The sequence below is a fragment of the Oryzias latipes genome, chromosome 4 (genome assembly GCF_002234675.1).
Source record: "Oryzias latipes chromosome 4, ASM223467v1".
Taxonomy (NCBI): Eukaryota; Metazoa; Chordata; class Actinopteri; order Beloniformes; family Adrianichthyidae; genus Oryzias; species Oryzias latipes.
The window spans coordinates 32,678,553-32,822,731 of NC_019862.2; the positions used below are offsets into that span (position 1 = coordinate 32,678,553).

The 144,179-nt window shown below is 43.3% G+C and overlaps 1 protein-coding gene and 1 long non-coding RNA gene across 3 annotated transcripts; one reads left to right on the forward strand and one right to left on the reverse strand.

Annotated features, from left to right (window-relative positions):
* Positions 1-25,987: 25,987 nt before the first annotated feature.
* On the reverse strand, positions 25,988-26,473 carry LOC110013545. The gene is made up of 2 exons (XR_002288688.2): positions 26,365-26,473; positions 25,988-26,257 (listed from the first exon to the last, which is right to left on the reverse strand). It is a non-coding gene; the product is annotated as an uncharacterized LOC110013545 (long non-coding RNA).
* Positions 26,474-26,679: 206 nt separating this feature from the next.
* On the forward strand, positions 26,680-116,179 carry LOC101168764 (insulin receptor). Of its 2 annotated transcripts, none has more exons than XM_023954639.1 (23): positions 26,680-27,282; positions 52,377-52,925; positions 85,442-85,650; positions 85,719-85,852; positions 90,006-90,145; positions 90,218-90,362; positions 90,438-90,652; positions 91,284-91,410; positions 95,839-96,089; positions 96,796-96,963; positions 97,049-97,247; positions 97,679-97,805; positions 98,252-98,405; positions 101,236-101,384; positions 102,741-102,897; positions 103,005-103,101; positions 103,184-103,251; positions 103,575-103,804; positions 106,149-106,259; positions 106,391-106,553; positions 106,635-106,764; positions 109,708-109,842; positions 110,813-116,179. In XM_023954639.1, exons 1-23 carry the CDS (start codon positions 27,168-27,170, stop codon positions 111,165-111,167), a joined length of 4,128 nt encoding a protein of 1,375 aa, XP_023810407.1. In that variant the 5' UTR covers positions 26,680-27,167; the 3' UTR covers positions 111,168-116,179. The 2 variants fall into 2 exon arrangements, with proteins under 2 accessions (XP_023810407.1, XP_023810409.1); XM_023954641.1 differs by having other exon boundaries at positions 97,052-97,247; positions 110,813-111,167.
* Positions 116,180-144,179: the final 28,000 nt, after the last annotated feature.

Genomic DNA, 144,179 nt, shown 5'->3' on the forward strand with positions numbered 1-144,179 from the left:
CCACACCAGACAAGGCCCAAGGTGTAGATCTACCACACCAGACAAGGCCCAAGGTGTAGATCTACCACACCAGACAAGACCCAAGGTGTAGATCTACCACACCTGACAAGGCCCAAGGTGTAGATCTACCACACCAGACAAGACCCAAGGTGTAGATCTACAACACCAGAAAAAAGACCCAAGGTGTGGGCTGTGCAAAGAGGCGCCTGAAATAATCCAGCACATAACTGCAGGGTGTAAGATGCTGGCAGGGAAAGCATACAAGGAGCGCCACAATCAAGTGGCTGGAATAATATACAGGAACATGTGTGCAGAATATGAACTGGAAATCCCAAGATCAAAATGGGAAACACCTCTGAAGAGGGTAGAGAATGAGAGGGCAAAGATCCTGTGGGACTTTGTGACGGTGTGGCACCGTCAGATGACGAGGGGGGGCCACACCGTGTTTTATTGTTTGTGCATTTCATGTATTTTATGTTTTGAAGTTACTACCTGTGGTGCCACCTGGATGATGATTAGAGAGCAACACCCAATAGGCTTGGCTTAGCGCTTAAAAGGGAGCACCACAGGTAGCGAAACGAGGAGGATGACAGAGGTGCCATGCGCTGGTGCGGCCCTGCGTGTAGCAACTGTGGTGCTAACTGTTCTAAATAAACAAAGAACCCCCTCACCTTGGCTCCTCTGCATTATTTCCTGACGGGACCCTGTCACAGACCTCCAGATCCAGACTGATAGGATGGTGATGGAGAACCAACCAGACATTGTAGTGGTGGATAAAGAACAGAGGAAAGCCGTTGTGGTGGATGTGGCAGTGCCAAGCGTTGGGAACATCAGGAAGAAGGAACATGAGAAACTGGAGAAATACCAGGGACTCAGAGAAGAACTGGAGAAAGCCTGGAAAGTGAAGGTGAGAGTGGTGCCTGTGGTAATTGGAGCACTCTGGGAAGTAACCCCCAAGCTGGAGGAGTGGCTACAACAGATACCTGGAAAGACCTCAGACCTCTCAGTCCAGAAAAGCGCAGTGCTAGGAGGCTGGATTACTGTAACTCCTTGTTAGCAGCGTGTCCTAAGAGTTCCTTAAGAAGTCTCCAGCTTGTTCAGAACGCAGCAGCTAGATTGTTAGCTGGAACCAGCAGAAGAGATCACATCACTCCTGTGTTAGTTTCACTTCACTGGATCCCAGTTGATTCTAGAATCAAGTTCAAGATCCTCCTGTTAACCTATAAGGCCTTACATGGAATGGCCCCGTCCTATATTAAGGACCTCATAGTCCCTTACCAACCAATCAGAACACTTCACTCACTAAATGCAGGACTGCTTGTGGTTCCTAGAATCAGTAAAAGTACGGTTGGAGGTAGAGCGTTTAGCCACCAAGCCCCTGTCTTATGGAATAAACTCCCAGCTCATGGAAGAGAGGCCGACTCAGTTTCTACATTCAAAGCTAGACTGAAAACATTCCTCTGTGGACAGGCTTATTGTCAGACTAGTTAGTATTCAGAGATTATTTAACTTAATGTTAATTTGTTTAAATTAAACTTAATAATAACTATTTCTTTTAAAAGGCTGCTAGAAGTTGAAGCTGGGGTAACTATGGTGCTCTGGGGTTCTGTCCTCTTTTCTCTTCTACTTCTACCCTTCCTCTCCTCTATTCTTGATCATAATTCATCATTTAGTTCTCCATGCCTCTGTTTGGTGCAGTGCGATTCATGTATTGTCCCTCCTACCCTCTTTCCCCTCCTGGGGAGTGGGAGTGCTTCCAGACTCCAGTTGGTTCATCCGTGCTCCAGTTCCTGACCGAGTACCTCGTCTCTGCTCCTGCTCCTACACCTGGCTGTGGATCCTGTCTCCGGCTCGACTCGCGCCTTTGACTGTCCCCCCAACCACGGCTGGATGAAGCTCGTCGGCTGGACTTTATATATGTAGTTGTAGATTTAGATAAGTTAATTCTCTCTAAGATTTCTGGTAAATCGCCTGTCCGTCCTGGGGGAGGATCCCTCCTTCATGTGGGCACCCCTGAGGTTTCTTCGTTTTTTCCGGAATCCGGTTTCTTTTGGGAGTTTCTCCTTATAGAGAAGGGGGGTCTAAGGGCAGGGATGCCAGTATAGCTTAGTCAGTTTGTTAGTTCATTTTAGTATTTTTCTATTGAACTCTTTGTATTCGTGATCCTTTTGATTTCATGTTTTACTTCGAAGCCCATCGAGACGACTGTTGTTGTAATTTTGGGCTATACAAATAAAATTGAATTGAATTGAATAGGAACAGCTAAGATACTGCAGGACCCTCAAGCTCCCAGGACTCTGGTAGAGGACCCCAGCTTGGAGGACAAACCACCAGCGGAGGGTGAGAGGGGTGTGTTTTTTTATATGTGTGTGTACACATTAATTCTTTTATTGTAGATTAACAGTGTAATGGCTGAAAAAAGCATTACATTTTTCTAAAGGATGAAATTAAACTTTTGCGATTCTTGCTCGTTTTTTATTTATTTATTTTTTTTAACTTGTCCTGTCCAACAGCTGGGCAGACAGATGAGAGCTGAGGGCCTCTTGTGTTGGACATATTTTACTTTAACAAGAGGGGTTATTAATCTTCATACAAACCAAAGGTATGTCTGAATAAACCCCTTTTGGAATTGAGGCCAAACTTTATTAATTTCAACCATGTTTGAAAATCTTTGGTGTTGGACTGGACGGAAAAGGAAAGAAGGGAAGAAGAGCGAGGGATGTCAGCTCGGTTTTGATTTGGCTCTTTTACTGTTAAAGCTCCACTCTAATATCTTTTGATCTTCTTTCAAAGCATTCCCAGTGCTGTTTTCGTTAGGATGATGCTGTGTTTAGGCAAACTGTAAAAAAAAATCTGTGTCGTTTTCTATTACATAGTTTCTACAGAGTTACAGCAGTTTATTATAAATTCACCTCTAAGTTTTGGGTAGGACTGTTGGCGCAGAGCAACCCCGACCCCCCTTCCCCTCCCTATTGCTGAGTTCTCCCACTAGCTTACAGCCCCTCACACCCCCAACCTAACATTATTGGGGCAACAAAAATGGCAGCAACATCAGATCTGTCCATCCGTCCAGTTCTGATCCAGATTCCAGCTCAGACCAGGAAAACAAACACCTTCATGGATCTGTTGGTCTGACAGTGGATGATCACAAAGGGGCGGAGCTGGTGACCCGCCCGGCATATTTTCTACGTCACACACAAACAAAAATTTCAAACTGCATTTTTTTTCGTCTGTTCCTGATTCCCTATGATTTGAATAAAGAAATCCTCAAAAATGCAATATTAAGCTTAATTTTCCTAATATGTATATGTCTTACATCATCAGAAAAATGCCCCCTGAACGTGTTAAAAACACCGTCTTTATTAGAATGGGTCTTTAAAAGGTGCAGACTCCTGATCCAAAGAATAAAACTGAAAAGAAAAGCTCCAATCTTTGTTCTTCATTTGTGATGGAGCTGGTCCATGTCAGACTCTTCTCCTAGTTCAGCTCTGATGTGACTGCTCAGCCCTTTCATGTGCCGAGCACAGGTAGTGCTGTTCCCGCTTGGAAGCTTAGCTTAATTTTCCCACTACACCTTTCTTTCCAGAGGTCTGGATCTCCCAGCAGGCGAGAATGGCGGCCGTCGCTGGGATGCTGGACGGATCAACATGCTGCTGGTTTCAGCAAGACTTCTGGTAAATCATTTAAATCCATCAGAACCACATTCCAAATACCTTTTTAATTTAAAAAAAAAAAAAAAAACACTTTATCTGCCATTTCTCTTATTGGATTTAAGCTGTAATTTGAGTTAAATTTAAAATATAAATACATTTGCATTTTGGCAAATGTATTTATATTTTCCTGTCCACACCTCGACTTTTTCTGATCCCTGCACTTTAAAATCTTTGTAAAAATTTGAAATAATGAACTTCTGTTTTATTTTATTATAGTTATTATTTGAATACATTCATTTTGAAATGAAAATGTTGTGTGAATTCGCATATTAATGAGCTTTGGCCAGAAAATGCATGAATACATTTTTTTATTATTATTCTACTAAATTAAAAAGTAGAGTAAGACTGTTAAGATTGACAATGTGAAGATTTTTAAGGACCAAATACTGCTGGACCCCCCCCAATCAAACAGAGGAGGTTCAGAAGGAGAAAAAAAGTATCTCAGGCTTTGAGGGACATTTGAAAATCCAAGTTGATGAAACATTTCGGTGTTGAGGGTGAGACTCAGCCTGTTTTTTTTGTGAGAATGTTTGAGATCAAGGCTCCCTTCAAGGGCGGCTGCACCGTCATCCGTCGGCTGGAGTGCCGTGTCACGGCCAAACAGACGCTCCATTATTGAAATGCAAAAATGTGGCTGTTTTTCTTCAGTTTTTTGGGAAAAAAGTCTCAGGGATGTCTCTGGGAAAAAGTCGTCCAAAACTGAAAGTGCTAAGGCTTTAGCTGGAAAACAATGAACTCCCTGTTTTTGCTCATTTTCTCAGCTTTCATCTCCACTTAGGGGTAGAAGTGGAGCATTCTTCACCTGTGCATTACTCCAACCGATCCAGATCCACACTGATACTACTGTGAAACCAAAACCGACTCTCTGTAGTAAACTACTGATTCATGTCTTACTGCGTTTCCTCTGCCTCATTAAATGACTGAGCGCTGGAAGCAAATATGTTACAGGCTGGAATGAGGAACCAGACACCGGCGGCAGAAAAGCTTCTGCTTCCAGGAAACACGAGGTCATGGTTTAAATCAGAACTTAACGGACTCTCATCCAGTTTGAGGTTGAGCCACAGGTTTAGGCGAGGGCATGTACGATCTGTGCTGTTGCTAGCTCCTGAGCAAATTTGCAGCTTATCTTTCATTTGCCCCCACTGTTGAAAAGTTTGACGTTATTTTCTCCAAGCCTTAGTCACATGCACCCCTACCGGTTGTTTGGGAACAACAGCAACTCAGCCACCGATTGGTAGACCACGTAAACTGATAGAGAGGGGTCAGAGGATGCTGAAGTATTTAAACACTGGGACTGTCAAGTTAAATTAATATAATTAGAGAGTTTATAGAGAGTTTATCTTGGCAGTGTGGTGAACCAATGAGGAGGAACGGATGTAAGAACCCACATTGGATCCCACCTCATCACAACGCGCACCAAGATTCACCCGTTCAACTCAAACACCAAGTAAATCCTTCTGAACGGAGCGGAAACATGGAGAACGACAAAAACCACCATCAAGAGATTAAAATCTGTTCCTGTCTACGAAGAAACCTCAAAATCCACTGAGCAGGAACCATCATCAACAGAGTTTTGTTGAAGAACAACCCAGGCAGCAGTGAAAGAGAAGATCTGAAGGAGGAGAGGGGGTTGGATCGGCCTCATGAGGAAACCAGCATCAAGCATCACCTGTCTGGCTCTGGAATCCCCAGAGGAAGAGAAAACGAGGAAGACCATGGAAGACAAGGAGATGGGACCTGGAAGCTGCCGTCAAGCAGATCGATCATTTCAAACCTGGATGGAGCTAGAAAGGATCGATCGGGACAAAAGACTGCAAAAAAGGAATCATTAGAAATTAAGAAGAACCTTGTTTCAAGAGAAACAAAATGTCTTGCAAGAAAAAGAATCTTATCAAGAAAGTTTTTCACCTGAAGTGAAGTTGAAGTAGTTTGATAATAGTTGTCTTTGGGGTAATAATCTCTGAAAGCCACAAATTTGCATAGGCATCTGGCAAAAATCTTGCACAATTGGGTGAGATTTATATAAACTATGTCAAATACACGTAAACTGCGTCATTTGCGTTGACTAACCATAAATTTCAAACAGCTCAAAACCAAATTCAGGTAAAGATCCATCGGCCGAAACCCTCAATGGACATCTGCGTACATCAATGAATGACGAACAAGAAACACTTACGTATATCACGCAGGGATCATAAAAGACTTCATTCATGAAAAATGTGAAAATGGAGATAGTGGCTGTGTGACACGGCCTAAATGTAGGTCATTTGACACTCGACAAACCAAATCTGCATATATATGGAACCAAGTGCATTTTACAAACAACTTCCCTTTTGTTCTTTAAAAGAAAAATGTCGTTTGAACTCCAACATGAATGGATATACACATTAAGCCATCTAAATTCAAAAATAAAAGCCAGGGAGCTTTTATTAAACACACTGACATGTTCCACTGATGCTTCAGTCCTCATGTCTACCCAACACTGTGAATATTTATCTCCCAGATTGTTGATTGATTGTTGAGTCCCAGACCTCTAGCTGAACTCTTCCCACTTCCCCGATCCCCAACTTCCTCGTCCTTCTCCGTGTGAGAACATAAACAAACACTATTTTTATTATTGTTATTCTGGGAAGTCTCAGGACCCGACACGGTCCCCGGTTCCTCCCATTCTCGGAGTGCAGCGAGCGGACTCCGGGTCACGGAGCAATAGTGGTTGCAGTCAGTCAAGCTTGAGTTGCAGGATGTGGAAGTGCAATGCCTCGGGGCCGAGTCTGAAAATAGATCTTGAGAAGACCAAACGGTTAAGGCCTCGAAGCCCGGCTTCCTCCTTTCTGCTGTTCCAGGATGGAAAGAACAAACCATGCACGCAAAAAAACACACACCCAGCCTCTCTGTCAAACAAATGACAAGGCCTTGGGGCCAGTATGTAGGCTTCAGTCCACAAGGTCAATCACAACAGTGAAGGCAGGCGCTGGAGGAAACTAATCACTGACTTTAACCGTTTGTTGGGCCAGCTGCTGATTTTACTTAAAGGGAAGTCTTCAGAGAGGGAAATGGTTCTGCAAGCTACCATCGAGAGTGCTCCCCTGTAATTGATGCAGCCAAGAACACTGCAATCTGACTTTGATCCTGGAAGAAGAAGTAGTTCTCACCTTGGATGTGGCGTTTGCACATCCAGCCTGGGCGGCGTGCTGCTCGCTCTGTTTCCTCTGTAAACACCAACACAATGCTGCTGCATTTATCCCACAAACCTTCCTCACTCTCAGGAAGTAATTCAATGTTTTCCCCCTATTTCTTCTGTTTCTTTTTGTGGGTTCTGTGGCTTTAGGTTTAACCACCTGCCATCTTTTCCTTTTAAACGCATACTTCCTGCTAAATCAACTTTTTGATCTTTTAAGAGTTTTATAATGGTCATTCCTCACAAAAAACAACCCCAAGACGGTATTTTGCTCCTTTCACACATTTCTGAGTATAGTAAACGCCCACTTTCTCAGTGGAGCTAGCGGTGATCAGCTTAAATACTTTCATTTGAAATGCCCAATATGTAAATTCATCTCTGCAATAGTTTGAATATGTGTTTTTGTGGACGAAATGCAAACACGCTGCCGAGGCCGACTCTAGGATGATGTCATGAAATGGGCGGCACCCACACTTAGCCTCAGAGATCAAGTCGTCTTATTTCCGGGTAAGAAAATGAGCTGTGAAAATAACTCATATTTTATTAAAAAGTGTTCTTTAGTGTGCCAATGGTGATGTATTATCATATATGGATATAGTTTCCTCTCAAGGTTTTATGAAAAGCATGATACAGTCCATTTAAACATGGGGTTCAAACATGTAGTTGTAGAGTTACATAAGCTCATTCTCTCTACGAGTTCTGGTTCATTACCTGTCCGTTCTGGGGGAGGATCCCTCCTTCATGTGGACACCCCTGAGGTTTCTTTTTTCCCCCCCAGAATCCTTTTTTTTTTTAAAGGATTTTTTCATTACCGAGAAGAAGGGTCTAAAGGCAGGGATGACCAGTTTAGTTTAGTCTGTTTAGTTAATTTTCATTTTCATTTATTTATTTGTTCCTTTCATGAAAATTGATATCCAAATGTTTACATGTTTGGTCACATATTGAACATTTTCATGATTCGAAGGGAGCAGAATTGAAGAATACAATTCTTATAATTATCTGCTCCCTTTGAAACATTGCATCCTATTTACATTTCTCACACCATCACCTGTGCTCAGATTTCACAATATACAGTTTAAATACACAGTAAATACATTCCATTCATTAAATACCAACATTACCACTTTTCTTGTGGCCAATCTAAGGCACACCTGTGCAATAATCATGCTGTCTAATCAGCATCTTGATATGGCACACCTGCGAGGTGGGATGGATTGTCTTGGCAAAGGAGAAGTGCTCACTATCACAGATTTAGACAGATTTGTGAACAATATTTCAGAGAACTGGTTATTTTGTGAATGTGGAAAATGTTTCACATCTTTGAGTTCATACCATAAAAAATGGGAGCAATAACAAAAGTGTTGCGTTCATATTTTTGGTCAGTGTATTTTTGTCTTAAAAGAACAGGACATCACTGCTTATTTTGAGAAATCTTACCAAGATAAATTCTGCAAGTTCTATTGGCCGATTCTTTCTCTTATAAAATGTAAAATGTAAAACACAAGAACATCTTGCTTTGAAGATGTTTTTGCTGATGAAATCCACTGACTAATATGTGATGCTTGTATTCATGTGTGAACCACCATAAAGCATGTTTAAAGTAAAATCTAAAAAAACGTTATTTTATCAATGATTGGTTAAATTAATTAAATAAAGAGACATTTATGTACTTAGAGAGTTGAATGCATAGAGAAAGAACAAGGCGGGGGGTTGTGAGGTCCTTATGCAAATGGAATTCTGGGAATTTGTATCCTCATGCTGATCTGGACTCATGAGTTTCCTCATGGGTAATTTCACATGGACCTGAGGAAAGAGGTTAAAAACAAAAGTGCAAACTGCATGACTGCTAGAAATGTTAATGAAGATGAAACATTTGATCAATAAGGAACAGGAAAATCTGCAAAAATTAATTTTCAAGGATAGGAACTTTTGCTAGATTCCTGGGGATTTTTTTGTTATTGTTTTTAAAATCATAGTAAAATTTAAAAATTATTAAGTCATCTTTAATCAAATGTTTTTTAGTCAGGGGTCAGAACTGTTTGGGCCAGTTTTTTAGCACCCAAAACCCAGCGGGAGCTGCAAAGTCCCACCTTGATATTTTAAAAAATGTAATTTTTTTTATGTTTTTGTGGCCTCTTAACAATTCAATTTTATAAATGTAGATTTTAAATATTTGACAAAAATTGAATTACAACAATGTTCTATTTTTCATCTATGTACAACATGGAAGAAGATATATCATAATAGTGGATTATTTTTATATTATATTTATACATTATTTTACTTTTGACAGAAGCACATATTTGTTCCTTTCAAAATAAAATGCATTTTGTATCAAATAAGATTTCATTGTACGTGTAACTATGACAAAGACCTTAGATCCTCCTGTTGCAGCAGATTTACTTTCAACTAAACCCCTTTTTTACTGCCCTTTCTTTTGTGTCTTCATCCCCCATCTCACATCACACTCTCACCTTCTCTCTTCTTTTTTTTCATCTGGTCCAACAAAAAAAGTAGACAAACATAATTATCATAAATAAAGTTTCGCCTGTAATACAAAAGGGGTTTTTACTAATATACTCTGTCAGAAGATTCACAACCCCTTATTGTAACCGGAAAATCAAACTCGAACCTAAAATATCTATACATATAAATGCAGTTTTGTACTGTAAGAACGTCATCTGTGAACAGCAACTAGATACTGGTGTGCAGCAGAAGAAAAGTTCATTAAAATAATTAATTATATTTAATTATTATAATTAATAAAAAACATTCTGACAAAGATTAAACATTTTACTATCATTTGTCTCAGTTTTCTGACATAGTAAAAATCTAAACAGAAATAACCAGACTTAACTAACTAAAACAAGTGAACCATAACAACGAATCTATTTAATTGAAGTGTCAAAATTTTAAGCCAAAGAGCTACAATGGCCCCAGAGCGTGAGGGTGCTGACCCCTAGTTTAGGCAAAAAGACAATCTGGTTGAACAGAAACTGCCTACTCATGCCACATTATAACAAAACCAAAATTATGATTAGCAGGTGAACTTCTCGTTGTAATTTCTTATATCCAGTTGATCGTTTGGTATTAAATGACATTTTATTCGTCGGGCATAAGTCTTTGATCCCTTTCATTGCATAGCAGGCATGAGAAGAAAGGAACAGACTTCACCTCAACTTAACCAGTAATCCTCACTCTTCCCAACAGTCGTGTTTCTTGGAATTTGGCCTCCGTCACGTAAGCACAGACGCGTACATTTCTACTCGCAAAAGGAAACAACAAAATAAAGACATACATTTAATGCAGGGGGGGACGCTCAAGAACTGGGCTTTGATGTTGTGCAGCACACACCATCTTCCTGAAGCCGACACACATTTTCCCCCGCAGATTGTGCTTCTCGCAGACCTGTGACCCTGACCCACTCTGACCATCCAATGCTTTAACCCTGCTTCTCCTGCTGGATGTATTTCTCTCATCATTAGTCTTACAGTCTGTGGATAACGCTGACACATCTTTCCAGGAAGCGCACGCAGGTTCAAGTTCCTCCCCGGCTCCATATCAACGATAAAACCTTTGACCCTGCACATTGCTCGGACAACCCATGGGGGCTCATCAGTGTGAGAAAAGGGAGTCTTCTATTTCACATGTGAAGAAGAGGAAGGAGCAAAAAAAAGGGGGGGGGGGCAGATAAAGGTAAAAAAAGGCCAAGCAGGAGACAAACGTGCAGATGGATGGCTTGGGTTTTCAGGGTTGTGACAGGGCAGTCCAGGTGATGAGAGTCAACACAGGTAACCTTGAAAGTCTAATCTGTTTCGTGGTTTTGAACCATATGTGGGAAAAAAGGACTCTGTGGAGAATCTGGGTGAAACATCCTACCGTCCAATCATGAAACTTGCAGAGGGATGCACAGCACATGTACGACGTATAGGCAGAGCAACGCAGGGCTCCACAGCTCAGGGTTTTGTTTAGTGACAGAGCTGCTTCAAAAAGGGGACAACATTTTTAAAAAATGTATCTACCAATATGAAATGTGTGTTTTTGTATTTGCGGTGCTTGGAGACTCCACTTCATCAGTTTCACATATAAAACTAGAGTCAAATCCTGAGAAACACCTTCCTGTTTGCCCAAAAAACAAGAAATGTGATAAGTACTAATAGCAAAAGAAGGTAAATTACCTTTGAAAGAAATGTCATGCAAAATCCTTTCTATTAAAAGGATTAGAAAATCTGTGGGAACCGCATAATTAATTCATTCCATCTGTCATGCACGGACATTTTTTGTGGCTTTTTGAAATGAAGAAACCTGCTAAAAAAAAAAAGTAATAATAATGTGCATTTCCAGACGATCAAAGTTCTTCCACTGTGTTCATTATTCATTTATACTTGGTGGTGGTAACTACTGATGTAGCCACAGCTGCCCTGGGGCAGAACGATAGAGGCATGACTGCCGGTTCGCGCCATCACCGGGACATTTAAGTCAGGCTTTAAACATTCCTCTTTGGACTGGCTTATTGCCAGAGTAGCTAGTAATCAAATAATATTTAAATGACGTATACTTATATAGCGCTTTTCTACCTACAAGGCCCAAAGTGCTTCACAGTCGCACACACATTCACCCAGTCACACACGTTCACACACTTATGGCGGCTCCGCTGCCAAACACTGGCGCCAACCTCCCACCAGAGGCAAGGTGGGGTTCAGTGTCTTGCCCAAGGACACATGGGCGTGCAAGGCGGGAATCCAACCTGCAATCTTACGATCATGGGTCGACCGCCCTACCGCTGCACCACGGCCGCCCTCACTTACTGTGAACATGTTTGAATTTACCTTACCGGTAATAACAATAACAACTAGAGGCTGTTAAGCTGCTAGAAGCTGGGGTAACTATGGTGCACTGGGGTTCTGTCCTTTATTCTTGTCTACTTCTACCCTCCTTCTCCTCTCTATTCTTGCCTCTGTTTGGTGGAGTGCGATTCATGTACTGCCCCCCCCCCCCCCCCCCCCCCTCCTGGGGGAGTGCTTCCAGATTCCAATCGGCTCATCTGTGCTCCTGTACCTGATGGTGGGCCTCCTCTCTGCTCCTTCACTTGATTGTGGACCCCCCCCCTTTGGTTTGTCTCGCCTCCCAAGCCGTCCCCCCACTCATCTGGATGAAGCTCATCTGCTGGACTATTGTGCTATCTTAGATGACCCCCCCCCCCTTCCATTGAGGTGTTCTCCCTACCATGACAAAGGTGGATAAAGGTGGAAAGATTTCATGTAATCCATGGACACCAGTGAAGATCACAAATCATTGAAGAAAAAAGGTTCAGAGCACTGTCTAGTGGGTCTAGATGACCCAGCTCCCAACGTTAGAGTGGCTAGGATAGAACAAGGGTTACCAGAGTCGTGCAAAACCTTGATGTGAGGGTTTTTTTGAAGAGTGTTTTTTTTTTCTTATTTACAAGGGGGAAAATGAACTACTAAAAGGTTTATCGTGATAAATTACACATTCTATTTCAAACTGTACTTAAGAATTTGAGGAAATAATTTCTGTAGCTGTCTCCTGCTCCTTTGCCTGGCAGATGACAGGAAGATCTTGTTGTTTTCATAACCATCCCAGAACTGCAGCGACAAAGACCAGAAAGCGAATGAACAAATTCCTCTTGAAGCCCATGAGCAGATCTTTGGTGGATCCTGGCTCATCACACACTCATAGAAAAACACCTTAATGAACATAGTGGTGGTCTGTTCCTCATAACTCCCAATGCAGCTGATTACTGAGTTTTCTACACTGTGAGGAGAAGTCGGTTCATTCAAAAGTGTCAATTGATCCGTTTAGCAGGTGCAGCAGGGCCGAGTGCACACAGGCAGCAGAGGTTTGCCTTCTGCGTCTGTGTCAGTGCAGAGGATGACGCAATGCTGCTTTATGATGTGAGAAAAAGGAAAAGCAAACCAATATTTGACCTGTTTTTACTTCCAGGTGTGTTGGTGCAGCCAGTCTGGCGTCCATCAAAACTCCACGTTTGAGACAGATGTGTGCAGGAGAGCCATAAATAAAAACTGTACAGTTTAATCTCTGAAAACTGGAAAAGGATGAATGCTCCTTAAAGTTTGCCATAAACCACATGTGTTAGGTATTGACGTCGATAGCAGACTTATAAGTCAAACAATGAGTCTCTTTACCAAAAAAAAAAGACAGGCTCCACCTTTGAGGACACTCAGCCTTCTAAATGGGAACAACAGTGATACCCGTGTGTACTGCATGTTTTCATCAAGCTTTTATCAAGAAATGATCATCTTTTTCAATAAACAAATGAGATAAAAGATTTTTTGTTTGACAAATACAATCAGTTACTTTAAAAGAAAATTATTTAATAGATTTGATCAATGTTACGTTGATCCAATGGCTTTTTATAAACCTAGTGGTATCAATAATCCCATTCACAGAAATCTTCTTTCCCTTTGAGAATTCATATTCTGATTAATCCAACTGATATAAATTCAGTTCAATTTAATTCAATTATGAACTGAACTAGTCTAAACTAGTTTAACTGGACTGACTTGAATTAAAGTTCCTAAAATTGTTAAACATCTGTTGGCAAATACAGGTTTCTAGCATTGGTGAAGAGCATCGTTCCCATTGTTCGCTAATTCATAGACGCGTGTAAACACTGAAGGCTTCCACGGTAAACAACTCTTACAATAGTTTTTGAGGAAGACATAAACTATAACAAATATTTACATATTGGACATTGCTTCCTCTTTAAAAGAATTACGACTGACTAGACTGAGAAACTTGTTTACATTTCATTGGCATGAATAAACGTCCAACTTTAAAGTAGGAACGTCGTGAAAAAAGGAGGACGCATCAAAAAATCACTTTGGACAAAACTTCAGTGAAAGCCAACAGGTTTGTAAAATGTATATCTGTAAGATTAGAACACATTAGTTTTCCTGCACCAGCCTAGCAGATTCCAAAGTGCTCTTGTCTTGCCTTTTTTGTCAACATTTAGTCCTTCTTATCCTCAAAATGTGACTTTCTTTGTCTCTGTTTGGTGAGAAATGAATTGGTTGCTATTTTTGGTGCCACCTACTGAAATGCAGTTGTAGTACCACAGAACAAAAGCAGGGCTGCAGTGTCGCTCCTGTGACAGCCTTCTAAGAAGGCTAGTGGGATAAACGCCATTCGCTTAACCTCCTCTACACCCGCAGAAAGAAACAAACAACTTGTGCTCAGCACCTGAGAGGAAGTGGAACGAGTGTGAGAACGTGTGGGCCTCCTCTTGGCATCAGGCGGCATGAATGGCACAAAGAGATCCGTTTTTGACGAGATTCCACAACCCTTAGTCCTTCAGACCTGTGACATTTAATCTCACTAAGACCTCATTTACCCTGCTCACCGGGTAAAACACATTCCTCAGATTAACAACAATCCTGCTCCACCAGCTCTCAGGCAGGCGAAGCAGCGTTCATCCATCCAAGCATATCAACTGTGCTCTTAAATTATAAATAATCTATTTGTTCTTCAGACCTAAAGCTTCTTTCGGGGAGATTGCAGCCCACTCCCGGCTGTTGGAAACACTTGCAGTTTTATCAACATGACTGGTTACATTACGAGGTTATTTGCCATGCAAATCTGCAGGAACTGCATGTACCTTCCTTGCTGGAGGCAGGTATTTACTCTCTGGTAGCAGGATTGAGGAAGTGTGTAATGTTTACACTTCTCCATGACACAGGGCAGCTTTGTTTGGCCTGTAATCTCACTGGTCTACAACAATGTGACACTGTGAGAGAAAAAAGCACAATGGTTAAAAAACAAGCTTGGTTTCATGTTGTCCTAATGTAATGACTTTTAAATTCTGGTGTTTTTCACAAAACTGTGAAATGTGTCATTTTAGCTTCTGCGCCAGAAGCTTAAATCAATGGAATACTTTTACTTTTTTAAAATCATGAAAGTTTTCAATTGTCTATTCCATAAAAAATGTTCTGATGAGCAAATCACTTAATCATTACAATAGTGCTTTAAAATGAGTTAAAACAGAACATAACGGGGTGTAGAGATTCATTTGACCAACAATTTAATTCATATCATAATTTGTGGTTCATGATACAATACATAGTCAATATTGATTCATTTTAAATGATCCGATCCTCTGCCCTAAAGTGGATCCAGATCCTCTGACTTAAAGTGGATCCAGATCCTCTGACCTAAAGTGGATCCAGATCCTCTGACCTAAAGTGGATCCAGATCCTTTGTCCTAAAGTGGATCCAGATCCTCTTCATCCAAACTTCCAGACAGAAATTCCTGCTACTGAACAGTTTTCCAGATTCTTGGATTTCTTCCAGATCATCAAGTTAATGAAATCTGTGTCCAAACCAACAAGTAATCTAGAATGAATGTCAAATCCATTCACATGTTAGTTTCCTAAAGTTCACCACTGTTGTTTTTCCACATCCAAAGAATCCAAAGGGAACATTCTTAGAACATTCTAGACACTGGATGGTCACATGACTTTAGTCAAAGTCTGTCCACACATTGGACTGGAATGATGGACTGATCCGTGTTGATGACATCACACGTATGTTGTCTGTTGTGATTGGTCGGTTTTACCCTATAGTCACATAAACGTATTGTACCTCAATTCAAATGGTATTTTCTCATATCGATTACAATCAATCAATTTCATTTTAAAACAATTTTATAATGCATAAGTCGATTCAATTAACAACTTGCCTTAGCGTAGTAATAGAAATCAATTCATCGATCAAATGGATGGACCCTTACAGCCCTGTACTGTAACCATTTTTAAAAAGGCCTTTTAACCATTTGTTAAAGAGAAACTTGCCTCTGATATTTCCTATATGGAGGTGAAATAAAAACCTTTTTCTTGTGAAAACACTTGTGAACATAAACCACACTGAATGATCTTAATCTAAAGGAAAAGAACTTCCAGTTTGTTTTCAATGAGGCTACATCATGAAAACCTACAATGTGCCTTAGCATGTTTTTTATTTATTTGGAGTCTATATTTTTCGTGAAAGGGACAAATAATAAATGTTTAGTGCAATGCTTTGAGTAATTTGGAAAATATAAATTAAAATTTTAGACTTGGGTATATTAATAAAATTGGTCTAAAAACAGTGTTTTAACCCTCACCAATGTTTTTAACATGTTCGTGTGGGTTTCTTCTCATGATGGAGGACATATATTAACCCTTGTTCTATCCTAGGCACTTTACCATTGGGAGTTGGGTCATCTAGACCCACTAGACAGTGCTCTGAACCTTTTTTCTTCAATGATTTGTGATCTTCACTGGTGTCCATGGATTACATGAAATCTTTCCACCTTTATCCACCTTTATCATGGTAGGGAGAACACCTCAATGGAAGGGGGGTTTCTTTATTTAAATCCTTGGGATTTAGGAGCAGGTGTAATAATGTTTTTGGAAAGGGCTTGTAGCTGTAATGTATAAGGTACCACAGCGAGCCACAAGCTGTTGGAAAAAGAGCTTATTTGTGGCGTACAAAATACAACGGGCCGGGCAAAATCTCCCTGCTTTGCTCCATTCATTTTTTTTGTGTTCTTCTCTAACTTGTCCTGTCAAACAGATGAGAGCCTTTTGTGTTGGACATATTTTACTTTTACAACAGGGGTTATGAATATTATGATACACCAGAGATATATTTAAATAAACCCCTTTTGTAATTTCAGCTAAACTTTATTCATGTTAATTATATTTGTAAATACTTTTTGTTGGACCGGACGGAAAAGAAAAGGAAGGACGAAGAGAGAGGGATAACAGACGGGGGGGGGGGGGTGTAGAGGGGTGATTATAGTAGTGAGGCTAAGATCATGAAGCGTCAGAAAGCAACAAGTTGCTGGAGCTTCATAATCACACCTGACACGTTAAGATGCATGAAAAATCTAAAATGGGCGGGGCCTGTCCACACACTCAAACGTAACAAACACACCTGTTGGCTCCAAAAGTGTTCACACACAAACATGTCTACATGGACATACTGCCACTAACATTCACACACGCGTACTTTCAGACTAACACATGTGAAACATTTCATTCAGTCACACAAACTGTGTGTTCGAGTGCTCGAGTGAGTGTTTATGTTCTTCTGGGGAGGATGATGGAATGTAAAAAGAGGGAGAGAACCCCCCCACCCACCCAGTCCCCACCGCAGCAGCAGCGGCAGCCGGGACCCCCCAGTAAAGTAGATAGAGAAAGACCGCCTGCCGGGCTCTGCTCCATTCTGATGCAACCACCTTTGTCTTTGTCCGAGCCGGCATCTGCCTTAAAACTGTACAGCTGGATAACCAAAATATTGTTTGCCATTTTTGTTGCACCAGTAATGTTAGGTTAGGGTTGTAAGCTACTGGGAGACAGTAGTAAACAGACGGATGATGGGAAAGGGAAGGAGGTTTACTCTGTGCCAATGGCCCCGCCCATAATTCAGAGATTAATTTCTAATGAACTCCTGCTGCTCTGCAGAAACTATGTCCTAGAACATGACACACGTTTTTTTATTTTTCCTAAAAACGGCATCATCATAATTAAAAGACCACTGGGATTGCTTCAAAAATAGATAAGAGTAAGGCGAGGATGCTGTAGTATCGCGAGACCCAGCGAGACGAGTGTGGTGAGTAGACTTGGCGGCGCGTAAGCATTTGAACAAACATTTTCGATCTTGTTTCATTTTTCCGCCATATTAGAATATTTCCTGCTAACTAACATAACCTGTTAAGAGTATTAAGCTTCTGTCAGCCTGGAGGACCTGGAGAATTTCATTGACGAGTGTTTTAATACCTGCAACATGGTGAAGCCCAGAACCGCCACCACCACCCCCTCCTCCAAGCGTGAACGGCCTGAGGACTCTCCCGGGGCTGTGTCCTCTCCAGGCAGCGGAATGAGCGATATCCTGGATTCGATTGATAAAAAGCTCTCCAGCTTTGATGGCCGCCTCAATTTGCTGGAGATCCTCCATAGAGAATTTCAAGGTCTGCGGGAGTCTCTGGAATTCAGCCAGCAGCAGGTGCAGGAGCTCGCAGCGGAGAACCAGGCCCTCAGAGAGACCGTCAAGATCTTAAACAGTGACACCGCTCGTCTCTCCGAGGAGAACCGATCCATCAAGGAAAACCTCCTGGATCTTCAGTCGAGGAGCATGAGGGACAATTTAGTGGTCGCAGGGGTTCCAGAGGAGGCAGGAGAAGACCCCGAGGCCACCGTGAGATCCTTTTTAGAGGTCCACCTGAAGCTCCCCAAGGAGGAGGTGCAGAAGATCTCTTTCCACAGGGTTCACCGCCTCGGAGGAAGAAGGTCCGACCACCAGCGCCCGCGTCCTATTGTGGCTAAATTCGAACATTTCAAACAGAAGGAGTTGGTGAAGGGCCGCGGACGGGAACTGAGAGGCACGCATTACAGCGTTAATGACCAGTTCCCGGCAGAAATCCTCCGTAGAAGAAAGATCCTGTTCCCGCTGAGGAGGAAGCATCTTGCTGCTGGTTCGAGAGCGATTGTGGCCGTTGACAAACTTTACGTGGACGGCCGGCTGTTCCGGGACCCGGAGATCACCCCCTGGCTGTGCTGAAGGCTTTCAGATCCGCGCTGAGAACATCTGCGCTGCCCAGAAGAAACCCGCTAAACTTACTTCAATGAATGGAAAACCGGATCATCAATAATCCACACCTCGATCTCAGGAAAAGTCTTTTTTTTTCTTCGTCACCTCAGTCCCACTGATGTTTCTATTGTTGTTTTGTTGTTGTTTTCGTTTTCCCTTCTATCTCTTTTCTTCTTTCCTTTACTCTCCCCCCCCCTCTCCCCCCTCATTGGCGGCTGGGTAGCTCGGTTGGTAAGGTGGGAAGCTACCATGCAGGAAACCAGGGTTCAATTCCTGGAGGGGAATGAGCAATGGTACTGGGGGCAATTACCATATCAATGGCGAGCAGTTAACATCACCCAGTGAGGATCCTTAGGCAAGACCCTTAACACTACTGCCTCCCGAGCGCGGTTTCGGCTGCAGCTCACCGCTCCCCAAGGGGATGGGTCAAATGCGGAGAAAGAATTTCCCTTCGTGGGATAAAATACAGTGTATAAAAAAAAAAAAAAAAATCATATGTAAATCACCTGGAAGCAACTCATCCTCGGTAAGTATTTATTTATGCACGGAACGGGCGCGCGCACACAAGCACACACAGGGGCGTGCACATGCGATCCCGCACACACACGCCGACATACTGCAATCACCTCACACAGGCTCTCATAGGACGCACGCGACACGCAGCTCACATAGCCAGAAAACGTTCACGCGCACAGCGCTTCTCAATGCGGGCACGCGCACACGGACTGGTACACAAGCACTACTTAGCTTTACACCTTTTCAGTCAGAGCAGTTATGAACAGTCTTGACATCGTTAGCTGGAATGTGCGTGGACTTGGCTCTGAGCCAAAGAGATTGAAAGTGTTAAATCACCTGGATGGTCTAAAAGCAGATATAGCTCTACTGCAGGAGACCCATTTATCAAATTATTTGAACCACCTTATGTGCTGCTTACAATTTCCAGTTATATACTCTGCCAGTTACAACTCCAAACAACGAGGAGTTGCTGTTTTAATTAATAAAAATCTTAATTTTACTCATAAGGATACAGTTACTGACCCAGAAGGCAGATTTGTAATCATTAATATATCCATTCAGAATAAGGACTTTTGTATAGCGAGTGTATACGGGCCTAATGTTGACGACTCTTCCTTCTTTCACAGATTCTTCACCTCACTCTCAGTTCACTCTGACTCCACAATCATTATAGGAGGAGACTTCAACCTTGTTTTGGACCCTGAACTTGACAGACTCAGCACAGCAGCAAATCAGCGTACATGGCAGTCTGCAAGTATTCTAAAGCAGTACATGAATGATCTGGGTCTCTGCGACGCGTGGCGCTCATGTCACCCAAACACTAAGGGGTTCACCTTTTTTTCTCCAGTCCACCATTCACACTCCCGTTTGGACTATTTATTAATCAGTAACTCTCTTTTAAAAAATATTCAAAGCTCCAATATCCATCCAATTATTATCAGTGACCATGCACCAGTCTCTGTAAACATTTCTAGGGAAAAATCCACACCCTCCGGTACAACCTGGAGGTTTAATACGTCTCTGTAAAAGGACCAGGAATTTCTTGAATTCATTAAAAAAGAGTGGGCAACCTTCTTAGACTTCAACAATACTCCAGACATCCCACCGTGCGTTCTTTGGGAAACAGCAAAGGCAGTCATGAGAGGGAAAATCATTTCTTATTCAACGCACAAAAAACGCAAAGAGGAAGCAGATTTATTAGAATTAGAAAATAAAATCAAAACCCTGGAGACTGCTTATGCTGCTTCTGCACAGGAACACATTCTGAGAGATCTGAAAAATTTAAAGCTGCAGTTAAATGACATCATTAATAAACGAACACAATTTCAAATACAAAGGCTACGACTTGAAAGATTTGAAAACTCTAATAAATCTGGCAAATTTCTGGCTAATCAGCTTAAAATTAATAGAGAAAAATCATCAATCACCTCTATTATGGACCAAACAGGAAATGTCACTCATGACCCGGTCAAAATTAATAACGCATTTGAAAAATTTTATAAAAACCTGTACACACCGCAGATCAATCCGTCAGAGCAAAGTATTGACTCATTTCTTAATAATGTAAACCTACCCAGGCTAAATGAGGATCAAATCACAAACTTAGATTCTCCGCTCTCGCTGTCTGAACTTCATGAAGCTCTGTTACTTATGCCCAATGGTAAAGCACCAGGGCCTGACGGCTTTCCTGCTGAGTTTTATAAAGAATTCTGGGAACAACTGGCACCAACATTTTATAAAACGGTCACATCTATTAATGAGAGCCAATCAATGCCACCTAACATGAACTCAGCCAACATAATTCTTCTTCTAAAACCAGACAAAGATCCCACTAGTCCTTCAAGCTATCGCCCTATTTCTTTAATCAATGCAGATGTAAAAATTATCTGCAAAGCACTAGCACAGAGAATAGAAAAAATCACTCCTCACATAATTCACTTCGACCAGACTGGATTCATCAAAGGCAGACACTCGGATGATAATGTCCGTAGACTAGTTAATATAATAGACTTTGCCACCATTGAAAACCAGGAAATGACTATACTATCGCTGGATGCTGAAAAAGCCTTTGACAGAGTAAATTGGAAGTTCCTTATTGCTGCCCTCCATAAGTTTGGTTTTGGAGAAGCATTCATCAATTGGATCAAAATATTATATCACAACCCCAATGCATCAGTTAGAACTAATAAACAGACTTCAACCAGGTTTTTTCTTGGAAGAGGAACTAGACAGGGCTGCCCACTCTCTCCTTCTCTTTTTGCTATATTCATTGAGCCTTTAGCTGCAGCAATAAGACAGAATGAGAGCATTATAGGAATAAAAACCAAACACAGCCATCATAAAATTAGTCTTTATGCAGATGACATATTACTGTTTTTAAGGAATTTACATTCTGTAAATGAAACAGCAACGATCATAAATGAATTCTCCTCCATATCAGACTATTCCATTAATTGGAATAAGTCTGTTTTATTACCACTCAACAGGAATATGGAACAAAGACTCACAATTCCAGTTAAAACAGGAAATATCAAATATCTGGGTATCTACTTTTCCCCCAAACTATCAGAACTGGTGCAGCTAAACCACACCCCATTACTGAAAAGCATACAGGACGATCTAACACGCTGGACCAACCTGCCTCTGTCCCTTATGGGCAAGGTAGCCACGGTTAAAATGAAAATCTTACCCAAGGTTAATTATCTCTTCTCAATGATTCCCACACAACCGCCATTAAAATGGTTCAAAACATTAGACTCATCCATATCAAGCTTTCTATGGAACAACAAACCTGCAAGAATTAGTCTAAAAACTTTAAAATCTGCAAAAAGCTGTGGAGGATTAGAATTTCCTAACTTCCACAAATACTTTCTTGCAAATAGATTACAATATATCTTAAAATGGTTAAAAAATAATCCAGAAACCAACTCATGGTTAGACTTGGAACAGGCGTTATGTGGAAAGATCAACCTGTCACAGCTACCATTTATTAGCCAAACAGTTAAAAAACAGGATTGTTTCAAAACTATTAATATAAATGCCACTTTAACAGCCTGGTGGGAATTTCTCAAAATATCAAAATCATCAATTCAACCGTGCAAAATGACACCCATCTGGAAAGACCCGGACATCCTTATTAACAAAAAAATGATTCACTTCCCAGCTTGGCAAGCAGGGGGCATAAAACAACTAGAGCACGTAATTATTGATAGAAGATTCATAACTCCCCAGGAACTTCAAGACAAACATGGAATAAATAACTTCTTGGAATATCAGCAACTCAAATCAAGTATTACTAAAAAGAATAAAATTAAAGACGACGATTTAAAGCTACCAGATGTAGTTACCACTCTGATTAATTTTTCAATGAATAGAACTCTCTCCAAAATATACAAACTTTTATGTAATTTAGATAACAATATTGCCCTTCCAACAAAAAAATGGGATGTAGATTTGAGCATCAGCACAGATGAAAGCTTCTGGTCAGAACTCTGTCTAAATACCTTTAAACTGACAAAAAGTCCAAATCTGCAGCTAATCCATCTCAAAACTCTTCACAGAATTTACTACACTGGACAGAGGATGTCCAAGATGGGTCTCAGTAACTCAGACATTTGCGAGCACTGTGACAGTAATCTACCCGACAGCTACATGCACGCACTGTGGTTCTGCACTCCTGCCCAGGCTCTCTGGCAGCAGGATGGGCTGCCCATCTGCACCTGGGGCTGGGATCGGCCCTTCCCTGGCTCTGGGACGGGACGGGACAACCCTCTCGGGGCCCCCGGTCGCTCTGGGTGTCACCCGCTTCGGCTGCGGGGTCAGGGGTGGGGTGGGGTGGGGGGCTTGTCGGCCCTGTCCTGTCGGGGGGCGTTCTGGGGGGGAGGGGGGGCCATTATTGGTACGGGTCGGGGGGGCTAGCGGGTCGGGGTCTCCGCTGAGGCAATCAGTGGTTGCCTCGGCCGGTTGGCCTCCTCGGTCCCGTCGAGGCCTGACCAGAGCTCCTCTAGGGCCGACGTCTGGGGGTGGGGGCCTGGGCTTGCTCCGGGGGGGGCAGCGCTTTCTGGCTCCTCTCTCTCTGTGTGGGGTGGGTGGTGCCGGGCCTGGGGTGTCGGCGCCTCCGGGGGTGGGGCCCCTGGGCTGGGTGGCCCTGGCCCCTTTGCTGGGGGTGGGCTGGGGGACGGCTGTTTGACCACCGGGGGACAGTCTACCAGCTGTCCCCAACTTACCCCCTTCCTCATATAACCTCATATTAGGGTGAGGGGGTGGGGGGTCTAGCCTGCGATGCGCCTTGGGGGGGGGCTACTTGGGAGTGGCCCCCCTCCTATGGTTGCCGTATGGAGTGGGCCCCCCATCTTTCGGTTTTATTTGCACCTTAGACATGTAGGGTCCTTGGTAGGGGGGGTGCTTGGACATCACTGCAAGCAAGCAGCAGATGTCCTCCTGGCACCCTACCCGCCAATTTTAACCGCACCTTAGACATTTAGGGCCCCTTGGTGTGGAGGGTGAGGGGACATCACTGTGAGTAATCAGGAGATGTCCCCTTAGTGCCCTACTCGTCAATTTTAACTGCACCCCCCTTAGTACACACACCCCTCCCCCTTCAATATATACATTCAAACATAAACACACACACATGCACACAAACACCCTCTCAAACACCCATACACGCACACACATTTTACAAGGAAGGTGGGACCTGGGTCCATCTGTCCCCTACCCCTTCCCTGGTGGGGGGTGCGGGCCCCTTGGCGATGGCGGCCGTGTCCCTTGGGTGCCGGCTCCCTGGGCCCGGCGGTGCTCTCTCCGCACGGTGGGGGGGTTCATATTACACCTGAGCCGGGGGTGTTCGTGTCCCTGGGGGGTGGGTCCTGGTCCTTGCCCCTGGGCGCTGGGCCCCGCCAAACTTCCAACATGGCCGAGCCTGGTCGGGCCATATTTATAACACCCCTTGTGGGCCGCCCTTTTTTCCCCGGGGTTCCCCCCTCCTGGGCGGGGGCGGCGGGCCCCTGCCTTGCTCCTACCTGGACCAACCGTGGGCCGGGTGGGTGGCTGCCTGGAGTGCGGAGCGGGTCTCCCTTGGGGGGTCCTGGCTCGTACCTGGGGTCGGGGCGGGGGGATGCCCGGTACTCCTGGGTGGTGGCGGGGTGCTCGTCTGGGGCTGTGGGCGTCCCTCTCCGGTGGGGCCCTGCGTTGGGCTCTTCCGGCGCGGCGGGGGGGCTGCTTTCCTGGCTGGGCTGGGGCGGCGCTCTCTTTCCCTCCGCGCCTCCCTGCTCTCTGGCTCTGGGGGCCTCGCGGCGGTCCTGCTGGCCCTGGCCTGGGTGGCGGTCTTGGTCGCCCAGGGGGCGGTTGTTCCCTGCCTGTTCCCGTATGGCGTTGGGGGAATTCCGGCTGCCGCTGCTGCTGCGGCGGGGGTCTGGGTGTGGGGGTGGCTGGGCGCTCTTCCTCCTTCTTTTCACATTCCACCATCCATTTTAGAAGAACATAAACACTCACTTGAGCACTGGTGTTAGCTCACCTTTGCACTAATAGTTTGCATGATTGAATGAATGAAAGATTTCACACTAGTTGGTTTAAAGCAGTGTTTTTCAACCAGTGTGCCGTGGCACACTAGTGTGCCGTGGTAGATGGTCAAGTGTGCCGTGGGAAATTGCCCTCATTAATCATTAACTAATCTAAAAACATTTTCCATCTCCAGGATATCAGCTCTTTGTTCATCCAAACAGGCCCTGATAAAACACTGAGTTGTTAGGAATATAAAAGATCTTAAAATTACTTTTTCTTTGTGTTTATTTAATTCTATTAAAGAAATTTTGATAAGAATGACGCTACCGCGATTTCCCTGCAGCTATGACAGTTTGCGGAAAAGTCCCGTCCCTTTAACTGTCTCCACCAATCATTCTTGAAGGCTTAATCACATGTCATCAGTCTGACCAATCAGAAGTGCTTAAAGTCTTCACTTCCTTGTTCTTAATTCTGCTGATAAAGTCGCTCAGTTCTAACAAAAATGCCAGCTAAAGCTTTTCTTTAGCGGTGTAGCTTTCCACAGAGTCCGGTGTCAGACCGTGAAACAAGTGGACAATACAATGAAGCTCAGAGACGCGAGTCTTTCTGCAAGTTTTCGGCAGTTTTCACACTACATCTCCCATGATGCATTGGCTTAAAGGTGTCACAGCGCAGTGTCCCAGCGCACAATGAGTTGTCCTTGCGAAACGCCTTGAAACCACAACAAACAAACAGTTTCTAAATTTTCTAATTTAACTTTCATTTCATCTCTTAGAAAAAACAGCCGCAACTTCCTGCTTTTCCGGCCACAATTATCACAAAAATGCACTGAGATTGCGGGGGGGCTGTCGATCAATACAGACCATGAATCTCTGTTTTTTTTTTTTTGGATGCTGATGTGCCGCGGGATTTTTGTCAAGGTTAAAGTGTGCCGTGGCTCAAAAAAGGTTGAAAAACACTGGTTTAAAGGCATAGGTATGCGTTCGTGAACACTATCTGTTTTGTGTACATGTTGACATGTGGACATTTTTGCAGCTAGCAGGTGTGTTGATAATGTTTGAGTGTGTGTGAACAGGCCCCGCCCTTTTTGTACTACATTTGAACCGTACCGTAATGATAAACAACCAGTAAACTTGTCTGCTCTATGCTGCTTCATGGTCTTACCCCCCTTCCCCTCCTATTATCACCCTCCTACCCCCCCCCCCCCTCTCTTCTTCCCCTCTTTCCTTTTCCGTCCGGTCCAACACCAAAGATTTTCAAACATGATTGAAATTAATAAAGTTTGGCCTCAATTACAAAAGGGGTTTATTCAGACATACCTTTGGTTTGTCTGAAGGTGAATAACCCCTTTTGTTAAAATAAAATATGTCCAACACAAGAGGCCCTCAGCTCTCATCTGTTTGCCTAGCTGTTGGACAGGACAAGTTAAAAAAAAAAAAATAGATAAGAATGATTGAAGTGGGCCTTTAAAATGATAACGTATAGTTTATTTGTATTAACTGGCAAACACAAATACATTTAGTGTATATTTTCTTTGTACTTGCTGATCTTTTGGCTCCAGCTTGTGGCGGGGGGCTCGGCGTCCTCCCTGACAAAGAACGCCGCTGTTCCGCGCTCACTCCGGATCCTGACTCCGGGAAAGCAGCGCCGCCGCGGCGGTCCGGGCCGGGTTTTCCCGCCGACCACGTGCGGCCCAGCTGAGGTGACTGGCAGGACTTGTTTACTGGTGGAGAGACTGAGAAAGGAGACGGAGAAGCTGCGGGAGAGCGATAGCAAAGCGGGACGGGAATCCAAGTTTCCACTCTTCACCCGTCTTTCTGCGCCTTTCTTCGGTTGATTTACCTCATTTTCTCCAGATTGTAGCAGACAGGACGCTCACTTTGCGCGTATTTTTGTATTTTATTATTATTCGCCAGCTGTGTCTCTAGCGCCGACGCCTCGTTTGTTTTGGATTAGCCCGCTAACGCTAGCTTCCATCGGCTAATCTGAGAGAAGCAGCGTGGTGGAGTTTACTCACTTCCCGGAGCCGCGCGGGCGAACAGCGGACACTATTTTGCGGTTTTCTTCGTCGTGATTTGCGGGCAGAAGTGTCGGTTTCCCCCGGATTTCACCTCCTTTCCGCCGCTTCATGGATGTTGGGTCGTCAGCGGGGGTGACGGAGTTCAGAGGAAGGTCGTAGTTGGAAAGCTGCTCGGTCGGTGTCCGTGCTGCGAGTTTCCCGGGATCCCAAAAAGGTGACTTTAGTAGCAGAACAGCAGAGGACACCAGGCAGAAGCCCAAACCTCCAACTTCAGCTGTCTGCGGGAAAAACAAACATCCCAGGAGCTGAGCGTTAGAATCCCGGAGGACGCTCCCACTTTGGAATATTGTTTTCTTCGACCTCCGAACCCATCAGATGGACGCGGATTGCCGCCTAAGTTCCTGTGAAAAATGAGCGTTTTTACACCTAAACCTGCTACCAGAACCCGAATTCACGTTATTTAGGGGCCTGCAGTGGTTTCCACCGAGAAACTTCACCTTCATCACAAACTTCCTCCCGCTAAATTAGGGAGGGTGACTTCAGAGGAACTTTTACATTTTCCCTGTTTCTTTGGCTTTTTTAAATATTGACTCCGAATGAAGATTTTCAGACTAGAATTTCTTCAATGCTTAACGAGGGAAGCACAAATCCAGTCAAAATGAAGAGGCTGCCCGCACAAACGGTGTTTTTGATCTTCTGCACCTGCATCGTTTGCCATTGTGGACTAATAAACGGGGAAAGTAAGTCTTTTTATTCTACTATTTTACACGCTAACACTTCTGTTTGAATAACTGTTAAAATTCTAAATGAGGTGTATATATATATATATATATATATATATATATATATATATATATATATATATATATATATATATATATATGGACACTGTTTTATTGGTTGCTCATTAAAACACATGATTCTTGCTTTCTTTTGCCACAAGACTTGTGTACATATTCGCGCATGCTCAGACGCTTGCACAGACAATCTTGATGCTCGTAATTTCAACTGTTGCGGCTGCGCGTTAATGATTGATATTCCAATCATGTGTCGTCACATCCCCGCCCTTTTCTTTTCTGTTTTTTTTTTTTGCCGTCTTGCGCATTTTTTAGCGGCTTGTGATGGTTGCGCGCGCGCCTTCGGGGGCAGATAAGTAACTGACCGGGGGTGGTGAGCTGAAACTGGGAGCAGCAGATCTGTCCCAGCTTACCTTTGGAGCCGCGCGGCGGGGACGCGCGCGCGCAGCCTGGATGTAAACAAAACAACCGCCGAGCTCATTGTTTGATTAGAGCATGTGAACCAAAATACTTTGCAGGATTGACAGCAGGAAGTTTCGCGTCTAGATAGAAATTTTTTGTTGTTGCTCGCAAGTGTTTACAAATCTGGAATTCTTATTTTTTCATATTTTATTATAATAAAATAAAAAAATGTTTTTTTCTATAAACAGATATTTTAAAAAGAGATGCAAGAAACATTTTTGAACGTTTGAAACAATATCTCAGTATGGAATTAAAATGAGAAATGTTTTGATTTCTTTAAGTAATTATTGCGTTATCTGCATTTCAGTCCAAATTTTCATTGTAAATAAATAAATTCATGATGTAAAACTAAAAAGTTTCTTTGGTAGAACAAGTACAACTGTTTTCCAAATCAGTTCATTAGCTTTAAACTTGTTTTTCAGTGGTTTAACCTTTGGCCTACATGCGCCTTTGTTGGATTTTGTCTTCAGAGTTGTAGATGAGGTGTTGCACAAGTCTGCAGAATGTTCCTGCACATGAGCTCATTACAAGCTAGCAGGTACCGTGAAACCATCCAAAGTGGGAAACCACCTCACAGGCCGTTTTTCCCAATCCACCGTGTTGTTTTTCTCCCCGGATTGTCATACGTGTTCTTCGGAAGGGGGTGGTGGTGGGATTCACATTCTGCTGCTTTCTGTATGTCAGGTATGCAGACACAACAGGGGCCCCAAAAGGGGGTCTTTTCAGACTGCTAGCACCCCCCACTTCTTTATATTTGTCTCCCTGCTTGTATGAAGGAGCACGGCGCGTTTCATTGGCTGCTAACGATTACTCTGGAAGTAACCATATTTGGAGTTTATGGGATGTTTGCAAAAGTGTGGGTAGTGACAAACGTGCGCAAGATATTTCATTCAAGGCGAGGCAGCGAGCTGGCATTCCAGGAAATTGAATACAATGATATGTTCTAGTGGTTTTTCCCTCCTCAGTTGAAGTTTTTGTTCCTCCTGGTGTGTCGCTGCGATATTCCTGGGAATGATATCTGTAGGAATAGTTTTCCTTTCACTTCCAGGCGCTGATAAAGCCCCACAGAGCTGTCCTCCATTTGCTGTTTCACTGCAGCACATTTCTCTGGCACCCTTTACTGAAGTGCACGTTGGTATTTTCAGACAATGCTGTGCATGTTGGGGAATGCCTTTGATGTGGCCCATCATGTAGGTGTCGCTGTGTGTGTTTGTGTGTGAAAGTGTGTATCGCTGAAGCTCGGCCCCTGCAGGCTGTTTGCGGGATCTTCTCTCAGCTCCTTACTGCCCTGCTTGTGGGCAAAGCCAGTTTTGTTTGTTTGTGTGCAGATGAGTGTGTGTGTGTGTGTGTGTGTGTGTGTGTGTGTGCGTGCGCATACTGCTGCTTAAAGCTTAAGTGTGGGCTCTCTCAAAGCTAGTAGCTGTTCCCCCGAGTGGCCCCTTGACCCGCCACACCTCCACATCCCTGTATAGGTGTCTTGATGTACAGTTAATCAGAGAAAAACGTTCTGGTTTAAGGCTTTACATTCAAGTTTATCCGCTGTTTGTGGAGATTAAGTTCATCTAACCAACCTATTAACAAGTTTCTGATTCAATGTATTTCCAATATATATTTGTCAAAATTTCGTTCCAAGACCAAACAAAAACAGGCTAGTGGGAGTTTTGTAAGTAACAGGAGGTTCAAAAGTGAAATTATTGCCATATACATTTTTTTAATGAAACAGATAAAGGATCATCATCTAGACTAGTATATTCATTCGTTATGGTTAAAAAACATCACGTTTACTTTAAGTTATTCTATTTTTCATAAAAAGGAGGTATGTGCACAAGTGGGAAGTGAAAGGATGTGGTTTGAAGATCACATACTGATGAGACGCCATTCTGATTCAAAAGACTGTTACTGTATTCCAGCTGCTGCTGACCTCATGCTGTGAAGTTGGGGCGACTTTGAGATGGAGGAAAGACGTCTTTGGAGAGTATTGAGCTGAAAGGACAGAAAGTGTCCACAGATGTCACCTCTTCTTAGTTTTGTCGTGTCTTTCTGTGTAATTTTTATTGAGTTTGATCTTCATGTAAGTAGATGGAATAGTGGATGTTATAGCGGAACATAGACTAACACACAATAATTGAGTAGAAATGCAATGTGCAGCTTTTAGGCTGTTTGAACTCCAGGAAGTGTGGAAAGGTTTAAAATAGTCGACTTTTGCTGTTTTACCAGGGCCAAACTTTAAAAACCCGCTCCAATCATCTTTGGATGTGTTGTCAAAGCCTTCCCAGTGGTCTTTTAATTATGATTATGCTGTAGGGTTGGGCGATGTCCCTTAAATTGGCCGTTGACGATGTTTGCTGTCAACCATCGGGATGGACGATGACATCGTCGGGGGGGTGGGGGGGGGGTGTTGGTGGGTATTTTTACATTTTTCGTTCTTATATAACTGCTATTCGTTTTTTTGCTTTTTTTCATTTTATTTTCCAACTAATGACTCATCCGCGATGATCCAGTATAAACTGAGGGAAGTGACTTTAACAAAAAAAGTAACAAACAAAATAGAAAAGAAGTAGTCCGCTCGCGCACTTAACTAGTGAAGTGGACCGGTGGAGCGCGGACTTACAGCTTTGTGTTTGAGGGGAGGGGGGGGGGGTGCTTTGTTACATGAGCGCTATGTGTGGGAGATTTAAGACTGCGATCCATCCCGCAGCTCTAGGGGTACAAGCAACCGAACTCAGAACCGGGTCTAAAAGTGTGTGTCTGAGCACAGCTCGGATCGTCAGCACACACAGCGGTTTGAGCTTCAAAGGAGAAATGTCGCTCAGTCCTTAGAAAACATTCAAACAATCACGCGGATTTGTGTTTCCAGTCGTGTCCCGACTAAATAAAGGCTGATGTTATTCACACCATGCAGCACCACCCAAAGCTAATGTTGTTAGCCCGTGTTAGCATACTGCTAATCCTGGCTTCGTCCAGAAAAAGCCCTGACCACACGGATTAAAATTCAAATGATGAGCGAACAGGTGTTTCATAATAACCGTAACATTATTAAAAGCACGTTTAGAAGATCATCTCGTATTTTACCGAGCTGACATGTCAATGTATATAGCTGCTCGGCGCTGTTTAACATTGTTTTGTATTGAATTGTTACATTCAATAAAGTTTGAAAAAAAAAGCCGCTCGGCGGAATTTATATCCTTCCGGTTTTCAAACCCTACTGCGCATGTGCGAATGATTTATTCCGACCGAAATTGTGACCTTAGTGAACGTTTTTATATTCTGAAAACATTTTTCTGGGCCCATGTACACGGTTGGATTCTAATCCGACCATTGATCCCATCAAGATATTTTGTACATGTAACCGCGGCTTATGGTGTCGACGCGCAACGTGGCGGGGGCGTGGCATCACGATGGTGTTCTCTCCATCGGGATGTCAGTCACCCATCACGATGGACGATAATATCGTCCATCGGCACAACCCTATTATGCTGTTTTACCCCTAATCCCTAAACCTGTTGTTTTCTCTGACACAGTTTCTGCAGAAAGGTGGTAGATCATTAGAAATGTCCCTCTGAGTTGTGGGTGGGAGCAACATCGGTACGAAGCAACCCCGACCCCTCTTCCCTTCCCAAGCAGAGTGCTCTTGGCCCGCCCAGCATATTTTCCTGTCATAAATACAATTTTTATGATGGCATTTTTTTGTCTCTCCTCCTGGTTCACAATTTGAGTAAAGAAATACTCAGAAATGCAATATTGGGTGTAATTTTCTTCATATATGTCCTTCTTCATCAGAAAAATGCCACAAAACCATGTTAAAAATACAAAAAACACAATTTTTATCTGGATGGGTCTTTAAAAAATGTGACAAAGGAAATGGGATTTTTTTATTTTGTTCTTGTTGCAAAAACAAAAAAAAAGCTTTTTATCTAAAATCTGTCTCAAGGCAACACAAGTCCTTCCAAAGCTGTGCTTTATAGTGGTGAAAAACATTACACTAAAACTGGCAATGATTCACTTATCATATTTTTAACTTCAGTGCACAGGATAGAATCTCAACATGAAGCCTCATGTAAAAGTATCTTTGTCCTACAATGATACTTCAAGAGCCACTCCAATGAAAATGCTGTTTAACATGTCTCATGATGGAGGAAATGTGTAAAAGAAAATTCATTTCTGTGCATTTCTTATGAATCAGAAAATGAGAGAAGGTCACTGTAAAAGCTCTTTGGTGACGGTCGAAGTCATCTGGCTCTGCTCCATTCTGATGCATACCTGATGCACTGATGCAGCACAAAGAAGAAGAACAAGAAAACAACACTGTTTTTGTCTGACAGCATAATCATCATGAAAAGGCCACTGGAGTGCTCTGAAAATAGATCAACACAGATGAAGACATTTGTATATTTGAAGCTGAAAATACGTTTTTTCCTTTTTAAAGATATCTCTTTTTATTCTGAAATCTCTCTGGTTTACCCCACACAGGCAGTCATTTTCCAGCTCTTCACATTTGTCAAGGCGCTCGGCTTGTTCTCTGTTTGAGCAAAGCTGAGGCCGCACTTTGCAGGAAGTGTCCGAGTGTGCGAGGGCACTGAGTGCACGTATATTTGCATGCTGAGGGCGTCGCGCTGAAGCTGGCTTAGATTTATTTTGAGTGCTGTCATATGACAGGAGCAGTTTCACTCACAGCCAGCGGGTCTCCTGGCAGTCAATTAGAGCGCACACGTCTGCACGCGCACACGTCTGCACGCGCACACGTCTGCACGCGAACACGTCTGCACGCGCACACGCCTGTAAGTGAACACGTCTGCACGCGCACACGTCTGCACGCGCACACGTCTGCACGCGCACACGTCTGCAAGCGAACACGTCTGCAAGCGAACACGTCTGCGCGAGCACACGTCTGCGCGAGCACACGTCTGCAAGCGAACACGTCTGCACGCGCACACGTCTGCACGCGAACACGTCTGCACGCGCACACGTCTGCACGCGCACACGTCTGCACGCGCACACGTCTGCACGCGAACACACGTCTGCGCGAGCACACGTCTGCGCGAGCACACGTCTGCGCGCGAACACGTCTGCACGCGAACACGTCTGCACGCGAACACGTCTGCACGCGCACACGTCTGCACGCGAACACGTCTGCACGCGAACACGTCTGCAAGCGCACACGTCTGCAAGCGCACACTTCTGCACGCGCAAACGTCTGCACGCGCAAACGTCTGCACGAGCACACGACTGCACGTGCACACGTCTGCACGCGCACACGTCTGCACGCGCACACGTCTGCACGCGCACACGACTGCACGCGCACACGTCTGCACACGCACACGTGGGAACCAGGCGTGTAGAGTCCATCCGTTCACCTTTTCTGCGTCACAGAAAGATACGGTGATTGGAACCAAAAATCTCCAATTTGGACTCATCAGACCAAAGCCCAGTTTTCCATGGTCTGATGTCTATTCCTTGTGTTCTTTAGCACAAACAAGTCTCTTCTGCTTGTTGCCTTTCTTCAGCAGTGGTTTACTAGCAGATATTCTAGCTTGAAGGCCTGATTCACACAGTCACCTTTGAACAGTTGTTGTAGAGATGTGTCTGCTGCTAGAACTCTGTGTGCCATTGACCTGCTCTCTAATCTCACAGTTTTGATGTCTTCAGTGTGAATCTACAATTTTCATAGTCATGTAAATTAGGCCTGCACAATATACCGCAAATTTATTGTTATCGCAAAATCCAGCTCTGCAAAATGGATATCGCAAAAGACGGCAAATATCGCCATAAATTGTAAACCTTAAATGTGCTAAAAGAATCTTATGTCAGCTTGAACCATTTAACGAATCAAATAAATCCCTTTATGCATTTGACCAATCGGATGGAGGCCTATTATGTTAGATGTTTGTCACCTATGTCGACGAGCGACATTTGGAGTATAATTTTTAAACTGTTGCAATGTAATGGGAATGGTTATTTGGTTATTTTGCTATTTGTTTATATACCACAAATTATATTGTTATCGCAATTTTAATATCGCATATCGCGAGTTTTCCTCATATCGTGCAGCCCTAATGTAAATAAAGAAAACTCTTTGAACGAGGTGTATCCAAACCTTTGGTCTGTACTGTATGTCTATATTTACTTAAATCCAAAACAGTTCATTCATGTACAGTAAAAATTGGTATAACCATAGTCTTGGAATCATCTTTGTGGAAGTGAGTTATCAATGACCATTTTCAAAGTGAAAGCAGACATAATAAAAACAGAAGTAGTTAATGAAAGTCATTAACTCTTACAGTGAAAAAATCGACTTGCTAAAATATCATCTACAACCAGTTTATGTGGACTTTAGGCAGAAAAAGTTTCATAAATCCTCAGCATTTCTGCTAAAAGAAAATGCAGCTTAAATGCTACAGATGAGTTTTTTTCTCATGTCTGCGAGCTTCTCGTTCCTTCTCTTTTCTGAAGAAGCGATCCTCCTCGTCGCGCTTCCTCTTCCTCTTCCTCGCCTCCGTTCCTCCCTCCCTCCAGGTGTTTTTATGTTCAGGGGTGAGAGGGTTCGCTGTCGTCCCCTGATTTGCTGTTCGTCTCAGGCTGCAGATGCGCACAGCCTGCGGTCGTATACAGACCCACCGCACATCCACACCTGCTTGTCTGGTGTTCTGCTGTGGGAAAGCCTCTTGTTTTAAAAGCGTGTTGACCCCCCCACTTTGGCCTGTTCACATCCCTCCCCTCCCTTCAGGACAGTCAGGATTTTATGGGAGTAGCTGTTGAAGAGCAACCAGCTTTTTTTTAAAATGCAGACTAGATTAAGCTTTTCAAAGTCCTGAAGGTTTGCACTGCAAATACCTGCAAGTTATTTATTTCTTTATTTTGATGTTTTTGTTTCATTTCCTCTACCTTATCTGGGGCATTTAGGTTTTTAATTCATGAACTTGAAGCGTGGTAGATGCATCCTGATCTGCAATTGACTTCTCTGTTTATATTTATCACGTCCTGTAAATCAACTCAGCCTCCTTATATTTAGTCTGAACCCAAACACCGTAAATGTCCTGTGCAAACTGTCCACCTGCTCTGAGCTCCAGTTTAGAGACCAGAGACTCATGAAGGTTGTGTGAAACGTTGTTTTCTTTCTGTGAGTTTGTTGTGGACGTGGACGGTGGGGGCAGCAGCTCTGGTGTCGGTCAGACTCCCAGCAGTGGCTGGACGTGCCGCTGCTTCCAATGACTTCCTTTGGGTTCTGAAAAACCACTAGATTAAGCAACATTGACCCAGTTTGGGGGGGGGGGGGGGTCAGCTTTGCATACATGTACACAGCAGGGAAGATGCTAAGATTGTGAGATGATAAAAATTAGTTCTATTATTTTAAGCGATCATTAACTGCCTTTAAAGGGGAGTAGGAAGATGCAACTTCACATAAATTCACCCCTGTTGTGGTATCATGGTTGCTATGATCTGGTTTGTAGCTTTTATTTAGAGGTATTTATACTTTTACCATTCTAAATGCAGATTATTTAGTAATTATAGAAGTTTTAAAAAAATCAAATGGCAAAAATGAAGTTAATATTGATTACTAAATGAAGACATTTCATTATTCCAGGAATACTTATCACATATCGTATGGCAAGTAACAAAAATGGAGTGCTTATTGATTATGATCAGAAAAGATTATTACATTAATCCAGAACTGATGATTGTCATTATTTATTATTATATATATCAGGGCTGGGTGATATGTCCTAAAAATAAAATCTCAGATTTATACATATACATATATATATGTATATATATATATATATATATATATATATATATATATATATATATATATATATATATATATATATATATATATATATATATATATGTATATATATATATATATATATATATATATATATATATATATATATATATATATATGTATACATACATATATATATATATATATATATATATATATATGTATATATATATATATATGTATATATATATATATATATATATATATATATATATATATATATATATATATATATATGTATATATATATATATGTATATATATATATATGTATATATATGTATATATATGTGTATATACATATATATATATATATATATGTATATATATGTGTATATACATATATATATATATATATATGTATATATATATATATATATGTATATATATATATATATATGTATATATATATATATATATATATATATATATATATATATATATATATATATATATATATATATATATATATATATATATATATATTTTTTTTTTTTTTTGACACGGTAACTGCGGTATATTGTGCAGGCCTAAACTGGAAGTTCTTTTGGTGATGTTGTACTCACGTGGTCCAGTTATTATATTTAGTCAGTAGTTCCATATGCTATAGATCAGTGGTCCCCAACCTTTTTAACACCGCCGACTGGTATGACGTCATACAAAGTTTCCACGGACTGGTCTTTAAGATGTGGCGGACGATTATTGTAGCAATGCTATGATGAAGGAGGAACAGAGACATGACAAGATGAACTCTGAGCTTTTACTTTGACAGGCATGTCATAGTACATGGCACAGGTGTCATCATCCTCTCCCCTTCCCACACTCATGGTGCTAAAAAGAAGTACTGTCTGGTAACCCTTGTACTATCCTAGGCACTTTACCATTGGGAGTGGGGTCATCTAGACCCACTAGACAGTGCTCTGAACCTTTTTTCTTCAATGATTTGTGATCTTCACTGGTGTCCATGGATTACATGAAATCTTTCCACCTTTATCCACCTTTATCATGGTAGGGAGAACACGTCAATGTAAGGGGGGGGGGGGTCATCTAAGATAGCACCAGGGTTAAACGAATCATGTGTTGATATTTTGTCCATGCATACTCATTAGATCATTCTAAATGGTCTGTCCATTCGCTTTCATTGTGTTTATGATGGTTATGCTGCTTCCAGTCAGATGTATTTTTACATTGGAGCTTTTAACAAATCACATTTAAGCTGTCCTTTGTTGCTAGGCAGGATAAGGGTATTCACCATGAGCTGTGAAGGCCTCCTAATGCAAAATCAATGTCAGTCGTTCATTTCCTACAACCAATCAGATTTTGAGTTGGTGTCAGCAGGGTCTTCTAGCAGGTTTACGTAACAGTATTCAGACTTCCTGATTGGACAGAAGTTTCAGGAAGTCACATGCAGCCTTGTCCAGTTTGACACAGATCCACAGAGCACTTTTAGATCCGTCTCAGTTAAAAACAGACTGACTGTAATGGATCCATGGAGGATCTCTCCCACTGATCTCCTCGACTACCTTCATCAGAAAAATCTGTGAATCATGAAGCAGCCGTACAGATTTGTGTGTTTGGACTGACCGTCCCCGTGTCCACTGCATCTGTCCAATGGGCTCCAAAGCGAATTCAAACCTACACAGAAACACAACTGGGCTCTCAGCACTGGCCTTGATGGAATAGAAAAGGACTTCTTGATGGAACTGAAGACCATAATCTACATAATCTTCATTATACAATGGATAATGACAATAAAAGCTAATCTAATCTGATGGATTGTTTTTGAGGACAAAGAAGATGATGGATTTTTTTCTTTAAATCATTCTATTTTTTTTGATGAGTGAAGTGATAAATATAATAAATAATGTTTCCAATTTAGGTGGTTGTTTTCAATGTTTTGTGCTGGCTGTAGTTGCATAACGGGATTTGTTTACTGTTTACTGTTTTGTTTATTCAGGTTATTTAGAGGCAGAAAAACGGTTATTAAAGGGTTGAGTGATTTAGACGTAGTACTACTGAAGGCCCAGGTGTGTAATACACTGTCTGCCACTGGTACCTGGTAAAGGAGTTTTTCATGTAAAGCTGAATTGTTTGGTCGATATAAATCAGTCTGTTTTTCCCATTATGTCCTATCCAGACGATCTGAAAGAATTCTGCTTTGACATGCACTTTCCACTTATTTCCTCACATTGTGACCAGTCTATTTTCAAAAAACGGTTTTAATGACCATTCACCTGCCTTAATGGTAAAATAATCACATTTTTTTTATCAATGACATGTAAGGAAACATGGAAGATGTGGCACATCAAGAGCTAGCTAGCTTTTGCTTGCATAGCTAATGGTGACAAACATCAACAAGAAAAGAGGCCATGAAATGGTGCTGGTAAAGACAAAAAACGTTTTTTTAAAACAGAAACAAACCGTCAAAGATGAAATTAATTTTTTGTCTTAGCAAGTGTTTGCTTCTTTAAATAATAAGAATATGTTTAGTTTTAGATTATTTTTTATCCTATTATTTTATTAGAATTACATTAAAAAATATAGAAATTAAGATTGGTTTACGTTCAAATCTAAATCAGGGCTCCAGACTAACTTTTTTCACTAGGAGCACAGTGGCCCCCAACTGAAAATTTTAGGGGCACAACCAGAAAATTTAGGGGCGCATACCGTAAATCAACATGCTAACCAAATCTACTAATTTCCACTGTATTACTAATAAATACTTTAATAATAGATGCAGAGATTACAATGTGCTGTTTCTAATTCAGTGTCACATTTTAATCTGCACTTTTGAAGATGCAACGAGGTAAACTGACAAAAGCATCGCTGTCATGACAGTACAAATAAGTAAAGAAAACGGATGGAAATTTATGTTGGTGACACCAAATAAGTGCAGCCAAGATGCGCAATAAGCGTGTTTGAGATCACCCAGGTGGACTCAACGCTGCACAGATCACCTGGTGTGTGACATATATTTTTGCTTTTGCTCCAACATCTCCTGTCAATCAAAACAAAAATATCAGGAGAAAGGGGTGGGAGCAAGGCCCCAACCTGAGCGAACGCAGCTGGAAATTTAGTACTGAACTGACTGAAAGCTGCCCTGGCGACTACAAAACAATGCATTATGGGACATGTGTCCTGATGGTTTTTGTAGTTCAGTGATCAATCAAAATAATTTAAAATACCAATTGATTAAAAAAAGGCTACATACATTACAAGACATTAAAATAATCATAAAATATATAATAACACAGATCATACTGAGGGAGAGAGGAATATTAAAACTAAATTGAGTGGTAAGGACAACTCCAACTTCCTGTTGTCCTTCATTCGCCTTCACTCCCCCCCCTTGCCTGGTCTCCCCAACGATCCAGGCGCTGCGTTGGATCATCTTAAACACGTCTATCGTTGCATTTTCCCCAACGTGTTTTCAGTGTGTCTAAGACTAAATCTTGTCACTCGCACATATTTAAAGTTCAAGCCCCGTTAGCTGTCACGCATGTAGGTGTGGGACATTTATTCTCCTCAGCTGACCCGACTCCCGCGGGAGCGGTGAGCTGCCGTAACAGCCGTGCATAAACCGTTTGTGGTCGGGGGTGACACGCCGCCGTGCGCTTGACCAAAACCCTAAACCTTCCTCCGGGTCTATGCGACCCAGAGAAAAGTTCGGCACGGACTGCATGTATTTAGAAAATTACGAGCGAATAAATACGTTCTAAAGGAAAGTAAGGAACTCCTTAATGTGGTCCGGGGAGGGGGCTGATAGGTTTCCTGCTTTCAAACCCTGTCATTGTCACGCCCCCCAAGAGTCATATACCCCACTGTGATTGGTTGGTCAGCTCCGTGCACGACAATGAAAATTTGACGCATTAAAATTGAACTTTTTCATATTAAGGCGGGGGCCGCAAAATATCATCTTGGGGGCCGCGAGTTTGAGACCCCTGCTGTACACTCTGGCACTGGTACACTAGCTGCAGGTCGGAAGAACGAATCAATAGTTTGCTTACCCATAGTTCAGACGCACATATCAGGTTGTGATATTTTTCTCTGTTTCCTTCCCACAGATGTTTACGCGCACTCGATTATCTCTAGGCCCCTCCCCCTCCACGCATTTTAGCCACTCACAGTGACTTTCCCTATTCTTCTCACACGCAGTGGCCGCCTCACACACAGGCATCACGCGAGAGTGTGCTCCGTTTCATGAATATGTGCACGAGTGTGTGTGTCTGCCTGCGTGCGTGTGGGCTCGCGTCTCATTGATTATTTCATTGATCATTGACGTGCCCCTTCTACGTTTGATGTATTAAAAATACGGAGGATGGGGGAGGCAAATTTACTGGTCGCACATGTGCGACTGGATGTAAAATTTAGTCGCACACTCTCAAATTTTGGTCGCAAAATGCGACCAATTGGTCGCAGTCTGGAGCCCTGTAAATACCTTTGCTGACGATCTGTATGTCGACTAAAGCGAGGCCTCCCCCAGCTGTTCTCTGCTCCGTCTGGTCAAAACGTCGCTCATCGTGATCTCAAGACCACAGAGGATTTGGCCGTGACTCGAGAAAGGAGGGGCTCATCAGTAAACAGTCTTTTCATTTTCTCCCGGAAAAGATTCTTAACATTTTCCTAAAATAAAGCATAAATTAAACCAAACTGCTTTTAAGAGGAAACCTTTGTGTTTTTGTAAAACTTGATTCTAAAAACTCTTTTTTTTAACGGACAAGTTTGTTTCAAAAAAGGTGCCATTTAATCCTGAGAAGATAAGTGCTAAACTTAATTTAAACACTATTGCGGAACGTTTTATTGGTAAAACCGGATTTTTCCTTCGCCTGTGGTTACTGAAAACCTGATGATGCTTATATGATTTTTAACCAGCAATTAGGTTTCACGCCTCTTTGAGAAAAGCAGGAAAATGGCGGCATAGAGAATAAAAACAAAAGAATCGTTTCAAGGGTTGTGACAAGGGACATGGTGCTGAGGCGCTTGTGTGCAGTTTATGAGCCCACATGAAGCAATCCTAATTCCATTAGAGTTAAAAGAGTTCTAGATTAAATTATTCCGTCTTGTTAAATGACAACAAAATAAATTGAAGTAATTTTACAATACCACTGTGGCCGCAGACCTCCCGCTCTAGGGACTTTCTGTCAGACATAAGTGAATGATTTGTTAGCCCGGGGTGTTTTGGACGTTAACGTGACGTCAGGAGGCCTTCTAAGTAATACCTTGCAGACGTACAAAGTAGAAAAATAGAGGAGCAGAGCAGGAATGGAACATCAGGGAATGTCTGAGGAGGTTTTCTGTAAAAATGGTGCATGAGATGGGCTTTATGTTCATGAAGAAATCACAAGTCTTCATTGGTCACGTACACGGAACACTTTGGAATCTTGTCAAAGAAGGAACTTTTGATTTTGTTACAGGTTTTGGAGCTTGTTCTGCTTTGTTTCAGGATAGTGTAAAAGGTAAAGGAAAGGAGGAATTTAGGAAGGGAGAAAGTTTTTTTTTTTGCATTTTTACAGCAGTTAACAAGAGATGTTGGCCTAATACAGGGGTGTCCGGCCCGCCAGGTGGTTAAGTCCGGCCCACACATGAAGAGTAAAAATCATAAGGATGTTTTAAAAAGAAAGCAAGTTTCTAGTCCATTCCTGTGGTGAGTTACGATTTTTTAAAGAAATAACCGAAATGCGCAATTCCACCACTAGGGGGAGCAAAGGAAAAGCTTAACAGGTGAAACAACATTACTCTGCATGTGCCAAAAACGAAACCTAACAGCTTTGTGTCTGGGTAGGCAGTAGTTTGGTTCCCTGTGAGCCTCGCCACTGAAGGATGATCAGTAGTGACTCCCTAATGACCAAAATGTTGTCAAAAAGAAAAAAGTAAAGTCCTGAGCTTTCCAGGAATATGGAAAGCGTTTTTTTTTTGTTCACGGAGCTGAATGCAAACCTGCATGCTTGGTATGTCATCAACAGGTTATCCAAGAATATAACATTCAGCACCACTATGAGACTCTCCACAAAGAAAAGTTTCACCATTTGCAGTTAAGAAAAAAAAGATTTAGCAACTATTAGCTGGACCGATAAATAACATCTGGATTTATTGCAGCCGTGACGTCAGTGATGGAGCAGTGACAGCAAGCTACCTTATTGCAAACAAGTTGGAGCAAACATCCAAACCATTTTCTGATGGTGAACTTATTGAAAAATGCTGAAGGCTGCAGAAGTCTTGTTCCCAAAAAGCAGTCGACCTTAAACACGAGTCTGTCAAGAATTACGATCAGATCCAACATCTCTGAGGAAACATGGGCAGCCATATGAAGGAATCCAGTCATTTATTGTATTTTCAGTCACTATTGATGAAAACACCAACATCACAGATATGTACAGCTGTGCATATTTATTAGAGGTGATGAATAGACCGTCACAGTGGAGTTTCTTGAGCTGATGGACACAACAACAGCTGATGACATAGTCAGCTCTGTAGTTACTGTGCTGGACGATGTTGAAGTGAACTGGTCACATGAAGTAATTTTGGTCACTGATGGCGCTCCATCAAAGGTCAGGAAGAAGGCAGGTGTTGCCACAAAATTCAGGCAGAAACCAGGAAAAGATTCTTATAATAATGAATGATAATAATAATGGACATTTCTTGTGTTTTGCACACTTGAATGACAGTAAATGTGTTTCTGCACAGGATCTGAATCCTGATATCAATGGACGGGTGAATTTTCAGGAGAGAAAGGAGGTTAACTCCAAACTCTTATGTTCACAAATGTTTGCAAGTTTAATTTAGTGTAATTTTGTCATCGTTTGGACGTTTACATTTTAGGAAGATGTTTCATTTTTATCTGTAGCCCCTCTTGAATTTATTATCAGGATTGCTTCAGTGTCAGATTTAATATATTCAGTCTGTATAAAGTTGAATAAAAAACATTTTTTATAGTGAAATTAATTTTATTTAAGATCCATTGGCCTCTGTGAATGAATGTGTAATAAGAAATGATTAGGCTACCATGTTGGTTGAGGCATGTTTTCCAATTGGGTAAAAAAACAAGAATAAAGCTGTTTGCCTTTACGCTACTGGTCCGGCCCACTTGAGATCAGACGCGTTGAATGTGGCCCCTGAACCAACATGAGTTTGACACCCCTGGTCTAATATGTCCAGCATCTCTGGGCCCTTCTGTGGATGGAGAAACAAAAAATTCCGTTTTATTTCATGACCTACAAAATTAAATCCTGTTTTGTTCATATTTCTCTCTTCTGCATCAAATATTGAGTTTTTCAGCTAATCGCGTCAAAATGCTGAGTGACTACGGCCTAAACTAAAGCGCTTCTTACCAGAGTTTGGAGCTGGGAATCGTAGCAACTTTGATCTCAAAAGCCGACGGGCTACTTGTGAGAAAGGAGGAATAAAAAAGCTATTTGGGGGGCTCCTCCAGCCTCTTGCAGCGCTCTGGTTTGTGGGTCGGTGTTGGCTCGGCCTTGGCTCTGCAGCTGGAGCTGTGTGGTGTGAAGTCGAGTAGAGCAAGAGAGTTTTAGCCGTTTCATTTTAAGGCCTGAAGTTCTTTATCGCTGTGATGATGTGCTGATCTCCAGCCGCAGATGTATTGAGGTTGCTTTCATTCTGCCTTGTATTTCACTTCCCCTCTGGTTCAGTGTCACACATTTCAGAAGCTGACCAATGACGGAAGCGGATCAGTCCGCCTGGAGCAACCATGCTGTTCCATGCTGCTCACTTGAGGCAATTGCTGCGTTTCCATCACACGTACGCGCAAAAGGTTATCAGAATGCTAGAAATGTTGAAAAAACACAATTATGCATAACATTGTTTCCATTATACTATGGCTGCACGATATGAGGAAAACTCGTGATATTAGTAATCAATATTGCGATGACGATAACTTGTGGTATATGAACAAATAGCAACCAAAAACACAATTTCCATTTCATTGCAACAGTTTAGAAATTATACTCCAAATGAGAGGCGAACATCTAACACAAAAGTGCTCCATCCAATTAGTCAACAACTTCAAAGGGATCCATCCAATTAGTCAACAACTTCAAAGGGATCCATCCAATTGGTCAAATGCATAAATGGATTGATTTGATTGGTTAAATACTTCAAACTGCCATATGATTGTTTCAGCACATTTATTGTAACCATTTATTGCAATTTTCGCAGTCTTTTGCGAAATGGGTATTGCACAGCTTGATGTTGCGATAACGATAAATTTGTGATATATTGTGCGGGCCTACATTAAATCCTTAATTATGCGAATAAACAACACAACTCAGGTGATAAATCAGTCACAAACATGGTGACGGATGTGACCAATACTTTGATTTACAGCAGATAGATTCAAATTTCTGCCACGGCACTAGTCTCTTCATCTATCAAAGGAGACATCAGCGTCTTCTTCAGGCCGTGGAGCAGCAAGCTCCTTACACGTAAGAGCGGCTGTGGATGAAGCCATTTTGGGAAATGGTGGTTGGTGATTTACCAGAAGAGCTGTGGATCCAACAATTCCACAAGACACGCTCAACTTCAAATGAGCTGTGTGACGCTGTGGGACCTTCTGTGGCGCCCGCTGTGCAGTCTCCAAGGCCGCCACTTCCTACCAAGAAGCGCATTGTTATCGCTATCTGACTCATTTAATTTGAAAAAGGTTTCCATTTTGTGAAATATGTCAGTCTTTTTTTAACTTGTCCTGTCCAATAGCTGAGCAAACAGATCAGAGCTGAAAGATTTTACTGTTACAACATGAGTTATGACTCTTCTGACACACCAGAGGTATGTTTGAATAAACTCCTTTTGTAATCAAGGCCAAACTTTATTCATCCTAATTACAATTAACATTTTTGTGTTGGACCGGACGGGGAAAAAAAAGGAGGAAATAAAGAGAGGGGGGGGGGTAGGAGGGTGATTATTGAGGGGGGGGGGGGGACCATGATGCAGCATAGAGCAACAAGTTGATGGATATTTATAATAATTACTGTCAGGTTCAGATGTAATACACACACACAAATGTTATAAACATACCTGTTGGTTAAAAATGTTCACATACAGACAAGTCAACATGAACACAATTCAACTAATGTTCACACACGCATACTTACGCCTTCAGACCAACCCCTGTGAAATATTTCATTCAAAGTATTTGTATAAAGGTGACATAGCAGCTATGCTGAAGTGAGTGTTTATGTTCTTCTAAGGTGGATGATAGAGAAATATGTCAATATCGATACGCCTCAAGAACAGCTTCTTCCAAGAGCGAAAACCTTTTTTCCATAAAAGCGAGTTTTTTCATAATGTTGTTTCCATTAAGCTAATTTATCATCAGAAATCTAATTTCCCAATTTCATTGTCAATTGTTCATTGCCAAGACCTCGGAGCAGGAAGCTTGTGGCCCGCCCAGTGTGTTCTCTTTTCATATCGGTAGTGCCCAATAATAACCCCTCAGTCTGTTGTTTGTTTTAACCTTAGGGTGTATTCAGACTGGAGTATTAGGTTTGCTTAAAGTGAATCAGAGTACGTTTCCCCCTATAATGCAGAATACATTTTCATTCTGAATACTAGGGCTGAAACGATTCCTCGAGTTACTCGAGTTACTCGATTACAAAAATTCCTCGAGGCAAAAACTCTGGCTCGAAGCCTCGTTAAATTCCTATGACGCGCACTATACGCGCGGCGCAGGGATTTGATTGTGTCACACGGACCGTTTATTCACACGGACCTTTTGAATTTAGTTGGCGCGATGGCGGAGAATAGATCTATAAATAAACGGCAGAAATTGCCTAAAGTGTGGGATCATTACACACTTAAGAAGAGAACAAGGTGCAGTGTCTCTACTGCAAAATAGAGCTGGCATACCCGCGCGTGCCGCCGGCAGCAAGCGAGGGGCGGTGTCAGCCGCTCCGCGCCCCCTCCGCGGCCCGCGCTGGTCGCCGCGGAGGGGGCGCCGAAAGGCAGGGGCTGGGACAGGCGGTAGCTCGCCTTTCGGCGGACCGCGAGGCTTCTTTAAGCATTGCAAAAATAACAAAAGCATTATTTTTACACGAAATATAAACAATGATAATGATCAAATATGTTTTTCTGATTCTTTTATTTTTAATGGCCTTCCACTTTGGTGTTGTGCCACCCGTTCAAAGTCTTCTGCCCCCCCCCATACAAAATGTTCTAGCTCCGCCACTTCTCAAGACCAACTTAAAAACACCAAAAGTAACATTTGCACCAGAGCGGATCTTTAAAATCAAATGCTTGTTCATTTTACAACCACATCATTTTTGTTATGCATTATTTGTTTTGGTTGTTCAAAAACACACACAAATCGTTTTATCCGATTACTCGATTAATCGATCGATTAAGTGCTAGATTAATCGATTACAAAAAGAATCGATAGCTGCAGCCCTACTGAATACACCCAAAGGGACTCTGGCCCAAAACCAGGAACCGTCTTTCCATTGGTCTCTGTTTGTTTCCAATCAGTCTGAGCTTTAGTTCGCTCCAAGTTTCCTCAGTCTGAATAGGCTCCGTGTTCGGAGCGGAACAACTGGACTTAACGCCCACCATAGCTGTGTATTATGGGATGTAAATAGAGTTGGAAGGTATCAACCATGACAATGAAACACAGCAACTGATTGAAATGAGATCACATTCATGCAGGCTCATTAAAACAACTTTTATCGTGACACACATTGCTTCTCACACAGTTTCCCAACAATCTATACATCATAAACACTCATCAGCGTATATTCTTAGCCGTCGTTTCCTCCGTAACCGCCTTGCAGCATGCCTCTGTCGTACCAAGGTATGAAGTGTTGTACCGGATGTTGATACAGACGTTCAAAACTGCTCAGTGAAATATAAAGTTTGAATCAGTGGACTATCAAGGATTACAAAGCTGAGGACTTCCATTATTCTTTCTCCTATTGCTTTGCCTCGCCGTTGTGATTCCTGGCCAATGACTGTAAGATCATAGTCATGTGGATTTGTTTACAGTCTTTGGTTTTAAACAAAATAGTCTGCATGATGGCAGACTGAATACAGACCAAATGCTAGGTTCAGGACTGCACCCAGACCAATTTAAGCGGAATCGTTCAGGCCAACGGACTTTTCCGAATACGCCCTTAGTGTTCAGCACATCCTTGCATAGTTTTCCCCCTTATATATCCATTTTCACTGAGATTTCACATTATGCTCAAGTGTTTTCTATCCTCCAGCTTTACTTGTGTTTTTTGTCCATCTTTGTTCATTTGCAATGCATCTTGGGAAGAGTGGTGTCACGTCTATCCGTTATCACATCCTTTAAGTTGGGTCATATTCCACAAATTTGTGGATTTCTTTTTGCCTCTCATCTATCTCCAGGCTTTTCACCCATAATGTTTGCCAATGGGGTTAAGGGGGAAAAAGTAGCGGGTCTTTTGAGAGTTTTGACATGCTGTTTTTAGTTTGTTTCTCAGAGTTGCTAAATTCAAGTTGCATTTGCAATTTTTTTTCTTTTTCTCTCCTTAGTGCTTTGGTTTTAAGGTCAAACCAGTTGTCTGAACTAAAATTACATTTTTATAAATTAAACAAATGACAATAAGACAAAACTTTCACACACAAACGCTGTCTCTTCTATACCCATTTCCTGCTCGTCACGCCGTCCTTCCCCTTTGACTTAGTCTCGCCAGCGTCAGCAACATGTTGTGTTTTCGGCATGCTTTCTCTCTTGGAGTGTTGTCTGGCAGCAAACTGCCTGCATGTTGCTCTTTTCTATCTTTTGCAATCTGCCACAAACTGGCTCTTTGCCACAGCTGTAACAGGAGCCACTGTTGTATATAAATAGGCCGGGCCGTCTCCGTTTGCCCCACTCCTCAATGGGAAGCCGAGGCAATGGAGAAACAGGTGCTCCAACCCGCTGGCTATCTCACATTGTCCCTCCTTTCCCCACTGACAGCTTTCCCTTCATCTGGAATCAATTCAAAAAAGAAGAAAATCCTATTTTTATGACTTACTCTTGTTTTTTTTTAAAAGCAAGAACAAATGTTAAAAAGTATTTAACATATTTGTAAAGTATTTAACATATTTGGGCTACACTGGTTGATCTATCGATTGCTTTTGTTTTAGACCTGCGAATTGGTATATGTTAATCCACATTCTTCTCATGCAAATCCAAAGCATCATTTTGTTCCACAGAAGCCACAGATTTGCAGTTGGTACACGAGGAAGCTGTCTTCCCTTCTCAGGAGTTTCCAGTCAAAGCAACAAACAAATACTCTTTTTTCACTGGCAGTCCACTCTGCTCCGTGGCCGCTCTCCCAGGGTTTGTTCAGCATCTGAACTGTTGACAAATCTATAATCAGGGATGACATGCACCTAAGCTTACCAAAGAGAGGAAATTTCTCAGCCATAGTTAGCTGCCACCTGGTTTCATGCTGGTCAGGTCTGGTTTCACGCTTAGCTAATATGCGGCTGCCCCCGGCAACGGCAAAAGGCGGAGGCACGCTGCTCTGTGGCCGTTGAGGGCTCCACTCTCACCATCCAAAACTTCTGCCTTGATTTCACTTTCCTGCTGCCAGCTACCATTAGTTGATGCAGATTAAATTCACTGCAGGAAGCACAACTCTAAAAATAAGAAAGAATCTGTCTGAAATTGTAGCTTCACGTTCACAGAGCTTGCAGCTGTGGCTACGTGCTGTTGCGTCATAGTGGCATTTTTATGCTCAGGTCATTTTTAAAGGGAGGTTATTAATTTTTTCTTATGTTTTAAATAGCCTTTTAATTATTGAGGGTTGTAGCTAAATATTATTACTGTTATCGAGAGGAATGTTAAATTTACACCATTTTCCTTCAACCTCCCAAGTTTATTTTCCTTACAAATGAGTGATGCCATTGTCTACTTATGTACATATTTTGCGATTGGTACATTAGAACTGTCACTTTTGAGTTTTGCCTACCCTTTGCACTCTGTCGATGTTGTAGAAAACACTTTTTCCATTTGTCTGTCCCGCCCCCCCCTGCATAAATGCCCCCCCCCCCCCCCCTCTTGTCATTCCTGCTGACAAATTAAGTGTCAAGCAGGCAGGGAGGGCGGGTGGGTAGCCCACATTTCACATATGCAGGTCTACAGTATGACAGAGGGGTACAGTGCGTTCCGGGCGCCGCTCCCCCCCCCCCGGCTCATTAGTGGCTGATTTGATTGGGTTGTTTTTGTAATTTAGAGATCCCATGAGAACACAAGGCTGTCTGCGTTTGGGTGGTCCTTGGTGACAAAGGGGCCAAAGGAGGCGTCATGGTCATTGTTCCTGGACCCCCCACCTACTGTAATGGATGTCCACCATCACATACAGTTTGGTGGGGGTCAAAAAGACAAAAATATGGATTTAAAATGAGTCACTTACATTTTAGAGTTAACACTTTTGGACAATAGATGCAGATGCAATTACCCCTTGCGTCTTTTTTGTGTAACTTTTTCTGTAATGTTGTCTTTATATTGCCAGACTTTGCATGTAACTGTAGTCAATAGCAGTCCTCCAATCATGCATGTGGTCGCCAACCGTTCTGTAGGTTCCCATTTGGACTCAGACCCCCCCCCCCCCCCCCCTCCCTCTACTCCCTTCTTCTTGTCTTTGTTCGCAATCAACCCCTTCAGCTCTGACTCTGTCCGCCTTGGTTCCTCTTCAGCTATGACCGAAGCAGACAGGAGAGCTATCAAAATGCAATCCCCCACCCCCATCGTCGCTTCCTCATATATCCCAAGAGACCCCCCCCCCCCCCCCCCCCCCCAAACTCCAAGATGTTTGCAGGACCGGCTCTTGGCAGCGCCCTCCATCGGTTTCCCTGATGGCCCAGTAACACGCAAACTTTGTTCCTACGGGTTCTCAACAGGAAGTGGGACTTTAGCACAGGACTTGTTAACTTATCACCAAAAGTCTCTGGCTGTGTCCCATTTCCCACCCTACTCCCTAAGTACTAAAAAAGTGTTGGACTATGTGGTGCCCTGGATTTTAAAAGCAATTCAGACACCATGCTCACCCCTTTTTTTAATGCCGAATATGACGTCAGCAATTTCATGAAATCTATTCGATATGAGCGTTTTGCGACGATCATTTATGAATCGGCCGTCTTCTGAAGATAAAGACATTGATGGTTTATTAAAACATACAATTAAATACATTCTTTTGGCAAAACTTGTTCAGACGTAATACATTGTGGTCTATATTTGCCAATCTAGTGAGCATCAATGCACTTCTGGGAAATTTCTACAGCATTCCATTTTGGAGTTGTAGATTTGGACAGCACTACAAAATGGCGAACGCCCTATATAGTGCACTATGTAGAGAGTTTATGGTCACAGAGGTAAGTTAACCCAGTAAATGTCAACACTGGAGCTAAAGCTTAGGTGTTAAAGGGTTAATTTGCTCTCCCAACTGCTGTGTGTGAAATGGGGATACTAATAAGATGTGTATAATATATAATAAAAGTATGGAATACCTGTGACGTCTGTGAACAAACCAGTACTTCAACAAACTCATATGTCAGTTTACCTTCCTGTTTGCACCTTGTACCTATAGATGCACAATGATAAACCCTCCAAATCACCAACTCTTGGGTTTCTTTTGGACTCTACTGAAAGCTTTCTTGCTGCATAGATTTTCTCTTGCAGTCAAAAATGCTATAACAATTTCTTCTTGTCTGCAGAGAGATGAAGGGCTTCAGTGGGAGTGTGCAAAGCTAAAAGAAACGTCAAATTGTAGAGTTTGTACTGGAAATGATGGTTAAAAGCTGATTGACTTGGCCAACTCAACACTGGCCTTTCATTACAAAAATCAGAGTGGATTCAAGTGTTTGATCTGGATTGTTGGACGGTAAAAGACTGATCTACGGGAAAAACCAAGTTGATTCCTTTTAATACTTTTTTTATGAAAAAGGATGAACTGAAGTGAACTTTGAGGATTTTTAACCCAGTTTGACAGTTTTCTCAGCCTCAGGTCTAGGTTTTTTTTCAAGGTTGCACTACCGCTTGTACATCTAACTCTGTAGGCCTGGTTATGTTTATTGCACTTAAAATATTTTTGTCCAGTGATTAAAAGTTTTGATGGTAAAGAAAACTTCATATTTTTTGCATATAGTCAAATTAAAGGTAGCATATTCACGATGTAATATTTTAAAGCTATTTGTACAAGTTCGTTTGTTTTATTAACATTAGAAAAACTTTGTGAATTCTACTGAAAGACTCATTCCGATGTGGTGGTGCTGTTTTTAACACGTTCTTGTGGCATTTTTCTGATGGATATTTAGTTTAAAAAAGGTTTGAAAGAAAAGGCTACCTTCTTTTTATGCTCGTTTTAAAAGAAGTTTTCTTTGTATCGTCATTTTTGAAGTCATTTTGACTTTGAGCTATAGGGGTGTAACGATTCATTTCATATGATTGACGATACAATTCATAGTCCATATTTGTTCATTCAGAACCATTGGATTCGATCGGATTCACTGATTTCTGCTGTTGTTGCGTAAGTCCGTGTTTTCTTTGATCGTGTTTCACAATAGCGACCCGCTTAGTGCTGCAGGCTGACGGTGACTGAGCAGCCTGCAGGTCTGCTTGATGTTCCCAGCAGATAAGGCTGGATCAACCAGAGGTGTAGGGTTGCCGGTATCTCTTGTAATCACACCTGTTTTTGTACATCAGAAGTTTTGTTTTGATGTTTGCGGCTGTTTGTATCCAACAAAAAGAGGGCATGACCACGGCACAAGGTGTGGAATGTTGTTGTTTGCAGATAGTTGAGTCAACCGTAGCATTGGTTTTATTTTTCGTGTAAATGTACACTTTCCAGTGATTTAATAGGCATGGCTGCTAAATGTGGTTCATCTTTTAATATTTAAAGAAAATTAGAATGTATTTTATATAATCTATGAAAAGAAAAGTACTGGTTACATTTGTATTTGGTCCATAGTAGATGGTTTTATCAGAAGGAAAAAAAAGTTTCTGTATTTTGCTGCTGAAATGATTCATGTACATGCTCACTTAAGGAAGTACTCACTGATGAATCCTCTAGTGTGTGTTCATGCAGTGGTGATTTCAAGTGTGTGCTTGTGTGTGTCACTGATGCAGCTAAAGAGTATGAATGAGCCTGGAGAAGCGTTTTGCCTGGAGGCGTCGTTTCTTTTAACCCTCTCATGCCTGCTGCAGTAACATCAGTCAATAGTAGCTTTAAAAATTTTCAGATAACAAATATTCAGAGTGCAGTGGTCCTTCATGGATTATGGAAGTTGTGTTCTAAAAATAACTGGCAATAGACAAAATCCACAGTTGTAATCTTTATTTTTAACAATTATTCTAAATATTTTAAGGCTATAAAATCCCTCACTGCACACTTCATACACTTTTCTCAGACAGACGTTAACATTTTTACACTTTTCTCTTAAGTTCAAAACTTCATTGAAAAATGGCAAATGGCGTGTACTTGTATTGCTCTTAACTACCTTCCTTGAAGGTCCAAAGTGTTTTACAGTCACAGTCCCATTCATCCATGCAAACATTTACACACTGATGGCTGCTGAACACTGGAGCCAACCTATAACCACCAGGAGCAACGTAGGGTTCAGTTTCTTGCCCAAGGACACTTTGACAATTGGTGTACAGGACAAAAACTGAACCTGCTAACTTCTGTTCAGAGGATTATATAGTGTCATAAAAGGAAGACAATGATCTGATTGCAATTGAAGATTTAGGTGAATTTGCCGCTCTGGATAGATGACACTTGTTGTTTATGGACTCTCACAGTGGGTAACAACTCATTCTTCTGTCTATTTTGCAGTCTGCTCAAGTATACACATCCGGAACGACGTGACCAACTTCCAGTTGTTGGAGAACTGCACAGTCATTGAGGGCCACCTCAAGATTCTGCTCATGTTTCAGACCAGGAGTGAGGACTTCAGGGGCCTCAGCTTCCCAAAGCTGCAGGTGGTGACGGACTATGTCCTGCTGTTTAGAGTCTACGGCCTTGAGACCCTCAGCGATCTCTTCCCCAACCTGACTGTGATCCGTGGCAACAATCTGTTCTTCAACTACGGTCTTGTGATTTTCGAGATGCGGGACCTAAAGGAAATGGGCCTTTACAGCCTCATGAACATAACCCGCGGTTCTGTGAGAATCGAGGAGAACTCCGACCTGTGTTACCTGTCCACTTTAGACTGGTCTAAGATCTTGGATTCAGTAGAGGACAACTTCATCGTGGGCAACAAAGACGAGCGAGAGTGTGGGGACCTGTGTCCTGGCACCGCCGAGGGTCGAACCATCTGTCCCCAGACCACCATCAACGGACAGTACAAAGCAAGATGCTGGTCACAGAAACACTGTCAGAGAAGTAAGTGCTTGTTTTTTCACTTCCTTTTCAGCAACAGAGATGGTCTTAACTATTGGTTTTTGCCAGGTAAAAGAATACAGGAGTGTGAACAATGACAAAATGAAAATGAGATGCTTAAACAAGAATCCAAAGTTTCAGTTTTGTGGCCTGGAGTCATTTGAGAGGATTGTAATAATGACGAGAATGGCAAATGGCGTATACTTATATAGCGCTTTTCTACCTACAAGGCCCAAGGTGCCTTACATTCACACACAGGTGGCGGCTCCGCTGCAGAACACAGGCGCCAACCTCCCACCAGAGGCAAAGTGGGGTTCAGTGTCTTGCCCATGGAGACATTTCGACACATGGACGTGCAAGGCGGGAATCGAACCTGCAATATTCCGATCATGGGTCGACCGCCCAAGCAGTATTTGATCACCCTGTGATTTAGCAAGTTCTCCCACTTAGAAAACAATTTTCATCATAGGTGCATTTCCACAGTGAGAGACAGAATCTGAAGAAACATTCTGAAATCATGTTGTACGATTTTTTTAAAAACAATTTATTTGTATATTACTGTGACAAATAATTATTTGATCACTTGATGATCAGATAGATTTCTGAGCAGCAAAGATCTGCTGTTCTGCTTTGAAATAGTCCAACTCCACTCTGCTCTGATTCTAAATGAGTGGCACCTGTTTGAGGTGGTTAGCTTGCATAAAGGCACCTGTGCCCCCCCACAATCAGTCAGAAGTCTAACTACCAACATGGACAAAACCAAAGAGCTGTCAAAAGACACAAGAGACAAAATTGTAGACCTTCACAAAGCTGGAAGTGGCTACGGGGCAATTGCCAAGCAGCTTGGTGAGAAAAGAACAACTGTTGGAGCAATTGTCAGAAAATGGTAGAGGCTAATGATGGCTGTCAATGTCCCTCGGACTGGGGCCCCTCGCAAGATCTCACCTGGTGGGGTATCCATGATGCTAAGGAAGGTGAAGAATCAGCCCAGGACGACACGGGAGGAGCTGGTAAATGACCTGAAGAGAGCTGGGACCCCCGTTTCCACGGCTACTATACCTAATACATGAAAACGTCCCGGTTTAAAATCATGTATCGTACAGAAGGTTCCCCTGCTGTAGTCAGCCCATGTCAAGGCCCGTCTGAACTCCAATGACCATCTTGATGATGGTCATTGGAGAAACGATGGAGAAACTCTTGTGGTCAGATGAGACCAAAATAGAACTTTTTGGTCTTAACTCCATTCGGCGTGTTTGGAGGAGGAAGAAGGGGGAGCATCATCCCAAGAACACCATACCTACAGTGAAGCACGGGGGTGGAAGCATCATGCTCTGGGGCTGTTTTTCTGACGACTGCACTGTATTAAGGAGAGGATGAAGGGGCTCTGGATTGTGAGATATTGGGCAAAAACCTCCTGACCTCAGTCAGAGCGTTGTAGACAGGTCGTGGTGGGTCTGTCAGCATGAAAATGACCCGAAGCACACAGCCAAGAAAACCAAGGAGGGGCTCCGTAAGAAGCAGATCAAGGTTCTGGAGCGGCCTAGCCAGTATCCAGAACTAAATCCAATAGAGAATCTTTGGAGGGAGCTGAAACTGTTGCTCAGCGACAACCCAAACCCTGACAGATCTAGAGAAGATCTGTATGGAGGAGTGGGCCAAAATCCCTGCTGCAGTGTGTAGAAACCTAGTGAAGAACTACAGGAACCCTTTGACCTCTGGAACTGTTAACAAAGGCTTCTGCACCAAATATTAAAGTTGTTTAACCCAAGTTATCAAATACTTGTTTGTCACAGTAATATTCAAATAAATTGTTTAAAAAAATCGTACAACGTGATTTCTGGATGTGTCTTCAGATTCTGTCTCTCTCTGTGGAAATGCAGCTATGATGAAACATTTAGACCCCCCCATGTTTTCTAAGGGGAGAACTTGCTAAATAATAGGCTGATCAAATACTTATTGACCTCACTGTTTGTGTGAATGCTCCCAAGTATTCTGATTATAATAAAAAAACAAGCGTTCCATGTAACATTAACGCTATTTTCTGTTAACCCTTCCATTTATGACTTCATTTGATATTATAGAAATTTAGTTTTTTCTTAAAAATCATCTTAATATAAATGTATTTTATTCTTTCATAATCTTTTGAAATGGAATTAAATCCAATGATGAATTCTGTTACACTCAGCCTTAGCAGCAAACCCGGTTTAACACAATCTGATGTGTGTTGTGATTTTTGTGATGTGGACGACTGCATCTGTCAGAAGCTGCCAATGGACCGACTGTTCCCCTTATTATTGACCGACTAGAGCTGGGGAGTCAAAGGAACTTTAATTATAGGAATCTTAAGTCTTGGAGGGACTCACACTTAAGGTTATGGGAAAAATGGAAGGGAAAAAAACTGTCCATGAGAATTCGGGTAACAAAAGCAGCCACAAAACAGATAGTTTAGATCATATTAACATCTGCATGATGCACAGAAACACAAACCCTGTTTTACAGACGTTGGTAAGAAAATATGACATTTAAGGCCCGTACACACCGGGACGAATATTCGCCAGGCGTTATTCGCCAGCGTTTTTCGCCACGTTTTTTGTGTTCACACCCAGGCGATTTTCACTGACGATGAGCCGAGCGAACATGCAATTTCCTTCCCTGACATTAGATGGCGCTTAATGTAAACAGAAATACTCCTGTACACAAGGTGGCGCTGCGCAACTTTACGCTTCTTAAAGTCGCTTTTCACTCAAAAGAAGAGAGCAAGTATTTACGCGCTTGTCAGAATAATAAAAAGAAAACATGAATATTTCAAACACCAGTAGCTCCAACTGGTGCTTGGTTCGGGGATATTTTAGAATGTCCGTTATTATTTCTTCGCGGCAGTGTAGACGCTACTCGGCGTCTATCTTCTTCGCTGGTATGTGTGCTCAGCAAGGCAGTTTTGTGTTTGAGCGGCCCCAAGTTGTGTTTTACTGTAACTTCAGAAGCTCCAGACACGTGTGCAAAAGCGCCATTCTCATTGGTCGAATAGATTTAGACGCAGCACGTCGAACCAAAAAAACGAACCCGAGGCGTTTTTTAAAAAGTGACGCTTTGACGCGTGGCGTTTTTTCGCGTCGGTGTGCACACTCTCATTGGTGCCCTTTGTTTAGTCACGAGGCGTTTAACGTCGGCGAAAATCGCGGGGCGAAATTCGTCCCGGTGTGAACGGGCCTTTAGATTTAAGGGCGACGTCTTGTGTACAAATGGCATGACTGTACTACATGGCTGTATGTGAGTGAAAACCTAAATTTCCCAAACTTGGACGAATGCACACAGAAGTGAGTAGTAGCAACATTAGACGCAGCATTACAATTTATGTGGGAGTGGAAACTGCGGCCTTGTTTTTGTAAGTTTTTATAAGGTTCCACTTGCCTTAGGTTAAAGCCAAGGGAGAGCCTGCATTCCTCTGATCTTACAGCCGCCCCTTTAAGCAGGAAAACCACTGAGCACTTGAGTGTGAACATGCAAGTGTGAGTAAAGAAGTCACTTGTTCTGCGTGTCAAAATAAAAGCTCAGGACTCGTCTTGTCACGCCTCCTTCATCATAGTGCAGTATAGTTACAATAGTTACAATAGTCATCCGCCGGGCCGTGAAAGTTTTGTGTGACATCATACCGGTCTGTGGCGTTAAAAGGTTTGGGGAGCACTGATATAGATGGTTATAGTTCACTCTGAAAGGCTTGAGAAAAGCAGGATATAGGACCTTTAAAAGTTGTTGGAGTTTTTTTGGGAAGGAATGTTACCGGTCCTGGAATTTCAAGTCATATCCTTTTCTCCATATCCATTAAGCGAGACAAAAAAAAGTTAGAGATAAGTCTTATGAGCCAGTCAGAATGTATTTATTGCGGCCACAGTCATTCTAGACCATGTTTGTAACACGCCACACATTAGCCACGTTAGCGTTTTTACATTACCTGTAACTCCTAACCTTGTTTGCAACATATAAAAAAGGAACTGCGCTGACTCCCAACCCTGTTAGCAAAAGGGCCGGACATCGCTACACGTTAGAATAGTCACCAAAACACCCAACCAGACATTTTGACAGTGCAGCGTGTACCTCTCAAAAACTATGTGGCCTCAGTGAGTACCACCAGTATTATTATATTTATCATTTATAAGAAACTCCAGATTATAAAGCACAACATGTTTTTGAAAAACAGTAAGGCTTTGAAGTGTGCATTATGAAGCGGAAACTAATCTGTTTAAACAAAAGCTTCACTTTTGCTGTGCAGACAAATGGGAATGTCAGTAACTGTCATAGCAGCACTTTTTACTAAAATATGTTTGGATTGAACTGTAGGAGAACACTACAGCAGTTTCTGCCACTGTTTGTGGCTGAAAACGTGAAAAACGTTTTTAGGGGCACTAATAATAATTTAAACAATAGACAGTAATTTAAACAAGGCTGAAACACGTATGAGTGGCTGAAACTGATGAGACCTAGATCAGTCAGATTAGAGCAGTTGCTTTCATCACTGTCTGTGTGTTTTTGTGCAAGTATGATCTGGTTTGGTTGTGATTTATTGTGTTCAATCAACATTTGAATAAGCGATTCTTAAAAACACGACTGATAACTATAAATGGGATTAAACCAAAGAAGAGTACTGGAAATTAAGGAGATGGAGAATGCGATAGTTCCAGTCTTGTCTTTAGATAGACCTATCTGCTCTTGCGGCTTGGCACATTGTGTTCAATCTCGCACACCAGTCAGCTCTTTCCTTGCACAACTCATGAAAATACAAAAACAGCCACACACAACCAGGGGGAGAGAGAGAAAGCTTTCAGATTAAAGTTCACCTCGCCTTTGCCAATGTCTTTTTTTTATTGTATACTCCAATTGTGTTTCAGTACACAGAGTCTCTGCTCAGGGCGACACCCCCTCCCCATGAAAAAAGTCACGGAGAAGAAATACCTTTTGAATCACAAATAAAGGTGTGAGATGGCTGCAGTCCTAACGGCGATTCCTCTGACATGGCAGTCAGTTAACATGCGTCATCAGGCAGCCTTCCTCTTTCTGGCCGCGGTTGTGTTTGAGTTGGTTCCAGTGCAACGTAGTGTATCCGTCAATGTGGACTTAAAAAAGACAAACACTGATGCTTCTCACTTGTGCTTTTCATTCATTTGGCTGTAAAGCCTTGAAACTGTTCAGAGTTCTGCAGTATTTCGGCCCATTTTCCACACTAGGGGGAAATTTCCTCATGCGAGAAATGAGAGTGCTCCTGGACTCTTTAAAACTTTTCCTTTGGGGTTTTGTAAATGTAAATACATTTGCATGACTCCTATAGATTAATACTCTGGCATTTCTGACCAATCAGAGCCTCTATATGGGACCTGGAGCATAAAACCTGAAACACAACCGCTTTTACGGGTGGATACAGCTGTCGGTGGGCATAGACAGGACATAGAAAATCCTCGGGCTAAACTGTCTAATCCTACGGATGCACAGGGAGCCGTTAGTGCTGTTCACGTCATGGGAGGCGGTCCTTGTGCCCTTTTTGCGTGCAGCTTTACTGTTAGAAATGAAGAAATGAGACAATTAGGCTGAATCCAAATACCTTCCCTGCGCCTTTCTCCCTACCCCTAAATGTATTTATTTTTTTTTTTTCCGGTTCCGGGTTACACAGCAGGACGCGTGGCGTGCCTCTCTGCGAATACAACTATCTTCAAATGTATCCCTCCAAGCGGAGAGATGTGGGGAAAAAAACGGTGTCTTCAAATTCGGACGTTACTAACGCTAAATGACGCCATCAATAGGCACCTGTCATCTATGTTAGCATGTAGCTGCCAGCACTCAGAAAATAATTCAATTCAATTCAATTTTATTTTATTTGTATAGCCCAAAATCACAACAACAGTCGTCTCGATGGGCTTCGAAGTAAAACATGAAATCAAAAGGATCACGAATACAAAGAGTTCAATAGAAAAATACTAAAATGAACTAACAAACTGACTAAGCTATACTGGCATCCCTGCCCTTAGACCCCCCTTCTCTATAAGGAGAAACTCCCAAAAGAAACCGGATTCCGGAAAAAACGAAGAAACCTCAGGGGTGCCCACATGAAGGAGGGATCCTCCCCCAGGACGGACAGGCGATTTACCAGAACTCATAGAGAAGAATTAACTTATCTAAATCTACAACTACATATATAAAGTCCAGCAGACGAGCTTCATCCAGCCGTGGTTGTGGGGACAGTCAAAGGCGCGAGTCGAGCCGGAGACAGGATCCACAGCCAGGTGTAGGAGCAGGAGCAAAGGCGAGGTAAACGGTCAGGAACTGGAGCACGGATGAGCCAACAGGAGTCTGGAAGCACTCCCACTCCCCAGGAGGGGAGAGGAAAAGAGGGACAATACATGAATCACTGCACCAAACAGAGGCATGGAGAACTAAATGATAAATGATGATCAAGAATAGAGGAGAGGAAGGGTAGAAGTAGAAGAGAAAAGAGGACAGAACCCCAGAGCACCAGCTTCAACTTCTAGCAGCCTTTTAAAAGAAATAGTTATCAAGTTTAATTTAAACAAACTAACATTAAGTTAAATAATCTCTGAATACTAACTAGTCTGACAATAATCCTCTCCAAAGAGGAATGTTTTCAGTCTAGCTTTGAATGTAGAAACTGAGTCGGCCTCTCTTATATGAACTGGGAGTTTATTCCATAAAACAGGGGCTTGGTGGCTAAACGCTCTACCTCCAACCGTACTTTTACTGATTCTAGGAACCACAAGCAGTCCTGCATTTAGTGAGTGAAGTGTTCTGATTGGATGGTAAGGGACTATGAGGTCCTTAATATAGGACGGGGCCATTCCATGTAAGGCCTTATAGGTTAACAGGAGGATCTTGAACTTGATTCTAGAATCAACTGGGATCCAGTGAAGTGAAACTAACACAGGAGTGATGTGATCTCTTCTGCTAGTTCCAGCTAACAATCTAGCTGCTGCGTTCTGAACAAGCTGGACACTTCTTAAGGAACTCTTAGGACACGCTGCTAACAAGGAGTTACAGTAATCCAGCCTCGACGTAACAAATGCATGGATGAGTTTTTCAGCATCACTCTTAGAAAGTAGATTTCTGATCTTAGCAATATTCCGCAGGTGAAAAAAGGCAGTTCTACACGCCTGAGATATGTGAGCCTTAAATGATAAATCCTGGTCAAATAAAACCCCAAGGTTTCTAACTGTGGAATTGGGGGCTATACTTATACCATCCAGGGAGACTATCTGAGCAGACAGAGCATCTCTGAGGTTTTTAGGACCAAGTATAATGACCTCAGTTTTTTCTGGGTTCAAGAGGAGGTCATTGATTGTCATCCAGGTCTTGATGTCACTGATGCAGGCATTCAGTTTCTCTATATTGTCATTCTGGTCAGGCTTCATGGATAAATACAACTGCGTATCGTCGGCATAACAATGAAAATTAATGCTGTGTTTCCTGATTATGTTTCCTAGGGGTAGCATATAAAGCGTAAACAGGATCGGTCCCAAGACTGAGCCCTGTGGGACTCCATAGTTGACTCGAGTGCACTGAGAGGAATGGCCATTTACATTAACGAACTGATACCTATCAGACAGATAGGATTTAAACCACTGGAGAGCAGATCCTCTGATCCCTATGTCCTGCTCTAATCTATGGAGTAAAATACCGTGGTCGATAGTGTCAAAGGCTGCACTGAGGTCCAACAGGACCAGAATAGAAAGTAGTCCCTTTTCTGAGGTCAATAACAAGTCATTAGAGACTCTAACTAGTGCAGTTTCCGTACTGTGGTGAGGTCTAAACCCCGACTGAAAGTCTTCAAAGTGGCTGTTGTCCTGTAGGTGGCAGTAAAGCTGCTTAACTACAACTCTTTCTAGGATTTTAGAAATAAAGGGCAGGTTTGATATCGGTCTATAGTTGGCCAAGATGCTAAGATCCAAACTGGGCTTTTTCAGAAGAGGTTTAACAACTGCATATTTAAAAGACTGTGGCACGTAACCCGTTTCCAGAGAGGCATTTATCATTGTTAATATGGAATCATTGATTAGGGGAAAAGTTTCTTTAGAAAGTCTAGTGGGAATTGGGTCTAACAGACACGTTGAGGATTTGGAGGACGTAATAATTGATGTTATTTCCGCTTGATCCACAGCAGTGAAGCAGTCCAATGTTACAGAGGTTTCTATGGATGCCTCCATTTCTACCGCTTCAGCCTGTTCTGGGCTGATAGTAGGAATAACTTGATTTAACTTATGTCTAATATTTGAGATTTTACTATCGAAAAATGTAAGAAAATCATCAGAGCTGAGAGAAACAGGAACATGTGGTTCTACTGAGAAAATACCTAGCAACATCCTTTTTTAACTTTAATAAGTCCTGCATAGACGCAGTCAGTACTTGCATTTAAATGTAAAGGTATGTGCTTCAGAGCACACCCATGTGAAGAAATGCGATTCACCTCTACGCCACAGCGGGATGCAGATCACGCTACCGGCGGGCGGTTCAGGCTACCGGCAGAGGGATAGCTAGCCCTTTGTCGCTACAGCTCCTGCTTGAAAAAACATGGAGCCAGAAGGCTAGGGAAGCAATTCAGAGTTGGCTTATTTTGTGCAGACGCCCTATGGATGTCCTACGGATTTATTCATCACATGTGCCCCCGTGCATTTGCGTGGGGTCAGACAGGGGCCAATTAGAGTGTGGCGTAAGGAAGGGATGGGTATCGTTAAGGTTTCAACGGTAATACTACTCTTATTGACACTGCTTATTGATCCGGTATTTTAATGATATTCTTATCGATACTTTTTGAGGACGAAAAATCAATAAATAAATAACAAATTAAGAACATAAAGTGTCTTATTTTTTCATTATGCAACAACATTGTTTTTTTAACAAAACATTTTACTTTATTCATGATAATGTTCCAATACAAACCTGGAATGCACGTGGATGTGCTAGACCATGGGTCAGCAACCTGAACCTCTCAAAGAGACATTTGGATCAGTTTGGATCAGACGTCCAATAGCATGGAAGTCAATTGTCCAATTACTTACCAGCCCATGAAATGAAGGGATTGAGTTTAAAAAATGCTTTCGTTTTTCACATTTTTATACAATTTTTTTGTTCAACCCTTGGAATAAAAGCTGAAAGTCTGCACTTAATGGCATCTGAGTTGTTTTATTTCAAATTCACTGTGGTAATGTACAGAAACTAAATTAGACAGAATGTGTCTCTGTCCAAATATTGATGGTCCTGACTGTACGTAGGAGTCTCTGGTTCTTCATCGTGTTGCAGCTCCTTAAGGTGTTTGGGATAAACCTCAATGTAAAATCATGTAAACGTTGGGCATCAAATGTACATGTTAATTCCTTTTTTAATGTCGACCATGTTTTTAAATTTGCAATTGCTGCTTTCTTAGCTGAGCTTTACAGAGAACAAATTTGTATGTTTACCTCTGCTGTATATTAGAATCAACTTCCTGTCTAACAAGCCCCTTGTGGTCATAAATCTGAACAAAACTGGCTCTTTTGTTCTTTAAAGGGTTTCAATCAGGAAGTTTCCACCTGCTTTAAGCAGCAGCCACTGAGACCAAAGTAACAAAAGACTATTTACGGAGAGAGAAAAATAGGTTGGAACGCATTCTCCAAAAAGTATCTCTCTGTTGCAAGATTACCAAAGCTGTTGTGAAATCTCAATCTTTCCGGACGTGTTTGTCTTCAAACTCATTTCTTGCATAACATCTTGAAGTTTAAATCCTGTCATTTTTAATGGATTGGAAAATAAGAAAAAGACCTCCCTGATATTGGAGAGCATAGCTTTTTTTCTCTTTTGGTGTTTTTGCACAAATTAAAGGTGCAATGTCGACTCTTGGAGGTCTCTGAGTGTTGACCTTTAAAACTGCGTTGGCGTGTCATACACCATCGGGTCGTGTTGTCGGTGGAAATGCTCATCTGGGACATTTCCATTAGTGTCTTATTTCTCATGCTAACGCAACTGGACCCCCCAATGGAGAAGGTGAGGAGGCCAGGAGGGGAAAGAGAAGAAGTTGGGCAAAGCAAAAAGAACCGAGCAAAACAAACAAGGCAGTAAGTTTCAAGTGTAGCTCCCAGCTAAGCGCTCACAACCTTCTGCACGCAGACAGCGGGTCGGATGCACAATCTGGAGCACAGGAGAGCAGGAAAATGATCATATTGAGCTCGCAGAAAGTAAGGCCTGTTGTTGGCCAACACACAGAACCAACCAGTAAGACTTTTCTGCTTCCTGATTAGAGTATGAAAGACAAGAAATTGGAAGAACTTCTGGTTCCGTGGATCTTAAAAAGACAAAGCCACACAATAGATTTTGCTTATAAGGTTAGTTTTTATTTCATTTTGTGGATAATCATAATCTTTGATTTATTGTTTGCTCAGTGCAAACTCTTTGACATTCATCAGGTTTGACCTTTTTAAACGTAACTTGTTTATTGCTCTGAAAACCTTTTCCAAACACAACAGAGGACGTGCTGTCATTGAAGCCACCCACCTGTATCACAGTTTAGCTCATTTACACCTGACGTCCTGTCCCTTTATCAGCTTTAAATGGCATTCCATTTATGTTGATGATATCAGGCCACAATAGACTGCTAAATAATTAAAACCAAATAAAGTAGTTCAGGGTCTATAGACAAAAAGGAGGCTTTAAAATAAAAAATGATGTTGCATTGGTTTCTAGTGGTTTTGCATGCGTGTAGTTTGATGAGCGTTTTTCTCTGTGGATTTATGACGGAAAGCATGCTGGTCGTTACTGCCAGAGCTGTCTAAGAGGACTTCCTCATTACTTCCTGCCTTTGTGGAAAGTGCTTCCTACCGCTGAGCTGTATGACTGAGTCCTGGAGAGAGCTGGCAGAGAGAGAGCAGTTATTTTCAGCTGGGTTCCATGTATTTAGTGGGCCAAAAAGAAAAGGTACATGGATGAGTTTTCAACTTTGAATGTTCATTTTGTTATCAGATATGCAGATGTGATCCACAAAGTTGTAATCCCGTAAATTTGAAATGAAAAAAGGTGGCAGCAGAAACACCAGTGAAGGACTATGAACTCTGCAGTGTTTGGGCTAGAGAGAGAAAATAATGATGCATGAGTCTGGTCGAAGGGGATTGTTTTCAGGCAAACTGCTCCCAGATTTGGCGGTTTTTGTGTTTTTGCAAACAAATTGAGCTTTAGAAATGGCCTTCTGGCTCCTCACCTGAAAAATCCCATGACAATTAAAGATTTTAGATATGATGTGCACAAATTAAAACCCCTCATTTACTCTCTAAAAGTTTGATCTTATTTCTATTCAAGGACACTGGTTTCCAACAGAGTAGTGTGAAAGTAGCTGAAAAGATGTTCCCAAAGAGCTGATGGGAAATGTATGAAAATGACATTACTAACGCTGAGTATGAAAACCAGTCTAACCCAGGTGTAGTTTTTACATAAATATGCATAAACACACATTACTAAATGCATTAACAATTTAGGCACGTGCTGATTATGTTTACATCTCTGTTAGGAATCAACATACGACAAAACATTAGTGCAAAGAAATCATTTACCTTATTCATTTTAATTTAAAATAGTTATATGAATATTTAATATCATAATTAGGTAGAAGATGTATAGTTTAATATATTACGGTAGATAAATAATTTTTATTCGAGTTTACACTAAGAAGGTGAAATTGTTTTAATTTTTAAGACTTCTTCTGTTTATACATTTTTTTTCTAGCACCAAACAGGAAGTGATCCACTGTAAAGGCAAAAGGTTACACTTAAGGTTAAGAGGCAAAGAAATGATTCATTTACCAGCTACTTATTAAGGTGGCAGTACCAAAAGAAACGATTCACGTTAAAGTAAAGCGCTAGTTGCGTTTTACTTCGTCCACATGGTTGTGAGCTCCTGCTTGTAAAGGGTGACCCCAACCCTAACTCTGATCAATAGGCTCAACTGAAACTTGACGCTAAACCTGCAGGCCGTTTGGCCCAAATCAGTGCCACACTAATGTTGATATTAACACATGAAATGAATCATGTTTCATGAAAAAATACTTGCAATTTTCAATATGCAGATGATTAAGAGACACATTTACATTTAGTTTCTGAGCTTTCATTAGCTCGATGCCTGAAGCCCCTCCCATTATCTGTCTGTTTAAAACAACCGCGACTCCTGCTGCTTCATCAGCGCAGTGATCAAAAATCCCACACCGTCACAGCTCTAGTTTATATCTTGTGGGACACAAAAAAATGCGACTTCTCCAGTACCGATAGCAGAACCGTGGAGGTCAGATCTTACAGATACTGCGGTCCTGAAGAATGTGGCCCCGGGGCTCCTTCAATACCGGGGCTCGGTACCCATCCCTAGGACAGGGGCACGGTGTAGAACAATCACAGAAGCCGTCGCTTTGCATACGGCGAAAGACATGGTACCCATATCGTACCACATACCGTTTCTTAATTGAATTCAAACCTTAGAGACCAGATATGAGCTGCATTATTAATCCTTTAGAAAATGATGCTACTCTCTCGGTGAATGTTTGTCTCCTTTTAGTCTAGACGGCAAAGTCCGACTGAAAACACAGCTGGGACTTTGATTCCAGGAGTGTGTTCATTTATGTATTATGCATCCCAGAAATGGGGGTCACATTTGTCTTGCGTTTGATTAAATAGACGCAAAATTTTCTTTAAGTTGTCTGCCGTTTGTACTTATTGCTTTCCTTAAGTGGGGGGGAATCGGAATCAGAAATCGAATAAAATAAAATAAAATCTCTGCTCAGCCCTAATTAGAAGGGATTTGTGACTCTGGAGTACATTTTCTCCTGATAATCTGGCATTCACCACTACGGTTTATGGTAATGGTAATATACCATAAAGTTATTTGACTTTTGATGCTTTAATAACAGAAACCTCAACAGTTGTTGGGCTTGAGTTCTGCATTTTGAACCAAACTCAAGATGTGGCTTTCACTTTTAAGAAGTTCCTTTATAACCGAACAATTTTTAAATGAAGAACTCGTTATTTCCTTCATTAAATGCTGAATTCTTTTCAAAAGGAGGATGATTTCCTAAGAATCTGCTTAATCTCTAGGAAGGAAGCATTGTTTTCCCAGGAACAGGAGCTCAACCTCTAAAAATCTAAGAATTTCTTCTTTAAAATCAATAAGTAAACACAATTTTCAACTAATTTTCAACAGAGTAGTTCTCTAGCGTACCTAAAACACTGGGTCTAGAAAAAGCCATTGGAAAAAACTTGTAGTTTTTGCGTTCAAACTATAATCAGCAACCCACCAGCTCCCTTCTCTGCTTCAATTCCATCTGACCACTTGCAGACAAATAGATCCATGCACGCCTTCGTTTTCCTGATCTGAGCTCCAATCCGACTCAAGATGTACAGCAGATAGCTCCAATATTGTTCACCAGTTTCGTTGCACTGGTAACCTTCGTTTGGGGTTGTGAGGGGCTGTAAGATGGCGGGAGACGGTGTCAACAGCAGGATGATTACTGTGAGCTAACAGTCCCGCCCACAACTTAGAGGTGAATTTCCAATGAACTGCCACTCAGCGGAAACTATGTCCTAGAAAACAGATCTTTGTTTTTATTCTATAATACTGGACTTATTTTTCTAAGTGTTGACCTTTAAAGATGAAAGTGTAAAAATAATTGTCTGTGAAAGCGTTTTATAACCTTTTAAACATCTATAATCCTACTTTGCAGATTTCACCTTTTGATGGTTATTTTTAGAACGTAACTCCTGTAATAAACAAGGGAACTTTGTATTTACTGCATTTTTTACATACATTCAACTATAGTTCTACTTTTAGTACCAAAAATACTCTGATAAATGTTAAAAATTTTAACCCTATAAATCCTGGTGGTTTCTGGTCCAATTCTCACTTGATAGCTTTGGTTTTCAAATATATCATATGATGGTTATTCCTCTGTTACCTAAATGTGTCTTTTGTTTTATACCATATAAATGAGACTTTTTATAGTACAATGAAAATGTTTGATCACCTTGCAGTTTTACGGTTTTCAAATAAATGTGACTTTTGAGCCTTTAGGAAGATTTAAAAGTGTTTATGTAAAACTTCAAAAATCTACCAGGCATCTTCTCTGATTGAAAATAAAAATCAGAATCTATCAGCTTTCCTGCTTTTTTGTCTTTCCATTTCTTGCTTTTCATTGCTTTTGCTGCTCATCTTCATTTGAAAAATCCTCCATTTTCCTTCCCGTGCCTTTTTTCCTCTGCTGTGCGCTCCGTTCCCCCTCTCTCTCTGGTATGCAGACATGCTGGAATTTCTGGGCCTCAAAATGATAGACCAAACTCGTCAGCTATGGCTCCCAGTCCTAAAGATGGGCACTCCGGACTCCGGCAGAGTCTGTGCCTGTCGACTGGCCAATTTCAAGGCTGCTCCTCTTCACAGAATCAGCCGTAAAATGCCCAAATGTCATGTGTTGTTGTAAATAATTGAATAATTAATTGATCTTTTGGCCAAATAATGACGGTGGAGATTTTTTAGGCATGTCTTTGGACTTTTAAACTTTGCATTTTTTCTACAAAAAGATATGATATATGAAATAAACTTTTTGTAGCTGTGATTGCAGCTTTTTCCAAGTAAATTCAATTCAATTTTATTTCTATAGCCTTAATTCACAAAAACAGTCGTCTCAATGGGCTTCGTACCGGTAATTGTGAGATAAAAATACAATCAGAAAGGATCATAAATGCATAAAATTCAATAGGATAAAACTAAACAGACTAAACTGAACTGGGCAGCCCTTAGACCCTCCTTCCACCCATTTTCTTTTGTGATTTCTTAGTTCTACTTTGTAAACCTTCTGTCATAAGTGTGGCAGCTACAGATGTAAAAAAACAATTGTCTGAATTTACTGACTGCAAATAGGCTGTGTTGTAGTAAACAAATAGATGATCATTAAAATCCTTTTGGCTTTGAAGATTATTTTAATGTAGTCAGAACGGAGCAAACCCCTTTTTTCTGTCTCTGAAGACGCCATGAGGCTGAATTAGACTATGATCTAGTTGCTGGTACTGTGTGTGTTTGTCTATCAGCAGGCAGAATGACGTCCAACTCTGTAAATATTTGGCATGCTTAGGCTGTTGCCTCCCCTCTCTGTGTGCGTCTCCTGCTCTGGGCCTTGTGATGGCATTGCTGCAACTAAAAAAGGTCCTGCTCCGAAGCTCCACTTACAACCTGGGTGTCCTTCATTCATGACGCTGGGTGTTGGGCCCTCCGTGACCTCCTGAATCCTCCCATGTGATCTCTGTCTTGACAGTAGATTTAGATTTCTTCCATCAAGAAATTTACCGTTGCGTGCTGTCCCTTTTTCCCTTTGCAGTGAGCTCAGGTTCACCGTGCCAGAGTCTGACCTACCGCAGCTCTGTATTTAGGTTAATGAGACCAACTGGAGCCCCGTCATTCTGACGCGTGCACAGCAGGCATGTGATCTTGTGTGTTCATATCTATCCCGGGGGAAGAGCAGCAGATCTTAGCAGACGCACAACAACAGCTCTCATCTATTTCCAGTCCCACTACTACTTATGACTGTTTGTATCAAATAATGCCTTCATTCAGATTTCCTCAAGAGTAATAATGGGACAATTAAAAAATTCTTCGGGTACTCGTCTGTCCATGTGAACCGTGAGCTGGCCGGGTTTGATCACATTTATCGCTGTGTTCGGGGACAAAGGGACACTAACTGGCTGAGTGAACCTTTGTGGGGGTGTCACCAAAGGTTTTTGTCTTTGACTGCAGCACGTAGATAACACTAGAGGAGGAAACGCATGTTGGTTTTCCTTTCACTTATCCAGACACCCCGCAGGATTCTACCAAACACCTAGCTCAGAAAATGACTATATCTGAGTAATTATTTAGAAAGTTTTGTTTATTTTTCAAATATTTTGTCTGTAAGAGCTCATTTTTGAATTTTTCATTATTCAAGCCCCACCCATCAACTGTCAAGTAATTGTATTTTAGTCCCATATTTTTTAGCTTAAATATTGTCATTATGATTATTTAAAGCAAGATAAAACTTTGTTTAATTAATATTAACTAACAATGATGGAACTTTCCCATCTTTTGTCTGTTTAAAGTATTTAACATTAATTTATACATTTAAAAAAATAAAGTAATCTATAATGAGCTTTATTCATCTTTTCTTCTTTAAAATTACTAACTGTTTTTTACAGTCGAAATATAGTCAAAAATAGGAAAGGGTTTATAATACCACAGTGAATTTAGTATACAGTATTGTTAAACTGCGTGAATCACTAACACATTTATTGGTTATTTTATTCAATTTCAATTCAATTTTATTTGTATAGCCCAAAATCACAACAACAGTCGTCTCGATGGGCTTCGAAGTAAAACATGATTTATTAACATAACACAACTTATAACATATTTATTACACATTTTTAATGTAATGCATTGTTCATTTCTTCTATTATTGTTTTGTATGTTAAAGTCACAATTTTCTCTTCACCCAGCACATTTTGTAAAAAAAAAAACATGCATACATACATCACTTTCAATAAATTTAAAACGAGTGACAAGAACCAAAGGGGTCATCATTTCCTGGCGGGACGTCTCACAGCATGAATTGGAGAGCCACTGCCATATTTGACTTGATTCAACTTGATTCAACACTTCAAATTTGGACTTAATTTTTTTCATTTACACCTTTATCTGTCTTGCATCTATTAATAGAAAAAGGAAAAAACAAATCTTTGGTATAAAAAGTGTTTCCACAGAATTTAAACTGAATTGAAAGAATACAAGAAAAATGAAGCAAAAATATTCATAGATTTTATCATCAGTACCGTAATTGCCGGGTTATAGAACGCACCTGATTACAAGCCGCACCCTCCCAATTTAATGAGGATTAACAGGGGTTGACATAGCCCAGAAATTTGCACTGGCCCACAGGGCCAGTAGTTTTTGAAACTTACTGGCCCTGCCTGAAAGTTACTGGCCCTGCCTGAAACTTACTGGCCCTGCCTGAAAGTTACTGGCCCGACACCGCGCATAGCAGGACCCGCCGCTTCGCAGGTGCTTGCAACTTTAGGGGGGTCCGGGGGCATGCCCCCCCGGAAACTTTTAATATGGTGCAATTTGGTGACATCACTTATTTCTACACTTTTCAATGACTGAAAATAGACCATATCAAACTTAAATCTGCTCTAGTCTGTTTCAGATGTTTTGAAGTGTAGTAGGTAACACTAGTTAAGAAGTTTTCATGGTGCTTCTAACGGCAAATATCGCAATAAATCATAAACCTTAAATGTGTTAAAACAATCTAATGGCAGCTTGAACCATTTAACGAATCAAATAAATCCCTTAATGCATTTGACCAATTGGATGGACGCCTTCACATTGTTGACCAATCAGATGGAGCCCTGTTATGATAGATGTTTGTAACCTATGTCAACGTGGGTCATTTGGAGTATAATTTTTAAACTGGGAATGGTTATTTGGTTATTTTGCTGTTTGTTTATATACCGCAAATTATATCGTTATCGCAATTTTAATCTCTGATATCGCATATCGCGAGTTTTCCTCATATTGTGCAGGTCTAACTGAGATCATTCAGCTAACTAGAAATACTTACTGCTTACAGTGTTGTAAAGAAAAACAAAATTAAGTAGTTTAACATTCTACTGCATTTCAGTCTGAGATTCAGGTATTTGGAGTTGCCTTTGATTCTTTGACATTCAGCTTAAAGCTTAGTGCATACAGTTTCATCTTCAATGCATTCATTAAATATCTTGCTGTCCATACTACTAATTATACCCACTAATGGCTATGTCGAGCCCTGATTAACCACTTTTTACATACACAAACCGCACTTGTATACAAGCCGCATGTTGTGGCAATTCAAGTCACTGAGACCACGGTAGTCTCAGAGAGGGAGGAGTAAGCAGTAGTTTCTTATTTGTTTGATCACACCCATGTATTATCAGTCACTATTGATGAAAGCACCAACATCATAGATATGTACAGCTGTGCATATTTATTAGAGATGATGAAGAGACGTCACAGCGGAGTTTCTGGAGTTGATGGACACAACAACAGCTGATGACATAGTCAGCTCTGTAGTTACTGTGCTGGACAATGTTGAAGTGAACTGGTCACATGAAGTAATTTTGGTCACTGATGGCGCTCCATCAAAGGTCAGGAAGAAGGCAGGTGTTGCCACAAAATTCAGGCAGAAACCAGGAAAAGATTCTTATAATAATGAATGATAATAATAATGGACATTTCTTGTGTTTTGCACACTTGAATGACACTAAATGTGTTTCTGCACAGGATTTGAATCCTGATATCAATGGACGGGTGAATTTTCAGGAGAGAAAGGAGGTTAACTCCAAACTCTTATGTTCACAAATGTTTGCAAGTTTAATTTAGTGTAATTTTGTCATCGTTTGGACGTTTACATTTTAGGAAGATGTTTCATTTTTGTCTGTAGCCCCTCTTGAATTTATTATCAGGATTGCTTCAGTGTCAGATTTAATATATTCAGTCTGTATAAAGTTGAATAAAAAACATTTTTTATAGTGAAATTAATTTTATTTAAGATCCATTGGCCTCTGTGAATGAATGTGTAATAAGAAATGAGTAGGCTACCATGTTGGTTGAGGCATGTTTTCCAATTGGGTAAAAAAACAAGAATAAAGCTGTTTGCCTTTACGCTACTGGTCCGGCCCACTTGAGATCAGACGCGTCGAATGTGGCCCCCGAACCAACATGAGTTTGACACCCCTGGTCTAGATATTTTTTTTTCATGGTGCCCAACGAGTCCCCATGGTGGCAATATTGCACATGGAAACTTGTAAAATGCGAAGAAGAAGACAGGGTCAATGTGGGCGGGGTTAACATTCTGCAGCCTTCAGACATTCCGCGACTTTGAGCGTTCCCCAGGCCGCAGCCAGGTGTAGTTGAGGAATCTCGCATAATCTCGTGATATCGTGAGGTTGTCTACAGGGGTAATCCAATTTAATGGTATCATGTTGGATCAACATGATTGAAATGAGGAACTATTAAATTGATTTTATTTTTTGTACTATCGACATGATTCAATCACCTATGATTTACAAACATATGGGCTTGGTGAGTTAGTCAACATGTAGATTATTTTAGGGTTAAACCATTTTAAATTATTGAATGCTGCAAGAATAATTACAACAAACATGAGCTTTGTAAAAGAAAAAAGTGAAATCCATTAAGTAAATTAAAAAAACAATCCTTGTAGTAACAATGTGTCCTTTGGTCTCTTATCAGGGCTTGTAATAAAAGTCACTCATGCATACTATCTATGTATGTCAGTGACCTTCAATTTTATTTCTATAGCCCAAAATCACAACAGTCATCTCAATGGGCTTTGTACCGGTAATTGTAAGGTAAACATAAAATCAAAAGGATGGTAAATGAATAGAATTCAATAGGAGAATACTAAACTGAACTAACGTTTTCTGTGTCTCTGCGTCAGATGTAGAATTCCATTAACCGCCAACCATTTATGCAGAAACAATAAACGCCTCTATTTACATTCATACCAGTTTGAAACTGGTTTGTAATGTAAAGTTTGGGTTGCTCAGTCGTTTATAGATGAGGGGTCAGTACCCTACTCCATGATTACTGAGTCATACGAAGGGCTACCAGTTTGAATCACAAATTTACTCAGTTTGCCTTTAGTTATTTATTAATAAAGATCAATGTTACTCATATATGTGAAATGATGAATCACTTCATGATTTCTCACAATAATTATCAGGAAACGGATATCAACATTCAGCCCTTTATGAATCTCAGTAATTGTTGTGTTTTCAGATGATCCCTTCCATCACAACATTTCATAGGAAAATTGTCCCATTTTCACTATGGTGCACTATGTTTATCAATAATGTAATGTGAAAGAAAAATCAATGTACATATTTTTAAATCTTTTCACATTTTAACTGATGACCTTCCTTATTTTAATTCAACTTTTCCATGGCATTGCCAGGTTTCCACTGACGTCTGGTATTTTTTTGTGTTGGTTTTAGCCCAAGTCTGTTTATGACGCCACAGTACTTTTCTGCCACTTAGTCAGATGTCTCAGATGCAGAAGAATGTTTTTCCTTCCGAATGCACAGAGGGAAAGTCTCCACAGAGAAAATGTTGTTTAGGATTTTCACAGTGGGAGTCGTCACGTGCCCAAAGCCCATCACTTTTGCTCACAACGCTGCTGTTGAATGATACAGCGGTTATGCAGACATTTTGGGAAGTCCGGTTCAGCTCAAAAACCTTCTGAGATATTTCTGATGCTTTGTGAAACATTTATTCAAATATAAAGAACATTTTATTGCTCAACCTAAAGAGTTTTATTTATTAATTCAGAGCAATCGACTGAACCGTAGTAGGAGAGTCTCTCTGTGGATTGAAGCGTCGGGAGCAGCACATCTGTCCAGCAGCAGCATGATTTGAGCGTTGCTTCTTCCACAAAAGGCCGGTTTCATTCATCTGGATGATAATCATTCTCCGCGATTATATTCTTTGGCGCTTCTGAGTCAGCTGATGCCATTTCTCCATGCAGGGACACAAATTTTGGTAATAGCGATTCAATCAGTTTATGTGAAACCATGAATATTGAAAGGCGAAGAAGCGGGGAACACTGTAGAGTGAACATATTTTTAAGATATTGTCATTTTTATATCTATATTAATTGAAGTGTAATTTAAAAAGAATAGCAACACAAAGTCAACTTGTTACGCAGCTCACTAGGGAGTTGTGCTATTTTTCGAACGTGCCTGCGGGCGACTTATGTGGCCGTTGGGGGCAGCCTGGTGCCCGCGGTAATCGTGTTGGTGACCCCTGGGATTGATCATCTAAATATCGTTAAAATCCTGTATGCAGGAAAATAAATTCAAATTTTTGACACTGTGATTCCGTGTTTTCCCCTGTTTAAGATCAATCATCAGTGGTTGTTGTTGCAGCGTCCCTTCCTGCCTTCTGTTCACAGTTTTTACCTCAACCATCTAAACCTCAATTTCAATTAAGTCTTCATTGTCCTTTTTGCAATTCATTACAGAGAACAACACGATTTTCCTTGGTTTTTGCCATTGTTCTCAGTGAGGGAAGTAAAGCTCTGCTGGCAGACGCCATTTTAAATGTTCCCGCTCAAACTTGGACCTGATGCTCGATTCTCTTTTTTTACATTATTTTTCATCAGTTTGTTCATTCCTGTGAGGTGTCAGCCACCATGGGCTGTATGGTGGTGTAGTGGTAGCACTTTAACAGCAAGAAGGCGCTGGTTTGAATTAGGGTTGGGCGATGTCCCCTAATTTGGCCGTTGACGATGTTTGCTGTCAACCATCGGGATGGACGATGACATCGTCGGGGGGGGGGTTACATTTTTCGTTCTTGTATAACTGCTATTCGTTATTTTGCTTTTTTCATTTTATCTCCCAACTAATGGTTAATCCGCGATGATCCAGTTTAAATTAGGGAAGTGACTTTAACAGAAAAAGTAACAAGCAAGATAGAAAAGAAGTGTAGTCGCTCCCGCACTTAATTAGCGAAGTGGACCGGCGGAGCGCGGACTTAAAGCTTTGTGTTTGATGGGAAGGGGGGGGGGGGGGTACATGAGCGGTATGTGTGGGAGATTTAAGACTGCGATCCGTCCCGCAGCTCTAGGGGTACAAGCAACCGAACTCAGAACCGGGTCTAAACGTGTGTCTGAGCACAGCTCGGATCGTCAGCAGACACACAGCGGTTTGAGCATCAAAGCAGAAATGTCGCTCAGTCCTTAGAAAACATTCAAACAATCACGTGGATTTGTGTTTCCAGTCGTGTCCCGACTAAATAAAGGCTGATGTTATTCCCACATGTTTACGTGCAGCGCCACCCAAAGCTAATGTTGTTAGCCCGTGTTAGCATACTGCTAATCCTGGCTTCGTTCAGAAAAAGCACTGACCACACGGATTAAAATTCAAATGATGAGCGAACAGGTGTTTCATAATAACCGTAACATTATTAAAAGCACGTTTAGAAGATCATCTCGTATTTTACCGAGCTGACATGTCAATATATATAGCCGCTCGGTGCTGTTATCGTTTTGTATTGAATTGTTACACTCAATAAAGTTTGGAAAAAAAGCCGCTCGGCGGAAGTTGTATCCCCTTCCGGTTTTCAAACTGCGCATGTGCGAATACTGCGCATGTGCGAATGATTTATTCCGACCGAAATTGTGACCTTAGTGAACGTTTTTATATTCTGAAAACATTTTTCTGGGCCCATCTACACGGTTGGATACTAATCCGACCACTGATCCCATCAAGATATTTTGTACATGTAACCGCGGCTTATGGTGTCGACGCGCAACGTGGCGGGGGCGTGGCATCACGATGGTGGTCTCTTCATCGGGATGTCAGTCACCCATCACGATGGACGATGATATCGTCCATCGGCACAACCCTAGTTTGAATCCCTGCTGGGACCTTTCTGTATGGAGTTAGCGGGTTCTGCCATGCATGGGTGAGTTCTTTGAGGACTCTGGCTTCCTTGCACCATCTTAAAATACAGGGAGAGTGTATGGCCCTGTGATCGACTAGCGAACAATCCAGGATGTAGCCCACCCTCAACCGATAGTGGGTGAAATAGGCTCCAGCAACCCACAGACCCTGAAAGGGATTGAGCAGGTTTAGAAAATGAATGCTTGGTTAGCAACCATTGTTTGGAGGTTTACTTCAGGTCTACTTGATCTGTTTCATAAAATAAAAGTCAGAATAGCCAGGTTTTGTTGACAGTTCCTACTAAAAGCCTTTTCTGACGTTTGCTTGGTGTTTCCAGAAAAATCTTATATTTGGTGATATGTTAGAACCTGCCTGAATCTGTCAAACAAACGTAAAAGAAAAAAACTGTTTTGCTATACTGGTGCGGCTTAAAGTCTGCAGTGTTGGCTCAATGAATTGTCATCAACATTAAATTTGATTCAGACATAAGGTGTTGGAGGTTTCCTGTTGTGTTCTGCATGATAGGTAGGAGATTAGCTTGTGAAAATACCTCCTATTTCCTAAAAAAAAAGGTTCTGTACTGTGCCAAAGTAATATATTATATCTAGTTTATTCTGATCGCACACTTGAACTTTTTGTAGGGTTAACGGGGTAAAAAAACAAATCCTTACGAGACGCCTGCGTCTCACCACTTCACCCTTGCGGGTTCTACACGTGTTCCTGTGACCTGCAGAAAAAATGTGCATAAACGTGTTCTCCCTACGTGCTCGCCGAGCGGTCTGCAAATCGGAAATGTTGCCCATTTTTCACCATAGATGGCCCGTTTTCAACCATAAGGGCTGCTATGACGAAGACCTCGTTAGGGCGGGAGCTTCTTTCATTGTTACTGCTGTTTAAATTGACATCCAGATAGGATGCTGAATTTAAAAAAAGAGGATGAATGATTCTTTAATGACCTGCTCTGGAGGCTCTGGGGGTCCAAACGGGGAAGTGAACCCCGAAGGAAGATCCGCCTTAGACGGAGAGGAACTCCCCTTGCATTTTCCGACCACTGTCAGAAAGAAAAAAAGTAATCGCAGGAAAGGTTCAACACATGATATATTTACAAAGAAAGATGGTACACAGAGTTTTCAAAATTTTAATGATATACCTGAGCTTTTCTTTCAAAACAGTGCCTAGTTCAGTGTTCACAGTGGTGTCCAGCAGTAACTTATAGGTGTGCTGCACAGAGGCAAGCGCTGCACAGCGCGTGTGCCGGAAGTTTTTTTCCACTACAGTGATACACCCTAACACAGCACTAACATGGCTGGTGCAAAAACATGAACGTAAAAGTCACTGAGAGCTTTCTTCATCTTCCTCCTGTGCACTGAAACCATGGAAGTCTTCCTCTTCAGTGTGGGATTGGAACAGTGTCAGACATTCTTGGCCACTCTCTCTCAGTGTCTCCTTTGTTGTCGTCAGTTTCACTCTGAGGTAAATTCCCTCCTGAGCTTGAGCTGTCCTCTGCGTCGCGCAGCAGACCGGCTTTTCCTAACCCATTGGGGATGGTGGATTTTTTTCACACTGCTTTTAACAATTGCTTTTAACTTGAAAGCTGTGTCGTAGTGGCAGTCACGTGCACGTTGGGTCTAATAGCAGCCAAGGATTGTGGGATGCGGCCACAATAGGGCTGAGCATGGGTGTTTCTTTTTGTTGCACCATGACTGAGGGGTCAAAGAGCAGAAGTGACGTCCATGCTGTTTGGCTGCTTGTGGGTGTGTCAAAATGAATAGGCTTCATGCTGGAAATGTGATTACACCTTTAGCTCCCTCCTCTCTGAGACTGTTGGACAGCTCTCCAGCATGGCCAATTGATTGGGAAACTTGCGTCTCACACATACCGTATTCTCCCAGTCTCATGCTTACCATTTCTGCTCGAGCGGCCATTAGAAAAAATTGCATAAATTAGCTGCATCATTGAATAAGCCGCAGGGTTAAAAGCGTGTGACAAAAGTAGCAGTTTATAATCCAGAAATTACAGTAAATAAATTCAATACTATAGGTAGTTGTCCAAAAAAGTGTCTTTATTATATTATTAAGATAGTGTCATCGTCCTCTGCCTTAGTTATTTTTTAAAGCAATTTGTCAATTGATGTATTTTTTTCCTTTGTTTTTAATTCTTGACATAAAGCAGGATACCAAACAAATGGAATGAATTAAACTTTAATTTTCCTAAATAATACAGCTTCTTTTGATATTCTGTAGCACCTTATGTCAATCTCTGTTGTCAATCGATGCCGCATACCTAATATACTGGAAGTAAGTAAATTTTAGGACATCCTCAATTTAAAATGTTTAAATATTCCCATTCCCAAATCATTCCAGGAGATTTTTAGGACAGCACTGGCTGCAAAATCCTTATTTAATCATGCCACAATCCTAAACATTTTCTAATATCCCAAGTTTGGTGTCATTAATTACCATTATAGGAGGATATTTGTCCAATAAAAGGTCTCCTTTAATATCTCTGTTACAGACTGTGCAAACTAAACCCTCACCCTGTTCCCCGTTCAGAGGTTTCAGTAAACCTGAAGCCAAGAAACAAAAGACGGAGAGCCGGATGTAAGAAAGAATGACAGAGTAATGAACGAGACGGATTTTCTGGGCCAGCATGCACAATCGGTTCTTTGATAAACATTTTCTCCATGTCAACTGAGAACATATCAAGCTGTTGGAGTTCTCTACTCGGGCCCGCTTTTCTGTGGTCAAGATGAAAAGATAAGGATGGAAAGTCTTACAAAAAGTCTACCTCATAACTGGCCCGCCTTACAGAATCGTATTTTCTAGATTGAAAAGGTCCTTTATGTCGTTTAAATTCAAATCGTAAAGTGAGATGTTCTCTGGACGTGTCAGGTGCTCCTGCAAAATATTTCCTTGTTTCGTGTAAATGAAACATGGAAATATCATTAATCCAACTGGTGGTCTCGTGATCCATTATGAGATCCACTGAATGTCTGTCAAACGGTTAACCGTGGACAGAGGACTTCCTGAAGCTGTCTCCGTCCACAAGTCGATCCGATCATTCTTCCATCACAAGAAAGAAAGATGAGGTTTTAATTTAAGTCTGTCATTACTTTGCTTGCTTTTTTGTTGTTTAAGTTTGTAAAGAGAGCTGGAGCAAATAAATCCAGATTGACTGAAAGCATGTGCGTGTTTCCAGCCTGAATATAAGAAAAGTGCAGCGAGTAGCGGGAACGCCGGAGCCGGTGGCCACTGTGACAAAATGAAAGACTTGACACGACAAGCGCTGGGGATTTGTGGGTAAGGAGGGATGAGCCCACAAATGTTGGGTGCAAAGAGGAGGCTTTTCAAGGAAATGGGACTGCTTCAGAGGAACAAGTGAGTGGAAAAAGAAAAATTGTTGATGCAGAACAGAATGACTGAGTGGGATGGAGAGCTCTAAGTGAAGTGTATTATTGCAGCTCTACCCTGGAGTATCTGTTATCAAATGGAGCCATTGTGGATTCCAGGAATAACAGATTTGTCAGAAAAACATTAAATATGGTTGGAGCGGGGGGGTAGAGGATAAGCACAGCCTGAAATTCAGTTAGAAAAAAAAAAAAGATGAGACGAACACTGTCCAGAGAAAGCAAGGGGAGGCCTGTTGGGAGCATGCAGCTAATCACTGCAGACGCACCATGTCTGGACTCATCTCCATGGTAACCGTATGGCCTAGCTGGACTGGTCATCACAGAGGAAAAGGAAATCAATGAGCAGTAAAACAAAGCAGGGAGCAAAATGACTGTCGCAGAGCCTGATTCACATCTGTGTTCTTCAGGTGATCAAGAACCCAACCCAGCCATCGCCATCGCCACGTTCTCTGTTCAGTTGCATTAAGGAGCTGATTGAATGGCTTTCAGGTGACACTAAGGCTACGTTCACACTGCAGGGCTTAATGCTCAATTCCGATTTTTTTTTTTAAATCCAATTTTTTTGCAAGACCGTTCACATCTCCAATTAAATGTGAACTTTTGTGATCACCTGTGTGACCGTGAAATGACCCAGAAGTGACCCGCATGCGCAGAAGAGTGCTCAACGGTGAACGACGTCACGCATTGTTTGTGGAAGTAGCTAACGTTAACAATGGATGTCAACAACAGTGTTGTCAACAGCGGAGCTCTTTTTGCTTTAATACATTTATTTTAACAAAGAAGCAGCACAAATACAATCTTCTCATTTTAAGAAGGCATTGGAGCCGGGATCGTCTGTACCCACTGTTGTGGAATGGGGATGGGTGTGTGTGGTGGGGCTGCGCGCGTGTGTGTAAGAGAGAGGAGAGGGCGTGCAGCGAGGTAGGGAGTGAGGGGGGCAGTGGGGGCCGCATTCATGTTGTGTTTTACGAAGGAAAGAGAACAGTAATAAAAGAAGGTTTCCCCCAGAATAAATTCTATTGATTCTTTATCAACCCGCTCTGGAGAATCTGAGGGTCCGAACGGGGAAGTGAACCCCGAAGGAGGATCCGCCTTCGGTCCCCCGCGCTTCTGACCGCAGTCGGAAAGGGGGGAAAAAAGTCATGGCGGGAAAGGTTCAACACCATTTCGATGGACATGTTTTCAAAATCCGCCCGGTTGCGATAAGAGCCCTTGAGTTTGGCGTGAATAGAGCTGTCTCCCCAAATACTGCATGAATCAATCGGTGACCTCGCTTCCCTTCCACTGACTGGTCTCAGCAGCATCGTCCACCATGGTTGATGTTTATGTTCTCGCTCCCGCCTACTTCAACGCAGAATGATGACGTTTGTATCAATGACGTACGGGTCGGATACATGTGGCCTGGCCGTTCAGACGGAGGTCGCATTTCAAAAGATCGGATACGTATCGGATTCAAGACCACATACCCAAGTGGCCTGGGTCGCATTTGAAAAGATGGGATCTGTGTCGTTCAGACTGTCATGAAAAGATCAGATACAGGTCGCATGGGGCAAATAAATCGGAATTGGGTCGTTTCAGCCTGCGGTGTGAACGTAGCCTAAGATTGTCTTCCTGACGCTGCTGCTTTAATGAGGGACTTGGGGAAGTTAAAACAGTTGCACTGTTTTTAACAAAAACTTGATTTAAACGGAGATGAGAGTTGGATGTTCTGACGGATGTGTGATGCGAATCAACACGCAGCAGATGGAGAACATGTTTGTTTATTTAGCCGTGAAAACACTGCAGGTTGATTTAGCAGTGCCTGCTCTTTAACTGACAGCCTGAGCTCTTCAGGGGCTTTTCTTCCATGTGGGAAGTTTTCGTTTTGATCATGGATGGAATGTTGCTGTTTATGCAAGTCAGCTATCAGACATGTTGAGGCAGATGTGTGTGGAAAGGGCAGGGACATTTGGTTACAAGAGAGGAGAGACAAAAAAAGCTCCTATATTTGTAATTATATATATAAAAACACCAACTGAACGCGCTGTTCCCGTGTCATCCATTAAATTCTGATAATGGACACATCAAAGGCCAATGTTCCACTTATACCATGGTCACTTACAGAGCAAATAAATAGTAAATCCATTATTACTACTTTCATCTTCTTATTTTTTTTAAACGTTTTGCACGAAAAGTCAACTGTTCGATACGCAAAGGAAACCAGGTGACGGTAACGGCTAACCCCGTTGCGGTGCCAACCTCGCTCTGCCGCAATGAGGTTAACGTTATAATACGTTAGCCAAAGCTAACGCTAATGATGAAGCAAAGGTTTGTTTCAAAGAAACAAGTCAGTTTTCTAGATTGCCTTTATTCCCAGAAATACCCACTGTTATCTGATCGTGAAATGTTTTTAACGTGTTTACTGTGTCCAGTAATAACGTAAGCCAGAAAGATGAGCAACAAACTATTTTAAATTTAAAATGCAACAGTGCTGTTGATTGTAAAATCTGATAGAGGCTTTGGCATGTCCATCATAGAACCATTTGAAGGACAGAGATCTTTTCTACTGTCCTGCTGTCAGGATAAACTGTGGAATGACTTCTGTCATATGCTTGTATGTTTAGGCCAGCGCAATAAAATAGAACATTCAGGGTTTGTTTCTTTAGATGCTCTGTTGCCGAATGTGAACACTCACCTGAATCCAGTGCAGATGAATCAAGCAAACCCTGTTCTGCTCAACAGCGAAGGTCTGGGGTTATTTGAAGGTGAACCAAAGTGTGGAACAAAACTCCATTGTGTCATTGACTTTAGTGTTTGGGGTTAAATCAGGATCAGTAAAAGTATATGAAAAAGAACAGATAATTGGAAAATATACTTTCAATTTGAGGTTTGTTTTATTTGAAAAAAGTGTCATTCAAAGATACACTCTGTAAACATGAAAGAAATATTGAGAATTTGAAAAATAGGTAAGTATGAAACTTAAGTAAAAAATAAAACAGAAACACCTCCTTCTCCTCTTCGCTTTCAGTCCTCAGTTTACAGTTTCAACCTAGAACTTTAGCTTCCATGTTGACCCTGATTTTACGTGGGGGCGGGGATTTGAGCCCATTGGCTACAAGGACATGATTGACATTTGGAGACGGAGGTTATTGTGATGTCATTTCTGGTCCAGAACATTGTCTGTCTTTGGCGCCGCCCGTGTCATCCCTCCTCTGATGTGTTTTACTGTATTCTCTCCAAACGTTTGGTAAAGTTTGTAGATTGAAACTGTTTTCAATTTTTTCCTACTTTTTCTACTTTATGATATCAATTTTTCACATTTCCAATCAGTTTTTTATACACTTGAACCTGATCCTGATCTGACCCTGTATAAGTGTTGTGAATGATGATTGGTGAAAGAAAATCACTAAACTAATGAAGTAGAAATCGGCAAAACATTGGAAAACCTCTAAGATGCTAAGATTGATGCAGCGACAGACAGAGAGCTCCGTATTTTGCCGTCTCACTGTTTATCAAGGACAAAGGACTCTTAACGATCCGAAACCATGCAGGCTAAGTTGACAATACCATCCAGTTTCAGGTGAAGCATCTTCTAACTTTAAAAACTACCGTAAGTCCAGATGACCCCTAAACCTACTACTATGATGGAATCAACCTGGATGAATGAGTCTTCATAGACATTTCTCACTGTTTAGTGGGTTTTTTGGTGCAACTTTCCATCTGTTTTTTAAAGCGTACTGTGTTCTGCGTCGTGATTGGCTCTTGATCTAGTCATTTCATTTGACTTTTTGTGCTACTTGGTGAGTAACATAAATCTCTAATTGCAATCAGATCTTTCTATACATTTGATAGTATTGCACTTGGTTTTTATGAAATTTTGAGTTTTGAGAGAAAAGTGTCTCTGAGAAAAATGTAGAAACTGGGGACTTTTACAGCCCTGGACATCTGTAATGGTGCTTCACGGATTGCATCAATTGCCGGTTATTTATGGAACGTGTCCCCTGTGGTTAACGAAGGAAAACTGTAAATGCATTTGGTTTGTAAACATAGGGAGGCGCCACCGGCATTTAATAATATAAAGTCAGCTGCTGCAGGAGGACAATATGCTGCTTAATAGTAAAAAAGTGTTTGTTTTTTTGTGAGTGCATTCAGGCGTTTGTTTTTTTTCCATCCGTACTTCCGCTTGTCGCGATGGCGTCACACCTCTTCCCAGAAATCAGCATGTTTATGTTAGCGGCCCCTCCCTCGACCGTCTCAGGGTGGACGTCTTACAGCTCGGAGCGTTCACGGCGAAGCTTTTGAAGCGTTGGACTCCCACCGTGGCCAGTTTTAGTCGATGTGAGCCCAGCAGCTGTGTGCATGTGTGGACGAGGCGCATGTTTTCTCCTGAGTCAATGGCCCTGGGGTAAAAACATGTTTGTTATTGTTCCCAGCACTTCTGCCTTGAGACAACACTACCAATTAAAGGGGAGGTTTTATGTGAGGAGCAGGAAGTGCAGCCGTGTGTGGCTGCCTGCTATTGGCTGCTTCTCCTGGATTCCCTCCCTTATTACAGGGACTAAGCAGCTCTTTATTGCTGCGGCCAAATGAAAGGTAAACGCAGCACACCTTTGATCTGGCTTCGCATTCAAAACCTTTACTGGAAGCCGTTCGGGTGTGGAAGGAAGACACGAGCAAATGATTGAATAAGACGGAGCGTGTTCCGTGTTTGCATGTGCTTATCTTCATGCCAGATAACCTGACCTGGATGCTGATGCCACCTTTTCTCCTCGGAAGTCAGTGAAATGATCCCTTTGTCCGTGCCTCCTTCCCCCCCCCCCACCAAGGCGTTGTATGAATGGACGTGGGCGGGGCCCAGTGGCCTAGAAAGGCAGGCAGACAGACACTGGTGCAGGCTGGGTAACGCTGTGGCGGAGAGGAGTAGCGAGGGACCGAGGGGAGGATGGTGCATGAATGAATGAGCTGACGGAAGCACGTTTGCATTAGCAGCTAACTTTTTTAGCTCTTCCATTTCTTTTTTATGCAGAAGTGCTGATGTTTAAGAGTCTCCTGCTGCATCCCATTTTTCATTGAGCTCAATTTCTATCTGTAATAACTAAAAGAAAACTTCAATAAATTAGCACTTTTTTTGTTTGAGTGAAAAATAAATAGACTTTGTCCAGTGGTCGATGGGTCTGTCCTTGTTTTTTGGTCCTCCAAAGCAGCAGCTCGGCCTTCCCTGTAACGCTGCCTCCTTGGCTGCGTTTGCCCCGTCTGGCCCAGCAAGGCCAGGGTTAACCCCGGCCAGCACTCCTCCCTGAAATGGAAGAAGCCACTGAATAGCTGCATCCCTCAGCCAGCAAATATATTGGCTGAAGCTGAGGGTGGATCTGCGGCTGGAGTGACACTCCGGCGTGGATCTGGAGCGGGATCAGGCAGCCCTCCCCCGGTTGCAGCACGTACACACGGCGGGCGGGGGAGGGCTGGCGACGATTGCGTGCTATAGTAGGTTTACAGCTCTCAGCAAAGAAAATGGAGCGACCTCTGGATGAACTACTACACCATAGGTCACATGTGGCCTTTTATTTAGCTTTATTAGTAAATCTGCCTCACAGGAATTCTCACCTCCTGCCCCTATGATTTTAGCCCGTACCCCACTGTCGACCCCCCTCCCATCTTGCCTCCCACAAGCCTGTCAGTTCTCTTTTGTTCAGGCAGCACATTGGGCAGCCTTCCAGTTTAGGCAAGAGGGGGGTCCTCGCTGTATCCTTGTCTGTGACGGGTCATGTGATGTTGGAATCCAGTTCAGACTGAAAAACAGTGCCCCCCCCCCTTGCATGGTTTCTGACAGGGACCCGCTCGTCTGTTGGATCGGCGTGATCGATGTGTGACTCATAATTTAGAGGTCTTTCATTCTGAACGTCAGGTTTTTGCTTTATAAGTCTGTGTAAGCGTTTGAATTGTCTGACACTGAAACACAGAAAGCTAACACGTTGCTGTTTTCAACACATTGGAAAGAAAAACCTGTTTTTAAAGACTTTATGTACAGAAAAACTAATCATGGATAGAACCGTGTTTTTACTGAAGGCTTCCTTAAAAAAAAAGTCCCACTATTGTTTGAGCTTTTCTAAAATTTGAGTTGGACCTTTCGGCACCGGCGGCGATGTTTACATCCACACATAGCTGCTAAGAACAGGCTGCCTTTTCACCGAGCATTCCTTCACAAATATAGCTCTTCTGGGCAGATATGGTAAATTCTGTAAGTGTGAATAAATGTGTTTGCTGTTGGAGGTAAATATCAGTCATTACAGTAAAAAGCCTTGTAAAGCCAGACGGATTCGCTTCTGGGGTTTTTATTTGCCTATTAACCTTTTCAGTACACTCCTACAAACTATGAAATCAATTCAAACTTTATTTCGAAAGCCCTTGCCATACAAGAGTAATGCACGGGGATGAAACGTCAACCGATGACATGATAAAACACACAGAATGTCCTCAACGCCCCCCATCAAAATAGAAATAGGAAGGCTGCATATTTGTCATCCATTCTAAACTTCCATCCCAGTTGTGGAATCATGGCATGTAATAAGGCAATATGAACCGTTTCTTCTGGCTCTGCTTTCCTTCAGCGTGCCTGGATAAATGCAAGCACGGCGCGTGCAACAGCAGGGGTCAGTGCTGCCACGACCAGTGCCTGGGCAGCTGCAGGGAGCCGGGCAACGCCAGCAGCTGTGTGGCCTGCAGGAACCTCCAGCATGGAAACACCTGCGTGGACAAATGTCCTCCGGGATACTTCGTCTTCAGGGGCTGGCGCTGCGTCAGCTTCTCTTTTTGCCAGGTGGGTGACGAGGAAAACACTTTTGACGCAAGCAGAAATGGAGGACTCATGTGCTTTTTGGCTTTTAGGAGCTCCACGACCAGTGCTCGCTGACAAAGAAACAAAACCAGGACCGGGAGGCGAGCTGCGTTGAGTACGTCATCCATGAAGGGGCCTGTATTCCAGAGTGTCCGTCCGGATACACCACCCTGAACTCCACCATGTACGTATCGTTTACACACCTCAAATGCCACCATCAACTAAAGCAGAGGGGCTAAACATTCAGATGTTTGTACAAAAGACACCAAATGTGAAAGGAGCAGAGAAGAGAAGCATCAACATGTCAGCCCTTCGCATTTTAGAAAATATAGGCAGCAAACAAGAGAAAGGCCGTTTTCCACTTTAAAATATAATGAGTGTTCATAAGAGGAGCTTTTGGGGCTTAAAACGACGGTTAATGAGACCTCCTGATTTACTGCTTTTGCTGAGCTGCTAAATTTGTTTTATAACTTCTCAGAAACCTTGAATAAAAATAGGGATAAATCCATTCAATTCTTACTTAAAAGTCACAATCAGTTGATCAAGAAATCAATAGTTTTTGTAACATTTTAGGCAAAAAAACCCGAATCTATTTAAGTTTTTATGAAAATTCACTAAAGTTGCCCCTTTTTTTCTGTTTACAGCAATCCCCCGCCCATTCGCGGTTTAATATCCGCGCCCCGCCCATTCGCGGGTGGCCGCAGATGACGTGACGTCACAAGCGTGAGACGCAGAACAGCGCTCATTCCGCGAATTTTGAAAAACGATTTACTCTGTATTTACTGTAAAGTATAAGGACCCCGAGTTGGACAGAGCTGCGGGCGGGTGGCGCCCCCCTCTTTCTGCCAGTTGCTGGACCACAGCGTATCTCAATCAGCGGTGGGCTGGTGACTGGTGGATTAGAGGGGGCGGGGCCTACCTGGGTGCGCGTTGGCTGAACGTTCTCCTCCGGCTGAGTGTATGAGCAGGCTGCGCTATTTTTGTTCGAGCTGTAACCATTCTGACAAGGTTCATAAAAGCCAATAAAAGCCCTGCATCATCTCCAGCTTCTGGAAATGAACCCAAACGGCAGAAAAAGGTTCCGACTCTGCAGAAGCTCAAGCTCTGGGAGTTTTAAACAGCGTCAATTATTCACGGATTTTCGTTATACGCGGGGGGGCGAGGAACGTAACCCTCGCGAATACGGGGGGATTACTGTATCTCACTAGTTATGGGCACATTGTCATAGCCAGAAAACAGATTGAAATTCGATCATCTGAAGTGATATTTCATTGAGTTACATATTAAATCAAGTCTACGTTGCGGTTTTCTCACAGTCTTTAAGTTTTGTTGTCAATGATTACAGGCACATATTTCACTAAACTACTCAAGCAGCTGAAGAAATGCTTGATAAAACATCTTCATAAATGTTCACTGCAGCTGTTAAATCAGCTTTTAAATCATATTAAAATGGATATTTTACTAAAGGAATTAAGTTAAAATAGTTCCAAACTACTTAATATTGCAGGATCATTTGGAAGAAGTGCCAATAGAACTGCAATATTTTACGCTGACTCCATTTAAGTCGAGGTTCCAGTTACAGACTGATGGGGATTTTAGAGAAGTGCAGTGTTTTTGGAATCAACAAACACCTTTGTGTTTGTCTTCCTCGTGTTTCAAAGGACAGATAGATGTAAAAGGAGATGTAAAGTAAAGTGCTGGAGTGGAAGGGAAAGCGCCGACATGTTACAGTCTCTGTGGTTTTGACTAAACGAGGAAAACATTCTTGTTCGAAAATCAAGAAACTGCTCTTGTTTACCTTCTCTTACAACACATACATGAAGCTTTTGGCAGTGAAAGTTGTTTATCCCTTGTGCTATCCTATGGGGTCAAGATGACCCCCCCTTCCATTGAGGTGTTCTCCTACCATGACAAAGGTGGATAAAGGTGGAAAGATTTCATGTAATCCATGGACACCAGTGAAGATCACAAATCATTGAAGAAAAAAGGTTCAGAGCACTGTCTAGTGGGTCTAGATGACCCAACTAGCATGAGCACAAGGGTTAAATTCCAGTCAGGCGGCCGAAATACTCACATGAAGGGAACATTCATGTGAAAACATTGTTTTACTGCAGACTGCTGCTTCATTCTCGCTATTTGCAGTGCTGTCACATCAACATAAAGTTAAAAAAGTTCATCAAGAGGGAATATTTAAGGCATTTTCACTAAATTAACCTGTTACAGACATTTTAGATGATAAAGTTAGTAACACTAACATGTCCCAGATCATCAGTAATCACAGTCGTTGTCTGTGACGTCTGAATTTGGAGTCCGTCATGTCCGCTTCTCTTCATCAGCTTTAAGGTTTTTAAACCACATTCTAACTGCAAACGCTGCACTTTTAGCAGAAAAACGGTTTCCTTTTCAGAAAAAAATGTTCATTTTCCTCAACTCCTGCATGGAAACGGAGTTTTTGAGAACACCACTTTCCATGGAGAACGATTTGCCTCATTGGCAAAGTATCTAGACGGAAAAAGGTTTCAAACTGACATTTTTAAACTATTAAATCATTTGAATAAAGGCTCATTGGCCAGTAGACATGTTAGCTCTTACATTATGATGGTAGTTTAAAACCACTTATTATTTGTTTAGGCTCCCCGTGAAGAAACACAATAGGTCTGTGCCATTCATAGTTCAGGCAATAAAGCAAATAAATCAAATGCAGCGATTCTCCAACGTGGAGCATTTTTGAGGGTGTAGTTAAAGATGATGTGGAGATCTGTGCAGAATGTACTGACAGCACTGGGTGTTTGCATCGGCTCTTCTTTGGTCAGATGCTCTTCTGTTTCAGTTTCCATCAGGTTTTTAATATTCAGACGGCATAAGTTAAGGACATTCTTAAAGCACAATGTGCAAAAGTGTGTGCTTTTGTTATTTTTTCAAGAAACCAACAGCCTCATGCTTTGTGTGTTTGTAACATTTCAACGTTTTTTTGGAACGTCATGACTGTTTTGTCTGCTGTAGTTTTTTTCCCCCCCTGGATTGTGTATCTACTTGGTACAGCTGTGTACACGCACGCATGCACGCGCGCGCGCACACACACACACACATGCACACACACACTATTGTTTTTCGAGATTTGGGCCTAACCGAGCCAGAGCTGCAGCCGCCTCCTGATGGCTCTAACAGGCTTCAGAGTTAAAGTCACAGAGTTCAGGTTTAGATGGTCCTTTTCAGAGCTTCTGCAGAACTCGGCCCGTCTGCCTGTGTGTCCGTGTTTATAGTACAATATCCCCAAAACAATCTTATTTCTTATTTTTAAACTGCAGCATACCTTCTGGTAGCTGTGTACGATGTTAGAGGTGGAAGACAGACTCAACACACCCTTGAAATCCTGTGTTTTATTGTTTTGGAGACCGTCTCTGCTTATCCAAAGTCAAAGAAGATGTAAAGTCTTCTGCGTCTGTGATTTTGAACTCCAAACCAGGGACAAATCTTTCCCCTTTGGGAGGTTTTACTGCCTGTTTACTAAAGGATGCTGTGTGTGTGTGTGTGGGCGTGTGTGTGCGTGGGTGTGCACACAAGGTAGCTGCTGGTGGGAACTCTGGTGATTGCATCTCAGGTGTCTACTGGATATTGAATCAGTCTTGTCAAACGTAGTTACAGACTGCTTTCCCTTCCGTCTCGTCGAGAGCACCTTGAATAAATCAGATGTGAGTCAGGCACGTCCTTGTTGTGTAGACATATTTCTCTAACCATCCAAATCCAGAATTCTCAGCAATTTCTCGGCAGACTTTGGTTTGGAAGGTCAAAGCGGCTCAAAAAAATAGGATTTAGTTCTTATGAGCGGCTTTATTTCTGCTCACTGTCTGATAGAGTTCCTCAATTTTTTGGGAATGACCATTCTTTAACATTGTTTGGCTTCACTGCTGTTCTGCATTAGGTCATTGGAAAAGGAAAGGCATAAAACATCCATCTCTACTTATGGATCGGTTATTGAGTTACTAATCGGTTTGATCAACCCAGCCCTAGTGTTGTGTGACTTCACACAGGATCTAGATGTGGATGAGAGTTTTATTAGTAACAGATTTCCTTCCCATCACCTCCTCTATTGGATTAGTTTAGAAACTGCCATGTCGGGTGCCGCTTGCGCCACACCAACACGTCATTGAGCTGTCCTGCTTCATTCCAGTCAGTCTTGTTTCATTCATCATTACAACCCTTCCAAACACAAATATGTGACCACTCATATCACAAGTTCATTTTCTGATGGCTGTAACATTTGGTTTTTTCCTCAGTTGTTCTGAGGAAAAATGGAAGCGCACACACGCTAATCTGTCCTTATGTCTCCCATGCAGGTTGACCTGTTTGCCTTGTGCCGGTCCATGTCCTAAACTGTGCGTTGGAAATAAGACGATTGACTCGGTAACCTCTGCCCAGGCTTTAAGAGGCTGCACTGTTCTTCATGGGAACATGATCATAAAGATAAGAGGAGGAAGTGAGTTGTGTTCTTCTTCAGCCCTGCTTGGCCTCCAGTTGTTCGGTTTGTCTGAATCTACTCCTTTTGCAGATAACATAGCGGCTGAGTTGGAGTCTAGTCTGGGGCAAATCGAGGTGATCACGGGTTACCTGATGGTGCGCAGAGCCTACGCTTTGGTGTCGCTCTCCTTTCTGCGAAAACTGCGAATCATTAAGGGGGAACATCTTGAGGGAGAGTAAGTTCCCTTCTGTCCACTTGCCAACCTTTGCTTTCAGAGCTGGTTTGCATTTTCCTCATCTGTCTTTTTTAGTACATATGCTTTCTACGCATTGGACAACCAGAACCTCAGAGAATTGTGGGATTGGTCCAAGCACAACCTGACGATCGAGAACGGTCGGATCTTCTTCCACTACAACTCTAAACTCTGCATGTCTGAGATTAGAAGGATGGAAGAGATAACGGGGGCCAAGGAGCGCAACCAGAAGAACGACATCGCTGTCCGCACCAACGGAGACCAAGCCTCCTGTAAGATGAAAGGCCGTCGTGGTGATTTTGGGGTTACCACTTTCTGATAAGCCCCTCATTTACTAACCATAAATTAGAATGGAAGTGATGGGGTTACCTTAAAATAAATGAAAAGCAAACACAGAAAACACTAGCAAAGCTTCCATAAGACACCCACTCAGAGGAAAATCCTGTTTTTGGTGTTTTGAACATGTTAGTGTGGCATTTTTCTGATGATGGAGGACAAATAGAAGTTAAATTTGCATTTCTGAGTTTTGGTTTCTCAAATCATTGTGAATCAGCTCATTGGTGACATAGAAAATATGCTGGGTGGGCCACAAGCTTCCTGCTCCGAGCTCTTAGCAACGGCGAAGGGAAGGAGGGGCGGGGTTGCTCTGTGCCAGTAGTCCGGCCCACAACTCGGAGGCAACTTTCTGATGAACCATAACCTCTCTGAAGAAACGATGTTCTAGTAAAAGAAGCCAGGTCTTTGACTCTGCCTAAAACGGCATCATCATAACTAAAGTCCACAGGGAACGCTTTGAAAACTGATCAATAGATGGAGGGGGAGCATCAAAACCTCATAGTGACGAATCATTTTTTCAGAAATGAAACTGGCGATGAACTGACTGGAATGTGTTTTGTCTTTTAGGTGAGACGAAGCTTCTGAATTTCACTCAAATAAAGACTTCGTTTAAGATGATCATCCTGAGGTGGGATGCGTTTTGGCCTTCGGACTTCAGAGACCTGCTGGGATTTATGGTTCTCTACAAAGAGGCGTAAGTTTTTGGGTGCCGTAGGGTGACAGTCAGCGTGACCGGCATGTTTGAACGGACAGCGGTTCCTCGCTCTATTGCTCTTCACCTAGTGTGGTCTCGCTGTGTTTTTATTTTTTATCTACTGAAATCCGCCCGTTTTCTTCTGCATCCTAATTGGCCGTAGACCATTGTTAATTATCTCCTCGTCCTCCTTGGCGCTGCCCCGTGCGGCTGCCTGTAGTAGCAGCTCCCGGCTTCTTTGTCTTTTTCTCTTTCCTATGTGTTTCCCATGTGTTTATGTACGTTTAGTCACTTTTTGTTTTTGTGTTTGCACCAAGCTTGCTTTTTTTATTACTACCAGCATAGCACACCACTGAAGATTTCTGGATACTTTTCCCTTTTTCCCTCCTTTTCTCGCCCTCGGGGGCCTGGACTAACTCATGGCCCCCCGCAGCCAAGCTGATAAGGCTCCCTGCATAGCTTACACACGCGATCAGCTGTTGGCGCTAAACAATCCACCTACCTTCAAAACTGGAGAGAAACTCTTACTCCCGGAGGAACTGAGGAGGAGACGACGAGGGTGCAAAGCAGGAGCTAAACGACGGATGAAGAGGAGGCGATTTAAACCCTGCGTCCCCGCGATCATCACCGGGAACGTCAGATCCCTGCCTAATAAGATGGATGAACTGGGGGCTCTCGTACGGACCCAGCGGGAGTATCGAGAGGCCAGTGTCATGTGTTTCACTGAAACGTGGCTTCACGAACTGACACCGGACGCAAACGTGACGATCACGGGCTTCCATACAGTGCGAGCGGACCGAGACACCACCGCGAGCGGCAAGAAGAAAGAAGGGGGGCTTGCTTTACTCGTAAACAAAAGGTGGTGCAAACCGGAGCACATCCACGTCAAGGAACGTGTGTGCAATCCCGATGTGGAGCTCCTTGCCATCGGACTTCGCCCATACTACTTGCCAAGGGAATTTACAAACGTGATCGCCATCAACGTCTATATTCCTCCGACCGGCAAAGCAGACGCGGCCTGTGACGTCATCCACTCAGTCACTGCCAACCTGCATACTAAACACCCTGGTGCCTTCTTCTTCATCACAGGGGATTTTAACCATGCCTGCCTCTCCTCCACTCTTCCCACATTCCATCAATACATCCAGTGCACAACAAGGGACAAAAAGACTTTGGACTTACTGTATGCTAATGTCACCAACGCATACACATCCACTGCACTTCCCCCACTGGGCAAGTCTGACCACAACCTGGTCCTGCTCTCCCCATCATACATACCGGTGGTCAAACAGAAACAAGTCACTGTGAGGAATATTACAAAGTGGTCTGACGGTGCCACGGAAAGCCTGCAGGATGCCCTGGAAACCACAGACTGGTCTGTTCTGTATGAAAGTCATGGTGACGATCTGGATGGACTAACAGACTGTGTCTCGGACTACATCAAATTCTGCACGGAAAACTCCATCCCGTCCAAGAGGGTGCGATGTTACCCGAACAACAAACCCTGGGTTACACGTGAACCGAAGGCCCTTCTAAATGAAAACAAAAGGGCCTTCATGGCTGGGGACCGCGTGGAGCTCACTAGAGTTCAGAAGGAGCTGAAACGCAGCCTGAAGGAGTGTAAAGACGCCTACGGAAGGAAGCTGGAGGAGAGACTACAGAGAAACCAGACCAGGGATGTGTGGAGTGGGATGAGAGCAATCACCGGCCTTCAGAGGAAGGGAAAACCTGCAGCCGAAGGAAATGTGGATCGAGCCAACGAGCTGAACAATTTCTTCAATAGGTTTGATTCCTGCTCCCCCTCCCCCAGCTGTCCCCTTACTCCTCTTCTGAGTGATCAACGGTCTTCCTCCCACCTTCCAGGGCCATTAACACATCAGCTTCCCCCACCTCCCTCCCCCAGCTGCCCTGCACGGCATTCAAACCAGTTTTTAAACAGGTCTGACACCAGCTCCCCCTCCCTCATCAATCCACCCATTTATCCTCTGAACGACCACTGGACACCTTCCACTCATCTTCCAGGGCCATCATCATCATCATTAGCACCTCTGAAATCCCCACCCCCCTCCCCACAGCTGACATCCTTCACAGACCCAAAAACAAGCTCCACCACCCCCTCCTCCCAAAATGGCCTTCTCATCACATCCACTCAGGTGAGGAGGGAGCTGGAGAGGCTCAACCAGCGTAAGGCTGCTGGACCTGATGGCATCAGTCCCCGGGTACTCAAAAACTGTTCCAGCCAGCTATGTGGTGTACTTCAGCATCTGTACAACCTGAGCCTTAACCTTCAGAGGATCCCAGTGCTGTGGAAGACTTCCTGCCTCGTCCCTGTGCCAAAGAAAAACCATCCAGAGTCGCCTAGTGACTACAGGCCTATAGCACTGACCTCCCATGTTATGAAGGTCATGGAGCGGCTGGTGCTGTCACATCTCAGACCCCTGGTGAGCCCTTTCCAAGACCCACTGCAGTTTGCATACCAACCCAAGGCGGGAGTGGAGGATGCACTGCTATACCTGCTGCAGAGAGCATACTCCTCCCTGGAAAAGCCTAACACCACAGTGAGGATCATGTTCTTTGACTTTTCTTCAGCCTTCAATACCATCCAGCCGAGACTGATGAGGGAGAAGTTAGAGAAGATGCAGGTGGATGCCCCCCTGGTCTCATGGATTGAGGACTACCTGACAGGCCGACCTCAGTTTGTGAGACTGCAGAGCTGTGTGTCTGACACCCTGACAAGCAACACTGGAGCCCCTCAGGGAACCGTGCTGTCCCCCTTCCTATTCACCACATACACAGCTGACTTCCAGTACCACTCTGAGCTCTGTCACCTCCAGAAGTACTCTGATGACACAGCTGTAGTCGGGTGTGTGAAAGATGGATGGGAGGAGGAGTACAGGAGCCTCGTGGAGCGCTTCGTCAGGTGGTCTGGGGAAAATTACCTGCAGCTAAATGTGGCCAAGACTAAAGAGATGGTGATAGATTTTAGCAGGAGAAAGTCTTCGCCTCCCCCAGTCTGTATCGGTGGGACGGATGTGGAAGTTGTCTCGTCCTACAAGTTCCTGGGAGTACATCTAGACGATAAACTGGACTGGTCCACAAACACTGAGGCCGTCTACAAGAAGGGCACGAGCAGACTTTACTTCCTGAGGAGACTCAGGTCCTTCAATGTTTGCAGCAGGATGCTCTACATGTTCTACCAGTCTGTCATGGCAAGCACCATCTTCTTTGCTGCAGTGTGCTGGGGTGCTGGCATCAAAGCAAAGGACGCCAACAGACTGAATAAACTCATTAGGAAAGCAGGGTCTGTCATTGGCCTCAAGCCTGCCAAGCTGGAAGAGGTGGTTGGGGACAGACTACTGGCTAAACTGGGGACCATCATGGACAATCCTTCCCATCCCCTCTTCAGGGAGGTGGACAACCTGAGAAGCAGTTTCAGTGGCAGGATCATACACCCTCGCTGTGCCAGAGAACGATACAGGAAGTCATTCCTGCCATCAGCCATTAGACTCCACATCTCATCTGGCAGACTCGGATGTACATGAAAATTCTAGTTTCTAGTCACAGACTACACTTTTCAAATTGTATTTTACTCAATTTTTGTCCTGTTCTACTCTCTGTATTTTTTGTATCTGTGTTTGTCTTTACCCCCCCCCCTCCCCCCTTTTCCTTAGTGCTGCTACTGCAACTAAATTTCCCTTCGGGGATTAATAAAGTTCTTCTTGAATCTTGAATCTTGAATTGAATCTTTATGCCATTCATACATTTATTCATAAATCTTCGATCAAAGCAGAACTTTGGTTATATTTTACTGTATTTTCCAAACTATTTGGCGCCTTTTAAAGAGCCTTAATTAAAAAAATGAATGTGCTTCTCATGATGTGGATTCAAATATAAGGATTGTAAAAATGAACGAATGTTGGGTGTCATTGCGAATACGCTAATGCAGCTAATGTATAGCGGTGTGGCACTGGATTTTTTATTTGTTTCTTAAAAAGGTTGGGAGTTGGCGTAGTCAAAGTGAAGTTGTTTTAACGGAATAATTCTTTTTTTTCCTGTTGCAAACGAGGTCGTTACAGTTATTGTGCAAACGATGACGTGGATAATGTTTAGCATGTTACAAACAAGATGTAGAGGTCCTGTGGACGCAATCAGTTTGACTGACGGAGACGGGGTTTCACACCCTAAAACTTGACAGTTGTAAAAAATAAAGATCACTACTTTGCAGATTTCGTCTGCCACTGGATATTTTTCTAACCTAACTCCTACAATAAATGAGGGACCACTGCATTAAAGCAAAGCAGGCTGAGAAGTGCAAGCAACATTTAGAACTTGCCTCTCGTGGTCTATAGCGTTGTTAGCCTACACTTTATCAGAAACGTCTTGTTTTCCTTCATTCAGTTTGTCAATTTCTACATGGATTTCCTCCAGGCCATACAAGAACGTGACAGAGTTTGACGGACAGGATGCCTGCGGTTCAAACAGCTGGATGATTGCAGACGTTGACCCCCCGCCTCGCCCTACTCCCGGCAAAGAACCAGAACAACCGCGGCACCTGATCGGACCGCTGAAACCTTGGACGCAGTACGCCATCATGGTCAAAACCCAGCTCTCCGCGTCTGACGAGCATCAGGTCCACGGAGCGAAAAGCGAGATCATTTACGTCCGAACAAACTCCACCAGTGAGTGAAGCTGAAATACAGCCGTAAAGGTTCACGGTCTCCATTCGGCTCTTTCCTGTAAGCACTGCTTTGTTTAGTGTTTCCTGTTGAAACAGCCGGTGTTTGTTGTCAGGCATAACCGCTGTGCCGCATGCTCCTCCGTCATGAATCATTTCCAGCATTGTTTTGCTGGCCTCCACAGATGAGCATTGCTGTTCTGAAGGGTTTTTTTTTTTTGTGTGGAAGAATTCTACATTTAAATTGGCCTCTTTGATACGTTCTTTTTAAATGGTTGAAAGAGAGAGAGAAAAAACTAGGAGGTGGAAATTTTTGTTTATGCTGGTGATGAGGACTTTTTATGAGGAAAACTTGTCAGTTGGCTCAAAGAAATTAAAGAGAAATTTTGGTTCTCCAGTAAAGTTGGTTCACTGGTTGAATTGATAGACATATTTCATAATTAAGTGTAAACGGTTAAAAACCAGAGTGAGCGACTAAAGGCTACTGAAGAGAACAGATCAAAGGTGTTAAAAAGGAAAAGAGAGACAATGCAGGGTTTCATTCCAGAAGGTCCAAATCATGAGGTTTCGTTGTACATCAATGTGCAGTTCGGTCAAATCTGGGCAACGTTGACTTTTTCTTTCATGGGTTTGAGCTGCTCTCGTACACGCAAAGGAGTTGTTGTGTTTTTCTCCTCATAGCAGTATTTTTGTCTATCCGTCCCTGTCAGAACCTTCTGCCCCCCTGGACCCCGTGTCCTCGTCAAAGTCGTCCTCTGAGATCAGTCTGAAATGGAAACCTCCCACCAGTCCAAACGGCAACATCACACACTACAAGGTCATCTATCGAAGGCAGCTGGAGGACAGCGACCTCTTCAAGTTTGACTACTGCCTCCAAGGTGAGCATCTGCCGCGCGCCTTCTGGAGACGCACCTGCAGAGCAGCCGTTCCCGCCGTTTACAATGTCCTCTCTGTCCCTCAAAGCAGCAAAGCTGCCGTCTAGAATTCCAACAAACAAAGACATTAAGGATGAGCAGAAGTGGAACCACACAGATGAGCCCACCTCAGGGGACAAGTGCTGCGCCTGCCCCAAGACGGACAGCCAGCTGAAGAAGGAGCAGGAAGAGATTGAGTTTCGCAAGACCTTTGAGAACTACCTCCATAACGAAGTCTTTGAGAGCAGGTGAGCGCTTAGCAGGTGGAGAACAGCTGGTTTTGTGTCAGGGGGACGGTAATGTAGCAGCTCTTCTTCTGTCTTTTGACTCACAACATTTTAGATCCCAGAGAACTATTCTGGATCAAGGGTTCTATTTCTGTTCATTCAATTAGTGTGAGTCTCATCAGTGGACCTTAAGTCGATGTGTTTTTCCAGACCCTTGTCCTTTTTGCTCCACTGAATTGCCGTTTGGAGGCAGGTGGAGCAACAAAGGAGGGGGACCAGCTTCTAGTTGGGACGGACAGGTGACATTTGAAGTCAAAATTGGGCCATGGTTCCCTCTAGTGGGGAGGGAAGCTGAGAGTTTCCTCAAATGACTAACACCAACGAATCCAAACCTGTTTTCATTCTTTTTTTTCTGCACAAGCGTTTACGCTGCTTTTTCCGTTGACCTGCAGACCGTCTCGCCGCCGCCGCTCGGTGGGGGTTGCGAATGCCACCGATCCTCCTCTGTTGATGTCCACCATGTCCAGCATTGAGGCCAATGCCACCACTGTGCTCCCTGACGATGAAGACAGCTCTAAGGTTCCACCATTTCACAACAAACATGTCATGTGATATTCAATTCAATTTTATTTATACAGCCCAATATTTACAACAATAGTCTTAAGAGTAGAGGATAAATTATGAAGAGTAGAGTGGATGAGAGTAGAGGACAGAACCTCAGTGCAGCATATGTTCTCCAGCTTCTGATGAGGGTTAAGCTCAGGCTTCAGGTCAGAGGGGGGTCAGATATTAGTTTCTGACCCCTTTTGTTCTTCCAAAAAAAATAAAATTCACATTCTATAACTGTCTTAATATGTTTTAAAATTCTCCTATTTGTATTTATTAAAGTTATTTGTGTTTTTTGTCCCAAATTTGTTTCAAGAAAACAGAATAATAAAAAAAATGCTTTATTAAAACCTTAAGATGATAAAAATCCTTATATGACATGCATCAGTGGAGTCATTGTGGCTGTTTTTGTTGCCCAGGTGGAGCTAAAGGTCGTCTCAAAGGAATCGATTGTCATTGGTAACCTGCACTACTTCACAAGCTACAAAATAGAGATCATAGCGTGCAATCATCCTACAGACCCTGAAGGCTGCAGTCTGGCCAATTTTCGCAGTGAAAGAACCATGCCGGAGGGTGAGAACTAACTACTGTCTGCTCATTTACACAAACACAGGCATTTATTAGGGGTATGTATGTTTCCCCTCACGTGATTCCATACACGTCTCCATTCATAGTTCAAGACCCACTCTGATGAAAATAGGGATTTTGGTGTTTTCAATGTTTCAATCTTGTGGCATTTTTCTAGAAATGAAGGACATATATGGAGAAAATTAAGCTCAAAATTGCATTTCTGAGTGTTTGTTTGTTCCAAGCGTTAATGAGAAGCAGATGAAAAATGCTGTTTGAAAAAGCTTGTAGCAGTCGGCTGGATAGCTCCAATGTAGCACCCAATGAGTTATATCACTAGAGGAGACACGCCCACTTGAGAAGCCTGGCCACCGGTGGCAGAGCGCCACGCCATCTTGGTGATGTCGTCGGCGCCTACATGACAATGCTTTCTATTACCTTTAGTGGCATCTAAGTAGCTTTTATAAAATATATATATATATATATATATAGATTTATCATTTGTTGTTGTTAAATAAGAGAAACAGTCAGCCTTAAAAGCTCAAACTTTAATGAAAAATGCATAGTTGCAGGACTTCTTACAAATAAAAAAATTATTACGAAGAATTTTTAAAAATAATTTCTAAACATTTAGAAGTTCTAGACCTCTTTGACATGTAATTTAAATTATTTAGAAAAACCCAACAATAAGTCAATAATAATAATAATATTAATAAATAAATAAAAAGTCAACAAAAGTTAACAATAGAAAAAAAACCATAGATCTACTCCACCAATTCATGTGAGTGATCAGTTGGTGCAACACAGATGTTATGGTGCCGGTTTCAAGCTAACATTCTGGTCTCTTATCAAAATGTGTTTCCCCAAAAGGTTTTGAACATATCCAGACTGTATCACTAGTTGGTAACCACAGTGATCCATCTGGGTTAGCTCCAGATTATTTCTAAGGCCCACTTTTTCCTTAAATCTGAATCCATTGCAAGAAAAGTTGAGTCTGAGTCAGAAATGTATAAATCTATATTACTATAATAGCCTAGTCCTAGTATGCTGTATACAGGTTTAGCAAAATAAAATGTACCGTACATTTATGTCGACAGCAAATTATCCGTACATCATGCAGCATGTAGATAACAGCCCTGCAGCATCATGCATGTCAACATGTGTTCTATTAATGAAGCCCCTGCAGCATTAAAAGAAAAACATTATAGTACCTACCTGTGAAATGTTCTGCCTTCCTCCTTTGTGGACTCATTTCTCTGATTTTGGCAGTTCAAACCCAAACATTGAACTGCCATTTTGAAAATATGTGTTCACATGCTGCACTGCAGCAGTGACTTGACCTCACCAAGATGGCGGTGCTCTCCTCCCATGAGGAATCACGTGATGTCTCCTCTAGCGATAGAACTCATTGGTTGCACCGCTAATGTTGGGTTGTGGTTTTGAAGGGCTGTAAGCTTGCAGGAGAGAGTGCAAACGGAGCACTCAGTCATGGGTGATGGGAAGTTGGGCGGGGTTGCACCTACATCTCAGGAGTGAATTTCTAAGGAACTCCTGCCGCTCTGGAGAAAATATGTCATCACAGCATCATCATGATTAAAAGACCACTGGGAACGCTTTTAAAAAAGGTCAAAAATAATTGGAGTGGGTCTTTAGACTCAACTAACTTTGTGGTCATTCGATATAATTCTTTTACCTAAATGCATGCAATCTAGATATCTATGACTTAAGGCCTGTTCACACCGGGACGAATTTCGCCCCGCGATTTTCGCCGACGTTTAACGCCTCGTGACTAAACAAAGGGCACCAATGTGAGTGTGCACACCGACGCGGGAAAACGCCACGCGCCAAAGCGTCAAAAAAAAAAAAAAACGCCTCGGGTTCGTTTTTTTTCCGACGCGTCGCGTCGAAATCTATTCGACCAATGAGAATGGCGCTTTTGCACACGTGTCTGGAGCCTCTGAAGTTACAGTAAAACACAACTTGGGGGCGCTCAAACACAAAATTGCCTTGCTGAGCACACATACCAGCGAAGAAGATAGACGCCGAGTAGCGTCTACATTGCAGCGAAGGAATAATGACGGACATTCTAAAATATCCCCGAACCAAGCACCAGTTGGAGCTACTGGTGATTGAAATATTCATGTTTTCTTTGTTTGATTCTGACAAGCGCGTAAATACTTGCTCTCTTCTTCTGAGGGAAAAGCGAGTTTAAGAATCGTAAAGTTGTGCAGCGCCACCTTGTGTACAGGAGTATTTCTGTTTACATTAAGCGCCATCTAATGTCAGGGAATGAAATTGCATGTTCGCTCGGCTCATCGTCAGTGAAAATCGCCTGGGTGTGAACACAAAAAACGTGGCGAAAACCGCCTGGCGAATATTCGTCCTGGTGTGTACGGGCCTTAAGTTGGCATTTAAAACAATAAATACAAATGCCTTTTAACAGAAAAACTCCTTTTCTTTTTTTTTGTTTTATGCACCAAAAACAAAATGACTTTAACATAACAGCTTCAAACATAAAAACCGGCCATTTCGGGTCTTTTGGACCGCTAGAAATCTGACTTGTTAGATTTCTTATGACAACTGTTTGGCCGTAAAACTAACAACAATCTAATGAACCTGGTTTTTTATTGCATGGAATGTTTTTCTTGTAAAGACATGATTGGATGTGTTTTGTGTGAACTGACAGAAGTGAGTTAACGTCATTATTTTACATAAAAACAAGCATCAGTTGAAGTGACAGAGATTGATAGAAAGTTAGCTTCTATTTTCATGTTTTATCCATGTACAGACTTCACAGCAAGCCTTTTTTCTTCTTCTCTTTGCTTGGTACCAACAGAAAAAGCGGATAACATTCCGGGCCAAGTGACCCATGAGATCGTGATGACCGAGCCTCCCTATGTGTTAATTAAGTGGAACGCTCCTCCCGCGCCCAATGGACTCATCATTTTGTACGAGGTGTTCTACAGGAGGGTGGAAGAGAAGGAGGTCAGTTTCAAACCGACGTTAGTACAGTAGGTAGAGAAAGTTTCAGAAACAATCCAATCCTGTCGTGCTTTGTGGGAGGACAAAGGTCAGGAAACCAACGAAACAGAAAAGTGACGCTCCTGTCGGCCTCTGAGGGACTTTCCTAGCATGAACGGTGTGTCAGCGTACTTCACTGTTGTTGCTTACTTGCTGCAAATGTGCAGATTCTGTTCTCATTGTTATTCATCACTGCTCAGCCTGACCCTAGGAGCTGGTGGCAGCTCCGTTACCATAGTGACAAAGGCAGGAGGGGGAACACAGCTGCACAGCCCCCCACAGCGGCCATAGCCGTCCACGCCGTTTCAAAGCGTCAGAGCACACGGACATTTCTTAGAACGCAACCTTTTTAGTTTTTAAATTCATACCCAATGTGAAAGGGTGGGGCTCTGGGAATTGTAGTTTTGGTGTATTTTAAAGCTTTTTTTCTCTGGTAGTCAAGAGGATAACATAAATGCTTCAAAAACTCCATTTTTTTAATCTAGTCATGGAGGAGGGTTGTGCCGATGGACGATACCATGCGAGTCGACACCATAAGCTGCGGTTACATGTGCAAAATAACTTGATCGGATCAATGGTCGGATTTGAATCTAACTGTGTAGATGGGCCCAGAAAAACGTTTTCAGTTTATAAAAAACGGGCTAACAACATTAGCTTGGGTGAACATAAATCTATATAAAATCTATAATATGTGGGAATAACATCAGCCTTTATTTTGTCAGGACACGACAAAACAACACAAAAATCCAGGTGATTGTTTGAATGGTTTCTAAGGACTGAGCGACATTTCTGCCACACACCGCCCCAAAGCCGCTGTATGACCTGACGGTCCGCCCGAGCTCCGCCCGGGACACACACTTTTACCGGGACACCCGGTTTGAGTTCGGTAGCTCGTTCACGTAGAGCTCCCGGACGGATCACAGTCCTTAGTCTCCCACGCGTAACAAAGCATCTTCCCCTCAAACTCAAAGTTCTGAGTCCGTCTGCTCTGCTCAGACGCGGTCGCTCGCTCCACCGGTCCACCTGACTGACTTAAGTACAGGAGCGGACCACTTCTTTTCTATTTAGTTTGTTTTTGTTTTGTTAAAGTCACTTCCCTCAGTTTAGACTGGATCATCACGGATGAGTCATTAGTTGGGAAATAAAATAAAGTAAAATAACCAATAATGATTGTATAATAACGAAAAATTACCCCCCCGACGATACCACCGTCCATCCCGATGGTTGACTGCAAACATCGTCAACTGACATCGCCCAACCCTATCATGGACTTCCCCTCAGCTGTTTTTATTTTTGCTCTGTTTTTGCGTGTCTATGCAGGAGCAAACCCTCTGTGTGTCTCGGCCCGCCTACCTGAAAACCAACGGCACCAAACTCCCCCTCGTGCAGCCCGGAAACTACAGCGTGAGAGTCCGCGCCACTTCCCTGGCTGGAAACGGCTCTTTTACGGAAACCATTTACTTCTTCATGCCACATTGTAAGACTGCAGCCAAATGTTTTCATTTCTCCTGAATAGTAATTTTGATATATAGAAGATACAGTCTGTGTTGTTTTTTTTCACTTGGAAACTTTTGTCCAACGCAGCCAATCCAGGGTTGGTTTGGATAGTGAGTGGCCCGGTCATCTGCTTCATTCTGCTGTTGTTTGTGGGGGCCGGCGTCTTTGTGGTCATCAAGAAGAGGTGAGGTGTTTTTGATGGAAAAGCCACGGGGAAGGATGAATGCAAAACCCAACAGCTTAAGGCTGTTTTTTCTCTCTTCCAGGCAAATAGAAGGACCTCTAGGGGACCTCATCACTTCACCAAACCCAGAGTACTTCAGTGCAAATGACAGTAAGATGAAAAACTGAACATTCAACACAGTACTTATCTGTTACTGGTAAATGCTTTGGAAAGGAAAATGTTCTTTTCTTTAGAAATAGATTTATAAATAGACAATTTGCTTCCAATCGATGACAGTTACAACCTTTCCAGGTATTAAAGTACACACAACCTGCACATTCCTTTTTATTCTTGCTTGACGTTTTTTATTTTTCCTGTATCTTTTAATAATTCATCGGCATTTGTAAGAGTTTAGACATCTAAAATATCCCAGAGCGAGGAAGAGCTGAGAAAGAAGCTGATGCACCCTGAGAAATGGCCGTTTGTGTGTGCAGTGTACGTTCCTGACGAGTGGGAAGTTCCCCGGGAAAAGATCACGCTGCTCAGAGAGCTGGGCCAGGGTTCCTTCGGCATGGTGTACCAGGGAATTGCCAAAGACATCGTCAAAGGAGATCCAGAGACCCGTGTTGCTGTCAAGACGGTCAACGAGTCGGCCAGCCTGCGAGAGCGGATCGAGTTCCTCAACGAGGCCTCGGTCATGAAGGCCTTCAGCTGTCACCACGTGGTACGCTCCTCTTCACAAACAGCCAAAAACCACAACTCAGCTGTAGGCCTTTACAGATTATCGACCAGATCGATTATCGTTCCAATAATTATTTGGATGTGTCTGCCTTTTTTAAGTCTGATTTGAAATCGATTGTTTTGCCTGAAATGCAGTCGTTCTTCTGTCCTCCAGCATTGTTCCGCCCACGGCGCCCTTCTGATCGGTCTGAATGGCCTACAAAAAACTCCCCCAAAATTGTAATAAGCATCTCTGTTAATAATGCGATAAATGTCTTTGAACGGCAATATTCCCGCGATTCTAAATAAAATGTTGTTGTCCTTGTACTGAGAAAAAGCCAAGGCAAGCGCCTCAGCTGCTCTGTCGGGTTCCAACTCTAGCTCTTCCCTTCGCTAGGTGACATCAGTCACCATCATAAAAAGTTTGGGAGTTTCTAGATTTTGAATGGCGTTAATGTGGCGTGCTGGCCTTTCCTTGCACTTCTTTTTTCTGGAACATTGTGAAAATGCAATGCATGAATCATTGGATCAAGCTGAACAAAACGATGTGACATAGAATATGAACATATATCTAATCTGATCATTTACTTTAGCAGATTCTTCTAAAAACGATCTAGACCTGTCCGTCGCCCCCCCGACAAACAAAACCAAAGGGAAGTTGCCATTTTGAAAGAATTGTTTATTTATGAATTTGTCACATTCAACTCTGACCGCAAGGACAAGCATTTGTTTGCCTCTTTTTTATTTACTCGTTTTTAAAGTAAACAAAGTAAATGTTGGTTTTTGTATTATTCTAAATTTTTATGCCAATATTTTCACTTTTCCCGCAAAGGACATTATCTCTGAATATTGGTTATCGGCCTTCTGGACTACTAATAACTGGTGTCAGCCCTGAAAAACCACACGGGTCAATGTTTACTCAGCAGTTTGACATCGTTCATCACAGCCTCTAAATGAGAAGACATTCAGATGTTTGCAGTCATTAGCCGCGGTTACATGGGCAGAATATCTTGATCGGATCAATGGTCGGGTTAAAATTCACCCGTGCACATGGGCACAGAAAACCTTTTTCCGATTAGAACACACGTTCCCATGGCTCACACTTTCGGTCGGAATGAATGATTTGGGCATGCGCAGTCGTGTAAAATCACCCGGATGAGGAACTAGGTCCCGTTGTAAACAAACCGCTGCCACAGACAGACAGCATGTGCAGCAGCTCCGTAATACGAGACGATCTTCCAAACGTGATTTTATTAATGTTATGAATATTATGAAGTGCCTGTTCGCTCATTGTTATATTTAATCTGTGTGGTCGGTGCTTTTTTGTGGAAGAATTAAGCTGGAAGAAGGCTTGGGGCAGGCTAACACGGGCTAACATCATTAGCCTGACACAAAATCCAGGACCATGCGAGAAACACAGCAATCTGATCTTGGCTGCACGGAAATGTGTGGGAATAACATCAGCCTTTATTTTGTTGAGACACAACTGGAAACACAAATCCACGTGACACCACGCGACATTTATTTCTGCTCTGAAAAGTTCACACAGACCGCCCCAAAGCCACTCTGTCAGCTAGCGGCCCGAGCTCTGTTCCAACACGGCTCCTCCTGAGTCCTGCTGCCGCTAACCCAGAGCGGCGGGACGGCTCGCAGTCTGAATTCTCACACACATAACAACACAACAAAACACACACGTAAAAAAGCCTCCTCCCCCCCTCAGACACACAATTATTAATCCAGCTGTTCTGCTCACTCGGGTGCCAGTGGACCGATTGAGCGTCGGGGGGCACGAAGCGCTCCTGCCCCGCATCTCCCTCGTGAGGGGTGAAAGAGAGGGGAGAGCCAGCGGGGCGAGAGCGGAGCGGCGCTTTTCACGGGGCGTCCGCAGAGCAGCTGGTGGTCCCGTATGCGCTCCAAAGCTTTCTCACAGCGAAACACCGTCTATGCGTGACGTAACCCAGAGCAGTAGTGACACACGATCGGAATGACCGTTTACATGAACAACGATCAGATAAACGATCGGTATAACCCACCCATCTCCATCGGAAAGAAATTCTGATCCGAACGGGTCCGATCGGGGCAGACTATTCCGAACGGCGCGTTTACATGACGCACTTTCTTTCCGATCAGGCGTTCATTCCGATTACTTTTGCGCATGTAAACGTGGCTAGTGATGGAAGCTGCAACCTGTTTGTTGAACTGCTGTAAAGTCAGACTAGGAAACAGGGAGAAGCCTTTTAGGTTCATAGTGCTTCAACGGCCGCAGTCTGGAAGGTTTTTAGTGAATGTAGGAAGCCACGTTGGCAGATTTTGCCTGTAAACAAAAATGTTTTTTCATTTTCCTGCAGGTGCGACTCCTCGGTGTCGTGTCTAAAGGTCAGCCCACCCTGGTGGTCATGGAACTGATGACTCATGGGGATTTGAAGAGCTATCTGAGGAGTCTGAGGCCAGACTCTGAGGTCTGTTTGTTTAATCCGCCCATGTGTCAGAGCAGATTCTCTAATCTGTAATCCCAATTGTGGCTTCTGCCCTCCTCTGATGGAATAGCTGAAACTTGGGTGAAGCTTTGACGCCTTTGTGTGATTTGTAGAACAACCCATCGGGCGCACCGCCACCGTCTCTGAAAGACATGCTCCAGATGGCAGCAGAAATTGCAGACGGCATGGCTTACCTCAACGCCAAGAAGTTTGTCCACAGAGACCTGGCAGCCAGGAACTGCATGGTGGGAGAGGACTACACGGTCAAGATTGGGGGTACGGCCATCTTTGATTCCGTCTTTCTAACCTTTGGGGAGGTTGTTCACAAACAGCTAAAGGATCTGTTCTTTGTTTCAGACTTCGGCATGACGCGAGACATCTACGAGACGGACTACTACCGCAAAGGAGGGAAAGGTCTGCTTCCTGTCAGGTGGATGGCCCCGGAGTCCCTGAAGGACGGCGTCTTCACCGCTCACTCAGACTGCTGGTGCGTTGCTTCTACTGAGCTGGGGTTGTCGAATGTGTCCCACTGACGCCTCAGACGCACAGAAATTCAATTCTGTACAACACAGTGGGAACACTTGTTTTTTAGGGGCTGGGCGCTCAGAGACCAGTTGGATAGGAAAAACTGTCCTATCCAACCCTAACCCATTGCTATTATTTCTGTTATCAAAAGTTATAATACACAACAGAAAAGCAGCTTTGATGTTTTTTTAAAATAGATTCATGGATTTGATTTTCCAAGTGAAGATCAGTTTGATGTCATTATTTGATTCTTTCAAATCCTGTAGGGCTGCACGGTATGAGGAAAATTCCGATGTGCGATATTAGTGATCAATATTGCAATGATGATTTAAGATGTGATACATGAACAAATAGCTAAACAACCAAAAACATCATTTCCATTCCACGGCAACAGTTTAATTTAAATAAGAGTCAACATAACTTAAAGTAAAGTCCAAACTAGAAGGAGCTGCATTTCCAGAAGAAAATGCAGGGTTGAATGCTGTATTGCTGAATGAAAGCAGAAATATGAGGAAAAAGCTGAACATTGTAAAAGTAGAATGTCTAAAATAGGTCAAACATTGTAGAAGGAGTTAAGCATGAAAGCTGAAATTGTTCAAAAAAATGGCTAAACTGTCCTGCAAAATCCTGAAATATTTTGAAAAGTTAAAGGACCACAAGTCAAAGGTGAACATTGTAAAAGTAGAATGACCAAAACAGGTCAAAATTTGTAGACGGAGTTGAGCATGAAAGCTTAAGTTGATGAAAAAATGGCTGAACTGTTGAAAATTTAAAGATGTTGCTAAAATGGCTAAAAGTGCTAGCATTGGAATCAGCATCATCAACTGACTCAAAAAACACATTGTTTGAGAGTATCATATTGGTAAAAGCTACATGTTCTTGGTTGATAAAAAAATCCACTTTTTTCAAAATGACGGCTTTTCTATTGATTTTATCTCCATAGCAACCATTTTATGTTTGGGTCGGCATGGGATGACGAACAAATCGACGTCAGTTTCAGACAAATCGGTAAAAGTAAACCTTTGGACGTCCTTAGCAACGAAGTTTGTTGGCTAACCACGCCCACATTCCTTATATGTCCAGATCCAGTGAATTTCAATATGTTCAGTTCCAGCCATGGATTAAGTTTATTGCAATATTTGCTTCAGATTTTGTCATAAAAAGGCCACCAACATTAGGTTGTGTCGACATCCCATAATGATTTCTAAACGTATTTTATAGTCCAAAGCCTTGTGATCATTTTAATGTTTGAACGGTGTCTCTAGCGACAAGTATGTTGAAGTTATATTCGTTTAAAGAAACAAAGGCTTCAGATTTGAATAACAAAAAATGGCTGCCAAACAGTCTCCATCCCATAATGACTACTTAACATTTGACAGTAAAAGTGGAGTCACCTGCTGCAACAGGTGACATTCTGTCACATGTTGAGCCTCAAGATCAATTCTCTCAACTGTGTATGTGCCATTAGTCATAGCACACTCATCAATGTGTAATGGTGAGTTACGTTGATCATCCGCTTGCTAGCTGAATGACACAGCAAAATATTTTCATTTTAACAATATCACATGTGGTGTGAAAACATGATAGTCACTTCTCGTAACAGCCACCTAACTCATGGTTTGGGAATCAACACTTTCCCATGAGCCTTAGCGGCCGTGGGCGGGGCTAAGGCCCGGGTCCCAACGCTTGTCCACAAGATGGCTGCGGAGCACATGTTTGAACTGCAGCTTCCAGCTACGAGGAGGAAAATAAAAAATACATCAAAACTAACTTAGATTTGCTCCCACTGTTTTTTCTAACATACATTGAGTGTTTGTGTGTGTGCTTTAAGCTGCTGTGATCATTTTAACGTTTGAATGGTGTCTCTAGCTAAAATTGTGTGGAAGAAGCAAAGGTTCTTGAAAAGATAAAGGAACAATGAATGAAAGCTGAATTTGCTGATGAAATGGCTGCACTATCCTGGAAAATCCTGAAAAATCTTTAAAAGTAAAAGGATAAAAAGTCAAAGCTTATAAGTAACCCCACCTGAAAGAAAATGTTTCCATGTAACGAAATATAATTGAGTTAGTGGAACTGAATTTTATCAAGAAAGGTAAGGTAAAAAAACATGCAGAAAAAGTCAGATGCTGGAATTGAACTCAGAACCTCAGTATTATAAGACCGCTTTCTAAGCCATTGAGCCAACACTTCTGTGATGATAAGATGCAGCCGGTATATATTAATCAGGCTTGTCGTGTATCATCTTATTGGGAAAAGCCGAGTTGAAATGATTTCAAGCCACAGTTCGTTATTTACGTGGAAAAAACGAACGACAATTTTCACTTTTGAAAAGTCAAAGGATTTGAATGACCAAAAGTGGTGGTAAAAAAGGATTCTCAATGTATTTAAATGGAGCAAAAATCTTGGAAAATCCTGTACAAGCATGGAATATCTTGAAAGGTTCAAGGATTTGAAAGACCAAAAGTAATAGCTGAAAGGATAAAGCTGAAAAATCTTAACATTGCAACAGTAAAATGGTTAAAATAGGTAAAAACTGAAGTTAAAATCGCCTCACATTTAGGCAAAAAATGGCCGCAAAACCGTAGTTGGTGTTGCCATCCCATAATAATTTCAAAACTTATATTGAAATACAAAGTCTTATGAGCAGTTTAATGTTTGAACGGTATTTCTAGCTAAAGGCATGTTGAAGTTACAATGGTTGAAATAAACAAAGGTTTCAAGGATTCTCCATGTATTTAAATGGAGCAAAAAATCCTGGAAAATCCTGGAATATCTTAGGAGACAAACATCTAACGTTAAAGGGCTCCATCTGATTGGTCAATAATGTGAAGGCATCCATCTGATTGGTCAAATGCATAAAGGGATTTATTTGATTCGTTCAAAGCCTGTCTGTGTTTGTCTGCAGGTCCTTTGGGGTTGTGCTGTGGGAGATCAGTACTCTTGCAGAGCAGCCTTACCAGGGGCTTTCCAATGAGCAGGTCCTGAAGTTCGTTATGGACGGAGGATTCCTGGACCGGCCGGACAATTGTCCAGAAAGGATGTAAATATTTACTTTTCTCTTTTCATAAGAAGCGACTTCTCTTTCTGCAAAGACCAGATTGTTTTCTCAGTTTTTCTTTCTTATTGTACTCAATCCTTGCTGCATAGAAAAACGCCTTTACCTCATCTACTAATTTAAACTTCTTCTAGGGCTTTCGATCTATCACCTCCTAAGTCCTCGAGCATCATTGGGAAGCTAACTTGGGAAAAAAATGTTAAAATCAGAAGTTGTGATTGGTAAAATACCTGTACAGCGCTTTTCTACCTTCCTCCAAGGCCCAAAGCGCTTTACAGTCACAGTCCCGCTCACCCATTCACACACTGATGGCGGCTTCACAGCCGAACACTGGCGCCAATCTTCGACCACGCAAGGTGGGGTTCAGTGTCTTGCCCAACATGGCAATGGCGGGAGTTAAACCTCCGATATTCCGATCAGAGATCAAATGCACTACCACTGCACCACAGCCGTTCTAGATTCTGTACGCGTTCACATGCCGAGCTTGAAAAGACTTGCTCCCACATCACATATTTTACTAGAACATTGTAAAAAACGTGATGCCTGAATCAAACAAATTAACATGTGATGGGAACATAGACGGAATGTGGGCGTGGTTAACAAAAACGAAATCCAAAAATGTACTTTTGCCGATTTTCCTGAAATGATCTAGCCCTGTTCGTCACTCACCAGCGACCAAAGCATAAAATGGTTGCTATGGAGATAAACCAACAGAAAAGCCGCCGCCTTGAATTTTCTCATGTCGCGCGCAGCTCTGACCGGAGAGGGAGGGGCTGGTAGCAGCCGCTCAGCCAATGAGGACGAGTAGGAAATACAATATAGGGTCCATTAATGGCACAGAAGACGGCCTCTGTCTAATTTGATTTACTTTGTAGAAGTTGAGTCCAACTTTTACATTTTTTCCTTCTTAAACTTGTTGATGTCATTGATTCTGTTTGACATTCTCCGTTTGTAGGCACAGCCTCATGCAGATGTGCTGGCAGTATAACCCCAAGATGCGGCCCACCTTCCTGGAGATCATCGACATGCTGCGGGACGACCTGCACCCCACTTTCCATGAGGTGTCCTTCTTCCACAGTGAGGACAACAAAGTCCCAGAGACGGAGGAGTTCGACCTGGACCTGGACAACATGGAGAGCATCCCTCTGGACCCATCCTCTTACTCCCAGAGAGAGGAGAGCTTAAGCAGAGACGGCGTTCCCTCCGTGGCTCTGAGGGGGAACTACGAGGAGCACGTTCCCTACACACACATGAACGGGGGCAAGAAAAACGGGAGAATACTGTTGTTACCCCGATCCAGCCCTTCCTAACATTTGCTGCCCCTCTCTTCCTGTGTCGTTTGGAAGGATTTTCGTGGAGGAGCCCTTCAGAAAAACAAGAAACGTATCTCAGGACTTACTCGTTCTTTTTCTTTTGAGGCTGTCCCGAATGGACGGGAAGGGGTGCAAATATTTTTTACTATAAGCTTGCTCCCTGACTCATCAGACTTATGATCTTTCACTATCGTCATGTTTCCATGACTCCTGAAACACTGAGGGGTTGTTCGTGTGTTTGTGGGGTGGGGGGCTCAGTGAACACAACAAACCTTAAAAAACCAAGAAGGCTGCTCAAAAACTCCAGGACCCTCCTTTCCTGCCACATTTGGGGGCTTTTTCTCTGGACGGTCTTTTTACTCAGATTGTGGCCTTTTTTCTGTGTGGCCTCCAAACAAAGAGAAGTGTCTGTTTCTGTTCGCACCTCCTTCCTCTTGGATTCTTACTTCAATCAGTGATTTGCAAAGGCTCAGAACAAAGAGGCCTTCCTACAGGAAGGTGTTCTTGTTTTTCCTAACTACTCGCAGATTCATTTGCTGTTTGACTAGTTTTAATTTATTGGCTGTAAACATATTTTCATTTGTTTTTGTCTGTGTCCTCACTATGACTGTGGCTGAAGGATATTTAAAGAGTTAAGAGTTGGACAAAAGCGTTCCTCAGACTGACCAATAGCTGCTGCTTTGATCATATATACATTTATATGTGTATATATGTTCTTTCAACCATTATTCTAAATATAATATACTGGATGTTCTCGTTTTTTGTAAATATTTGATATTTTTCCTCACAAGCTTTGCTACTTTTTCAGGTTTTCTGTGGTTTTTCTTTAATTTCTTGTTCCAGAAATCCTACCCATCCTCCGTTAAGGTTCTTATTCCTAGATTTTCCAGATTTCAGTCCTTTTCCAATCACACCTCCAATGTTAAAAACAACACATTTTAGAAGATATTGTCGATATTTAGGGACAAATCCACCACTCCTGCAGAGATTAAAAGGAGTTAAAAAACCGTCACATATAGCTCTGAATCGTGCCGGCTCCCCCACCGGGGGCTGAACTCAACGGACCGGATGAACCCTGGTGGAAATTTCCACCATTTTAGTTGGAGGGGGGCTTCCAGCCGGTGAATGGGAGACATCGGCAGACATTTGGATTGTTGAGCCTCTCAGTTAAGCAGTAAAGGTCTGCTGGGCTGTGGATATTTCACTCAGCAGTGACATTCCAGGGTTCAGTTTAGCCCGCCCGCCTGCAGAGTTTGTGTCATCCCCAAATCCTTCAGTCGTGTTTTTTTTTTTTATTATCACAGTTTGGTCATTATTTATTTGTTGGTTGAGCTAAAATCCTGCAGAAGAAAACCAGTCGTCAGTTTAAAAAGGTTGATATTTTTGGCCCTCGGAGGCCGCCATAAGGTCATACTTCAGCAGGAGCGGGATTTCTGAAGGTGTGGGTGTTCAGGCCATCCCAACTGCATCATCGTGGCGGTTTTCCTGGGCGTCTGCTAGCACAGGTTGAGGCAGAGCAGCTGTCGTGGCATTGAACCAGTGCCTTCCAAAGCCAGAACCTCTTCCAGGCTGCTTCTTGTGGCGATCCCACACACAGACGGCCTTCATCTCTGTTCCTGAGCTGCAGCCTTTTTCTCTCAGAAACAGGAGTTGTAGGTTTCAGCCCCTTAATGCGGAGTTGACATGTAGGGCTTCTGTATTTTGTAAAATACTTGTGAAAACAGATGAAAAAGAGAAAAAAACCTGTCGTCCTTCAGTTGTGGACAACAAAAACCATGTTGCTTGCTGCCATGAGAACACATCTCCTGCCATCATCCGCTCTGCTGCTCACATCCATATGCAATTCCGGTGGTGCCCATTTCTGTGCACCACCCGCTATTTATTATTGAATCCGATTACTGTTGTCACTTCGGGGTTGACGGGGACGGAGAGGCGGACCTGTCCTGGTGGAGGAAGCGTTAAGCAGCAGCTTTAGTCATTTGTTTGGTTTGCTTCCTTGTCGTTGGTTAATCATTCTTCTCCTCTTCGTGTTTGGCCGAAGTCTACCTCAGTGCTTTGGGAAAAATCCGTTCAAAGAGCCTCTTCATCCACTACTCACTTACCAGAACAGTCCGTGTGTCTTTGTGTTTCGGGGAAGCATCTGTCATATGTGAATATTTTTGTTTTTGCAACAGCTTAGATTTTGGCCATTTTTATTTTTTGTATTGCACATCTAGATTTTGTAGCTGGTTTGTAAACACAGGTGTTGAAGTCTATTATCTTATATTTCAGTTGTAGCACCTTTTTAAAAGTCAAACTATCAGGCACTGAATCTGCTGTTTTTTGTTTTCTCTGTAGTGTGTGTGCGCGTGTGTGTGTGTGTGTGTGCGTGCGCATACATGTTGGTTATTTTGGCGCCGCGTACCTCCAGTCTCTGAGGCGTTTGTATGCATCCAAAGCTAACTCTGTGCAGCGGTTTATCACGCCTGCAGCAGAGTTCAGGCTGAACAGAAGGCCTACATTCAGTTTGTCGGTTCAAATCCCACACTGTCTGTGTGTATAGATATTTTTTTCTACTGTGAATATCCAGAGATGACTTTTAATTTTGTTGTCAACGCCATGGATCAAGCATTTTGCGGCTTACCGGGGCACACGCTTGTAAAAATGTTTATATTAGAGGGGGCCTAACACCCCCACCCTCTGTAATGGAGAAAAGCCGGACTGGGACAATCCTGTGTGCCATTAAAAACTATCAACTGACATCGAATCAAGATTGTACAATTTCGTCTCAGGGAGGCGGCCGGATGTTTTGTGGGCGGAGGATGAAGAGGATGAGGAGGAAGAAAAAGCTACCTTCTCCGACTGAAACCCAAGTTTTCAGCACCTTTGCAAAACCCAAGCCCAACAAATTCTCCCTGTTCTGGATAATCAGGGCTCCTCTGCTGTGGTTCTGACTGCCCTCTAGTGGCTGGATTGGGACCATTGCAGGTCAGGGGTGGCAAAGCATGACCCACAGTGCCTTGCTCAGACTACAAGGGCCGCCTGACCCCCCCACCCCACCCCACCCAGTCCTGAACTGCCTCCTGACTGGCATGTGTCCACCAATCACAGAAGAGGACTTTCCACACCCCAAAAAAGAGAAGTTTTTATTTAAATGCGGAGATGATTCTGGATTACAAGACTGATGACTTTAACCAAAAATGAGAAAAAACTGTTAAACTGGTGTCTGTACTCTGCTGAGCTCTAGTTTGCTTTGTGCATGGAACATGAAATATCTCTAAGCTTGATCATTTGATGCTCTCTGTCTTTGCCTCTCATCAGCGACTCCCCAAAGCACTTAACAATAATAAGAACAATAACAATAAAGAAAAAAAGCATAAATGTGGCATTTCAATGTTTGGAATGCATTCATTTCCTGTCATAAACTGATTCATAACTGTAAATACCAGTCTGCCCTGAAATTGTAATGGTACTTGATTTTAGGGAATTTTTGTTTCTTTGGTTGAACAGAGCATGCTCAGAACGCAGCGCAGGCTGAGAACAAAGCATTTTATGTATTATTGTGTTTTAAAGAAAAAAGTATTACCATTTAGAGATGTTGATTTTTTTTTTCCAAAACCTAATAGGGAAGACAAATACAATTACTTTTTCTGACTGTAAAGTTTTAGTACTCTTGTACATTTTGAATTTAATGTTGATATCAATGTGTATATAACTTTTTTTCTAAATCTATAAGATTGGATATTTTCTTTCCTTCCATCATGACAGCCCACCACACAGTGGATTCAGCAGCACAACTTTTGTCTGAGCCGATAGGAAACCTTCAGTGTAGCGTGAACCCTGCATGTTTCAGCCGTGCGTTGGGAGCGCCCCCCCGCCCCGCCCCGCCCCGCCGCAGAGCCTGTCATGTCAGATGAATCACCTTCCATCTCCTGAAATGATTCCTTCAAACTGGGACAGACCACTGCACATCTCTGTTAGGAGACACAAGTATTAAAATCCATTTAGAATTTTGACTAAATCTATATCTCAGAATAGTGCAACATTTGGAAAAATTCTATTTTTACATGAGGGCTAAAGAGATGAAAACATTCATTTAGAAAAAAAATAGGGTTAAGAAAAATGTCTACACAAAACTATCTTCTTCAGTGTTTTACTCCATACTCAATGCTGACACCTAGTGTTGAAGTTGGAGATTACCACCAACCAGACGCCTTTTCTCATGATGCAAACTTGAAACCCTCTCTTCATCTCTACTATGACCTGCATCAGGTTGGGATGTAGCTACACCAACTGGCTGCAGACTTGAAATTAGTCAGAGCCTCCGAGCTGTCCACTTTAAGGTCTTTTTGAAATGGGATTCCTCCTGAATTAGCTTCTCAACTCTGGACAAAACCATTCCAAATCCTAAATTTGAGCCTGGTGTCATTAATATGATGAACTGTAAACTCAGTGGTCTGTTCCAGTTTTTTTACCGTCTCTTTCCCTGCCTCTTGCTTCCTCTGCCATTCAGAGTACAGTCTTTCTTCGTCCATCCTCTTCCTCTTTAAGTCTCCTCAGTGCACATAGATGGTCCCCAGAGTGCTGTGTCTAGTCTTGCAGGATACCTCTTTATTATTATTATTGCCAATGAATATGCTGTTGTGTTCATTTTTGGGATGTGTCGCGTGCATACATTGCAAAGAGATTGTGTGTTTGTACTGTTCACACCCTAAATCTGCAAACCCACAAAGATCACTTCACATCCCCTCGGACCCCCCCCAGCCCCCACACTGGATCCAACTATGCCATTATCTCTGTGTAACACGGATACTGAACTTAACGCTCACACACAAACCCAAATGCATTTTGTACAGGATCAAAAATGTGCCATGACTAAAAGAACGCTTGATGATTTATTTTTTCTATGTTTTTAACGGAGAGCCAAGTAGTAACATTTAAAGAAAAAAAGTTGCAATGGAAATAAAAAAATCTTGCTGTGTGTAAATTATTCAAAAATAAACTGTTTATATTAAAATTATTGGAGAATATGTTTGTCGTTGCACTTATGTGTTTTTTTTATCTTTAGGGATTTTTTTCCCGAAGTTGGAGAAAAAACAAACTTATTTTAAGATCCATGTGTTATACTGTACAATTCCATTCAATTTTATTTATATAGCCCAATATTGCAACAATAGTCATCTCAATGGGCTTTCACAGGATCCACAGCCAAGTGTAGGAGCAGGCAGGTTCCTACGTTCAGTCGGAGTCACACGAGCCAACGGTTCACTCAAAAACACTTTTATTAAATACCCAGATCCCAAACGGCCAGACAAAGAATTATTACAACTTATTGAACTTTGCTTAAATAACAATGATTTCTTATTCAATAATCAATACTATCTCCAGATTACCGGGACGGCCATGGGCCAGAGGTTTGCCCCCTGCTACGCTAATCTTTACATGAGCGAGTGGGAGCAGGAAGCCTTAACCAAATGCCCAATCAAACCAACCCTCTACCTCCGATATCTAGACGATATATTTGGTATTTGGTCCCATTCCCTCACTCAATTATCCGAACTCAAATAACCATCACCCATGCATTAATCTTAAACACACCATTGATGCCCATCAAATAAACTTCTTGGACACCACCGTCTTTTTTCAAGTCACCAACAGCACGCAATATACCCTACAGACCTAAGTTTATTTTAAGCCCACAGACACGCATTCACTACTTCATAAAACCAGTTATCATCCTAGGCATACATTTCTCTTCTTTCTCTTTCGGCTTTTCCCATCAGGGGTCGCCACAGCGAATCATCCTTTTCCACCTCACCCTATCATGAACATCTTCTACCCTAACGTTAGCCAACTTCATGTCCTCTGTTAAGACATCCATGTATCTCCTCTTTGGCCGTCCTCTTGCCCTCCTGCCAGGCAGCTCCATCTCCAACATCCTTCTACCAATATATTCACTATCCCTCCTCTGAACATGTCCAAACCATCTCAGTCTGGCTTCTCTGACTTTGTCGCTAACACAGGCAACATGAGCCGTCCCTCTGATGTACTCGTTCCTTATCCTGTCTAACCTGGTCACTCCTAAGGAGAACCTCAACATCTTCATCTCCGCTACCTCCATCTCAGCCTCTTGTCTCTGTCTCACTGCTACCGTCTCTAACCCATAGAGCAGAGCTGGTCTCACCACTGTCTTGTACACCTTTCCTTTGAGTCTTGCTGGCACTCTTCTGTCACACAACACTCCTGACACTTTCCTCCACCCGCTCCAACCTGCCTGCACTCGCCTCTTCACCTCTTTTCCACAATCCCCATCACACTGAACTGTTGACCCCAAGTACTTAAACTCCTGCACCTTCTTCACCTCAGCCCCCTGTAACCTAACGCTTCTACCTTGATCCCTCTCGTTCAGACACATGTATTCTGTCTTACTACGACTGACCTTCATGCCTCTTCTTTCCAGAGCAAACCTCCACCTCTCTAGCTGTTCCTCCACCTGCTCTCTACTCTCACTGCAAATTACAATGTCATCCGCAAACATCATTGTCCAGGGAGATTCCTGTCTTACCTCGTCTGTCAGCCTGTCCATCAGCATAGCAAACAAAAAAGGACTCAAAGCTGATCCTTGGTGTAGTCCCACCTCCACCTTGAACTCCTCTGTCTGACCTACAGCACATCTCACCACCGTCATACTTCTCTCATACATGTCCTGAACTACTCTGACATACTTCTCTGCCACTCCAGACGACCTCATACAGTACCACAGCTCCTCCCTCGGCACCCTGTCATACGCCTTCTCTAAATCTACGAACACACAATGCAGCTCCTTCTGACCTTCTCTGTACTTTTCCATCAACATTCTCAAAGCAAAAATGGCATCAGTGGTGCTCTTACGGGGCATGAAACCATACTGCTGCTCACAGATCTCCACCTTCTTCCTAAGCCTGGCTTCCACTACTCTTTCCCACAGCTTCATTGTGTGGCTCATCAACTTTATTCCTCTATAGTTGCTGCAGTTCTGCGTGTCACCCTTGTTCTTAAAGATCGGGACCAGAACGCTTCTCCTCCATTCCTCAGGCATCTTCTCACTCTCTAAAATCCTATTGAACAACCTTGTTAGAAATTCCACTGCTGTCTCTCCTAGGCACTTCCATACCTCCACAGGTACGTCATCAGGACCAATGGCCTTTCCGCTCTTCATCCTTTTCAGAGCCTTCCTAACCTCATCCTTTCCAATCTCTGCTACTTCCTGCTCCACAACAACCACATCTTCCTCCCTTCTTTCCCTGTCATTTTCCTCGTTCATCAGCTCCTCAAAATACTCCTTCCATCTTTTCTGTACACTCTCTTGGGTTGTTAGCACCTTTCCATCTCTGTCCTTAATCACCCTTATCTGTTGCACGTCCTTCCCATCTCTGTCTCTCTGTCTGGCTAGCCTGTACAAGTCCTTCTCTCCTTCCTTTGTGTCTAGCCTGTCATATAGCTCATCGTAAGCTTTCTGTTTGGCCTTTGCCACCTCTCTCTTCACTCTACGCTGCGCTTCCTTGTACTCCTGTCTACCTTCCTCAGTCCTTTCTACATCCCACTTCCTTTTAGCCAGCCTCTTCCTCTGGACGCATTCCTGTACTTCCTCATTCCACCACCAAGTGTCTTTACCGTCTTTCCTCTTTCCAGATGACACACCTAGCACCTTCCTACCTGTTTCCCTGATAATCTCTGCTGTAGTTTCCCAGTCATCTGGAAGCTCATCCTGACCACCCAGAACCTGTCTCAACTTCTGCCTAAATTCCTCACAAGTTTCTTCATTCTGTAGCTTCCACCACTTGGTCTTCTTTTCTGTTTTCCCTCTCTTCTTCTTCCTGACCTCCAGAGTCATCTTACACACCACCATGCGGTGCTGTCTGGCTACACTCTCTCCTACCACCACTTTGCAGTCATTAACCTCTCTCAAATGACCTCGTCTACATAGGATGTAGTCCACCTGAGTACTCCTACCTCCACTTCTGTATGTCACTCTATGTTCCTCTCTCTTCTGGAAGTAAGTGTTGACTACAGCCATTTCCATCCTCTTCGCAAAGTCCACCACCATCTGTCCCTCCAGATTCCTTTCCTTCACACCAAACCTGCCCATCACCTCCTCATCACCTCTATTGCCCTCACCAACATGCCCATTGAAGTCTGCTCCAATAACAACTCTCTCTCCTCTGGGAAAACTCTCTATGACCTCATCCAACTCACTCCAGAATCTCTCCTTCACTTCTAATTCACAGCCAACCTGTGGCGCATACCCACTGACTACATTCACCATCACCCCTTCAATTTCTAACTTTAGGCTCATCATCCTGTCTGAGACTCTTTTCACCTCTAGAACACTGTTTACAAACTCCCCCTTCAGAATCACTCCTACCCCGTTTCTCTTCCTATCAACACCATGATAGAACAGTTTGTATCCTCCTCCAATACTACGTGCCTTGCTGCCCTTCCATCTTGTCTCCTGCACACACAGTACATCTACCTTCCTTCTCTCCATCATGTCTGCCAGCTCTCTGCCTTTCCCTGTCATTGTGCCAACGTTAAGAGTCCCTATTCTCAAACCTATGTTCCTGCCTTTTCCCTTCTCTCTCTGGCCACGGACCCTTCTGCCTCCCCTCTTTCTTCCACCAACAGTAGTCAAATTTCCACCGACACCCTGTAGGTTAACAGCATCGGTGGCGGTCGTTGTTAACCCGGGCCTCGACCGATCCGGTATGTCTAAATCTTTCTCGTGGATGATTCGCATGGTTATTTTGGCAATTTTTACGCCGGATGCCCTTCCTGACGCAACCCTCTCTATTTATCCGGGCTTGGGACCGGCACAGAAGTTACTGGCTTGCAACCCCTGTGGCTAGGCATACATTTAAAGGTCTTATAAAATCACAAATCATCCGTTTTTATCCAATCTGTTCTCTGCAACCAGTATCCTTTTTAAAAGTCTGCAGACCAGGGGCTACTCAAAACGCTTCCTGAGATCCATAAAATCCTTCACCTTGGCTTCCCTCACTCCCACTCACTCTCAGTCTACGCCTTTCCCTGCCCAGGTCCCGGAGCCCGACCCTCAAGATCCCTCCCCTTCATCGCATCCCCCTTCTCATTCTCCACAATTGGTACTATTCGTATCTACGTTTTTACACAAGGACTTCCTCGCATAATCAAGCAGAATTTCACCAGCTCAAAAGCTCACCTGCCAGCCTTTGACAATCTTCAAATCATATCAGCATATCGAAAACATAAAAGCCTCAAGTCTCTCCTGGTCACATCCCTTTACAGCGAAAATAAAACCACACCTCAACCCCTATTGAACCATCATTTCAAATCCAGGAAAATCATCCACAATACCAAAACTAGCTCATCATATCCAATTTCAACTTCAAACTCAAACTCAAACTTTATTTATTTATATAGCGCCTTTCATTTTGGTTAAAAACACAAAGCGCTTGAAACCCTCTACCCTAGTGTTGTTCACTATCCATAGCAACAACAAACATAGTTTACATTATCACTTGCACCCTTTGCAATAAGCATTATATCGGAGACACTCAAAATTCAATTCAAACCCGTCTAAATCAACATCTTTACAATATTAGGGTAGGACGACTTACCATCCACCTGGTTTTACACTTCACACTCCACCCCATTACTCATCTGATAATATATGGACTGGAACACAATGACCGATGAACGTGTGGGCAGAGAAAGAGAGCAGAGAGAGTCTGGATCCAGAGACTTGGGATGATGGCACCAGGCGGCCTAAATGAGGATTGACCTCTCTGACAGGCGCTCCAATATTTCCGTTCCTCGTCTTTGCATCCATTTCAACAAACTTTTTTCCCCCCTATTCATTTATGAGTACAATTTTATTATTTTTTAAATATTTTTTAAAGTATTCTTCTAATTATTCTTATGATTATTACTTACTTATTTACTTATCTATAATTTTTTTTCTCCACTCCTACCCCTGCCCAATAATTGAAACCTACCCGGTGACGGGCCAATAGATTGTTTAAACCCCCCCCCCAAATTGATTTTTAAACTCTTAGTACTATTGTGGCTTACACTTTTATATTGCTGGATGGATCTAATACCCAATTGTTTTTTGTATGAATGTGATTCACGCAGGCGGTAATGATGCCCGATGGAGACAATCAGAGGTGGTTAACTTAAACGTAGCTTCGGTGTGTAAACTGGCTAAGACGATGTCCGACACTAGGCCTGCACAATATACCGCAAATTTATCGTTATCGCGAAATCAAGCTGTGCAATATGCATATCGCAAAAGACGGCAAAAATCACAATAAATGATTAAATTAAATGTGCTAAAACAAACTCATGGCAGCTTGAAATATTGAACAAATGAAATAAATCCCTTTATGCATTTAACCAATCAGAAGGACCCGTTTACGTTTTTGATCAATCAGATGAGCCCTTTTATGTTTGATGTTTGCCTCCTATGTCGACGAGGGTCATTTGGAGTATAATTTTTAAACTGTTGCAGTGAAATGGAAATGATGTTTTTGTTTTTTTTGCTATTTGTTTATATAACGCAATTTATATCGTTATCACAATATTAATTACCAATATCGCATATCGCGAGTTTTCCTCATATCGTGCAGCCCTATCCGACACTGTCATTTTCTCTGGTCCCCTGCCGAACTTAGTCAGTGATGAAATGTACAGCCGCTTTTCATCATTTAACCGCTGGCTTTCTAGATGGTGCCCAGAAAACGGCGTTGGTTTTGTGGATAACTGGAGCGCGTTTTGGGGGAAGCCCGGTCTCATGCGGAGAGACGGCGTCCATCCCACCCGGGACGGTGCCGCTCTTCTTTCTAGAAACATTTCTGCTAGCCTTAGTCTGTCAACCTGACAATCCAGAGACAAGACCCGGGCGCAGAGCAGCAGTGTAAAACGCTCCTCTGAGCCTCCCTCAGGGTTAGTGCCGGTGCAAAACCCATGCAGGGAAAGTCAAGCAGGTCCGAGCTTTAGCTTATGTGCTGAAAGACAAATGAAAGGAGCGCGTCATAGAAACCTTAAAGTGACAGACAGCAGTTCTCATAAGCAGAATTATGATGTCATTAAATAGCGACTCGTCGCATTTCGGGCAGACACTCGGCAGAATTGCAGGTTACTCCCCTAGGGCGGGTCAGTTAATTAACCCACCTGCTTAGCGTCCTATTTAAGTCAGGTGTACAATTGTTCATTCTCTCTTACCTTCAGCGCTCATTCTTTGCCCCTCCCTCCTCCCCGGCTTCCACCTGTGGGCTCCGTTACGGGGGTTGTTACCCGAAAGTGTATGGGAAAAAATAAGTGTCTCAAGGAATTGAACGGAGCCTTATGCCAAAACGAAGTTGTGAATCAAATTGTGAATGTCAACCTAAAGATGTTGTGAAATAAATATTCTTCTGCAAGAGTTGTCTGACTGAAATGCGGTTTATTAAACATTCGATCCATTTCCTCCAAGTCCCTCTTAGTCAATGAGTTAATCATTGATAACAACCTTAGTCTTTTAGCCTTAACAGAAACTTGGCTCCAACAGGATGACTATGTTAGATTGAATGAAGCAACCCCCCCCCCCCCCCCCACTTATGCTAACTATCAGAAATCCAGGATTTCAGGGAAAGGAGGTGGTTTGGCAGTAATATCACAGTCTAGCTTACTTCTCAGCCCTAAAGTTAAAAATGTTTATAATTCATTTGAAAGAATCATTTGTCTATAAATCACCCAAACAGGAAAACTCCAAAACCTGTTTTACTCATAATTATTTATCGCCCCCCCGGCCCATATTGAGAATTTTTAACTGAGTTTTCCGACTTCCTATCGACTATTGTCTTAGATTCTGATCAAACTATAATATTAGGGGATTTTAATATTCATGTTGATGACCCCAGTGACTGTCTAGGAAAGGCTTTTGCAGCTTTATTAGATGATGTTGGTTTCACCCAAAGTGTGAATGAACCCACTCACTGTCATAAGCACACCCTGGACCTTGTTCTAACCCATGGGATAGAGATCAGCCAGCTGAGTGTCCTTCCTCTTAACCCCATCATTTCTGATCACTTTCTGATTACCTTCCAGTTTAAACTGGAACATCCTTCTGTCCCAGTGAATAAGAAACAGCTTAGAAGAACCTTAACTGACCGTTCTGTGTCTGAGTTTAAACACACAGTTCAGCCAGTACTTAGTGATATTCTGAGAAAATACTCTGAGTCCAGCTCCCATAGCATCAGTCCTAGTATAAATGACCACTTTGTCAATGATGCCTTACAAGCCCTCAGGAGTACACTCAATGTTGTTGCCCCCCTGAAACCTAAGTTCGTCAGACAAAACCGAGTAGCACCGTGGTTTAACGCTGAAACTCGTTCTCTCAAACAAGAAACCCGTAAGTTGGAAAGAGAATGGCGCCGCTCCGGTTCAGAGCAGTCTCTGGATATCTGGAAACATAGCCTATTAAATTATAAAAAAGCTCTGCGTAGAGCTAGAAGCCAGTACTATTCAACCTTAATATCAGAGAATGGAAATAATCCAAGATTTCTTTTTAGTACTATTACTAGATTAACTCGCAGTCAGAGCTCAGTAGAACCACATGTTCCTGTTTCTCTCAGCTCTGATGATTTTCTTACATTTTTCGATAGTAAAATCTCAAATATTAGACATAAGTTAAATCAAGTTATTCCTACTATCAGCCCAGAACAGGCTGAAGCGGTAGAAATGGAGGCATCCATAGAAACCTCTGTAACATTGGACTGCTTCACTGCTGTGGATCAAGCGGAAATAACATCAATTATTACGTCCTCCAAATCCTCAACGTGTCTGTTAGACCCAATTGCCACTAGACTTTTTAAAGAAACTTTTCCCCCTAATTAATGATCCCATATTAACGATAAAAAATGCCTCTCTGGAAACGGGTTACGTGCCACAGTCTTTTAAATATGCAGTTGTTAAACCTCTTCTGAAAAAGCCCAGTTTGGATCCTAGCATCTTGGCCAACTATAGACCGATATCAAACCTGCCCTTTATTTCTAAGATCCTAGAAAGAGTTGTAGTTAAGCAGCTTTACTGCCACCTACAGGACAACTGCCACTTTGAAGACTTTCAGTCGGGGTTTAGACCCCACCACAGCACGGAAACTGCACTAGTTAGAGTCTCTAATGACTTGTTATTGGCTTCAGAAAAGGGACTACTTTCTATTCTGGTCCTGTTGGACCTCAGTGCAGCCTTTGACACTATCGACCACGGTATTTTACTCCATAGACTAGAGCAGGACATGGGGATCAGAGGATCTGCTCTCCAGTGGTTTAAATCCTATCTGTCCGATAGGTATCAGTTCGTTAATGTAAATGGACATTCCTCTCAGTGCACTCCAGTTAACTATGGAGTCCCACAGGGCTCAGTCTTAAGGCCCGCACACACCGGGACGAATTTTGCGCGCGATATTTGCCGACGTTTAACGCCAACGTGATTAAACAAAGGGCACCAATATGAGTGTGCACACCGACGCGAAAAACGCCACGCGTAAAAGCGTAATTTTTTAAAAAACGCCTTGGGTTCGTTTTTTTGGTTTGACGCGCCGCGTCAGAAACTATACGACCAATGAGAATGGCGCTTTTGCACACATGTCTGGAGCTTCTGAAGTTACAGTTGAATTGTATGTGGTAAATAATTTTATTATTTATTAATGCATGCGACCCTAATTTGCCTGCTTATGTGTTTTTAATCTTAGCACTTGTTTTTATCTTCAGCACTTTAAAGTTTAGCACCTGTTCAATTCAATTCAATTCAATTTTATTTGTATAGCCCAAAATCCCAACAACAGTCGTCTCGATGGGCTTCGAAGCAAAACATGAACTCAAAAGGATCACGAATACAAAGAGTTCAATAGGAAAATACTAAAATGAACTAACAAACTCACTAAGCTATACTGGCATCCCTGCCCTTAGACCCCCCCCCCCCCCTTCGCGGTTCTTAACACTAGAAGTCCTTGACGTAATAATTAAGTAATTCATCTTTGTCATGTGCTTTATCGATATCTTATGATTTTTAATTCTGTCTGATAAAACCTAGGAACCGGATATTGATAAATCATGTAATAAAATGGTTATAGTATAACGGGGTGGGATTATATAAATTCCCTTCCTTCCACTTCCTTTCAAGCAATATTTATTAATGTCTAATTATCCTAAGTATGATTAGTTAGTGTATGAATGTACAACTGATGTTTATAGTGCTGTTGTGTATTATTTCTACTTAATTGCTTGAAATAAACCATTTCAAATCAAAATCAAATCAAAATATATTTTATTAAAAGGATCATGAATGAATGAAACTTTATTCAAATAGCATTTTACAACTCCTTGAAGGTACCAAAGGGCTTCACAATAAAAAAAAATTGGTCTAAAATGGGAACAAAAGTTTTAAACTAAGAATTCTAGAATAATCTGTTTTACAATATAATTTTCCATCCAAATGTTTTTATCCAGATTCCATATTATATCATTGTCACTCCACACATCTGCTTGTGGTCAGGCCCTTCTAGCGAATTGTAGAACCCAATGTGGAGCGCGATTAAAAATAATTGCCCACCCCTGATCTAAACTTTTTTCTTTTCACTGACTCCTGATAAAAAACACGTCAATGGTGTTAGAATTACATGGGGTATTTAAAACAAGCCCAACATTTACTTAAACCTTGCAGTCTGACCGCGTCGATCGACGTCTCTCACTCTCAGATGAGGTCGTTTCAGAAAAACGGGTCTTATTTCACCACTATTTTTCTTTTATGATGTGTTTGGTAAATAAATAAGAGCAATTGTGATGTTGAGAGCTTTATACAAACTAATTTTGCTATATTTGTCTCCTTTAACAGTTTGTAACTGTAAGCTGTAGAGTTACTTTAAATTTATACAAAACTGTGAGTCACCAGAGATGCCGAGGTCAGTGGTTTTTAATGACTATTATATTGAAATGCTATTAGCTTAGCATTAGCATGTTAGCCCGTAAGAAGATCTCCTACTCATTAAATGCAATCGTTTTTCTTGTTTTTTTTTTTTTTTTGTGGTCTGTTTCTAACTGCAAACTACTAACCCAAACACATCTGGTGGGAAAAACTCACACTGGCTGTGTCCGAATTCCTACCCTAACCCCTAACTACTAAAACCCTATATAGTGCGGCACTATATAGTTCTCTATATAGTTCTCTGAATTTTCAAAGCAATTCGGACACCCATGCTCACTACTTTTCTCTTTCGTGTTCGCCACCACCTGGTCTGGGGGCGAACTACTTCTATTTAACTCGGAGACTGACACCTATTTGTCAAAGTAAAAACATAATAAATATGAACATTTTTACAAAGACTATGTATGAATCTGTTGTGTTCTGATCATGGAAAACGTGTCTGATTTATAAATAATAAATTTATAATAATAAAATTACAAACATATTTGTGTTGATTTTTTTTTTTTTTTTTTTTTTTTTTTTTTTTTTTTTTTTTCAACTTGTCCTGTCCAACAGCTAGGCAGACAGATGAGAGCTGAGGGCCTCTTGGGTTGGACATATTTTACTTTAACAAGAGGGGTTATTAATCTTCAGACAAACCAAAGGTATGTCTGAATAAACCCCTTTTGTAATTGAGGCCAAACTTTATTAATTTCAAACATGTCTGAAAATCTTTGGTGTTGGACCGGACGGAAAAGGAAAGAGGGGAAGAAGAAAGAGGGACGTTAGAGAGAGGGGGGGTAGGGGGTGATAATAGGAGGGGAAAGGGGATAAGACCATGAAGCAGCATAAAGCAACAAGTTTACTGGTTGTTAATCATTATGGTAAGGTTCAAATGTAAAAAAAAAACAAAAAAAAAAAAGGGCGGAGCCTGTCCACACACACACTCAAATGTTATAAACACACTTGTTAGTTGCAAAAATGTCCACCTGTCGACATGTACACAAAACAGATAGTGTTCACACGCATACTTATGCCTTAAAACCAACTAGTGTGAAATATTTCAGTCATTCAGTCTGTTGAGCTGACACCTGTGCTCAGGTGAGTGTTTATGTTCTTCTAAAATGGATGGTGGAACGTGAAAAGGAGGAGGGAGAGTGCCCAGCCATCCCCACCCCAAGACCCCCACCGCACCAGCAGCGGCAGCCGGATTCCCCCCAACACCACACGGGAACCGGCAGGGAACAACCGCCGCCCGGGCGACCAAGCCCGCCACCCAGGCCAGGGCCAGCAGGGCCGCCGCAAGGCCCCCAGAGCCAGAGAGCAGGGAGGCACGGAGGGAAAGAGGGCGCCGCCCCAGCCCAACCAGGAGAGCAGCCCCCCCGCCGCGCCGGGAGAACCCAACGCAGGGCCCCACCGGAGAAGGACGCCCACAGCCCCAGACGAGCACCCCACCACCACCCAGGAGTTCCGGGCATCCCCCCGCCCCAACCCCAGGTACGGGCCAGGACCCCCCAAGGGAGACCCACTCCGCACTCCAGGCAGCCATCCGCCCGGCCAACGGTTGGTCCAGGGAGGAGCGAGGCAGGGGCCCGCCGCCCCCGCCCAGGAGGGGGGAACCCCGGGGAAAAAAGAGGGCCCACAAGGGGTGTTGTAAATATGGCCCGACCAGGCTCGGCCACAGTTGGAAATTTGGCGGGGCCCAGCACTCAGGAGCAAGGACCAGAACCCACCCCCCAGGGACACGAACACCCCCGGCTCAGATGTAATGTGAACCCCCCCACCGCGCGGAGAGAGCACCGCCGGGCCCAGGAAGCCAGCACCCCGGGGACACAGCCGCCGTTGCAAAGGGGCCCGTACCCCCCACCAGGGAAGAGGCAGGGGACAGATGGTCCTAGGTCCCACCTTCCTTGCAAAATGTGTGTGCGTGTATGTGTGTTTGAGAGAGTGTGTGTGTGCATGTGTGTGTGTTTATGTTGGGATGTATATATTGAGGGGGGAGGGGTGTGTGTACTAAGGGGGGTGCGGTTAAAATTGGTGGGTAGGGCACTAAGGGGACGTCTCCTGATTACTCACAGTGACGTCCCCTCACCCTCCCCACCAAGGGGCCCTAAATGTCTAAGGTGCGGTTAAAATTGGCGGGTAGGGTGCTAGGAGGACATCCGCTGCTTGCTGGCAGTGATGTCCAAGCACCCCCCCTACCAAGGGCCCTACATGTCTAAGGTGCAAATAAAACCGAAAGAGGGGGGGCCCACTCCATACGGCAACCACAGGAGGGGGGTCACTGCCTAGTAAACCCCCCCCCCCCAAGGCTCATCGCAGGCTAAGCCCCCCACCCCCTCACCCTATTATGAGGTTATATGAGGAAGGGGGTAAGTTGGGGACAGATGATAGACTGTCCCCCGGTGGTCAAACAGCCGTCCCCCGCCCCCCCCCCCAGCAAGGGGGCCAGGCCCACCCAGCCCCGGGGCCCCACCCCCGGAGGCGCAGACACCCCAGGCCCAGCACCACCACCCCCACACAGAGAGAGGGGAGCCAGAAAGCGCCGGCCCCCCCGGAGCAAGCCCAGGCCCCCACCCCCAAACGCCGGCCCTAGAATAGCTCTGGTCAGGCCTCGACGGGACCGAGGCAGCCAACCGGCCGGGGAAACCGCCGATGGCCTCAGCGGAGACCCCGACCCGTCAACCCCCCCTGCCCCGTACCAATAGTGGCCCCCCCCCTCCCCCAGAATGCCCCCCCACAGGACAGGGCCGACAAGACCCCCACCCCACCCCACCCCCAGACCCCGCAGCCGAAGCGGATGACACCCAGAGCGACCGGGGGCCCCAAGAGGGTTGTCCCGTCCCGCCCCAGAGCCAGGGAAGGGCCGATCCCAGCCCCAGGTGTAGACGGGAAGCCCATCCAGCGCCGCTGGGCCCCCCCCCCCGAGCAGCGCCCCCCGCCAACCCCCCCCAGCACAGGCAAAGGGACCACCCCCCCAAGCCAAGCCAGACCACCACCCCACCCCCCCCACCACGCACCCCCACACCCAAGCCCAGAGGACCACGCAGCGCCCCAGGCCGCCCCACCCAGGCGCCGGACCCGACCCCCCGACCAACGGAGCCCCCACCACCCCCGGCCAGGCACCGGAGGCCCCGACCCCCACCCCGGCCCACGGCAGAAGGGCAAGGAGCAGCGACGACCATGCCCCCCCCACCCCCTAAGTCACGGAGTTAGCTATGGGAGACCAGAGAGACCGAATTCTTTCAAAGTTACTTGAACTTTGGGCTGACATTTTTTCCAAGCTGATATGATCAAGCAGCAGATTTCTGTGTTGACTTATATTTATATTTTTTTTGCTTTTCCAATTTATTAAAATAGTTTTTTTAGCAATGCAAAGAGTTATGAAAATGATAGAGCCTAATCCTCCTTCTACATCGATGGCACTCATGTCACCAAGCACACAAAGTGACGGTGAAGCTGTGATTGAAACCTTAAGCCAGACTGATAGATCGGCACATACCTGCTGCCAGAGAGCCTGGACAGGCGTGCAGAACCATAGTGCATGCATGTAATTGTCGGGTAGATTACTGTCACAGTGCTGACAAATGTCTGTGTTACTGAGACCCATCTTGAACATCCTCTGTCCAGTGTAGTAAATTCTGTGAAGAGTTTTGAAATGGATTAGCTGCAGATTTGGATTTTTTGTCATTTTGAAGGTGTTTAGACAAAGTTCTGACCAAAAACTTTCATCTGTGCTGATGCTCAAATCCGCATCCCATTTTGTTGTCGGAAGTGAAATATTGTTATCTAAATTACATAAAAGTTTGTATATTTTGGAGAGAGTTTTATTCATTGAGAAATTGATCAGAGTGGTAACTACATCTGGTAGCTTTAAATCGTTGTCTCTGTATTTAAACTTTTTAGTAATAATTGATTTAAGTTGCTGATATTCCAAGAAGTTATATATTCCATGTTTGTCTTGAAGTTCCTGGGGAGTTATGAATCTTCTATCAATAATTATGTGCTCTAGTTGTTTTATGCCCCCTGCTTGCCAAGCTGGGAAGTGGATAATTTTTTTGTTTATGAGGATGTCTGGGTTGTTCCAGATGGGTGTCATTTTGCACGGTTGAATTGATGATTTTGATATTTTGAGAAATTCCCACCAGGCTGTTAAAGTGGCATTTATATTAATACTTTTGAAACAATCCTGTTTTTTAACTATTTGACTAATAAATGGAAGATCTGACAGGTTGATCTTTCCACATAACGCCTGTTCCAAGTCTAACCATGAGTTGGTTTCTGGATTATTTTTTAACCATTTTAAGATGTATTGTAATCTATTTGCAAGAAAGTAATTGTGGAAGTTAGGTAATTCTAATCCTCCACAGCTTTTTGCAGATTTTAAAGTTTTTAGACTAATTCTTGCAGGTTTATTGTTCCATAGAAAGCTTGATATGGATGAGTCTAATGTTTTGAACCATTTTAATGGCGGTTGTGTGGGAATCATTGAGAAGAGATAATTAACTTTGGGTAAGATTTTCATTTTAACCGTGGCTACCTTGCCCATAAGGGACAAAGGCAGGTTGGTCCAGCGTGTTAGGTCGTCCTGTATGTTTTTCAGTAATGGGGTGTAGTTTAGCAGCACCAGTTCTGATATTTTGGGGGAAAAATAAATACCTAGATATTTTATATTGCCTGATTTAACTGGTATTGTGAGTCCTTGCTCCGCATTACTGTTCAGTGGTAATAAAACAGATTTATTCCAATTAATGGAATAGTCTGATATAGAAGAGAATTCATTAATGATTGTTGCCGTTTCATTTACAGAATGTATATTACTTAAAAACAGTAATATGTCATCTGCATAGAGACTAATTTTGTGATGGCTGTGTTTGGTTTTAATTCCTTTAATACTCTCATTCTGTCTTATTGCTGCAGCTAGAGGCTCGATAAATATTGCAAAAAGCGAGGGGGAGAGTGGGCAACCCTGTCTAGTTCCTCTTCCAAGAAAAAACCTGTTGGAAGTCTGTTTATTAGTTCTAACTGATGCATTGGGGTTGTGATATAATATTTTGATCCAATTGATGAATGATTCTCCAAACCCAAACTTATGGAGGGCAGCAATGAGGAACTTCCAATTTACTCTATCAAAGGCTTTTTCAGCATCCAGTGATAGTATAGTCATTTCCTGGTTTTTGATGGTGGCAAAGTCTATTATGTTAACGAGTCTGCGGACATTGTCATCCGAGTGTCTGCCTTTGATGAATCCAGTTTGATCAAAGTCAATTATGTGAGGAGTGACTTTTTCTATTCTCTGTGCTAGTGCTTTGCAGATAATTTTTACATCTGCATTAATTAAAGAAATGGGGCGATAGCTTGAAGGACTAGTGGGGTCTTTGTCTGGTTTTAGAAGAAGGATAATGTTGGCAGAGTTCATGTTAGGTGGTAGAGATTGGCTTTCATTGATAAATTTTACCGTTTTATAAAACGTTGGTGCCAGTTGTTCCCAGAATTCCTTATAAAACTCTGCAGGAAAGCCGTCAGGCCCTGGTGCTTTACCATTAGGCATAAGTAACAGAGCTTCATGAAGCTCAGACAACGAGAGCGGAGAGTCTAAATTTGTGATTTGATCTTCGTTTAACTTGGGCAGGTTTATATTGTTGAGAAATGAGTTGATGCTTTGTTCTGATGGATTGATCTGTGGAGTGTATAAGTTTTGATAAAAGTCTTTAAACGCATTATTAATTTTTACCGGGTCATGGGTGACATTTCCTGTTTGGTCCATAATCGAGGTGATTGTTGATTTTTCTTTATTAATTTTAAGCTGATTAGCTAGAAATTTGCCAGATTTATTTGAGTTTTCATATCTTTCCAGTCGAAGCCTTTGTATCTGGAATTGTGTTTGTTTATTGATGATGTCATTTAACTGCAGTTTTAAATTTTTTAGGTCGCCCAGTATGTGTTCCTGTGCAGAAGCAGCATAAGCAGTCTCCAGAGTTTTTATTTTATTTCCTAATTCTAATAAATCTGCTTTCTCCTTGCGTTTTTTATGCGTTGAATAAGAGATATATGCTGGCTATGCAAAAGTCTTTATTCTGAATGGATATATTAATGATTACAAATCTGCCTTCTGGGTCAGTAACTGTATCCTTATGAGTAAATGTAACATTTTTATTAATCAAAACTGCAACCCCTCTTTGTTTGGAGTTGAAACTGGCAGAATACATAGCTGGATACTGGGAACAGCACAGGAGATGACCAGCTGATAATGATAAATGGGTCTCCTGCAGCAGAGCTATATCTGCTTTAAGATCATTCAGGTGATTTAACACTTTCAATCTCTTTGGCCCAGAACCAAGTCCACGCACATTCCAGCTAACGATGTTAAGACTGCTCATAGCTGTTCTAACCGGGAGAGTGCAAGGCTAAATAGTGCGTGTGCCCGTCCGTGTGCGCGTGCCCGCTGTGCGTACCTGCTACACTGACAAGCGCTATGCGTTGTGGGTGAACGTATCTTGGCTATGAGCTGCATGTTATGTGCGTCCTGTGTGAGCCTAAGTGAGGTTTTTGCAGTTTATCAACGTGTGTGTGCGGGATCGCGTGTGCATGCTCTTATGCGCGCTAGTATGCGCGCGCGCCCGTTCCGTGCATAAATAAATACTCACCATGGTTGCGTTGACTTTACCTGATTCACATATGAGGACATGGGAAGGGGGGGGGGCAAGAGAAAAGAGAGAGGGAAAGAGAAAGAACAAAAAACAAAAACAACGAAACAACAACAGAAACATGAATGTGAGAGAAAGAAAAAACACTTTTCCTGAGAGGTGTGGATTATTGATGATCCGATTATTTCCTATTCAGTTAAATAAGTTTGCGGGTTTCTTCTGGGCAGCGCAGATGTCAGTGCGCCTCTGAAAGCCTTCAGCACAGCCAGGGTGTTACCTCTGGGTCCCGGAACAGCTTGCCATTCACAAAAAGTTTATCAACAGCAACCACCGCGCGTGCTCCAGCAGACAGGTGCTTCCTCCTCAGCGGGAAGAGGATTTTCCGCCGGCGGAGGATCTCGCCTGGGAACTGATCATTCACGCTGTAATGTGTGTCTTTCAGCTCGCGCCCTCTGCTTTTTACCTGCATCTTTTGTTTATAATGTTCAAATTTAGCAACAATAGGACGGGGACGCTGATTGTCCGGCCTTTTTCCTCCGAGCCGGTGAACCCTGTGGAAGGAGATCTTCTGGACTTCTTCCTTGGGGAGTTTCAGGTGGACCTCTATAAAGGACTTAACAATGTTCTCCGGGACTTCCCCTGCCTCTTCTGGAATCCCTGCGAACACTAGATTGTGTTGATTTAATGTATTTGTTCAGAAATAAACCCTCAAGTCATTAGTCCATGGCAATATTTATTTTTTAGCCGCTGAACGATTTACAGGCTCTTGCGAGGAGGCATTTTTTTCAGCAGTTTTCTCTTCTACCTAAATGAAAAAAGCTTTGAATATGAATTTGCCCGTGTTCCTGGCAATAATTCAACCGTTTTTCGTGAGATCAAACCGTAAACGAGCAGATATGCAGCATCACAGGACAGCAAGGAGGAGAAGCAGACGTCTTAGAAGATTTCCTCTGGATGCCCTGGCCAGACATGAACAACTTGTGAGTTAAGATAAGATAAGATAAGATATTCCTTTATTAGTCCCACGATGGGGAAATTTCTTTATTGCGGCAGCAGTACAGGAACAGAGCGCAGTATATAAAAGAAAAAGTCTATGGAGTAAGTATAAACACCTATATACACAATATGCACACATACATTCCAAAATATTGCACAGGATGATCATATGATCGGTTATTGCACAGGGTAAGATACGACAGAGTCGACGACGTTGATTACGTTGGTTCACTGGGAGCAGCTAAGGTTGTAAAGTCTGATGGCAGAAGATGGGTTCAAGATGGGTCTCAGTAACTCAGACATTTGCGAGCACTGTGACAGTAATCTACCCGACAGCTACATGCACGCACTGTGGTTCTGCACGCCTGTTCAGGCTCTCTGGCAGCAGGTATGTGCCGATCTATCAGTCTGGCTTAAGGTTTCAATCACAGCTTCACCGTCACTTTGCGCTTGTGCTTGGTGACATGAGTGCCATCGATGTTGAAGGAGGATTAGGCTCTGTCATTTTCATAACTCTTTGCATTGCTAAAAAAACTATTTTAATAAATTGGAAAAGCAAGAAAAATATAAATATAAGTCAACACAGAAATCTGCTGCTTGATCATATCAGCTTGGAAAAAATGTCAGCCCAAAGTTTAAGTAACTTTGAAAGAATTCAGTCTCTCTGGTCTCCCATGGCTAACTCCATGACTTAGGGGGTGGGGGGGGCCTGGTCGTCGCTGCTCCTTGCCCTTCTGCCGTAGGCCGGGGTGGGGGTCGGGGCCTCCGGGGCCTGGCTGGGGGTGGTGGGGGCTCCGTTGGTCGGGGGGTCGGGTCCGGCGCCTGGGTGGGGCGGGCTGGGGCGCTGCATGGTCCTCTGGGCTTGGGTGTGGGGGTGCGTGGTGGGGGGGTGGTCTGGCTTGGCTTGGGGGGGTGGTCCCTTTGCCTGTGCTGGGGGGGTTGGCGGGGGGCGCTGCTCGGGGGGGGGCCATCGGCGCTGGATGGGCTTCCCATCTACACCTGGGGCTGGGATCGCCCCTTCCCTGGCTCTGGGGCGGGACGGGACAACCCTCTTGGGGCCCCCGGTCGCTCTGGGTGTCATCCGCTTCAGCTGCGGGGTCTGGGGGGGGGGGGGGGGGTCTTGTCGGCCCTGTCCTGTGGGGGGGCATTCTGGGGGAGGGGGGGGGCACTATTGGTACGGGGCAGGGGGGGTTGACGGGTCGGGGTCTCCGCTGAGGCCATCGGCGGTTTCCCCGGCCGGTTGGCTGCCTCGGTCCCGTCGAGGCCTGACCAGAGCTCTTCTAGGGCAAGCGTTTGGGGGTGGGGGCCTGGGCTTGCTCCGGGGGGGGGCAACGCTTTCTGGCTCCTCTCTCTCTGTGTGGGTGTCGGCGCCTCCGGGGTTGGGGCCCCTGGGCTGGGTGGGCCTGGCCCCCTTGTTGGGGGGGGGGGGGGGGGACAGCTGTTTGACCACCGGGGGACAGTCTATCAGCTGTCCCCAACTTACCCCCTTCCTCATATAACCTCATAATAGGGTGAGGGGGTGGGGGGCTTAGCCTGCGATGAGCCTTGGGGGGGGGTTTACTAGGCAGTGGCCCCCCTCCTATGGTTGCCGTATGGAGTGGGCCCCCCCTCTTTCGGTTTTATTTGCACCTTAAACATGTAGGGCCCTTGGTAGGGGGGGTGCTTGGACATCACTGCCAGCAAGCAGCAGATGTCCTCCTAGCACCCTACCCGCCAATTTTAACCGCACCTTAGACATTTAGGGCCCCTTGGTGGGGAGGGTGAGGGGACGTCACTGTGAGTATTCAGGAGATGTCCCCTTAGTGCCCTACCCGCCAATTTTAACTGCACCCCCCTTAGTACATACACCCCTCCCCCCTCAATATATACATCCCAACATAAACACACACACATGCACACACACACTCTCTCAAACACACACACACGCACACACACTTTGCAAGGAAGGTGGGACCTAGGACCATCTGTCCCCTGCCTCTTCCCTGGTGGGGGGTACGGGCCCCTTTGCAACGGCGGCCGTGTCCCCGGGGTGCCGGCTTCCTGGGCCCGGCGGTGCTCTCTCCGCGCAGTGGGGGGGTTCACATTACATCTGAGCCGGGGGTGTTCGTGTCCCTGGGGGGTGGGTTCTGGTCCTTGCTCCTGAGTGCTGGGCCCCGCCAAATTTCCAACTGTGGCCGAGCCTGGTCGGTCCATATTTACAACACCCCTTGTGGGCCCTCTTTTTTCCCCGGGGTTCCCCCCTCCTGGGCGGGGGCGGCGGACCCCTGCCTCGCTCCTCCCTGGACCAACCGTGGGCCGGGCGGATGGCTGCCTGGAGTGCGGAGTGGGTCTCCCTTGGGGGGTCCTGGCTCGTACCTGGGGTTGGGGCGGGGGGATGCCCGGAACTCCTGGGTGGTGGTGGGGTGCTCGTCTGGGGCTGTGGGCGTCCTTCTCCGGTGGGGCCCTGCGTTGGGTTCTCCCGGCGCGGCGGGGGGGCTGCTCTCCTGGTTGGGCTGGGGCGGCGCTCTCTTTCCCTCCGTGCCTCCCTGCTCTCTGGCTCTGGGGGCCTTGCGGCGGCCCTGCTGGCCCTGGCCTGGGTGGCGGGCTTGGTCGCCCGGGCGGCGGTTGTTCCCTGCCGGTTCCCGTGTGGCGTTGGGGGGATTCCGGCTGCCGCTGCTGGTGCGGTGGGGGTCTTGGGGTGGGGATGGCTGGGCACTCTCCCTCCTTCTTTTCACGTTCCACCATCCATTTTAGAAGAACATAAACACTCACCTGAGCACTGGTGTTAGCTCAACAGACTGAATGACTGAAATATTTCACACTAGTTGGTTTTAAGGCATAAGTATGCGTGTGAACACTATCTGTTTTGTGTACATGTCGACAGGTGGACATTTTTGCAACTAACAGGTGTGTTTATAACATTTGAGTGTGTGTGTGGACAGGCTCCGCCCTTTTTTTTTTTTTTTTTACATTTAAACCTTACCATAATGATTAACAACCAGTAAACTTGTTGCTTTATGCTGCTTCATGGTCTTATCCCCCTTCCCCTCCTATTATCACCCCCTACCCCCCCTCTCTCTAACGTCCCTCTCTCTTCTTCCCCTCTTTCCTTTTCCGTCCGGTCCAACACCAAAGATTTTCAGACATGTTTGAAATTAATAAAGTTTGGCCTCAAAAGGGGTTTATTCAGACATACCTTTGGTTTGTCTGAAGATGAATAACCCCTCTTGTTAAAGGAAAATATGTCCAACACAAGAGGCCCTAAGCTCTCATCTGTCTGCCTAGCTGTTGGACAGGACAAGTTAAAAAAAAAAAAAAAAAAAGTCTGATGGCAGAAGGTAGAAACGACCTGCGGTGTCGCTCCTTCAGACACTTAGGATGTCTCAGTCTGACGCTGAAGGAGCTGCACAGTGAGGAGTTAAACTTAAAGTTTTTTTTTTAGTTAAACTTAAGCATTTGTCACTAATTGTGCTCAAGGTTACACAATCTGCTGGGATTGTGTAACCTTCTTTTTCAACATTGGATTATGGAGTTGTATAGTCTAACTACATGAAACACTTGTGAATTCAAAGTTTAGTATTTTTTATTCAGAGTCAATCCATATCACTTGTTTAAAACAAAAATACTTTCATTTTTCAAATACTTTTATTTTTCACCCAGTAAAAAAACACGAGATTTTTCAGCATTAAAAAATACTTCGTAAACTAAAAGGTAAGACATCAAAAATAAATAGAAACATTCAAAAAATGAAATATATTAATGTTCCATTTTACAGGGTCTTCCACGTCTCTCCTGCTGTGCAAACATAAAGGTTTCTGTCCTGGCCCCTTTACGCTGACAATCAGCCCGACACAAGACCGGATTTTCGGTTGACCCGCAGGACCATCAAGCATCTGGTGGAGCAGCTTCGGGTTCCTCACACTCTGGTGGGGTCACAGGAGACTGAGGTCTTGGTGTTTCTTTTCTGGCTGGCGTGTATGGTATGGTGTGGTAGCCAGAGCCTTTGACATGCCACAGTCCACTGTAAGTGACATTGTCCACAGGACGGCAGACCGCATCCTCCAGCTGATGAGCAGGGTCATCCAGCTTCCCAGTGGGAATGAACTGCCATTAGTCACCTCTGGTTTTTTAGCAGCTCGCTTGGTCTTCCACCTTCCAAAAGGTCGTGGGGAGCATCGATGGCTGCCACATTAGAATAAAGCCCCTAAAAGAAAATGCAGCTTGTTATTTTAACAGGAAGCTTTTTTATTCCATTCAAATGCAGGCTGTACGTGACTCTAGTGCCAAATTTAGAGATATTTTTGTTGGGACTCCAGGAATAATCCATAATTCACAGGTTCTACGTAAAAGCCCAATTTATGTAAATAAAACATTACCCACCTGAAGGATCCTTTTTGGTGATGGTGGGCATCTCTGCATTGCACATCCCATCACGCTGCTGACGCCCAACAGGGAACCCATGAGGAATGTGGTTGAGGCCCATTACAACCAGCACCACTCCAGAACACGCTCTGTGGTGGAGAGAGAGGATTTGGCATTGTAAAGATGAGGAGGAGAGAAATATTTCTGGGGGCACTGGGAATAAAACCAACCTTTGCAATGAAAATCATTGCCTGAAGTTCAATTCTGCACAATCTGTGCATCAACAAAGTAGACTGCTGGGAGCCACAGCAGGAATGACACCAGGAACCAGCAGGACGAGCAAAGTAGCGTCCGTCTGCGAGGACAAATCTCTGCTTTCCTTTCAGCTCCAACTGGGCCACACATGACTCTGGAGGACCACAATTATTGTTAACATGTGTAAAAATAAATGTTAACATATAAAACGAAATTGTGAATGTGTACATTTGATATTTAAATGAAAATCCTTTTGAGATTGTTTAAAATGGCTCAGATTTAAATAAAACATGTAAATTATTCATCTTTGTTCATGCATTTATTAAACAAATTGGAAAAACAACGGCAACATTACATTTTTTGAATAATATTTTCAACTCAAGTAAGCTTAACAGACTCTCCTGTCACTGTACCTCCCTTCTTGCTCTTTGTCTTTCCCCCTCTCTTCTGGCTCTTTCAACAAAAAAATTTACCCCAATATGACAACGATTAACCGTTTATTAACAAATGCAGACAAATCTGATCATCGATTGTCTCTTAACTACCATCCGGCACGAGCTTGCCTGAAAACAAACAGGCTATCTTTCTCCATCCGCTGATGGATCAAATTTTCCTCATCCTCGTCTGTCCCTACATGTATAAACACATTAAAAACCTGTTAATAACTTATGACTACGGTTAGAAGTCACTGCTTTTTGATGTAATAGCTAGCATTTGTTTTTAGCCTTCGGAATCGGCGCTAATTCGCGCTAGCGTTAGCTTAGCATTACCGAAATTGATGAGCTTCAAAACAATGTAGGTTGTCGATCGAGGAATATAACATATTAAACATATCATCTTACGTATTTACAAATATATTTTACAACAGATACTAGATACTTTTTAATATACTTAAATGTTTCGGTTGTTTTCCTTGCCCAACCGGCTGCCATTTTCGAATAATTCAAACGCAATGCATTGTGGCTCATACGCAGTGCATTCTGGTCAATATTCGCCAATCGGGTGAGCATCGATCCACACTGGTTTTTCGTACAGACTTCTGGGAAATTTCAAGTGCACAAGATTTTTGAATTATAGATTCGGACAGCACTACAAAATGGCGACCGCACTATATAGTGCACTATATAGGGGTTAGGGCGGTAATTCGGACACAGGGACTGTCTGCCGTGACCGAAGGCTTGCGCTGGTTAATTCATTCCAAAATCTCCACTTCCTTTCCGTATCCTTTCTAATTCTGGGTTCAGTAGTTGTTCTAAAAACCGCCTTGAAGCCAAATTGATCTGAAACATGCATTAAACCACGTTAGCCCCACATTTATTTAGCCAATCTTGTGTCTGAATTTTTTTCAATATGATAATAGGAACCTCTGTTAGTTTCTCGTAGGAGATGTTTAGGTGTAACACACAACATCACGTGACGTCAAACACGGTTTTTTCCGTTCAATATTCTTGAAAAAATGTGCAATCCAAGGTAAGTTTTGTGAAGATTAAAATGTATGCATGTTTATTGTATATTTTTATTTACAGTGCTCACAAAGACATTATTTCCCTGTTTATTTATCAGAACACTCTTACTTTTGTATATATTCTTTCAAATGTGTGTCTGTCTAACTTGTCATTACTGTCTGTACATACTTGTGCCAAACTCCATGCTACTGTGACAAGGAAATTTCCCATTCGTGGGATTAATAAACAAAATCCAATCTAATCTAATCTAATCTTTTTTTTTTTTTTTTTTTTTCTTAACTTGTCCTGTCCAACAGCTAGGCAGACAGATGAGAGCTGAGGGCCTCTTGGGTTGGACATATTTTACTTTAACAAGAGGGGTTATTAATCTTCAGACAAACCAGAGGTATGTCTGAATAAACCCCTTTTGTAATTGAGGCCAAACTTTATTAATTTCAAACATGTCTGAAAATCTTTGGTGTTGGACCGGACGGAAAAGGAAAGAGGGGAAGAAGAGAGAGGGACGTTAGAGAGAGGGGGGGTAGGGGGTGATAATAGGAGGGGAAGGGGGATAAGACCATGAAGCAGCATAAAGCAGCAAGTTTACTGGTTGTTAATCATTATGGTAAGGTTCAAATGAAAAAAAAAACAAAAAAAAAGGGCGGAGCCTGTCCACACACACACTCAAATGTTATAAACACACCTGTTAGTTGCAAAAATGTCCACCTGTCGACATGTACACAAAACAGATAGTGTTCACACGCATACTTATGCCTTAAAACCAACTAGTGTGAAATATTTCAGTCATTCAGTCTGTTGAGCTAACACCTGTGCTCAGGTGAGTGTTTATGTTCTTCTAAAATGGATGGTGGAACGTGAAAAGAAGGAGGGAGAGTGCCCAGCCATCCCCACCCCAAGACCCCCACCGCACCAGCAGCGGCAGCCGGAATCCCCCCAACGCCACACGGGAACCGGCAGGGAACAACCGCCGCCCGGGCGACCAAGCCCGCCACCCAGGCCAGGGCCAGCAGGGCCGCCGCAAGGCCCCCAGAGCCAGAAAGCAGGGAGGCACGGAGGGAAAGAGGGCGCCGCCCCAGCCCAACCAGGAGAGCAGCCCCCCCGCCGCGCCGGGAGAACCCAACGCAGGGCCCCACCGGAGAAGGACGCCCACAGCCCCAGACGAGCACCCCACCACCACCCAGGAGTTCCGGGCATCCCCCCGCCCCAACCCCAGGTACGAGCCAGGACCCCCCAAGGGAGACCCACTCCGCACTCCAGGCAGCCACCCGCCCGGCCCACGGTTGGTCCAGGGAGGAGCGAGGCAGGGGCCCGCCGCCCCCGCCCAGAAGGGGGGAACCCCGGGGAAAAAAGAGGGCCCACAAGGGGTGTTGTAAATATGGCCCGACCAGGCTCGGCCACAGTTGGAAATTTGGCGGGGCCCAGCACTCAGGAGCAAGGACCAGAACCCACCCCCCAGGGACACGAACACCCCCGGCTCAGATGTAATGTGAACCCCCCCACCGCGCGGAGAGAGCACCGCCGGGCCCAGGAGGCCAGCACCCCGGGGACACAGCCGCCGTTGCAAAGGGGCCCGTACCCCCCACCAGGGAAGAGGCAGGGGACAGAAGGTCCTAGGTCCCACCTTCCTTGCAAAATGTGTGTGCGTGTATGTGTGTTTGAGAGAGTGTGTGTGTGCATGTGTGTGTGTTTATGTTGGGATGTATATATTGAGGGGGGAGGGGTGTGTGTACTAAGGGGGGTGCGGTTAAAATTGGCGGGTAGGGCACTAAGGGGACGTCTCCTGATTACTCACAGTGACGTCCCCTCACCCTCCCCACCAAGGGGCCCTAAATGTCTAAGGTGCGGTTAAAATTGGCGGGTAGGGTGCTAGGAGGACATCCGCTGCTTGCTGGCAGTGATGTCCAAGCACCCCCCCTACCAAGGGCCCTACATGTCTAAGGTGCAAATAAAACCGAAAGAGGGGGGGCCCACTCCATACGGCAACCATCTAATCTAATCTAATCTAATTATAAAAGCATATTTAAAATATCTGAGCTTCGTTTGCTCTTTGGCACCATCTAGTGGACAAGAATGTACTACACTCAGAGTAAAAAAAGCAAATGATAATTGTGGGACAGAAAACATTATTTCTATTTAACTTATGAGCAAATAAATATGTAAATCTTTATATATGTAAAAGTAAATGTATTTGTAAATAAAATGTGTTAATCTTTGTTATATCAACATAAATAGTAACTATAGTAAGTATATAGTATACTATAGTAACTAATAGTGCGGCGCTGAGGGACTGTTTCGACACCACAGATTGGGATATGCTATGCAGGCCACACGGGGAGGACATCGACAGCCTGACAACCTGCATCACAGACTATATAAATTTCTGCGTGGAGAACACCGTACCTATGAAGAGGGTACGGTGCTTCTCCAACAACAAACCCTGGGTGACCCCAGAATTAAAAACTCTGCTGAAAGAGAAGAAGAGGCTTTTCAAGACTGGTAACAAAGAAGAGCTGAGGAGGATCCAGAAAGAGCTGAAGAGAGAGATAAGGAGGGGTAAGGACAGCTACAGGAGGAAGCTGGAGGAGCGCCTCCAGAATAACAACACCAGAGAGGTCTGGAGAGGTCTGAAAACTATCTCTGGACACGGGAGGGACAGCGGAAGGGGCCCGGAAGCGGGAAACCGTGAATGGGCCAATGAACTTAACCTGTTCTTCAATAGATTTGACTGTGCTCCTGCTTCCTCCCCCACCCCCCACAGCCCTGACCAAACGGCACCCATTAACCACCCCCTATCCTCAACCCCCCACGACACCCCCACCCCCGAGAACACCGCTGAACCAGAAACACACCTCCTTCCACCACAATCTGCTGGGGGGATCCATTCACCCCAACCCCCACCCAACATAACAGGGCTCCCTTCACATCACCCCTCCAACTTCTCCATAACCACGAACCAGGTGAGGAGGGAACTGAGGAGGATCAAACCAAGGAAGGCTACTGGCCCAGATGGCATCAGCTCCAGACTCCTCAAGGACTGTGCAGATCAACTCTGTGGGATTTTTCTGCACATCTTCAACATGAGCATCAGTCTGGAGAGAGTTCCGACCCTGTGGAAAACATCCTGCGTGGTCCCAGTTCCAAAGACTGCACGTCCCTGTGAGCCGAACCACTTCAGGCCAGTAGTCCTAACTTCTCATCTGATGAAGAACATGGAGAGGATCATCCTGGACCACCTCCATCATCTGGTGAACGACAACATGGACCCGCTGCAGTTCGCCTATCGTCCAGGAATAGGTGTGGAAGACGCTGTCATCTACCTGCTGCACAGATGCTTTTCCCACCTAGACGATACTGGCAGCACTGTGAGAGTCATGTTCTTTGACTTCTCCAGTGCTTTCAACACCATCAAACCATCACTGCTCAGGGGGAAGCTGGAGGGAGCTGGAGTCAACAGTAGCCTGGCTGCATGGACCATCGACTACCTCTCCAACAGGTCGCAGTATGTGAGGCTTCATGACTGTGTGTCTGATGTGTTAGTCTGCAGCACTGGGGTACCACAGGGTACTGTGCTTTCTCCTTTCCTCTTCACCCTGTATACATCAGACTTCACACACAACACTGACAGCTGCCACCTCCAGAACTTCTCTGATGATACAGCCATTGTCGGGCGGATATCTCAGGGAAACGATCTGGAGTACCTTGATCACCAACTTTGTGGACTGGTGCGCTCTGAACCACCTGCACATCAACGCCAGCAAGACAAAGGAGGTGATGATCGACTTCAGCAGGAAACCACATCTGACTGCACCGGTGAACATCCAGGGCTTGGACATCGAGGTCGTGCAGGACTATAAATACCTGGGTGTTCACCTAAACAATAAACTGGACTGGACACACAACACAAATGCCCTGTACAAGAAGGGCCAAAGTCGTCTCCACCTGCTCAGATGACTGAGGTCCTTTGGGGTGTGCAGGACACTGCTAAGAACTTTTTATGACTGCGGTGTCTTCATCCATCCTTTATGCAGTGGTCTGCTGGGGCAGTGGGAGAAAGGAAGAGAGAAAGGAAGAGACTGAACAAGCTGATCAGACGGGCCGGCTCTGTCCTGGACTGCTCCCTGGACTACATCGAGAAGGTGGGTGAGAAGAGGATGTTAGCCAAGCTGACATCAATCATGGACAACCCCTCTCACCCGTTGTATCAGACTGTTTCAGACCTCAGCAGTGGCAGACTGCTGCACCCACGATGCAAGAAGGAACGCTACCGCAGGTCCTTCATCCCAGCTGCTATCAGGCTGTTCAATGCCAGCCTAAGTAAATACTTTCATAGTTTTTTGTTTTTATTCACTGTACAAAACTGTATA

What these genes read in the sequence shown, in the direction of transcription:
- LOC101168764 (XM_023954639.1), top strand. Translation starts at nt 27,168, where the DNA reads ATGCTTAACGAGGGAAGCACAAATCCAGTCAAAATGAAGAGGCTGCCC. An exon ending in CAACGGAGACCAAGCCTCCT is followed by an intron (nt 90,653 to 91,283) that starts GTAAGATGAAAG and finishes TTTGTCTTTTAG; the next exon opens with GTGAGACGAAGCTTCTGAAT. An exon ending in ACCGCTCACTCAGACTGCTG is followed by an intron (nt 106,765 to 109,707) that starts GTGCGTTGCTTC and finishes GTTTGTCTGCAG; the next exon opens with GTCCTTTGGGGTTGTGCTGT.